This window comes from Pseudophryne corroboree, chromosome 9 (genome assembly GCF_028390025.1).
Source record: "Pseudophryne corroboree isolate aPseCor3 chromosome 9, aPseCor3.hap2, whole genome shotgun sequence".
NCBI lineage: Eukaryota > Metazoa > Chordata > Amphibia > Anura > Myobatrachidae > Pseudophryne > Pseudophryne corroboree.
The window spans coordinates 282,611,527-282,755,705 of record NC_086452.1 but is presented as its reverse complement, the minus strand read 5'-3'; the positions used below and the strand labels follow the sequence as shown (position 1 = coordinate 282,755,705).

The window sequence follows — 144,179 nt, the reverse complement described above, 5'->3', positions numbered from 1 at the left end:
TCTGCTGGGTCTGCCATGATGCCCACAGCACCTGCCCTGTTCGCACCCACTAGTTACGCCACTGGTGGGTGGCCTTAATATTTACTGCTGGGGCCCCCCATAAAATTGTTACCCTGGGGCCCCCACAAGCCTTAATCCATACCTGCCCTTCATTATGTGTCTCTTATACCACTTTAAGATAAGACCTAATAAAGCGGGTCGCAGTCGGGAGCCTGACACGGGTGCTACCAGGCTGCGACCCGCATCAGCCCCCTTTTACACCTATGTCAGCATCCCCACATATTGCCGGGTTGGTGACGTTGCCGGTGAAGCGACAGGGGCGGTGCTTGGAGATCACATGATCTCCAAGTTCCGCCCGCACATATTGTGTAAATGGGAAGCCGGGTCGCATCGACCCGGCTACCGTTTACACTGCTCAGTTTGCCGGGTTGAACCTGCAAGTCCAGAGCAGGGGTGGCAAAGCAGCAGGGAGCTCAGGATGCATGACGCTGGTGCTGCAGTCACGCTCCCTCCCAGAAGCAGCTCAATCGCCGCAGAGCACCACGTCCACGGCGGGTGTAGCTCGGCGGTGCAGTGGGGAGGACGGATGGCAGCAGCGCAAGGTAACTAAGGATGGTCAAGCAGGTACGATGCCCTTGCCTGCGGCGCCCCCTTCTGCTGGGCCTGCCACGGTGCCCAGTGCATGTGCCCTGCTCGACCCCCCTTAGTTACGCCTCTGGTAGTGGAACAAAGACAACTTACCTTAAAATACACATAGAAATATAAAATGATTTATCTTGTCACATGCAAGAATAGCAGCAGCCTCTGTACTACTCACAGGAGGACTCTCTGTCTGTGTTATGCAAGTAAACCATTTGGGTCTAGCGATAGAGATCGCTAGAGCCAAATGGTATACTTGCATAACAGTTTACACAGGACTCAGACACCCAGGCAGGGAGGAGGAGAAGCTGGGATCCCTGTGTCTCTCTCCACCCCCCTATCTCTCCTCTGGTCAGAAAGCTCTGTCGGTAGCTCATAAAACATGATATTTCTGTGTCTCTACCTGCACTGCATAGTGCCCTGCTCGCATTCTGGCTGCTGGTTATGCTGCTACTTAAGAGATAAAGCTAGTGTTGTCAGTGTGCTCTTGCCAGGATGGGGGAGGGGGGGGCTGACAAAGGGGGGCCCAGGGTACAGTATGCCCTGCATCCCCCCTTAATCTGGTTATGACTACAGCTGTACATACCAAACCATTCTGGTTCAAGCTCAGATTCATTATGCCAAGTTATTCCGGTCCAGCCCGATACATTGTATCAAGCTATTCATAGTGCCAAGCCATTGAGGTTCAAGCTCAGATCCATTGTAACAAACTATTCCGATCCAGCCCAGATCAATTGCACTAAGCTATCGATTGTGCCAAGCTATTCTGATACAGACCAGATCCATTGTATCAAGCTATTCATATTGCCAAGCCATTGCGGTTCAAGCCCAGATCCATTGTGCCAAGCTATTCTGATCCAGCCCAGATCCATTTTGTCAAGTTATTCCGATCCAGCACAGAACCATTATACCAAGATATTCCAGTCTAAGTCCAGATCTATTGTACCAAGCTATTCCAGTCAAGCCTGGATCCAGTGTACTAAGCAACTCTTGTCCAAGTCCAGATCCATTGTGCCAAGTAACTCTGGTTCAGTTCAGATCTAGCATCTTTTTGTTCCAATTCTGGACTTTACCACTATTGCCTTATACTTCGGATAATCCAGTCTGCCTCAGTCTCATGCATCATGACAATTCCTTAATCTTCTTAAGTAATAGTTTTACCTAGCTGAATCACGTCCAAGTATCTCTTAGCCATCATTCCCGTTTCCAATATTCTATCAGGTGGAATTACCTTTACCTGCCTAGTTTCCTGCATGCAAAGCAGACATCAGAACTAGACTCTAGATCTCTCCAAACAAGTTCCTGAAAACCTGACAGGGATCCCTCCAGTCTATGTTTTTGGCCATATGCTCTTCTCTCTCTACACTTTCTCTTTCTGTGAACTCCTACACTACTTTGACCACTGCTACTATCTCTATGCATATGACACTCAAATCTATCTCTCATCTTATTCATATCTCCCCTCTTCTATCTGCAAAATGCAGCAAGAAGGTTTATCTTTTTCTCCTGCCATTTCTTATCCTCAGTACCTCTCTGTAATATCATCACTAGCTCCTCATTTCCTCCAACATTCACCTTAAGATGCTTGTTCTCACCTACAAAGCCCTCACTAATTCTTATCCATTGCAGATATCTGACATCACTAAATAAGCTTCAGTTTGACCACTCTGCCCCAACTCTGACTTATGCTTATCATACTCTCTCATTACCTCCTCTCATTCACACTTTCAAAACTTTGCCCATGCTGCTCTCCACCTTTGGAACCAATCTACAATCTTGCAAGTACATCCTCAAATCCCACCAGTTCACTGTTATCTATCCTATCCCAAAATTGGTTAAAAAGAACGTTTACTGCGCCTATATTGTGTAAGCAGCTCTATTAATTATAAAAGCAAGAAAAAGATAGAGCGCTGTAGATCACAATGCCTTTCTCAGAAAGGGAGGGTATGAATATAGAAGAAGACAGATAAAGGGCAGCAAAGGACAGGGGAAAAATAAATGAATATAAGCAAAAAGAAATTAGATAAAATTAATCATTAAAAATAAAAATATAAATAAATAAAAATAAAGAATAACTAAAATAAAAATGTATAATGTATACAAGCTCTTCTGTATTTTGTGCAACTTTTCCAGTTATTGTATAAAGGAGTAATCTGGAGTCCGTATAATACCGTTCTCTGCCTTACCGCTAACTGTCCCTGCCAATCTACCTTAGACTTGTAATCGGGACTGGTGTTTCTGGGCACTCCGCTGTAGTTGGGTGATCTGTAGCAGCTTCTTTCCCTTGCGGCTTTGAGCGGCTGGTCTCCTTGTGGCTGGATGGTCTCTTTCTCTGTGTTTGCGTCCTCCGCTTCTTCCAATACGGCTGCTGGAAACCAACGCATTTCAAGCATGCGCTCTTAATCATGGGTGTCTTGCTGTCCTATGAGGTTGTGTTTTTATGCTGCACTGCATAAAAAACTTAAAAAAAAAACCTTTATTTGCCTTTTGGTAAAAACGGAAGTCTCTTCCAGGAAATGGTCATAAAAATGGTGGCAACCTCATGGTTGGATTTGGCTTATTAAAAAACAAGTAAAAAGAAAATTTGAAATAAAAATAAAGAAAAATATAAAAATAAATAAGTCTAAAACAAAACACAAACAAATAACAGTAAATAACTAAACCTATAATAGAATTCCAAGCTAATAAGACCAAGAAAAAGTATAAAATAAAAGACCAAATAACTTGCAATACAGAAGGGTTAATATACCTACTAGAATGCCTGTGCGGCTATCAATATATAGGACAGACTAAAAGAAAGTTCAAGATTAGGTTATCGGAACATCTATGTAACATTAACATTAGTTTACAGACACATAGTGTCTCACAACATTATCTTCGTTACCACAATAAAGACCCATCCTCATTAAAATTCATAGGGATACAAAAAATATCTACTCATTGGAGAGGAGGAGATTTAGTTTCAGATCTATTAAGAAACAAAACTTGCTGGATACACCGTCTGAACACACTACAACCTGAATGGATTAAATGTGGACATTGATCTGAAAACCTTCCTTCTGAATGACTGAACAAAAAATCACTACTCATATACACATACATTGAAATTACATTTAAGAATAAAACTTTCTTCAACTCTTAAGGGGGGTACTCACGGAGCGATATTCTAAGCAATCTGACTAGATTGCTTAGAATATCGGCAGGATCGCTCCGTGTGTAGCCCCCTCGGCGATAGCGATGCGCGGCCCCGCACATCGCTATCGCCGCTGCTAGATTGGCCTGCATGCAGGCCAATCTAGCGGGTCGCTCACTTCACCCGCTGGGTGAAGTGAGCGGCCCCCCCGTCTCCCCCCGCACGCTCAGCACAGATCGCGCTGTGCTGAGCGGCAGGAGAGATGTGTGCTGAGCGGTTCGCTCAGCACGCATCTCTCCTTGATCGGCCCGTGAGTACTGGGCTTTATTCTGTTATCACCTTTCCGTTCACCTTTTTCTTATCTATGCACAGTGGAGATGCTTTGCAAGCCAGCATGCCTGCAGACTGATGAGACCCTCTCCCAGGCAAGATGCAACGAGTTTGCAAACTTCTTTGCAGATAAAATATCCACCATCCGGGCTGGAATCTCCACAGTGCCATCAAAGGAGTGCCAAACTACAAAGCCTGCCAATATAAGCTACCTGCCTTCATGGACCAGCTTTGATCCAGTGGATTTAAAGGACACTGCTGAAATTGCTCGGATTTTGCGTCCCACCACCTGTGATCTGGACCCAGCCTCAACCAAGCTTCTAATAGGTTGTATGGATATAATTGGTCCTGTCTTTACAAAAATTGTTCGATGCTCTTTGCAGACAGGAATTTCAAACATAGGAACATCGAATCATCACCATCGTAAAATCACGAACATCGCAATCATCTCAACGTTTATTTCCCAATGGCTGCTCATCTGAGCAGCCAGCTACACAATAGGGGGGCTGGGGTTTAATTTACGTTTTCCCAGTGGTCACTAATGTCTGCAGCCACTGACATTGAACAGTCACCTCTGTCTTTTGCCATCAGAAGATCATTTAACACACACACCAGGGCTGTTTTAGTGCTATGTGTTCTCCTGAATCCTGATTGAAATGGATCATAAATATCATGGGTTGTCAGGCGGGTTTCCAGTTGATTTGCAACGACTTTCTCAATAACCTTTCCTAGGAAAGGAAGGTTTGATTCTGGTCTGTAGTTGGTCATGCAGTCGGAATCTAAATTAGGTTTTTTAAGAAGCGGTCTAACAATTGCTTCCTTTAGGGGAACCCCAATTAGTGCACCGTGTCCCCTCGCATGGCTCGCCTCGCTTGCCATGCTTCGGGCTCGCTCCGCTACCGTTGCAATCGCCACAGGTTACTATTCCCAATTGTAGTCCATTTAAATCGTAAAGTATGAAAAAGTTCAAAAAATGGAAAAAAAAATTGAAAAATGCATGTCGACCTTTTTCCAAGTCGACCTAGTACATGTTGACCTAATGACCATGTCGCTCTAGTGACCATATCGACCTAATGCATGTTCACCAATAGTGGTCGACCTAATGACTGTCGACCTAAGTGTGGTCGACTTAATGACCGGATCCCACAAGCAGTATACAAAAAGGAGTCAAGGCAGCCCTTACATGTTGAAACTGCATGCCACAGAAGCAGCCACATCAGAGCTTGAAATTACTTTCAAACAGGGGCGGATTGGCCATAGGGCTCACCAGGAAGATTCATGGTAGGCCAACATGTCTGTGGGACCTGTTTTGTGTGTAGGACCACACAACATGTCTGTGGGACCACCCCCCACCCCACCCACATGACAGGCAGCCATCTGCATTCAGTACACTGCAATGTCCCCATTCATTGTTATTCCATCTCTGCAGTACAGCAACCATCCAGTGATGCTGCCATGTCTACACGGTATGTTATACTTCTTGTGCTGCCCATGTCGGGCCACTTCTACAGAATTTTACAGGGCCACTTTTAGTTCCCAATCCATCCCTGGTCTCAGACACAACTGCAGCAAATGACACAAGGAATGTCACAATTGCATACATTCAGACCCTCTGAGGATGGATATTGCCCCCCCCCCTCAGCAGACCCCACCCCCTCATCAGACAGCACCCCCATTAGGGATGCTTCCATAAATTTCCTGAGTTGGTTTTCCATCCCAATTTGCCCCTGCTTTCAGCACATGGGACATGACTTTGCTCTTCATGCAATTAGAACTATATTATTTTATATTCTTGATAAGCATTTCATTTATTTGACCTGATGTTTTCTTATTTGATAGAAAGTAAATGTCCAATATTAATATGCAATAGTTGAAAAGTATGTAATCAGGGGCGTAACTAGAACTTTGTGGGCCCCATAGCAGGTCTCCAGAAAGAGATGCGCAACAATGACAGAGAGACAGAGAGTGGTGGAAGGGATACTGAGAGTGACAGCAGGGACAGAAAGAGAGTGCTGGCAAAGACATGGGGACAGAGAGGCAGCAGGGACTTCGGGACAGAAAGAGGCAGCCGGGGCTAAAAACAGAGCTCTCTCTGTTTTTATGCCCCATGGATGTAAGGACAGAAAGAGGCAGCCGGGACTTAGAGACTGATAAAGAGGCAGCAGGGACATAGGAACAGATAGAGATACATCAGGGGAAAAAAAGAGAAGCAGCAATGACATAGGAACAGATAGAGAAAGCAGGGACGTAGGGACATGTTGGGTAGGAAATGCCAGTGGTCGGGAGGCCGACGGTCAGAAGCCCAACCATGGCCTCTCGATGCTTAGAATCCCAAAATGGGCAAGTCAAGTATAGCTACCTTACCCCAATGGCCCCCTAACCCTATCCCTCCCTTCCTGCAGCCAAAACTTAACCCTCTCCCCGCAGCCTAACACTCCCCGTTGGTGCCTAAACCTATCCCCCCTTCTGCAGCCTAAACCTAACATCTCCCTCACCACAGCCTAACCCTCCCCAAGAGTAAAGGGGGAGGGGCGGCCCCTGTGGCAGTTCTTCGCTGCCTTTGCTGGGGGTGCAGGGGGAGCAACTGCGGGCCCCGGAAGCATCTCTGGCCCCATAGCAGCTGCACCCTCAGTAGTTACACCACTGTATGTCACTATATTTGTGGAGCCAGTGGGTGTCATTCCGAGAACATCGCTCACTGCCATTTTTCGCAGTACAGCGAACAGGTTACTACTGCGCATGCGTATGCACTGCAATGCGCAGGCGCATCGTACGGGTACAAAGCGGATCGTTGCTGGGCGATGGATTTAATGAAGAATCTATTCGCACAGTCGATCGCAAGGAGATTGACAAGAAGAAGGCGTTTGTGGGTGGCAACTGACCGTTTTCAGGGAGTGTTTGGAAAAATGCAGGTGTGTCCAAGCGTTTGCAGGGCGGGTGTCTGAAGTCAAATCTGGGACCAAAAAGACTGAAATGAATGCAAGGGCTGAGTAAGTCCAGAGCTACTCAGAAACTGCAAAAAACTTTTTTGTCCTGCTCGGATGCACACGCGTTCGCACACTTGCCAAGCGAAAATACACTCCTCCGTAGGCGGTGACTATGTGTTTGCACGGCTGCTAAAAGTAGCTAGCGAGCGATCAACTCAGAATGACCCCCAGTGTTAAATAGGCTGATATTGCTCATGTCATTGAATTGAAGAATCTGGAGAATGTTGTATCTGTAGGGTCTTCATATTGTTTCCAGATGACAAGAATATTCCTTTTTTATGTATTAGCTTTATGTAACTACATTGCTTTCATTTATATGGATTCCTGATAATATTTCTTAAAATAACTTATGTTCTATTAATGTACACAACCAGAGACTAAAAATGCCCTGTCATTTTTATAGTATAGCAGACCACAGCATGTCCTCTGTGTTCCCCACACATTGGCTTTATCACCTATCCCCTCCCCCTGCATTTATAAAGAATCCTGTACAAATCAGCAAGCTACATCCTGCTCTGACATTCCTGCCTTGTTTATTTATGCCAGCTGTGGGAAGAAAATATATCAGGTAGTATCCACAAACAAAATAAAAGAAATGTTCGTAATATATTGCAAAGTAACTAGCAATATTCACATCATCTAATTTTTAATTGCAACTCTTTATTACTATTATTCTTCTAAAATATACTTTAACAATTTCTTTTGCTGCCTGCAGTCATCATTCAACATTCCTTTGTTCAGCCCCTCAGGCAATGCAAGATTCTGTACAGATACTTATAACTCTCTTTCCAAGTCTTGAAGTCTGTTTTTCACTAAACTCCTTCCTTTATCTGGAATCATTGATACATTTCTTGTAAATCAAGTATTGTAAATACTGAAGCTATAGGCAGCTCAGTTATCAAAGAAAAAGATAATGGTTTGTTTTTTTTACAGTGATTTGTTGAGGCCTTAATACTTAATGCAGGGTTTGAAGGGTTACAGTCGTTAGGTCAACACAACTTAGGTCGACACTCATTAGGTCAACCACTAAAGGCCGACAAGGCCATTAGGTCGACATGAATTATGTCGACATGGTCGTTAGGTTGGCATGTACTAGGTCGACAGGTCAAAAGGTCGACATGATTTTTTCACATTTTCTTTAAAAAAAAAATATTTTTTCATACTTAACGATCCATGTGAACTAAGATTGTAACGGTAATCATGGTGAGCGAAGCGAGCCATGCGAGGTGACACGGTGCAATCATTTGGGTTCCCCTTCACTTTATGGAGAAAACGACACTAAAAACAGTCAAAAACCTCATGTCGACCTTTTGACATGTCAACCTAGTACATGTTGCACTAATGGCAATGTCGACCTTCAGTGGTCGACCTAATGAGTGTCGACCTAAGTTGGGTCGACTCAATGACCCATACCAGGTCTGAGAGAGCAGTTCATCTCAATAAAGATGACTACACTGGCATGTTAGTAGAGTTTCAGGCATGGGCAAATTGGGATGGAAAATCAGGCCAAGAAATTTATGGAAGCAGCCCTCATGGAGGTGGGGTCTGTCGGGTAGGGCACGATCCCTCCTCATAGGACCAGATTCTAAGTTGGGCACAGTTGCAGCCTTCATTTGCATCTTTTTCTGCAGTTCTATCTGTGACTTTATGATAATGGTACTACAATGCCTCTGCCTGGTGCACATCCGTGAATCCGTGCACTATGGATCTATGCATCTATGCAAAGTCTAAAGGTCCGTACACACTGGTCGATATATCGGCCGTTCTCTTGAACGGCCGATATATCGCGGGACCATCGGCCAGTGTTTACGGCCGATACGTCTGTGAACTCCGTCGTTCACAGACGTATCGCGTCGGCCGCGCAGCACAGCCGACGGCCAATATATCTAACGATATATTGGTGCGTCGCTGTGTGTGTACGGGGCGGTCGTCCCACCGCCCGTACACATGCTGCGGCGGCCGGCGGTGATTGACAGGTGAACTGGGCGGGCGCACGCCCACCCGCCCAGTTCATGATGTCAGTCCCCCGACGGATCGGGCAGTGTGTATGCACAGCACACTGCCCGATCCGTACATAGATATATCTGCAGATCAATTGATCTGCAGATATATCTGCTAGTGTGTACCCACCTTAAGACAGTGGTCGCCAACCCGTCTCTCGCGAGCGATGGGTAGCTCAGCACTGCTTTTTAAGTAGCTTGCAGCGGTGGGTGCATTAATATGGGGCTGGCTGTCAGCCAATCAAAGCCCGTGCGCCGGTTCCTGGTTGGCTGGCGGTCTGCACCATATTTCAAATGACCATGCACTGACTGCGCCTGTTCCTTTGCCTCCACCGTTCCGCCGTTCCGCAGCACTTGCAGCTCCACCAGGTCCAGTGAGAGCAGGCTGAGGCGAAGGCCACTGAACAGGGCGGAGGCGGTGAGCAGCAGCAGCGCCCGCAGCCACACTGGCATCCTCTCCCGCACCTCTAGCGCGAAGTGCCGCCCACCACTGTGCTCCTACTGCTGCCCGTCATAGGTGCAAAGGGAGAAGCGATTCCCCCGCTCCCCCTTCCGCAGCTGCTGGGCAGGAGACGTCAGCTGAATTGTGAATTGTGTATAGTGTGCTGCGCTGTTAAGGTTAAGCAGTTCAAAAAGGGATAAATAGGTTAATTGATAATACTGAGCGCTGATGTGTTTGTGGTGGGTGTGGGATACAAGGAAATAGAGATGCAGGTAGTGAAAGATTAAGAAGAGAGACAAGTTAAACCAAAATAAAATAAAACAAATGAAACAAATTTAAATCAATAAATAAGTAAAATAAGCAGTTACAATGCTCCAAGCTCTTTTGTGCCTTGTTTGGGATGCGGGAACGTTTTGTATTGTGCCACAGCTTTTCAGTAAAATTCAGTCTATGTTAGCCCGTCTGTGCTGAAGTGAATACTCTCCCTACCTTGCCCTTATCATTGGCGCATAGAGGGACCATGGACTACACACAGCTGTAGTGTACATGAAACACATAGAGCCGGCGCTAAGCAATACAGCAGTAGCAGCCAGGACGAAGACACGTCTTTACTTCTCCCCTCCGCAAAACCCTGCAAGCGGCAACGTACGAACCGCCAACTATAAGGGCACGGTAGGGAAAGTATTCACTTCAGCCCAGACGGGCTAACATAGGTGGTCATTCCGAGTTGTTCGCTAGGTAAATTTCTTTGCATCGCAGCGATTTTCCGCTTATTGCGCATGCGCAATGTTCGCACTGCGACTGCACCAAGTAAATTTGCTATGCAGTTAGGAATTTTACTCACGGCATTACAAGGTTTTTTCTTCGTTCTGGTGATCGTAATGTGATTGACAGGAAGTGGGTGTTTCTGGGCGGAAACTGGCCGTTTTATGGGAGTGTGTGAAAAAATGCTACAGTTTCTGGAAAAAACGGAGGAGTGTCTGGGCGAACGCTGGGTGTGTTTGTGACGTCAAACCAGGAACGACAAGCACTGAACTGATCGCACTGGCAGAGTAAGTCTCGAGCTACTCAGAAACTGCACAGAGAAGTCTTTTCGCAATATTGCGAATCTTTCGTTCGCAATTTTGATAAGCTAAGATTCACTCCCAGTAGGAGGCGGCTTAGCGTGTGCAAAGCTGCTAAAAGCAGCTTGCGAGCGAACAACTCGGAATGAGGGCCATAGACTGAATTTTACTGAAAATCTGTGGCACAATACAAAACGTTCCCGCATCCAAAACAAGGCACAAAAGAGCTTGGAACATTGTAACTGCTTATTTTACTTATTTATTGCTTTTAATTTGTTTAATTTTTTTATTTTATTTTGGTTTAACTTGTCTCTCCTCTTAATCTTTATCTACCTACATCTCTATTTCCTTGTATCCCACACCCACCACAAACACATCAGCGCTCAATGGCCCTCATTCCGAGTTGATCGCTCGCTAGCTGTTTTTAGCAGCCGTGCAAACACATAGTCCCCGCCCACGGGAGAGTGTGTTTTTGCTTTGCAAGTGTGCGAACGCCTGTGCAGCCGAGCTCTACAAAAATATTTTGTGCAGTTTCAGAATAGGTCTAGAATTACTCAGCCCTTGTGATCACTTCAGCCTTTTTGGTGCTGGAATTGACGTCACACACCCGTCCTCCAAACGCCCGTACACACCTACGTTTTCACTACCACTCCCAGAATACGGTCAGTTGACACCCATAAACGCCCTCTTTCTGTCAATCTTCTTGCGATCAGCTGTGTGTATGGATTCTTCGTTATATCCATAGCTCATCAACGATCCACATTGTACCCATACGACGCGCGTGCGCATTGTGGTGCATACGCATGCGCAGTAGAGACCTGCTCGCAGCGCAATGAAAATCGGCAGAGTGCGATCAACTCGGAGTGACCCCCAATATTACCAGGAGATGTCAGCGTCGGTACTAGTTCAGATGGAGCAGGAGACTGGGCACGCGCTGTGCTAGTGCTAGGCTCTCCTCTCCTCATCATCTCCCATCAGACACAGCGGCGGTTGCAGATGGCAATATTTATAGTAACATAGTAACATAGTAATTGAGGTTGAATAGAGGCAAAATGCCCATCGTGTTCAACCTGTATTAAGTTGAGTTGATTAACAACTACAAATCATGTTACACCCGGATTAACAACATCAATATTTTAAATGTTATAAACTTGGATATCATTTTCAATCAGAAATGTATCCAATCCTTTTTTAAATGCATTTACAGAGTCCGCTATTACCACCTTCCCTGGCAGTGAATTCCAAATCCTTATTGCCCTAACAGTGAAGAACCCTTTCCTCCGTCACGTTCGGAACTTTCTCTCCTCCAGCCTCAGCGAGTGCCCACGTGTCCTAAACAGAGTTCTTTTAATAAATAATTCCTCTGATAACTCTTTGTAATGCCCCTTTACATATGTGAAGATATTAATAATGTCTCCTCTTAGACGCCTCTTTTCCAGTGTATACATGTTCAACCTAGTAAGCCTTTCCTCGTAATCCAGTCCCTCTAGCCCTTTAATCAATTTAGGGCTCGCCTTTGAACACTTTCGAGTTCACCGATATCTTTTTAATACAGTGGTGCCCAAAACTGAACACAATATTGCAGGTGCGGATGTGCCAATGATTTATACAGCGGCAGGATTAGATCCTCGTCCCTTGTCTCAATTCCCTGTTTTATGCATGCTAGAACCTTACTTGCCTTCTTTACTGCTCTTTGACATTGTATACGGTTATTAAGCCTATTATCAATGAGTACCCCATATCTTTTTCCACTACTGTTACCCCATTTAATATGTAGGATGCAAGTTGGTTTTTAGTCCCGAAATGCATAACCTTGCATTATCTACAGTATATTAAACCTCATTCTCAATTTAGACATCCAGATTTCAAGTGCAGATAAATCATTCTGCAGAGACTCCACATCTATTTTCAAATTAATTACCTTACACAGTTTAGTATCCTCTGCAAAGATTGACACTGTGCTTTCCAGGCCTATTTCTAGGTCATCGATATATATGTGGAAAAGTAGTGGCCCGAGGGGGTAATTCTGAGTTGATCGCAGCAGAAAATTTGTTAGCAATTGGGCAAAACCATGTGCACTGCAGGGGGGCAGATATAACATTTGCAGAGAGAGTTAGATTTGAGTGGGTTATTTTGTTTCTGTGCAAAGTAAATACTGGCTGCTTTATTTTTACACTGCAATTTAGATTTCAGTTTGAATACACCCCACCCAAATCTAACTCTATCTGCACATATTATATCTGCCCCCCCTTCAGTGCACATGGTTTTGCCCAACTGCTAACAAAATTGCTGCTGCGATCAACTCAGAATTAGGCCCCGAGTACGGTGTTTTCCGGTGACTACTGGGGTCCAGCTTGAGATTCTTCCCGTTGACCACTACTTGCTGTACCCTGTTATCCAGCCAGTTACTTATCCATGTGCAAACAGTTTTTCCTAGGCCAAGCTCTTTTAATTTGATGATCAGTCTCCTGTGAGACACTGTATCGAAGGCTTTTGCAAAATCTAAGTAGACCACATCCACTGCTTTTCCATGGTCAAGATTATTGTTCACTTCCTTGTAGAAGCTAATTAAGTTAGTTTGAAATGATCTGTCCCTCACAAACCCATGCTGGTTCTTGCTAATAATCATAGCGGTCTGTAGATACTCCTGTATGCTATCCCTTATTTGTGAGCACTACTGTTATATCTGTCACTAATGGGGGGATTACATGTATATGGCACTGCTGGGGGGCATTATTTGTGTATCTGGCACTGCTGAGGGGCATTACTTGTGTATCTGACACTGTTGGGGGGCATTATTTGTGTATCGGGCACTGCTAGGGGGTATTATTTGTTTATCTGGCACTGTTGGGGGGCATTATTTGTTTATCTGGCACTGCTGGGGGCATTATTTATCTGGCACTGTTGGGGGGCATTATTTGTTTAACTGGCACTGCTGGGGGTATTATTTATCTGGCACTGCTGGGGACATTACTTGTTTATCTGGCACTGTTGGGGGCATTATTTGTGTATTAGGGTATTAATGTTAAGATTAAGGGTGAGGTTTAGGGTATTAGAATTAAGGGTGAAGGATAGGTTATTAGTGTTAGGGTAAAACAATCAGAGGTATAGGAGGCAAGTGTTATTTCCTTGCAGTGTTCAAGCAGGGTGCCCATCAAGCAGTGTCCAGGACATGGTGAAAGCAGGTGTTTGAATTGGAGAGAGGCCAAAGCCCAGTTTCACAGTAGTAGAGATTCAGGTCGAATGTTAAGCTACTGTTTTCCACTTGTTTTACTCATATATGCACACACACATTTTATATATATATATATATATATATATATATATATATATATATATACACTGCTCAAAAAAATAAAGGGAACACTAAAATAACACATCCTAGATCTGAATGAATGAAATATTCTTATTAAATACTTCAAGATGACAAAGGTCCAACACAGGACCGAAACGTCGATGTGAAGTTTTATCTCATGTACTAAATAAAGGATTTGCCTTTTTAAAAAGAAGTCTGGTGAGTGCTCCCCTTCTGTATGGAGTTTTATATATATATATATATATATATATATATATATATACAGTGGTCGGTATACGGTGGTATGGTATACCGCCACTTCTTCCACTGACCCGGAAATGAAAGTGCAGCAGGAGGCGAGGGAAGTGGCCATCCTGCTGCACATGGTGCTTCCGTTCCTGGTCAGCGGCCGGCGGCTGTGTAGAGCACTGTACTAGCTCACAGCCACCCAGCCGTCCACCGCTCACTGCCACCAGCCGCTCACCACCGCCAGCCACCAGCCGCTCACCCGCAACAAATGGCGGTCAGAGGGACCTCACCGCACAAAAGGCCTCCTTATCACCGCCGCTGCCCATGGGTGCCTCCGCCGACCACAGTCAGGTAATGTTCCCCTGCTGTCACCCTCTCTCCCTGTCGTTACTGTCCCTACAGTCAGTCACTCTCTCTCTCCCTGCTGTCACTCTCTCCCTGCTGTCACTGTCGTCACTCTCTCTCTCCCTGCTGTCACTGTCGTCACTCTTGTCACTCTCTCTCTCTCCATGCTGTCACTGTCATCACTCTCGTCACTCTCTCTTTCCCTGTTGTCACTGTCATTACTCTCTCTCCCTGTCCCTGCTGTCACTCTAGCCTGTCCCTGCTGTCACAATTTCAGCTCATTCAGTGTGCTATAATGTGAATTTCGGTTCGTTCAGTGTGCTATAATGTGAATTTCAGCTCATTCAGTGTGCTATAATGTGAATTTCGGCTCGTACCATGTGCTATAATGTGGATTTCGGCTCGTACCGTGTGTTATAATGTGAATTTCGGCTCGTATCGTGTGCTATAAGGTGAAGGGGGCACCAGTACTAGATAGTATAAGGGGTTCTACTACACTGGACATGCCCCCTTTTGGGTGCCCATGCCCCCTTTTCTGGAGCACGCGTGCCTTCGGCGCGCGCATAATTGCGTCCTTGAGTTTTACATACCCCCCACTTCAAAATTTCCACTTCGACCACTGTGTATATATATATATATAGATATAGATATAGATATATATTAGAGATGAGCGGGTTCGGTTCGTCGAGATCCAACCCACCCCCCAAACTTCACGTGGTTTATACGGGTCCGTCATCATCCCGCTGTCGGATTCTCGCGAGATTCGGATTCCATATAAAGAGCCTCTCGTCGGCGCCATTTTCACTCGTGCATTGCCGATTGAGCGGAAAGGACGTGGCTACGTTCTCTGCCTGAAAAGTTCAATATCTGTGCTCAGTGTGCTGCATTGTGGTGACCACCAGTACTATATAGTAGTACAGTACAGTAGGCCATTGCTGTATCTTGCAGCTCCGTGTCAGACTCAGTTCTAGTATCCTGATCAGTGCTCAATATCTGTGCTGCATTGTGGTGACCAGTATATAGTAGTACGGTGCTGAATTGTGGTGACCACCAGTATATAGTAGTACAGTACTGTAGGCCATTGCTGTATCTTGCAGCTCCGTGTCAGTCTCAGTTCTTGTATCCTGATCAGTGCTCAATATCTGTGCTGCATTGTGGTGACCAGTATATAGTAGTACAGTGCTGCATTGTGGTGACCACCAGTATATAGTAGTACAGTACAGTAGGCCATTGCTGTATCTTGCAGCTCCGTGTCAGGCTCAGTTCTAGTATCCTGATCAGTGCTCAATATCTGTGCTGCATTGTGGTGACCAGTATATAGTAGTACAGTGCTGCATTGTGGTGACCAGTATATAGTAGTACAGTGCTGCATTGTGGTGACCGCCAGTACATAGTAGTACAGTGGACTTGTCTCTTCCAAGTGCTGCTTGGACTTCTAAGTGTGAGTTTTAAACAGGAAAAAGGTGAGTTAGAATACAGAAAAAGGTGAGTTTTATAATACACAATCAGGAACACACATTTGCAGTACCATTAAACTTCTGGTGAGGCTGCAAGGGGCTGACCTTGTGAGTGAGTGAGAGGGTCTCTTACTTGGAGTAGCAGAGGGGCTGTGATTGTGCGTGTGTGAGGGTTTTTTTTTTTCTTTTTTCGTTTTTTATTAGCAGGAGCTGGAAGCCGAGTGAAAAGGAGGTGCAGTGAGCTGGAACAACTGCAACTGCTAAGTGGAGTATAGGTGCCGCAGGAGAGAGTACTACGGCTGCATAAAAGTGAAGGACCAAGAACCGCACAAAGATAGATAAGTATAAGCCAGCTTAATTTATTGTATAAGTGAGATTGCTTGTCTTCTACTTTTTATTTTTGCTGCTTTTTCTGTGAGAGTAACAGGGAGTTAGACCTTACAAACAATATGGGAGGGGCTGTGATTGAGGACCTCACTCAGTGCATGTCATGCAAGATGTATGCACACCTGGAGCTACCGGCCCAGTGTGATTACATCTGCACGAGGTGTGTGCGAACTGTTGCCCTGGAAGCCCAGGTAACTGATCTAGAGCAAACCGTTATGCGACTGAGGGAGATTCACAATCTCGAGCGTAGTTTAGACAGAACGGTGGAGGAGTTGCGGGAGGGGTCACTGGTAGAAGAGGATGATGATCAGGTAGCCAGTTGGGTCACAGTTAGAAGGAAGAAAAAGAGGGGGAGGCACGACATCTCCGAACTATCAAACCCGAACAAATTTGCCCGATTGGACGAGGAATCGGAGGATGATAGTGAAGAAATGACGGTGCCGGAGGAGACTGCTCCCTCTAGCATCCAGAGGTGCGGTCCCTCTAGCGTGGTTGGGATAAAAGATAGAGAGGTACCTAGTCAGATGGTGGTGGTAGAGGATTCTATCATCAGGAAGGCAGATAGGGCAATCTGCTACCAGGACCTTGATCGCCGTACAGTCTGTTGTCTCCCGGGTGCTCGGGTACGGCACATCGCGGACCGGGTAGATAGATTGTTGGGAGGGGCTGGCAAAGACCCGGCAGTCTTGGTGCACGTTGGCACCAATGACAAAGTTAGCGGAAGGTGGGATGTCCTTAAGAAAGACTATAGGGACTTAGGAAAGAAACTGAAGGCAAGGACATCTAAGGTAATATTCTCGGAATTATTACCCGTGCCACGCGCTAGTCCAGGGAGGCAGAGGGAGATTAGGGAGGTAAATGTGTGGCTTAGGGATTGGTGCAGGAAAGAGGGGTTTGTGTTCCTGGAACACTGGGCGGACTTCTCAGTCAGGCGCCATCTCTTTTGTCGTGATGGATTGCACCTGACTGAGGAGGGGGCAGCGGTGCTGGGAGGAAGGATGGTTAGAAGGTTGGAGGAGATTTTAAACTAGGAGCCTGGGGGGAGGGTTTAGGTAGAAACTACGGGTCATGCAGTGAGAATAGTGGGGATGGCGGTAGTAAACGAAATGGGGGAGAAGTTGGGGGGAGGGTAAGAGCAGGCGGTAAGGTTACTAACATGGGTACTAAAAAGGATTTTACCAAAGCACTAACCAATGATGATTACAGGTCATCCTTGCTACATAAGGTGAAAGATGTCCCTAACGCAAGGGAAAATACTTATCTTAGTTGTATGTATGTAAACGCCAGAAGCATTACTGGTAAAAAGGGTGAACTAGAAATACTTGCAGCAAGCAAACAGTATGATATTATAGGCATTACTGAAACTTGGTGGGATGAATCTCATGATTGGACAGTCAATCTAGAGGGCTATACACTGTTTAGGAGAGACAGACTAAATAAAAAGGGTGGAGGGGTGTGTCTTTACGTAAAGCCGTTTTTAAAACCTAATATATGGGAAGATATTCAGGAGGGGACTGTAGACACTGTCGAGACATTATGGGTAGAAATTGCATGCGGGGAAAAAGGAATAAAAAAGTTAGTATTGGGTGTATGCTATAGGCCGCCTGGTATCAACGCATCTGATGATGAATTGTTACTAAAGCAAATTGAAAGAGTAGCAGGAGTAGGAGACATAGTAGTGATGGGAGATTTTAACTATCCAGAGATAAACTGGAAAAACGATTCATGTGATACTGCTAGGGGCAATATGTTTTTAAACACACTTAATGATAACTACTTAGTCCAACTAATTGAGGAACCAACTAGGTACAATGCAATCTTAGACCTGGTATTAACAAACAATGGGGATTTGTTATCAGGTATTATAGTAGGGGAACCCATAGGAAACAGCGACCACAATGTGGTCACATTCAATATCAGTTTCTATAAACAGCCCTATACTGGCTCAACTAGGACTTTAAACTTTAGCAAAGCAAATTTTGAAAAGATGAGGGTATTTTTCAGGGATATTGAATGGGAAGGTTTGTTTTTAGGAAAAAATACTACGGAGAAATGGGAGGTACTAAAATTCCTGCTAGCTAAAAATACACTCAAATGTATTCCTATGAGTAGCAAAAAAAGGAATAAAAATCATAAACCGATGTGGCTTAACAAAAAGATTAAGGAACTTATGGGCAAGAAAAGGCGAGCATTTAAAAAATACAAATCTGACGGGGAAGCAGAGTCATTTCAGCACTATAAGGAATGTAACAAAATTTGCAAAAAGGAAATAAGAGCGGCTAAAGTAGAAACTGAAAAACTAGTAGCAAAGGAAAGCAAAGCGAATACCAAAAAATTATTTAAATACATTAATAGCAAGAGATTAAAGAAGGAGAGTATAGGCACTTTAAAAGACAAGTTGGGAGTCTTAAGCAAAAATGATAATGACATAGCGGACACACTAAATGAGTTTTTTTCAACAGTATTCACTCGAGAGGACCCAATTCAGGGACTAACACACAATCTCAATAATGAGAATATCACACTGATAGGTACTTATTTAAGTGAGGAAGTAGTCTGTGACCGATTAAAACATTTAAAGATTAATAAATCACCAGGGCCCGGTGGTATTCATCCAAGGGTTCTAATGGAGCTTCACTCTGAACTGGCAAAACCGCTATCTTTGATCTTTAAGGATTCAGTTATATCAGGTATGGTTCCCAAAGACTGGCGTATAGCGGAAGTAGTGCCTATATTCAAAAAGGGAAGTAAAGCTGAACCAGGTAATTATAGACCAGTTAGTCTTACATCTATAGTGGGGAAAGTATTGGAAGGTATTCTAAGAGATAGTATTCAGAAGTTCCTTGAAACCAATAAGGTCATTAAAAGGAATCAACATGGGTTTATGAAGGACAGATCCTGTCAAACCAACTTACTTGGCTTTTATGAAACAGTAAGCGCAAACCTAGATCAGGGTAAAGACGTGGATGTAATCTTTTTAGACTTTGCCAAAGCGTTCGATACTGTACCACACATGAGACTTATCTACAAGCTACAAGAATCAGGGCTAGGAAGCACAATATGCACTTGGGTCAAAAACTGGTTAGATAATAGGAAGCAGCGCGTTGTGGTTAATGGATCTTTTTCAACTTGGACTGAAGTGCTAAGTGGTGTGCCGCAAGGCTCAGTATTAGGACCGCTATTGTTCAATATTTTCATTAACGACCTAACAGAAGGTCTAGAGAGCATGGTGTCAATTTTTGCAGATGATACCAAATTGTGTAAGGCTATAAATACAGAGGAGGATGCCGAGTCTCTTCAGAACGACTTAGTTAAATTAGAAGCATGGGCAGCCAAATGGAGAATGCGCTTCAACACAGACAAGTGTAAGGTAATGCACTGTGGTAACAAGAACAAAAATTACACCTACCTACTAAATGGGGTAAAATTAGGGGATTCTGTACTGGAAAAGGACTTAGGTGTCCTCATAGATAGCAAGCTAAGCAGTAGTACCCAAAGTAGGACTGCAGCAAAGAAGGCTAATAAGATATTAGCATGCATAAAACGGGGTATTGATGCTAGGGACGAGAGTATTATACTCCCGTTATATAAATCACTAGTGAGGCCACACCTTGAATACTGTGTACAGTTCTGGGCACCGTACTACAAAAAGGATATCTTGGAGCTTGAAAAGGTACAGAGGAGGGCGACCAAACTAATTAAGGGCATGGAGACGATGGAATACAAGGAAAGGCTTGAAAGACTAGGTATGTTTACATTGGAAAAGCGGAGACTAAGAGGGGATATGATCAACATCTACAAATATATAAGGGGACAATACACAGAGCTTGCGTGGGACCTGTTTTTGGTTAGATCAACACAGAGGACTCGTGGACACTCGCTCAGGTTAGAGGAGAGGAGATTCTGCACAATACGGCGTAAAGGCTTTTTCACGGTAAGGACAATACATGTTTGGAATTCCCTGCCCGAGGGAGTTGTAATGGCAGAATCTGTCAACACCTTTAAGAATGGGTTAGATAAATTCCTAATGGATAAGGATATCCAGGGGTATGGTGCATAGTCATGCATAATAGTTACTATAAATAGGGATAAAATGTAACGGCTGACAGCAGCATCAGTCAGAAATTTTAGTCAAATGATCATGCATAGGAGACCACAAATAGGTTGAACTCGATGGACAATTGTCTTTTTTCAACCTCTTATACTATGTTACTATATTACTATGTTACAGTACAGTAGTCCATTGCTGTATCTTGCAGCTCCATGTCAGACTCAGTTCTATTCTCCTGATCAGTGCTCAATATCTGTGCTGCATTGTGGTGACCAGTATATAGTAGTACAGTGCTGCATTGTGACCACCAGTATACAGTAGTACAGTACAGTAGTCCATTGCTGTATCTTGCAGCTCTGTGTAAGACTCAGTTCTAGTATACTGATCAGTGCTCAATATCTGTGCTGCATTGTGGTGACCAGTATATAGTAGTACAGTGCTGAATTGTGGTGACCACCAGTATATAGTAGTACAGTACAGTAGGCCATTGCTGTATCTTGCAGCTCCGTGTCAGGCTCAGTTCTAGTATCCTGATCAGTGCTCAATATCTGTGCTGCATTGTGGTGACCAGTATATAGTAGTACAGTGCTGAATTGTGGTGACCACCAGTATATAGTAGTACAGTACAGTAGTCCATAGCTGTATCTTGCAGCTCCGTGTCACTTCTAGTATCCATATCTGTGCTGCATTGTTGTGACCAGTATATAGTAGTACAGTGCAGCATTTTGGTGACCACCAGTATATAGTAGTACAGTACAGTACTCCATTGCTGTATCTTGCAGCTCCATGTCAGACTCAGTTCTATTCTCCTGATCAGTGCTCAATATCTGTGCTGCATTGTGGTGACCAGTATATAGTAGTACAGTGCTGCATTGTGACCACCAGTATATACTATTACAGCACAGTAGTCCATTGCTGTATCTTGTAGCTCTGTGTCAGACTCAGTTCTAGTATCCGGATCAGTGCTCAATATCTTTGCCACATTGTGGTGACCACCAGTATATAGTAGTACAGTACAGTAGTCCATTGCTGTATCTTGCAGCTCCGTGTCACGCACAGTTCTATTCTCCTGATCAGTGCTCAACATCTGTGCTGCATTGTGGTGACCAGTATATAGTAGTACAGTGCTGCATTGTGATGACCACCAGTATATAGTAGTACAGTACAGTAGTTCATTGTTGTATCTTGCAGCTCCACGTCAGACTCAGTTCTAGTATCCTGATCAGTGCTCAATATCTGTGCTGCATTGTGGTGACCAGCATATAGTAGTACAGTGCTGCATTGTGGTGACCACCAGTATATAGTAGTACAGTACAGTACAGTAGTCCATTGCTGTATCTTGCGGCTCTGTGTCAGACTCAGCTCTATTCTCGTGATCAGTGCTCAATATCTATGCTGCATTGTGGTGACCAGTATATAGTAGTACAGTGCTGCATTGTGGTGACCACCAGTATATAGTTGTACAGTACAGTAGTCCATTGCTGTATCTTGCAGCTCCATGTCAGACTCAGTTCTATTCTCCTGATCAGTGCTCAATATCTGTGCTGCATTGTGGTGACCAATATATAGTAGTACAGTGCTGCATTGTGGTGACCACCAATATATAGTAGTACAGTACAGTAGTCCATTGTTGTATCTTGCAGCTCCGTGTCAGACTCAGTTCTAGTATCCTGATCAGTGCTCAATATCTGTGCTGCATTGTGGTGACCAGTATGTAGTAGTACAGTGCTGCATTGTGGTGACCACCAGTATATAGTAGTACAGTACAGTAGTCCATTGTTGTATCTTGCAGCTCCGTTTCAGACTCAGTTGTAGTATCTTGATCAGTGCTCAATATCTGTGCTGAATTGTGGTGACCAGTATATAGTAGTACAGTGCTGCATTGTGGTGACCACCAGTATATAGTAGTACAGTACAGTAGTCCATTGTTGTATCTTGCAGCTCCGTGTCAGACTCAGTTGTAGTATCCTGATCAGTGCTCAATATCTGTGCTGAATTGTGGTGACCAGTATATAGTAGTACAGTGCTGCATTGTGGTGACCACCAGTATATAGTAGTACAGTACAGTAGTCTATTGCTGTATCTTGCAGCTCCGTGTCAGACTCAGTTCTATTCTCCTGATCAGTGCTCAATATCTGTGCTGCATTGTGGTGACCAGTATATAGTAGTACAGTGCTGCATTGTGGTGACCACCAGTATATAGTAGTACAGTACAGTAGTCCATGGCTGTATCTTGCAGCTCCGTGTCACTTCTAGTATCCTGAACAGTGCTTAATATCTGTGCTCAGTGTCAGTGCTGCATTGTGGTGACTAAAAGTCCAGTGTCTTGTACTGCATCTTGCTGCTGTATGGTGCTGTGGTAGTGTCCTGTCACTGTGCATAGGTAATCAACATTCCAGTGACAGTGGTATCTGTATCTATCTAGTGGTATCTAATTCCAGACATTACTGCCTTCTAATTCCAGATATATTACTGGCATATAATTCCACAAATTAAAAAATGGAGAACAAAAATGTGGAGGGTAAAATAGGGAAAGATCAAGATCCACTTCCACCTAGTACTGAAGCTGCTGCCACTAGTCATGGCAGAGATGATGAAATGCCATCAAAGTCATCTGCAAAGGCCGATGCCCAATGTCATAGTAGAGAGCATGTTAAATCCAAAAAACAAAGGTTCATTTAAATGCCCCAAAAATCTAAATTAAAAGCGTCTGAGGAGAAGCGTAAACTTGCCAATATGCCATTTACGACATGGAGTGGCAAGGAACGGCTAAGGCCCTCTCCTATTTTCCTCATGACTAGTGGGTCAGCTTCACATGAGGATGGAAGCACTCATCCTTCTGCTAGAAAAATGAAAAGCGTTAAGCTGGCAAAAGCACAGCAAAAAACTGTGCGTTCTTCTAAATCACAAATCCCCAAGGAGAGTCCAATTGTGTCAGTTGCGATGCCTGACCTTCCCAACACTGGACGGGAAGACGTGGCTCCTTCCACCATTTGCACGCCCCCTGCAAGAGCTGGAAGGAGCACCCACAGTACAGTTCCTGATATTCAAATTGAAGATGTCACTGTTGAAGTACACCAGGATGAGGATATGGGCGTTGCTGGCACTGGGGGGGAAATTGACCAGGAGGATTCTGATGGAGAGGTGGTTTGTTTAAGTCAGGCACCCGGGGAGACACTTGTTGTCTGTGGGATGAATATGGTCATAGACATGCCTGGTCAAAATACCCCAAAAATCACCTCTTCGTGTGGAATTATTTCAACAGAAATGCAGACAACTGGTGTTAAGCCATGTGTTGCCTTTGTCAAGCTGTAATAAGTAGGGGTAAGGACATTAACCACCTAGGAAAATCCTCCCGTATACGTCACCTGGAGCGCATTCATCAGAAGTCATTGACAAGTTCAAAAACTTTGGGTGACAGCGGAAGCAGTCCACTGACAACTAAATCCCTTCTTCCTCTTGTACCCAAGCTCCTGCAAACCACCCCACCAACTCCCTCAATGTCAATTTCCTCCTTAGACAGGAACGCCAATAGTCCTGCAGGCCATGTCACTGGCAAGTCTGATGAGTCCTCTCCTGACTGGGATTCCTCCGATGGATCCTTGAGTGTAACGCCTACTGCTGCTGGCGCTGCTGTTGTTGCTGCTGGGAGTCGATCATCATCCCAGAGGGGAAGTCGGAAGACCACTTGTACTACTTCCAGTAAGCAATTGACTGTCCAACAGTCCTTTTTGCGAGGAAGATGAAATATCACAGCAGTCATTCTGTTGAAAAGCGGATAACTCAGGCCTTGACAGCTGTGTTGGTGTTAGACGTGCGTCCGGTATCCGCCGTTAGTTCACAGGGACTTAGAGAATTTCTTGAGGTAGTGTGTTCCCAGTACCAAATGCCATCTAGGTTCCACTTCTCTAGGCAGGCGAAACCAAGAATGTACACAGACGTCAGAAAAAGAGTCACCAGGGTCCTAAAAATTGCAGTTGTACCCAATGTCCACTTAACCACGGACATGTGGACAAGTGGAGCAGGGCAGACTAAGGACTATATGACTGTGACAGCCCACTGGGTAGATGTATTGCCTCCCGCAGCAACAACAGCAGCGGCGGCACCAGTAGCAGCATCTCGCAAACGCCAACTCATTCCTAGGCAGGCTACGCCTTGTATCACCGCTTTCCATAAGAGGCACACAGCTGACAACCTCTTACGGAAACTGAGGAACATCATTGCAGATTGGCTTACCCCAATTTGACTCTCCTGGGGATTTGTGACATCGGACAACGCCACCAATATTGTGCGTGCATTACATCTGGGCAAATTCCAGCACGTCCCATGTTTTGCACATACAATAAATTTGGTGGTGCAGAATTTTTAAAAAAACGTCAGGGGCATGCAAGAAATGCTGTCGGTGGCCCGAAGAATTGCGGGCCACTTTCGGCATTCAGCCGCCGCGTGCTGAAGACTGGAACACCAGCAAACACTCCTGAACATTCCCCGCCATCAGCTTAAGCAAGAGGTGGTAACGAGGTGGAATTCAACCCTCTATATGCTTCAGAGGATGGAGGAGCAGCAAAAGGCCATTCAAGCCAATACATCTGCCTACGATATAGGCAAAGGAGGGAGAACGCACCTGACTCAAGTGCAGTGGAGAATGATTTCAACGTTGTGCAAGGTTCTGCAACCCTTTGAACCTGCCACACGTGAAGTCATTTCAGACACTGCCAGCCAGGTCATTCCCCTCATCAGGCTTTTGCAGAAGCAGCTGGAGGGATTGAAGGAGGAGCTAAAATGGAGCGATTCCGCTAGGCATGTGGGACTTGTGGATGGAGCCCTTCATTCGCTTAACCAGGATTCACGGGTGGTCTATCTGTTGAAATCAGAGCACTACATTTTGGCCACCGTGCTCGATCCTAGGTTTAAAGCCTACTTTGTATCTCTCTTTCCGGCAGACACAAGTCTGCAGATGTTCAAAGACCTGCTGGTGAGACACTTGTCAAGTAAAGCAGAACGTGTCCCGCCAACAGCTCCTCCTTCATTTTCTACCGCCACTGGAGCTACCAGGAAAAGGATCAAATTTCCAAAACCACCCGCTGGCGGTGATGCAGGGCAGTCTGGAGCGAAAACTGACATCTGGTCCGGACTGAAGGACCTGCCAACGATTACTGACATGTCGTCTACTGTCACTGCATATGATTCTGTCACCATTGAAAGAATGGGGGAGGATTATATGAGTGACAGCATCACTGTAGGCATGTCAGACAGTCCGTACGTATACTGGCAGAAAAAAGAGGCAATTTGGAGGCCCTTGCACAAACTGGCTTTATTTTACCTAAGTTGCCCCCCCTCCAGTGCGTACTCCGAAAGAGTGTTTAGTGCAGCCAGTAACCTTGTCAGCGATCGGCGTACGAGGTTACTTCCACAAAATTGGAGAAGATGATGTTCATCAAAATGAATTATAATCAATTCCTCCGTGGAGACACATAACACCAATTGCCTCCAGAAAGTACACAGGGACCTGTGGTGGTGGATTCCAGTGGGAACGAATTAATACTCTGTGAGGAGGGGGATGTACACAGTGAAAGGGGTGAGGAATCGGACGATGAGGAGATGGACATCTTGCCTCTGTAGAGCCAGTTTGTGCAAGGAGAGATTGATTGCTTCTTTTTTGGTGGGGGCCCAAACCAACCAGTCATTTCGGCCACAGTCGTGTGGCAGACCTTGTCGCTGAAATGATGGGTTTGTTAACGTGTGCTAGTCCTGTTTATACAACATAAGGGTGGGTGGGAGGGCCGAAGGACAATTCCATCTTGCACCTCTTTTTATGTATTATTTATCTTTGCATCATGTGATGTTTGGGGCCAATTTTTTTAAGTGCCATCCTGTCTGACACTGCAGTGCCACTTCTAGATGGGCCAGGTGTTTGTGCCGGCCACTTGGGTCGCTTAGCTTAGTCATCCAGCGACCTTGGTGCAAATTTTAGGACTAAAAATAATATTGTGAGGTGTGAGGTGTTCAGAATAGACTGGAAATGAGTGGAAATTATGGTTATTGAGGTTAATAATACTATGGGGTCAAAATTACCCACAAATTCTATGATTTAAGCTGTTTTTGAGGGGTTTTTGGAAAAAAAAACCCACCCGAATCCGACAAAAATTTTCAAGGGAGGTTTTGCCAAAACGCGTCCGAATTCAAAACACGGCCATGGAACCGATTCCAAAACCAAAACACAAAACCCAAAAAATGTCCGGTGCTCATCACTAAATGTCGAGCACAATGTCACTGTGAACTATTGAGGTGTACACTATATTATCACTGCACTAGTGGCACACACACTATTTATGGTTCATTTATCACACTTCAGTAAGGATGACTCAAATACCAATTTAGTTTCACATATTTAATTGATTAATTAATTGATTGATTAACTGGCATTCAGAGGAGATTAACACAGGTCTTATGCCCATTAGTCTAATTAGGGAAATTATGTCATAAGACTTCCCCCTATAAAAGTTTGAATTTATCTCCCATGGTTCATTGCAAGGTTACTGGAGTACCACTGGCTGTCTCTTTGGAAAGTAATGATTTTCTCCATACCTTTTAGAAGAGGGCTTCATTTAATTTATGATATGTACATTTTCTTGGTTAGATTGATTGGCACTTAATTCTCTAATGTTTCAACCTCTTATTCTTTAATTTAGACTTACATAGTGCTAAGTGTTATGCAGTGACGTGCGGTGAGGTTAATGCCTGGGGAGGCACTGGCTAGCATCAGAGCCAGATTTACACACAAAAAAAAATTGGTATGCATACCAAACGACTGGCACGCCAGTTCCAAATGGTTACTTTGCCTGGTGCACTCTCAACCATATCCTACACCTGATGACAATATTTACTCATGGAAACGTTGTGTGATACACTGCTGTGTCCAACGCTGCAAGGAAGAGTGTGTGTGTGTATATATATATATATATATATATATATATATGTATATTTGTGCGTTGATATCGGGATCCTGGCGGTCGGGATGCAAAATACCAACAACGTCATCCTAATGTTTAAAATACTGACACTGGCTAAATTTAAAAGTGACCCCAAAAACCCCTAACCCACCTTTCCCGCAGCCTAAACCCAAACCCTCCCCGGTGGTGCCTAATCCTAACCCTCTTTGCAGCCTAAATCTAACCCTCCTGTGTAGCCTAACCTTAATCCTCCCTCCCCACAGCCTAACCATAACCATCCCCCAGAAGGGTTACCTAACCCTCCCACCCCCACCCCCCCACCCCAGCATACCTTTATATAAATAGATATATAAATAAAGGAGAAAAAAGGCACTGTACTCATTTAAATATAACACACAGAATGAAGTATGCACATATGCACAGAGCGGTACACACACTCTCATCTATTTAATGAGAGAACTGAGCCCACCCAATGCCTCACATTAACCGGGTACCTGCTGGTCTCCTTTCCTCCCCCCCATCGCTGGCAGTGCTGGTGTCCTCTCCTGTCACTCGTCCGCTGGACTTCTGATGTGGGAAAGGAGAGACTGAGCTCGGCGGCTGGCGGTGGACAGGGGACCCAGGTCTGCGCACTGCTCCCCCGGGATGCGGCCAGGTTTCATTTGCTAGGTGCTCAAATCTCCCTCCGGCATGCGGGGCCCGGCGGCACAGTGGGAAATGGCTTCATCTGCGCGGGGGAAGGTATGCGCTCACATGCCTCCAGTCCAGAGGCTCCAGGTTTTGTCACAGCGGGTACGGGATGCAGAAAATAGGCAGCCTCGGCCATTGTGCTGCTGCTATCCGAGCTCCGGTCACTTCCTGGATGGTCACATGACACATCCAAGGTCTCCAATCATAGCTGGAGCCACTGTGAGGCTTTTTTAAGTGCTGTGATTGGACTCTGTGTAACCCCGTCTCGCTCTACTGTCAGCGCTGAAGCAGTCCCCAACTATGAGACGTGAGGCAAAGCTGTTGCTGCCTCACGTCTAGTTTCTACCTGCAGTTCAAGAGAGATCTGCAAAACTGGACAGTTTTACAGTAACTATACAAATTATTACTTTAGTACAAAGAAGATGTTTCTAAGTTATAAATATCTTCTTTGTATTATTCTAATAATTTTTATAGTTAAAACTCAGGAGTACTGACAGGGAGTATGACAGGTGAGGCGCTGCCTCCCCTGCCTCCCCTGACTGCACGTCCCTGGTGTTATGTACAAAAGGAGTGACATTTAAGGTTGATTTTTGAACATGCATTATGTCTTATTTATGAAGTCTAATCAGTATGAATTGGATTCATTATACGTTTGTTAGCATTTGAGCAATGAATGATGTCTCAATTTTTAAACTCTCACAGAGGACAGGTGATATAGTTTGTAGTTCAGTGCCGTTTCTAGCGGCGGGCGAGCCGTGCAACCGCACGGGGCGCCCGCCGCGGCACTTTGTGACTCCTTATCTCCTCTCCCCGAGCGCTCCTGCTCGGGGGGCGGAGTTTCGCGGAACGACGCGTTTGCGACGTGACGTCACGACGCAAACGCGTCATTCCGCGAAACTTCGCCCCCCAAGCAGGAGCGCTCGGGGAGAGGAAGATAAGGAGATACGCATGGAAGGAGGAGGCGGCCGGCGCGAGGGACGTGAGGCGGCGGGACCGAAGAGCGGGAAGATGTAAGTATCCTCTCTCTCTTTCTCCCTCTTCCTTCCCCCCCACTTGAAACCTGCCTGCCGCACTGTGTAAAATGGGGACACCTGCCTATGGGGATACCTGCCTGCCGCACTGTATAAAATGGGGACACCTGCATATGGGGTTGCCTGCTGCACTGTATAAAATGGGGACACCTGCATATGGGGTTGCCTGCTGCACTGTATAAAATGGGGACACCTGCCTATGGGGTTGCCTGCCGCACTGTATAAAATGGGGACACCTGCATATGGGGTTGCCTGCTGCACTGTATAAAATGGGGACACCTGCCTATGGGGTTGCCTGCCGCACTGTATAAAATGGGGACACCTGCATATGGGGTTGCCTGCTGCACTGTAAAAATGGGGACACCTGCATATGGGGTTGCCTGCCGCACTGTATAAAATGGGGACACCTGCCTATGGGGTTGCCTGCCGCACTGTGTAAAATGGGGACACCTGCCTATGGGGTTGCCTGCCGCACTGTATAAAATGGGGACACCTGCCTATGGGGTTGCCTTCCGCACTGTATAAAATGGGGACACCTGCCTATGGGGTTGCCTGCCGCACTGTATAAAATGGGGACACCAGCCTATGGGGTTGCCTGCCGCACTGTATAAAATGGGGACACCTGCCTATGGGGTTGCCTGCCGCACTTTATAAAATGGGGACACCTGCCTATGGGGTTGCCTGCCGCACTGTGTAAAATGGGGACACCTGCCTGCCGCACTGTGTAAAATGGGGACACCTGCCTGCCGCACTGTGTAAAATGGGAACACCTGCCTGCCGCACTGTGTAAAATGGGGACACCTGCCTGCCGGACTGTGTAAAATGGGGACACCTGCCTGCCGCACTGTGTAAAATGGGGATACCTGCCTGCCGCACTGTGTAAAATGGGGGCACCTGCCTGCGTACTGTGTAAAATGGTGATATCTGCCTGCCGCACTGTGTAAAATGGGGATACCTGCCTACCGTACTGTGTAAAATGGGGATACCTGCCTACCATACAGTGTAAAATGGGGATACCTGCCTACCGCACTTTGTAAAATGGGGACACCTGCCTGCCGCGCTGTGTAAAATGGGGACACCTGCCTGTCGCGCTGTGTAATATGGGGACACTTGCCTGCTGTAATGTGTAAAAAGGGGACTTTTTTTATTTTTATTTTTTTCCCCTGTGGTGGGTGTGATGATATCAGACGAGGCTGCGCCCACTTTAATGAGACCACACCCATTTTAATCAGGCCACACACCCTTGTCTGGAGCGCGCGCGCCTTCGGCGCGCGCATGCTTTTTCATTTTGCGGCTATATGGGGGGGGGGGGGCGCATTTTGAAATCTCGCACTGGGAGCCAAATTGTCTAGAAACGGCCCTGTTGTAGTTCAGTACTGTCACCATACTTAAAATCATTGGTTATTATCTAATTAACCCTTAGGTTTTTTTCCTGTGTGAATCTGTACGGACATCTTACCCGTATCTATATTTCACGCTTGTATTTGACCCATGAGGTATGTCATGAAACTTTAAGAATTCTATCTGTAACAACCTTAAAAACATTGAAACATCTATATAATTGTAGAGCTTGATTAATGCAGTTTCCTGCTACCAGTAGGGTTATTTATAGTGTATTTCTGTCAGGAGACTCTGTATACAATAAGTCAGTTTATACTGACTAATTAGACAGTTATATTGTGATCCATGTATCAGACACATATGTGTTTCCCTAATTGAGGACATTAGTGAGGGGGTTGATAACCAAGCCTCCCCTCCCTCCTCTTTCTCTTCTCTCTCTCGGTCTTAATTGGCTCAGATATACAATAATTAAAACTAATTGATTTGTTAGGTCCACTTTTGGCAGGATCTTGCTGTTTTCACCTTCCTTTTGAAAGTTAGAAACATAGGAAGTAGCTGAATTCTGATCAGTTGAATATATGAGGTATGTGAAGCTTCAATCTTATGAACCACACAATAGTTGATAAATCATTCTTTGATAGTACAGGTTGAGTATCCCATATCCAAATATTCCGAAATACAGAATATTCCGAAATACGGACTTTTTTGAGTGAGAGTGAAATAGTGAAACCTTTGTTTTTTGATGGCTCAATGTACACAAACTTTGTTTAAGACACAAAGTTATTAAAAACATTGTATTAAATGACCTTCAGGCTGTGTGTATAAGGTGTATATGAAACATAAATGAATTGTGTGAATCTACACACACTTTGTTTAATGCACAAAGTTATAAAAATATTGGCTAAAATTGCCTTCAGGCTGTATGTATAAGGTGTATATGTAACATAAATGCATTCTGTGCTTAGATTTAGGTCCCATCACCATGATATCTCATTATAGTATGCAATTATTCCAAAATACGCACATCCTATTGTTCATGGGCCCTCATTCCGAGTTGTTCGCTCGGTTAATTTATTTGAATCGCAGCGATTTTCCGCTTATTGCGCATACGCAATGTTCGCACTGCGACTGCGCCAAGTAAATTCGCTATGCAGTTAGGTTTTTTACTCACGGCATTACGAGGTTTTTTCTTCATTCTGGTGATCGTAATGTGATTGACAGGAAGTGGGTGTTTCTGGGCGGAAACTGGCCGTTTTATGGGTGTGTGTGAAAAAACGCTACAGTTTCTGGGGAAAACGCGGGAGTGGCTGGAGAAACGGGGGAGTGCCTGGGCGAACGCTGGGTGTGTTTGTGACGTCAAACCAGGAACGACACTGACTGAACTGATCACAGATGCCGAGTAAGTGTGGAGCTACTCAGAAACTGCTAAGAAGAGTCTATTCGCAATTCTTCTAATCTTTCGTTCGCAATTTTACTATGCTAAGATTCACTCCCAGTAGGCGGCGGCTTAGCGTGTGCAAAGCTGCTAAAAGAAGCTTGCGAGCGAACAACTCGGAATGAGGGCCATGGACTGTTTTTTGTACAATATTATTATTATATTATTTTATTGTATTGTACAATTATTGATTAGTTGTCTTGAAATCTTTAGACATACCGCTGATGAAGTCTAGTCACTAGACGAAACGCGTTGGTTTGTTACATTTGATGTTATCTCTGAATATCATATGAGGAAGAATAAAGATACTGCACTAAGTTGCCGATATTCCTCTACCAACTTCAGTGATGGAGTACTCGAAGATAAATTACATCATGTTGTCTGTGTAACATGATGGACATGCTTCTTTGCTTCTGTACATTTTAATACATTTTTATGAAAGAACAGTTCATGTTTATGTTTTAAAAGTAATGATATTTGTGAAACCCACTGGGGTTAAAATAACCTTTGGGCGCCAATTTCCTTTTTTCTTTTCTCATATATATATATATATATATATATATATATATAGTTCGCAGTAGCGGCATTCAGTGACGACTTTTTCAAGGATTAGCACACCAGCACTCTGGTGTTCATCCTTGAAAAAGTCGTCACTGAGTGCGCTACTGTGAACTATATATTACATATCTCTTTGGGGACTAGATGGCACCGGGATGCAGCTATGGAATTAGCAGAGGAGTGCCAGTCATTTGGACTTTTATATATGTATATATACATACACAGGGCCGTAATTAGGTGTGTGCGAAGAGGACACTGCACATAGCGCTGCAGGGTAGGGGGCGCTGTTGACAGCACTTGTCAATTATCTGTTTTAATTATTTTCACTTGCAGCTTCCCCCCTTTTTTGAATACTAGCATCTCCTTACCACCCCTGTCTCCTATCCTGACCCCTTCTGTCGCTTACACCTACTGTATACAACAGTCATGAACTCAACTTGAGATTTCTTTGTTATTCAGTCACACTGTCCTTTATAACGTTTAAAGATGTTGACATAACCGGGATTCAAACCCATTTCCTGTGGCATTGCAGTCAGACAATCTATTAATTGAGCTACCTGCCCTTGCTAGAGAATTCTAACTATTTGAAGCTTACCTTATATTTTGTGAAAAAATTATCAGCATTGCGGCTGAACAGACCTATGTAGTGTGTGGCTGCAAGAGATTGGATGTGTGGCTACACACAACATAGATCTCCTCAATTGCAGTGCTGATTATTTTTTTACAAAGTACCAGTAGCTTCATATAGGGGGTAATTCCAAGTTGATCGCAGCAGGATTTTTTTTAGCAGTTGGGCAAAACCATGTGCACTGCAGGGGAGGCAGAAATAACATGTGCAGAAAGAGTTAGATTTGGGTGGGTTATTTTGTTTCTGTGCAGGGTAAATACTGGCTGCTTTATTTTTACACTGCAAATTAGATTGCAGATTGAACACACCCCACCCAAATCTAACTCTCTCTGCACATGTTAAATCTGCCTCCCCTGCAGTGCACATGGTTTTGCCCAACTGCTAACAAAAATCCTGCTGCGATCAACTTGGAATTACAGGTTGAGTATCCCATATCCAAATATTCCGAAATACGGACTTTTTTGAGTGAGAGTGAAATAGTGAAACCTTTGTTTTTTGATGGCTCAATGTACACAAACTTTGTTTAATACACGAAGTTATTAAAAATATTTTATTAAATGACCTTCAGGCTGTGTATATAAGGTGTATATCAAACATAACTGAATTGTGTGAATGTACACACACTTTGTTTAATGCACAAAGTTATAAAAAATATTGGCTAAAATTGCCTTCAGGCTGTGTGTATAAGGTGTATATAAAACATAAATACATTCTGTGCTTAGATTTAGGTCCCATCATTATGATATCTCATTATGGTATGCAATTATTCCAAAATACGGAAAAATCTGATATCCAAAATACCTCTGGTCCCAAGCATTTTGGATAAGGGATACTCAACCTGTACCCCTATAGTTCTCATAGTTTTTATGCAGGATCAAATAGCTCAATGAGTAGGGTGTTTGATTAGCCTTCATCAGGCTATAGGTTTGAATCCTGGGTATGGCAGTATATTAAAATGTGTTAATAGATAAATAATTAAGAGTTCACAGTCACAATGAGTGGGTACAGTTCAGTTTGCCACTAGTTAGCAGTATATGATTGTTGCAGTTCCGTGATACAATGTAATTGCAGTAATGGAAATAAGCTGAGTGCGCATAGTACCAGGGTAACCTTATTTATATGTCATTAATTTAGAGGCGTTGTTAAAGCAGTTATCTGTTTTTCTTTGGTTTGTGCGCAGACATGCACTGTCAAGTGTGGGACCTTATATAGACAGGCGTGTGCCTTTCCAAATCATGGGGGTAATTCAGAGTTTATCGCAGCAGCAAATTTGTTAGCAGTTGGGCAAAACCATGCGCAGTGCAGGGGGGGTAGGGGCAGATATAACATGTGCAAAGAGAGTTAGATTTGGGTGGGGTGTGTTCAAACTGAAATCTAAATTGCAGTGTAAAAATAAAGCAGCCAGTATTTACTCTGCACAGAAACAATATGACCTACTCAAATCTAACTCTCTCCACATGTTATATCTGCACCCCTCCTGCAGTGCACATGGTTTTGTTTATCTGCTAACAAAGTTGCTGCTACGATCAGGTCTGAATTAGGCCCATGTCCACTCAACTGAATTTACCACAGGTGGACTCCAATTAAGCTGTTTGAACATGTCAAGGATGATCAATGAAAACAGGAGGCACCTGAGCTCATGGCATTTTGAGCTTCATGGCAAAGGCTGTGAATACTTATGCACATGTGATTTCTTAGTTTTTTATTTTTAATTAATTAGCAAAAATCTTAAAAACACATTTTTTTCACGTTGACATTATGGGTATTGTGTGCAGAATTTTGAGGGGAAAAATGAATTTATTCCAGTTTGGAATAAGGCTGTAACATAACAAAATGTGGAAAAAGTGAAGTGTTGTGAATACTTTCTGGATGCTATATATATATATATATATATATATATATATATATAGTATACCTCACAGGATTGGATCTCTAAAATGGAAAAGCAGTGTGACCAATATAGACAAGAGTTATTAAAATTTAAATGTAATAAGAAATCAGTGGTGGACCAAGATTACGATGAGAACAGAGTATACAGATAGCTGATGGGGGCGGAACTCGCTATGAAACCAAGATCCGCAATGAGGAGGAGGACGTGGCAAAACCCCAAACACAAGGGTGTAAAGAGTGGAGTATCAAGTAGTGACAGCAGGACAGAGTAGTGAAAGAGGACAATTGCAACCTAACTGGGTTCCCTTTAGGCCAAAGGTGCCAAGATGGAGCCAGGGGCACAGAAAGCCTGCCACCCGCAAGGGTGGCCAGAACAAAAGGCGTGAGAAGTGTCACAATCAAGAAGAACACCTGATATTTAAACTATCTAAAAGGCCCTTGTCTGCCCTTAAAATACAAGTGCTCAGCAAGGGTCTCAGTTTTGTCCCCACAAATAATCATGACCCATTTAACTGGTCACGAGACCTGCATAATTTTTCACGTAACTTAGTCTGAAGGAATATTTACAGAATTCCCCGTTGGAGAATAGTAAGACAGTCTTTGATCCATTTTCGAGTAGTGCCTCCAGATCTCGTTTTGATCCCATTTCACATAATGCCTCAATAACAACTTTTAGTAATTTGATGGATGACTCTGTTAGTAGATTTTTGTCATCCCCTGCTAAAATCAAGTTCAATCTAACGAAGGCAGAGCGAGAAGCATTAGAACAACTTTATGCATATCAGGAAATTGTGATCAGACCTGCTGATAAAGGCGGGGCTATCATCATTCTTGATTTGGAATACTACAGGAATGAGATTAAGACACAATTAGCAGATGTGGGGGTCTATCAGAAACTGAGGACGAACCCGTTCCTTGATTACCAAAAAGAGTTGTTTGATATTTTGAGAAAAACGACTGATAAACATCTGCTTCCAGATAAGGTATTCAAGGCATTATGTGTGGTCCATCCCAAAAATCCGGTGTTGTATACACTGCCAAAGCTTCACAGCATGATACCCTCCTGCCTGGGAGAGCTATTATCTCCGCAAGGGATTCTCTTTACCAACCACTGGCACGGCTGTTGGACAGTATACTTCAGCCATTATTGATTACCCAGAGGACTTTTCTTAAAGACACTAACTCCTTTTTGATTAAATTACAGGAACTCCGGGACATTCCATCCAATACTCTACTGTGCTGTTTGGACGTATGCAGTTTGTATACGTCGATCCCGCACAGTGAGGGGATGCGAACTGTGAAAGCATTTTTAGAGATGAATTTACTTCCGAGTTCATTTGATCACGAGTTGTTTTTGATGCTCTTGGAGCTCACACTGTATCGGAGTTACTTTCTCTTTGATGGGGAATTCTTCCTGCAGCTTCGAGGGTGCACGATGGGATCATCGGTCACACCCTCGTATGCTAATATATATATGTTTGATCAAGAACATAAGATGTTCTTTAGCAATCCAGAGGTGGCAGATAAGATTTTAATGTATACAAGATATATCGACGATGTGTTCCTGCTGTGGTGTGGAGGTCAGGATGAGTTTGAATCTCTCATGTTGGAGATCAACAATCTAGCTTCCCCCATAAAATGTACTCACTAGTGCAGTGGTAGTGAAGCCAACTTTTTGGATGTTAAAGTTATGTTAAAAGATGGAGAATTGCATTCAGAGATCTACTCCAAGCCCACAGATAGGAACACATTGTTGATGGCCTCTAGCCATCACCCGGACCCCCCAAGAAGGATTACCAGCATCACAGATGATGCGAGTGGCCCGGATCACTAGTGACCATGCTAAAGTACCAGCTCTACTGGATATTATGATCACTAAATTTGAATGCCGGGGGTACGATAGACAACTATTAGAGGTACAGACACAACAGGTACTACAGATGCCTAGAGCAGAGTTGTTAAAATCAGTGAACAGGCAGGATAAGGAAACTCTCCCATGGACTAGTGATTACACGGTAGCCAGTACCATTATCCATAAGGCTTCCAAGGCCCTTTGGTCTATAGTAGCATCTGACCCTGAACTACCAGGGCTTAAAAACATTAGACCCCTAGCTGCCTTTAGGAGGGAGAGCAACTTGAGGGACTGCCCAGTGAAAACTGATATAACTGAGATGGGTACCGTAGCAAGGCCGAATGTGTATTATAAAACACCGGGATGTTATAGATGTCCGAAATGCACCACATGTAAACACATGGTGGCCTGTAAGGATTTTAAACATCCTCACACTGAAAAAAGGTATACCATTAGATATGTAATTACATGCAGCACGGCCTTTGTGGTATGTGTGATAGTTTGTCTGTGTAGTTTTTATCACATCAGTAAAACTACACGCAAATTTAGTGAAAGGATGGTGGCCCATAGATCGGCTATCAAATTGTCCCTCGAAGGTAAAGTGATTGATCAGCCGGTGGCACGCCACTTTAAGACTGCACACCATACGCTGGGTGATCTTAAATATTTCGGTATAGATCATGTACCTCTCACTTTGAGAGGGGGTGACAGGGCTAAGGTTCTGTTGGAGATGGAGTCCAGATGGATTAGGAGATTGAATACGTTTGCCCCACATGGATTGAATGACAAGCTTAACTGGAATGCCCTATAGTAGCTTTGGGCATTTCTAGCCTGTCAGTATATATATTTTTTAGGGACCGTTTTACCCCTTAAGTGAAGTTCTTTCCCTATCATTGGATGTCCTATTAGTATAGGTAGTAGATCATAAGATTAGAGGCATCCTTAATTAGATAAATGATATATGGCAATATATCCTTGGTATGGTACTGAGTTCAGCGTATATTGTATTTAGGCTAGTTGAGACACTGCTGCATTGATTCATGGTACCTCTGTAGCTTAGCATTGCCCATGTAGGTATTATATGTCTTTGTTTTGTCATATGTATTATATTGTTGTGTGTTATATTTGTGTGTATAATATTGTGTTATGTATTGTTCTTTGTTATTTCAGGCCTGACCGGGGTCGATCTGTAGGCACTGCAGTAATCCACGTCCAGAGCTGAAGCGCACGGCGCTTCCTTCTCCATGGACAGTGTAGCCGGTGAAACGCATGCAGTGTGTTGCCATGGCAACATGACGTCAGGAGCGGAAGGAGGCGTGACGGCCAGGAACGGGATACAGGTGTGCGACGGTGATGATCGCGGGAACCTGCACAGGTATTTAAAGGTTATTATATGTTTGTTTGTTGATCTTGTATGGTACTCAGGACGGGGCGTAAGCTCCAAAATGTTTTCTTTTAAATACAAGTGATTTCAGCCTCATTCCAGCTGTTGGGATCCTGGCGTCATAGACAACGTTGCTGCCATGCAGGCCATAGTTGAGATGGATGCCAGCTTAACTGTGGCCCAGTTACAGAAGAAGATAGGAATCTGCTCTGGATCCATCCACTTGATACTTCATAAAAAGCTTGGCCTGAGCAAGGTTTCTGCATGCTGGTTGCCCCATCAACTCACTTGAGAGGAGTAGAGGACTGAGGTGACTTGGTGCCACAACATGCTGGCCAGGTTTGATGGCAGTCGCTCAAACTCTGTCATCAGTGGTGATGAATCCTGGATCTACAGTTTCAACCCCAAGACCAAACAAAAGTTGGCCAAGTGGACCCAAAGTTCCGATGTGAGTGCATGGCCAAGCAGATGGTGGCTGTTTTTGTAACCATGTAGCTACCATACCACTTGTGCATAAACATACTGTCACTGGGGACTGGTAAGCCAACCAGTGCTTACTGCAAGTGCCTGAAGCCATCTCCAAGTGCCGTCCAAGAACTCACGCTTGTGGTGCCCTTCTCGGTTACAATAATGTAACTGCCCACAAGGCCACTAAAGTGGTGGATTTCTGGCCCAAGAACGCATCCAGTAGCTTGGTTTTCCACCATACTATCCAGACCTGGACCCCTGTGACTTCTTCGTGTTTCCACAAATCAAGCACTATATGCATCAGATTTGTCTTGAGTCACCGAAAGCTTCAGTAGAAATCTTTATCCAGCATGTAGTAGACATACCTACTTTGTTCTAATCAATGGTATTATTGGTCCAAATTACTGGGAGAAAATGACAAAATCACTGGAATTAAATGGCAGTAATGTCGGGAATTATATCAAATGGCAGTACCACTGGACATATACAGAAGTGTCAGACAGGATGGCACTTTAAAAAAAATAGTCCCCAAACAGCACATGACGCAAATAAAATAGAAAAAGAGGTGCACTGTGGTCGCTGGATGGCTAAGCTAAGTGACACAAACACCTCAATACCACAGGAATTATTTGTTCTAATCAATGGTATTATTCATTGGTCCAAATCACTGGAAGAAAATGACAAAATAACTAGAATTACAAGCCAGTATCACTGGAATTATATCAAATGGACATATACGGAACTGTCAGACAGGGTGGCACTTTTAAAAAAATAGTCCCCAAACAGCACATCATGCTGTCCCATATGTACCGAGAAGTAAGAGGGCAATGAGGTAGCTCTATGACTAAGCTAAGCGACACAAGTGTGCAGCACAAACACTTGTCCCATCTAGGAGTGGCACTGCAGTGCCTGATAGGATGGCACTTTTAAAAAACTAGGCCCCATATAGCACATGATGCAAATAATAAATAAAAAGAGGTGCAAGAAGGAATTGTCCTTGGGCCCTCCCACCTACCCTTATGTTGTATAAACAGGACATGCACACTTTAACAAACCAATCATTTCAGCAACAGGGTCTGCCACACGATTGTGGCTGAAATGATTGGTTTGTTTGGGCCCCCACAAAAAAAAGAAGAAATTAATAATCCCCCAAAAAAGAAGCAATTCATATCTGGGACTGATTGGAAACAGGCAATCCTGAGTACACGGTACAGACTCCTCTGAGGAAGACACCTCCACAACGTCCAAAACATTTTGTTCTGACATGACACTGACCAGTGATACTGAGCAGTGATGATACTACTGAGCGGTGATAGTGAGAACTGACACTGAGCAGCACAAGACACTGAGCACTGACCAGTGATTCTGAGCACTGATGATACTACTGAGCAGTGATACTGAGAACTGACACTGAGCAGCACAAGACACTGAACACTGACCAGTGATACTGAACACTGATGATACTACTGAGCAGTGATACTGAGCACTGATGATACTACTGAGCAGTGATACTGAGAACTGACACTGAGCAGAACGATGCAGTACAAGACACTGAGCACTGACCAGTGGTACTGAGCACTGATGATACTACTGAACAGTGATACTGAGCACTGATGATACTACTGAGCAGTGATACTGAGCACTGATGATACTACTGAGCAGTGATACTGAGAACTGACACTGAGCAGAACGATGCAGTACAAGACACTGAGCACTGACCAGTGGTACTGAGCACTGATGATACTACTGAGCAGTGATACTGAGCACTGATGATACTACTGAGCAGTGATACTGAGCACTGATACTACTGAGAACTGACACTGAGCAGCGCGATGCAGCACAAGACACTGAGCACTGACCAGTGATACTGAGCACTGATGATACTACTGAGCAGTGATACTGAGCACTGATGATACTACTGAGCAGTGATACTGAGAACTGACACTGAGCAGCACTAGACACTGAGTACTGACCAGTGATACTGAGCACTGATGATTCTACTGAGCAGTGATACTAAGCACTGATGAGGTGATATTACTGAGAACTGACACTGAGCAGCACGATGCAGCACAAAACACTGTACTAGTATTAGTATTAGTGAGCAGCACAAAAGCACTCTGGAATTGTCACCCCCCAGATACTACTGTGACTGGAATGATGATGACCGATGCACAGTTACAGGACACTACTACCACAGCACCCTACAGCAGCAAGATGCAGCACAAGACACTGTACTAGTATTAGTACGGTATTACTGAGCAGCACGAGACAATGAGCAGTGATACTGAGCACTGATGATACTACTGAGAACTGACACTGAGCAGAATGATGCAGCACAAGACACTGTACTAGTATTAGTATTAGTGAGCAGCACAAAAGCACTCTGGAATTGTCACCCCCCAGATACCACTGTGACTGGAATGATGATGACCGATGCACAGTCACAGGACACTACTACCGCAGCACCCTACAGCAGCAAGATGCAGCACAAGACACTGTACTAGTATTACTGAGCAGCACGATGCAGCACAAGACAATGAGCACTGATACTGAGAACTGACACTGAGAGAACGTAGCCACGTCCTCTCTGTACTCTCTACAATGCCTGAGTGAAAATGGCGGCGACACGCGGCTCTTTATATGAATCCGAATCCTGCAAGAATCCAACAGTGGGATGATGACGTTTTGCCTCGTTCGGGTTTTCCGAGTCAGGCGGGAATAACCGAGCCAGGCTCAGAACCATGTTTGACACGTGGAGTTCGGCGAACCGAACCCGCTCATCCAGAAACTTATTGCACACCAAATATATATATATACACAAGACTTCTGGTTTGCAACTCATGAATACTAGCATCATCTGCCTACATGCCCTGACAATTCTAAATATCCAGCTTGTAGTGTAGCCCCCCTCCTCCCCCCACTGTGGAGATATACAGGCACAGTGCTGCAGGAACTGTCCTCAGGAAGAATGTACACACTCCTGTACTCTTTCTGAGGTATTAAATTACTGCAGTGCCACACCTATGTATCTCCACAATGGGGATGAAGGGAATGGGGGATTACACTACAAAGTGTGTGTGTGTGTGTGTGTGTGTGTGTGTGTGTGTGTGTGTGTGTGTGTGTGTGTGTGTGTGTGTGTGTGTGTGTGTGTGTGTGTGTGTGTGTGTGTGTGTGTGTGTGTGTGTAATATGGGAAGTTTAATTAAGGCTTAATCCAGTTCCAACACATGGATTATGCCAATGTCAATGTAAACAGCAATGAGGCAGACTGCACGATAATTCATTGACTGGAACCAGAATGATGACCGGAATGAGACCGGTATGAGAGCTTGATTGGAACCGGGAGGTGACTGGACTGGAACAGGGAGGTTACTGGATTGGACTGGTATTGGAGGCAGACTGGAATCTCCAATGGAATACTTTCTTGGAAAAGAGGATTCTTCATCCAGTTCCATAGACCTGGAGAGTGCATCTGCTTTGCAGTTTTGAGAGCCCGAACGGAAAGTCAAATTGAAATTCAATCTGTAGAATTAGGCCCATCTAGCTTGTCAAGCATTGAAGCAATGAGCAGACTTGAGATGCAGAAGATTTTTGTGATCAGTCAGGATGGTAATTGGATGCTTAGCTCCTTCCAATAGCTGCCTTAATTCTTCCAAAGATAGTTTAATGGTGAGAAGCTCTTGATCTCCAATAGAATAATTTTTCTCTGCAGGTGAGAATTTGTTAGCGTACAATCCACAAGGATGAACATGTCCATCTTCAAATCTTTGAGAAAGAACAGCACCAACCTCTACAGTAGAGGTGTCCACTTCCAGAATGAATGCTTGGTCAGGCTGCTGAAGAACTGGAGCTGAAGTGAACATTTGCATGATTTGCTATAAAGCAGACATACAGTAGCTTCTTTAGACCAATGGGATGGATCTAAGCCCATGCAGGTGAGAACTGTAATGGGGGCCACATGAGTAGAGACATTTGAAAAAAAATTTTTTTATAAAAGTTGGCTAATCCCAGACATCATTGTGCTGCTTTGAGAGAAGTTGGTAGAGGCCATTTTAAATATTATATATATACCTGGAGTTTTTCTGGATCCATTTGTTGTCCCATACTGGAGATAATGGGGGTCATTCTGAGTTTATCGCTTGCTAGCAGTTTTTAGCAGTCGTGCAAACGCTAAGCCACCACCCTCTGGGAGTGTATTTTAGCTTAGCAGAAGTGTGAATGAAAGAATCGCAGAGCGGCTACAAAAACAAATCATGCAGTTTTAGAGTAGCTCAAGACCTACTCATCGCTTGCGATGACTTCAAGTTCAGACCATTCAGTTCCGGATATGACATCACAAACACGCCCTGCATTCGGCCAGCCACGCCTGCATTTTTCCTGGCACGCCTGCGTTTTTTCGAACACTCCCTGAAAACGGTCAGTTGACACCCAGAAACGCCCCTTTCCTGTCAATCACTCTGCGGCTGCCATTGCAACTGAAAAACGTCGCTAGACCTTGTGTAAAAATACATTGCATGTTGTGAAAGTACGTCGCGCATGCGCACTGTGCCACATACGCATGCGCAGAAGTGCTGCATTTTCACTTAATCGCTGCGATGCAAACATTTTTCACTAGCGATCAACTCGGAATGACCCCCATTATACCCTAAGAAGGGAATAGAAGAAACTTAAAAGTTACACTTCTCTAATTTACAATAAACTGATTAGTTCATTGGGGGTCATTCCGAATTGATCACTCGCTAGCTAGTTTTAGCAGCCGTGCAAACGCTATGCTGCCGCCCACTGGGGAGTGTATTTCAGCTTAGCAGAAGTGCGAAAGCATGTGCAGCCGAGCTCTGCAAAAAAAGTTTGTGCAGTTTCAGAGTAGCTCTGAACCTGCTCAGCACTTGCGATCACTTTAGCCTATTCGGGTCCAGATTTGACATCATACACCTGCCCAGCGAACGCCCAGCCTCGCCTGCGTCTTTTCAGACACACCTGCATTTTTGCAAACACTCCCTGAAAACGGTCAGTTGACACCCAGAAACGCCCCCTCCCTGTCAATCTTCTTGCGGCCATCAGTGCGACTGAAAATTTCTCTAGAACCTGTGCACAACCCCAACAGGCTTTGTACCCATATGGCGCACGTGCGCATTGCGGTTCATACGCATGGTTTCAGAGTGAGAGACAGAGGGTAGGTACTGTACTTCACCTTGGAGGAATTTTCCCAGGAATGAAATCTATGGAACAGTCCCATTCACAGTGCGGTGGCAGAGAAGCAACTCCTGCTTTGCTGAACACATTGGTGAAATGTTAATAGGGAGGAGATGGCAGATTGTAGTGGAGGAAGGTGGAGGAAGAATAAGCAGGAAAAACTTGTTGGATGCAAGACTTCTTACAAGATGAACCACAGGATGTGTGAAGTCTTCAAATCAATCTGGGGATTGGGAAGATGGAGCCAGGGTAGTCCCAAGACTTTGGAATGAGATGCTTTAGGAATAAATAAAAGTCTCAAAAATTTTGAGTGCAGAGCACTAACTCCACTCTGTATGGGCAGTGTCTGTTACACAATGATGCTATCAGAAATATGGCTTCCATCCACAGATGCGAGAGATACAGAATTAGATAATAATTAAGTAGGCAGAGAAAGAAAGAACCAGAGTATTGGCTATATATTTCCCGGCAGCAGCGGAACCAAGAAGAGTGGCAACACTCATGCTGCTTTGGGCAAACTTCAGAGTGACCGGTAAAGTTCAATCAGACTTTTGGGGAGTAGAATTAACTGTTCCTAATCTTGCTATTTCTTCACTGACTAGGAGTTGGTGTTCCTCAGAAGCTTGGGGCAAGAGTCGAGTTGATGTCTGGGAGTAACACAATAAAGACAGAGCTTATCCAACCAGCATCTTTGGCACTCCTCAATGGGAGAGACAGAAGTGATTTACCTGCATAGGTTCTCAATCAGGAGGATAATATGGTCGGGGGTGTTCCCTTTCTCAGTTGTATGCTCATGGATATGTAAATCCACTTTATTGCACAAGGAAACTAAATCATCCAATTTAACAAAGTAACATAGTAATATAGTTAATGAGGTTAAAAAAAGACAAATTGTGCAAAAAGTTCAACCTGCATTATAATTCTTACACTATTCTGTATGTAACTATAGTTTAACTATACCCTATTACTACCTTCTCTGGTAGAGAATTCCAAATCCTTACTGCCTTTACTGTGAAAGACCCTTTCCTTCATTGGTATGACATTTTCTCTCCTCTAACTGCAGAGGATGCCCACGTGTCCTGTGTAGAGATTTTTCTATAAACAAGTCATCTGATAGCTCCATGTATGTCCCTTTATATATTTGTAAATATTAATAATGTCTCCTTGTAACTGGATGGTCCCGTATGAAACTCTCGCCGCCCTCGCGTCCCATCCCCAGTCAAAGAATGGAGATTTAGGTCACACAGGACCTGGCCACATAGGGGATTCCTACTTACCGTCAGTAACCGCCTGTTACTGACACCACCCACTGCACAGTGGGTGGGTCCTACGTAGCCACCACCATATTCATATACGCTGTGACGTCTGGAACCACGGTTCTGTTCTGTATGCATTGACACACTGTCTTACCACCCCTGTGTGGTGTTGACAAATCCCCAAATTGTCGCTTGCCTAAGCACAGCACGGTAGCAAGTGGAAGGCGGAGCTTGGAGATGCTGGGTGTACCCTGGACAACCGGAAAATGGAGCAAGGTTTCACCTAGCCCTGCAGGTCACAAGATGAAGCGGTCTTCTCGAGGTAAATTATGTTTATTTGCAAAAGTTCTAAAGAGAACTCCTCTCTATTGCTAGGGGAAACAGCATACAGCAAGTTGTTCACAGCAGAATGAGAATGGTATAATACACTTTTCATGGGGCAGCTTCCCTCCTTTTATCCTACTCCAATACACAATACCACAGGTGATAAGTCCGCCCTGTGGATTACAACCAATCACTGTTTACCAATGTGCTGTGCATGCCTTGGTCACATGCACAGCTACCATTGTCCTGTATGGACAGTGGGGAGTGGTCAGTCTCCTTTTAATGTCCCATCCTGGAGGATCGGGATCCGCCCCGGAGATGTTCAGTCTAGGCTGAGGGAAGTTTTCCTGCCTAAACTTACTTCCAGGAATCTGCCCGGACCTAGTTCACCATCTGCAGCCTGAATTTGGGCTCCAGAGCTGGGCAGCCAAGATCCCCGGTCAGGGTTTCCTGCTCACCGAGGGTGATCTCTATGGAGCCCCAGAAAACCACTCAGTTTGTTAGAAAGCTGAGCTTCTCCTATCTCTCCCCATGCTATTTTTATGTGGAATGCTAGAGGAGAAGGCATTTCGTTTTGGGGGGAAAAGAACTGGGGGAATTCAACAGCCTGCACAGCCATGGATTCCCCCCGTCCTGAGACACACAACCAAGTAAGTGCATTTTTCTTTAAAATACACTGTATATGTCTCTTTAAATATACACTGAGACTGTGCCCTGCACAAGCTCCACATACCCTGGCACTGCAGTTCCTCATCATACAATATATATATTTACATTAAAAGACATTGTGGCTTCACTTTACTATGCCTAGCACTCAGTGCTGGGCTCCCTAAACCCTGCACCAAGGGAGACTGTTGAGCTCTCCCCAGGGGCAACAGGGCACACAGGGGGGGGGGGGGGGCTAGCAGCACTACCGAGGGCTGGGGGAGCTGGCTGCAGCAGAGGCTAACCTTTACATTCCCCACTGCTGCCCTCTATTCCCCAGTGTGGCAGAAATCTGTTGCCTCACCTCGGCCTCTGGATCTGAGGCTGTGGTGCACCCCCCTTCTGAAAAACCACGCAAATTGGGTGGCTCAACCTGGCCTCCATGGCTCTGTACCTCAGGAGCGCTGAGGTGCCGGGAGCGTAGATCCCTGTCCCCAGTGTCCAGTTACCTACACACACCTCCACCCCTAGGGAATCAAACCGGGGACTCTCAGTGGGGGAGGAGGGAGCCTTCATCACTAGCCCACAATGCTTCATGGAAGTTTCACAAGTTCATGTGTAAAAGTACTGCAAAGAGCGATTCCTTCCCATTGGTGTTGGTTTATGCATTAGGGGACTCGGACACTCATACTGTATTTCAAAAGAACAGTATTTTCCCCACCTAGCAGTGATCCCTTCTCATTGTCACAACTGAGGGTTCAGGCTGACAGGAGGAAGCCTCAGTTGTAGGGGCTGGGATAAAGTTAAACCTGGGAGGTTTAATCAGACCCCTGGACATGTAAGTGTTATGTGGAATAATTACCCGAAGGTGTGACCATGACAACCAGGATGTTAAAAGTCAATAAAAGTTTTATTCACAGACTCCGTTATTTGCACAGCAGTAAATGGAAGATAAACATGAGCATAGATAGATGGTACAGTTCCTGGATCACTTGGCCGTAACCACAGAGCACTGGTAGAATGAAGACAGATGTTAAAGTCCCAATACTGGATTGTCCTTACCAGGACTGTCTGTAGTAGTGAAGGTAGCCGAGGAACACGTCAGCTGATGTAGTTCTTGGAGCTGGAACACTGTAGCTTTAAGGACTGCTGTGTAGGCTGAATGGAACCAGCCAGATGGTGGAGAGACGGAGTAGATACTGGATGATGCTAGGGAGCGTGGATATAGGAAAGGTGAAAAGTGGATACCGGTGGTTAGTGGATACTGCTGGGAAGTAGGGATCCGCTGGAACAACACCGGCACTTTAAGGAACTGGATACTGCTGGAAGCTGATCGCTGGAAGCAGATGGGTTAATGGCTGGAAGCTGGAATAGCCACGGAGGACTGCAAAGTCAGGCTGCATCGCAGGATGGAAAGCAGGTGCGGATCTCTTAGTGAAGGCTGGAGACAGGAGCTGGAAACCTGGAGAAGCATCCACAGGGGAGAGAGACTGGAACTAGGTTTGACAACCAAAGCACTGACGATTTCCTGGTTCAGGCCCAGGATACTTATACCTGCAGCCAGGCAGGGATTGGCTAAACAATTATGCAGATTCATCAGCACAGTGGATTTGTGGAGACCGAGGCATGTGACTGAAACCAACATGGCTGCGCCCATGTTAGCACTTGGAGGGAAAGTTAGTTTGGAAACCATGTGGAGATAATGTAATGGCGGCGCAGGCCGCGGAGGGCAGGAGACGCCACACTGGTAAATCTGTAATCTGGAAACACAGGAGCGGCGGCCGCGGAGGGCTGGAGACGCCACTAACATGACGCCGCTGTGACAGCATCTGCAGAGTGTGGACATCAGTAACACAGATGAGATCCGGCCCTGGAACGCTGAGCCAGCCTCAGGAGACATCTAAAAGGCAAGTAATGGCGTCCAGATACCCGGATCGTGACACTCATTAAGTACAACACAGATTCTCACAACACAGATTCTCTAATGCAGATGATCTACAGTACTGTGTTGCTTGAACAGTTAGTTGTGTCAGAATACACTAATTTACATTTACTGGTACTGTATGTCTACGGGTGCTCATTACCGCTGTTTATTGAATATAGCGGAATGAGTCACTCCTGCAGATTTACTCTGATTTTGTGAATCCTTTGTGCACCCTTCCATTGAATGTATTACACAGAAAAAAATAATAATAAAGTGAATGTCACGGGAACACAAAAAAATTGTCACTTTGGGAATCGAACCTGGGACTCTAAGCAGGGGATACGAGAGCCTTCATCGCTATCCCATGACGCTGCATGGAAGATTCACAAGTTCATGTGTAAAAGTACTGCAAAGAGCGATTCCTTCCCATTGGTGTTGGATTATGCCTTAGGGTACTTGGACCCTCATACTGTATTTCAAAAGCTCTGTATTTTCCACCGCCTCCTCCTACCCCCATTGCCCTTCCCCCCTGGGAGCTTGCACACTTCATGCAGTAGACAGGAAGGGAGTTCAGGTCAGGTTACAAGACATGTGCAACAGTATAATGTGTATGAAAATCACAGAGAACTGCAGTCGCATTGATACTGTAGATGTGTAAATGGTACAGTAGCAGTGATACCTTCTCATTAAGTACAACACAAATTTTCACAACAGATTCTCTAAAGCCGATGAACTACAGTACTGTGTTGCTCGAACAGTTAGTTGTGTCAGAATACGCTTATTTATATTTACTGGTACTGTATGTCTACGGGTGCTCATTACCGCTGTTTATTGTATATAGCAGAATGAGTCACTCCTGCAGATTTACTCTGATTTATGTGAAACCTGTGTGCACCCTTCCATTGAATGTATTACAAAATAAAAAAAAATTATAAAGTGAATGTCACGGGAACACAAAAAAAAAAAGATTGGCACCCTGGAAATTGAACCCGGGACTCTCAGCATGGGAGACAGGGGCCTTCATTGCTAGCCCATGATGCTACATGGAAGAACCACAAGTTCATGTGTAAAAGTACTGCAAAGTGCAATTCCTTCCCATTGGTGTTGGTTTATGCCTTAGGGGACTTGGACGCTCATACTGAATTTCAAAAGCAGTGTTTTTCACCACCTTTCCCCTACCTCCATCGCCCTTCCCCCCTGGGAGCCTGCACAGTTCATGCAGTAGACAGGAAGGGAGTTCAGGTCAGGTTACAAGACATGTGCAACAGTAAACTGTATGAAAATCACATAGAGGACTGCAGTTGTGTTGATACTGTAGATGTGTAAATGGTACAGTAGCAGTGATCCCTTCTCATTAAGTACAACACAGATTCTCAAAACACAGATTCTCTAATGCCAACGATCTACAGTACTGTGTTGCTCGAGCAGTTAGTTGCGTCAGAATACACTAATTTACATTTACTGGTACTGTATGTCTATGGCTGCTCATTACCGCAGTGTATTGTATATAGCGGAATGAGTCACTCCTGCAGATTTTCTCTGATTTATGTGAAACTTGTGTGCACCCTTCCATTGAATGTATTACAAAGAAAAAATAATAATAATAAAGTGAATGTCACGGGAACACAAAAAAAAATGGCACTTTTTGAATCAAACACAGGACTCTGAGCAGGGGAGGTGGGAGCCTACATTGCTAGCTCATGATGCTGCATGGCAGATTCACACGTTCATGTGTAAAAGTACTGCAAAGAGCAATTCCTTCCCATTGGTGTTGGTTTATGCTGTAGGGGACTCAGGCACTCATACTGTATTTCAAAAGCACGATATTTTCCACCACCTCCCCCTTACCCCCATCGCTTTTCCCCCCTGGGAGCCTGCACAGTTCAAGCAGTAGACAGGGAGGGAGTTCAGGTCAGGTTACAAGACATGTGCAACAGTATACTATGTATGAAAATCACATAGAGAACTGCAGTTGTGTTGATACTGTAGATGTGTAAATGGCACAGTAGCAGTGATCCCTTCTCATTAAGTTCAACACAGATTCTCACAACACAGATTCTCTAACGCCAATGATCTACAGTACTGTGTTGCTCAAACAGTTGCATCAGAATACACTAATTTATATTTACTGGTACTGTTTGTCTACGGGTGCTCATTACCGCTGTGTATTGTATATAGCGGAATGAGTCACTCCTGCAGATTTACTCTTATTTATATGAAATCTGTGTGCACCCTTCCACTGAATGTATTACAAAGAAAAAAAAAAATAATAATAATAATAATAATAATAAAGTGAATGTCATGCGAACACGGAAAAAAAAAGATTGGCACTTTGGGAGTCGAACCTGGGACTCTCAGCATGGGAGGCAGGAGTCTTCATCACTATCCCATGATGCTGCATGTAAGATGCACAAGTTCATGTGTAAAAGTACTACAAACAGAGATTCCTTTCCATTGGTGTTGGTTTATGCCTTAGGGGACTCGGACGCTCATACAGTATTTCAAAAGCACGGTATTTAGTGCACTGTACATACTTTAAAGTCAATGAGCTACATTATTCCTTTCACACATCAGTTGCATCTGCATACACAATCTTTAGTTGCGTCTGCATACACAAGTTTTTTAACATGTTAGTTTTTGTCTGTAAAAAACTATTTTTTTTAACTCTCTCCGTCTGACCATTGGTCACCATCTGTGTGTACAGTATGCAGTACAGGACTGTATAGTAACATTACAGTCATTACTGACCATTTGCCAGAGCTTGTAGATCAATCCGCCATTATTCGATCTAAAGTACTGGATTAGTGGAGCATTAGCCACCCAGTGGTGGAGATGTATACAGTGGGGATCGAAAGTTTGGGCACCCCAGGCAAAAATGCATTTTAATGTGCAAAAAGAAGACAAGGAAAGATGGAAAAATCTCCAAAAGGCATCAAATTACAGATTAGACATTCTTATAACATGTCAAAAAAAGTTTGATTTTATTTCCATCATTTACACTATCAAATGAACAGAAAACAAAAAAATGGCATCTGCAAAAGTTTGGGCACCCTGCAGAGTTAATACCTTGTACTGCCCCCTTTGGACAGCTGAGACCTGGCAGTGTCATGGATTGTTCTCAATCATCGTCTGGAAAGACCAGGTGATGTCAATCTCAAAGGTTTTAAAAGCCCAGACTCATCTGACCTTGCTCCAACAATCAGCACCATGGGTTCTTCTAAGCAGTTGTGTAGAACACTGAAAACTGAGAATAGTTGACGCTCACAAAGCAGGAGAAGGCTATAAGAAGATAGCAAAGCGTTATCAGATGCCCATTTCCTCTGTTCGGAATGTAATTAAGAAATGGCAGTCATCAGGAACAGTGGAAGTTAAAGCAAGATCTGGAAGACCAAGAAAAATATCAGACAGAACAGCTCGCAGGATTGTGAGAAAAGCAAGTCAAAAACCAAGTTTGACTGCACGATCCCTCCAGGAAGATCTGGCAGACACTGAGGTTGTGGTACCCTATTCCACTATAAAGAGATACTTGTACAAATATGGTCTTCATGGAAGAGTCATCAGAAGAAAACCTCTTCTACGTCCTCACCACAAAATTCAGCGTTTGAAGTTTGCAAATGAACATATAGACAAGCCTGATGCATTTTGGAATAAAGTTCTGTGGACCGATGAGGTTAAAATAGAACTTTTGGGCCGGAATGAGCAAAGGTACATTTGGAGAAGGAAGGGCACAGAATTTAATGAAAAGAACCTCTGTCCAACTGTTAAGCATGGGGGTGGATCAATCATGCTTTGAGGTTGTATTGCAGCTAGTGGCACAGGGAACATTTCACGAGTAGAAAGAAAAATGGATTCAATAAGATTCCAGCAAATTTTGGACGCTAACTTGATGCCATCTGTGAAAAAGCTGAAGTTAAAGAGAGGCTGGATTCTACAAATGGTTAATGATCTAAACACACCTCAAAATCCACGGTGGATTACATCAAGAGGCGTAAATTGAAGGTTTTGCCATGGCCTTCACAATCTCCTGACCTCAACATAATTGAAAATCTATGGATAGACCTTAAAAGAGCAGTGCGTCACAGACAGCCCAGGAATCTTAAAGAACTGGAAGACTTTTGTAAGGAAGAATGGGCGAAGATACCTCAAACAAGAATTGAAAGACTCTTGGCTGGCTACAAAAAGCGTTTACAAGCTGTGATACTTGCCAAAGTGGGCAGTACAAGGTATTAACTCTGCAGGGTGCCCAAACTTTTGCAGACACCATTTTTTGTTTTCTGTTCTTTTGAAAGTGTAAATGATGGAAATAAAATCAAACTTTTTTTGACATGTCATAAGAATGTTTAATCTGTAATTTGATGCCTTTGGAGATTTTTCCATCTTTCCTTGGCTTCTTTTTGCACATTAAAATACATTTTTGCCTGGGGTGCCCAAACTTTCGATCCCCACTGTATTGCATGCTGACTATCTAGTCGCGCCTCAATGCGCATGTCCGTGATTAAACTCAGCAACCGAAGCTATCGCCTAGGCGTGACTAAACCTTCGTCTAGGCGCAGAAAGAGCCAAGATAACGGAGGACCCATCTGTGTTTGGGAGCAAACTTCATGGTGGGCACCTTAAGCCTAAGGTTGCGGGTGGAAAGCCATACTCTGTCACCAACCTTTAATTGAGGAACTGCTCTGTATTTCCTGTCTGCAAAGAGTTTGTACTTGAAAGAAATTTTCTTTAGATTTGCATGTACCCTGTTCCAGATGTGACTGAAGTGTTGGATAGTGGAAGACACGGCAGGAACATCCAATGAAAGAGAAGACAGCATTTCAGGAACACGCAGATGAAAACCATAGTAGATAAGGAATGGAGTCTCATCAGTGGAAGTATTGTACTGATAATTGTGAGCGAATTCTGACCATGGCAATAACTCTACCCAGTTGTCCTGTGAGGGAGAGAGGTAAATCTGTAGAAAGGTCTCGTGATCTTGGTTTACTCTTTCATCTGCCCATTTGTTTGTGGGTGGTAAGCGGAAGAAAACTTGAGGCTGATTTGTAAAGCAGCGCAAAGAGAATTCCAGAATCTTGCGAAGAACTGAACTCCACAATAAGCAATCACTTCCTGATGTAGACCATGTAGCCGGAAATGTTCTCGAATGAACAACTGAGCTAACTTGGGAGTGGTGGGAAGTCCCATCAAAGGAGTAAAATGTGCTATCTTAGAAAAACGGTCAACAATCACACAGATTGTATTACTTCCCTTGGAAAGAGGTAAATCTGTGATGAAGTCCATAGAGTTATGAGTCCAAGGTAGTCTGGGAACGGACAGAGGATGCAGTAACCCAGCTGGAGGGAGATGAGTAATCTTATGTTGAGTGCACTGTGAGCACGCACTTACATAGTCTTGTACATCCTTCCTCATGGAGGGCCACCAGTAAGCCCTACGTAAGAATTCAAACATTTTGTTAGCGCCAGGGTGACTGGCGAACTTGGTGACATGAGCCCATTGTAGTAACTTCGGATGGAGCTCAACTGGAACGGATGAGCTGCCTGGAGGAGGGTTGAAGGAGGTTGGAGCCACAGTAATGGAAACAGGCTTTATAATCAGACTTCTTTCAGCAGAACTCTCCTCATCAGAGGCGGAAACGGAGCCAGACAAAGCGTCAGCCTTTGCATTAAGGACTCCAGCCCAATACTTGATGATAAAGGAGAAATGCGTGAAGAACATTGCACATCTAGCTTGTCGTGGATTGAGACATTGGCAGACTTGATGTATAATAGATTCTTATGGTCCATGTAAATAGTAATGGGATGCTTTGACACTTCCAGTAAGTATCTCCATTCTTCCAAGGTTGATTTGATTGCCAAGAGCTCCTGATCTCCTATGGAGTAATTTTGTTCCACCTGGTGTAAACTTCCGGGAATAAAACCCACATGGATGCAATTTCCAATCTAAGGAGTACTGCAACAGAACAGCTCCCACTCCAACTGAAGACGCGTCCACGTCCAAGACAAAGGACTTCTCGAAATCAGGCTGTCGTAGCACTGGTGCTGATTCAATGCTGTTTTCAAGAGATTAAATGCCTCAAGGGCTTCTGGAGACCATAGACTCGGGTTTGCACCCTTTCTGGTAAGGGCAGTAATGGGCACTACTAAGGTGGAATAACCCTTTATGAACTTCCTATAGTAATTAGCAAAGCCCAATAGCCTTTGCACAGCTTTTAAGGATAGTGGTTGATTCCAATTCTCGGATGGCCTTGACCTTCTCCGCATCCATACGGAGCTCCATGCCCGAAATTATATATCCGAGGAATGGAATTATCGGCACTTCCAAAGTGCACTTGGAAATCTTGCCATACAAGTGCTTCTTGCGAAGACAACGTAGCACCTCTTTGACCTGAATCCTGTGTTTGGAAATGTTGCGGGAAAAAATAAGTATGTCGTCCAGGTACACCACAACATATTGATATAGCATATCCTGAAAGATCTCATTGACGAACCCCTGGAAGACGGCCCGAGCATTACTGAGACCAAACGGCATTACCAGATACTCATAATGCCCGTCTCTGATGTTAAAAGCAGTCTTCCATTCATCCCCCTGTTTTATACGTATGAGATTATAGGCTCCCCTCAAGTCGAGTTTCATGAAGACCTTGAAACCACGAATTTTATCAAACAGCTCTGTAATCAGGGGTAATGGGTATCCATTCTTGACAGTAATATCATTCAACCCCCGGTAGTCTATGCATGGTCTTTATCTGACGTATTTTTTTTTCACTAAAAATAATCCAGGCCCCGCCGGAGAAGTAGAGGGCCGATTGAATCCCTTTTGAAGGTTCTCCTTGATATAATCCAACATTGCTTGCATTTTGGGCAAAGACAGAGGGTATGTACGACCTTGTGGTGGCATTTTCCCAGGAATCAGGTCAATTGGGCACTCCCAGGGTCTATGGGGTGGCAACCGGTCAGCTGCTTGCTCGAAGAATACAGCTGCATATTCCTGATAGGGCTCTGGAAGGAATTATTTGATAGGCTTGGTCGAAGCGCGCAAAGGACAGACCAACGTGAGACAACTTGTCTGACAATAGGAACCCCAGGACAAAACTTGTGAAGTCTCCCAAAAAATATGAGGATTATGAATCTTGAGCAAGGGTAAGATGAGAACTAATTCATGATTCTCCAGAATCACCAAGAACTCCAGATATTTGCAATGTAATGGTCCAACCTGCAAGTTGAGTGGCTCCATGCAGTAGGAAACAACTCCATTGGATATCTGGGTGCCATTAATAGCAGTTAATTTATTGGATCGGTCGATGGACCTCAATATCAGGTGAAATTCTTGGACACAATTGTGTCACAACTGAGGGCCTGAGCTGACGGGAGGCAGCCTCAGTTGTAGGGGACCACCGTTTAACATAGGCTTCGGAAATAAAGTTCCCAGCTGCTCCGGAATCAAGGAGGGCAATGACGTTCCGATAACGTTGAGCAACTTGAAGCGAGACTGGGAGATTACAATCATGAGGAGATGGAGAGAGATCATTACTCCTAGCCGGCCCTCTCCTTGGCGAGCTAGGATTTGGAGTTTCCCGGACGTTTGGGACAGGCATTAATGGTGTGAGACGGAGCTGCACAATAAAGACAAAGAGACTCAAAGAGACGTCTTCGGCGCTCAGCAGGAGTTAAACGGGAACGGCCAATTTGCATGGGCTCGTCTTTAGATGGTGACAGCTGGCGAGGAGGAGGAGCAGAAGATTTTGGAGCAGATGATCTTCCACGCTCAGTTGCTCTCTCTCTGAAACGTAAATCAACTTTCGTGCAGAGTGAGATTAGCTCATCTAACTTGGAAGGTAAGTCTCTGGTAGCTAACTCATCTTTAATACGCTCAGATAAGCCATGCCAAAATGCAGCATACAGGGCCTCGTCGTTCCATGCCAGTTCGGATGCCAGGATCTGGAACTGTATAAGATATTGTCCTACAGTACGTGATCCCTGGCGTAAACGGAGAATCTCAGATGAAGCTGAAGTTACCCGGCCTGGCTCGTCGAAGATACGCCTGAATGTTGACACGAATGCAGTGTAGGAGGATAGCAGGGTGTCGGACCTCTCCCATAACGGTGATGCCCAATCAAGGGCTGAGCCACTGAGAAGAGAGATAATGTAGGCAATTTTAGTACGGTCACTGGGAAAATTGCCAGGTTGTAGCACAAAATGAATTTCACACTGGTTGAGAAATCCCCTGCAGAATCTTGGAGATCCGTCAAATTTTGCTGGCGTTGGAAGATGAAGACGGGGAGCAGAAATGGGTAAGGTGGGTGGGGTTATAACTGGAGTCACTGTGGTTGACGCACTGGACGCGCCTGATCCACGGAGGGTTGTCTGAATCCCATCCAGCCGAGTAGAAAGATCCTGGAGACAGCGGACGATGTGGCCCTGTGCAGCCTCCTGATGTTCAAGTCGGGCTGCCAGTTCTTGCATCGGCCTGGCCGCTTGATCCTGGTCTCCGGCTGGATTCATATGGTCAGTGCTTACTGTCACAACTGAGGGCCTGAGCTGACGGGAGGCAGCCTCAGTTGTAGGGGCTGAGATGTAACAGAACCTGGGAGGTTGTATCAGACCCCTAGACATGTAAGTAACATGTAGAATAACTGCCCGAAGGCGTGACCACGACAACCAGGATAAAAGTCAATGATGTTTATTATGACATACTCCGTAACACAGCAGCAAATAAGAAAACATAAAACTCAGCAGGGAAATAATACAGTTCCTGTGTACTATAGGGTGGCAAGGACCACAGGGCTCTGGTAGTATGAGATAGTTCTTAATAATCTTCTAGGTGGAAAGTCCTTACCAGGCCCGACTGTAGCAATGGAAATAGCCCAGGATCGTACCAGCTGGTGTTCCAGGAAAAGCTGGGCTGCTGTGGGTAAAACGGCTGCTGTGGATACTGGCTGAAACCAGACTGATGTTGACACGGAGTGAATACTGGCTGGAACCAGTTAAATAATAGAATGTAGCTTGAGAGCGATGAAATATGGAATGATGTGTGGAGCTTGAGAGCGGTGAAATAATAATACCAAAGGTGAATGGTAATCTGCAGAAAAGGGTACCGGCACTTTAAGAAGAGCTGACCTCTGCTGGAAGCTGGATGCTGTAAGCAGGTGAATCTGTGGCTGGAAGCAGATGAGTCCAAATGGATAGGAGAGTCAGGCTACACCGCAGGTGGAAATGCTGGTGCGGGTCTCTTTAGTGGAAGTGTGAAGATAGGAGCTGGAACCTGGAAAACAACCACAGGAGAGAGACAAACTGGAACTAGGTTTGACAACCAAAGCACTGACGCCTTCCTTGCTCAGGCACAGATTATTTATACCTGCAGCAAGGAAGGGATTGGCTAGGCAATTATGCAGATTAACATTGTAAACAACAGATTGGTGGAAATGAACAGATGACAGAATCCAAGATGGCTGCGCCCATGCAGACACTTGGAGGGAAGTTTGGTTTGTAATCCATGTGGGAATTAAAACAGTAATGGCGGCGCCGGCCACAGGAGACAGGAGACGCCAGACTGATAAGTGCACATTTAACCACGCGGGCACAGCGGAGGCCGCGGCTGACGTAATCACCACTGACATTCTGCATGTAGAAACTCAGGAACAGCGGCGGAGGCCGCGGGAGACGCCATTCCGGATGTAACAGGTGTTGAGGTGACCGCGTCTCAGAGTGACAGGAGAGGAGGCAGGAATGTGGACATCAGTACAACAGATGGGATCCGGTCCTGGAACGCTGAGCAAGCCTTAGGAGGCATCTGAAGGGTAAGTAATGGCGTCCAGATACCCGGATCGTGACAGCACCCCCCCCCCCCCCTTTAGGAGTGGCCCCAGGACACTTCTTTGGCTTTTGAGGTAACTTGGAATGGAATCTCCAGACCAAGGCAGGAGCATGGACATCAGAAGCATTGGTCCATGAGCGTTCCTCAGGGCCGTAACCCTTCCAGTCAATAAGATACTGTAGTTGACCGTAACGGTGACGTGAGTCCAGGATCTTGGCTACTTCATATTCAACGCCTCATTGAGTTTGGACTTTCGAAGTGGGAGGAAGTGAGGAATGAAACCGATTCAGGATCAGCGGTTTCAACAGGGAAACATGGAATGTCCTGGGTATTTTTAAGAAGGGAGGTAACTGGAGTCTGTAAGCAACAGGATTGATGACTTGCTCAATTTTGAAAGGACCAATGTAGCGAGGTGCAAACTTCATACTGGGAACTCTTAACCTCAAATTCTTCGTGGATAACCATACCCGATCACCCACCTTGAGAGCAGGAACCGCTCTACGCTTCTTGTCCGCAAACTTCTTATACCTGAGCGATGCCTTGAGCAGAGCTGCTCGTACACTCTTCCAGTTGTTTGCAAACTGATGCAAGGTGATATCCACTGCTGGAACAGAAGTTGCTGGGAGCGGTTGGAATTGAGGGACTTTAGGGTGGAATCCAAAGTTGGTGAAGAATGGTGTTGAAGAAGATGAGGAATGATACTGATTGTTATGACAGAACTCGGCCCAGGGAAGTAATTGAACCCAGTCATCTTGAGAGGAAGACACATAGATGCGGAGGAAGGCCTCCAAGTCCTGATTCACCCTCTCAGTTTGACCATTGGTCTGAGGATGGTAAGCCGTGGAAAACTTTAGTTTGACTTGGAGGACTTGACATAAACTTCGCCAGAATTTGGCTGTGAATTGAACTCCTCGATCTGAGATAATTTCTTCAGGCAGACCATGGAGTCGGAAGATCTCTTGTATGAACACTTGAGCCAACTTGGAAGCTGACGGAAGACCGGTGAGAGGAATGAAGTGTGCCATCTTGGTGAACCGGTCAACTACCACCCAGATGGTATTGAACTTGTTGTACATGGGTAAGTCTGAAATGAAATCCATCGACAGATGGGTCCATGGTCGACGGGGAACGGATAGTGGAACCAGTTGCCCCGCAGGCGACTGGCGGGATACTTTATGTTGGGCACACTTTGGGCAAGATGCAATAAACTCAGAGACGTCCTTTTTCAGAGTTGGCCACCAATAGGACCTAGAGATAAACTCCAGGGTTTTTTGGATACCTGTATGTCCGGCAAAACGGGAAGCATGGGCCCAATGCATGAGCTTCTTCCTTAGCACCGGCTTCACAAAACTTTTCCCTAGTGGGGGCGTAGAGTCCATCCCTATCATGGAGAATGCCAACGGATTAATAATAGGATGCTTGTCTGAAGACTCCGACTCATTTTCTTGCTCCCATGAGCGGGAAAGGGCATCGGCCTTACGATTCTGAGAGCCCGGACAGAACTGGAGTTTAAAGTCGAACCTGGAAAAGAAAAGTGCCCATCTGGCCTGACGAGGATTGAGACATTGTGCGCCTTTCAGATATAAAAGATTCTTGTGGTCCGTAAGTATGGTGATTGAATGAGAAGCTCCCTCCAACAGATACCTCCACTCCTCTAGAGCGAGCTTGATGGCTAGCAACTCCTGGTCGCCAATGGCATAGTTGCGCTCAGCTGGGGAGAACTTCCGGGAGAAATAACTGCAAGGGTGTAAATGACCGTCTTTAGCCCTCTGAGACAACACCGCTCCCACTCCAACGGAGGAGGCATCCACCTCTAAGATGAAAGGAGAGTCGACGTCGGGCTGCCTCAGAACTGGTGCAGAGATGAACCGTTGTTTTAAAAGATGAAAAGCTTGCGTAGCTTCTTCAGACCACTTGGACGGGTTAGCACCCTTCTGAGTTAAAGCAGTAATAGGCGCCACAATGGTGGAAAAGTCTCGTATAAACTTTCTGTAATAATTGGCGAACCCATTAGAACCTCTGGACCCCTTTGAGGGTTAAGGGTATCGGCCAATTCTGGATTGCTTGTAGTTTCTCAGGATCCATCTCTAGTCCGGAACCGGACACAATGTAACCCAGAAACGGAATGGACTTGACTTCAAAGACGCATTTCTCTAATTTGCAATAGAGATGATTGACACGGAGACGGGACAGAACCTCTTTTACCCAAAAACGATGTTCCTCTAAATTGTTGGCAAAAATGAGGATATCATCTAAATAGACCACGACATGACGGTATAAAATGTCTCTGAAGATCTCATTGACAAAATGCTGGAAGACAGCTGGAGCATTGCTCAATCCGAAGGGCATGACGAGGTACTCATAATGTCCGTCACGGGTGTTAAAGGCGGTCTTCCACTCGTCACCCTCACGGATCCGGATGAGATTGTATGCACCTCTCAAGTCCAGCTTTGTGAAGATGGTAGCTCCGCTAACTCTATCAAAGAGCTCAGTAATCAGGGGTAGTGGATAGCGGTTCTTGATGGTAATGTCGTTCAGACCTCTGTAGTCGATGCACGGCCGCAGACCACCATCTTTTTTCTTTACGAAAAAGAAGCCTGCGCCGGCTGGAAAAGAGGAAGGTCGAATGAACCCCTTTGCTAGGTTCTCTTTAATGTATTCCTGCATAGAATGCTTCTCAGGCAGAGAAAACGGGTAAGTTCGGCCTCGAGGTGGAACCTTCCCTGGAACGAGATCAATCGGGCAGTCCCATTCTCTATGAGGAGGAAGGATATCAGCAGAAGCTTTACTGAACACATCCGTGAAATCTTGATATGGAGGAGGTGGAACATCAGACGACCTGGGGGAGGAAGAACAGACAGGCAATACTTTAAACAAACATGTCTCAGCACAGGAGGAACCCCATGCCAGAATCTGCGTAGTCGTCCAATCAATAGATGGATTGTGAAGACGGAGCCATGGAAGGCCCAGGACCACAGGATGTGTGGCTCTTGGAATCACTAAAAAAGAAATAAATTCGGAATGAAGAACTCCCACTCTCAGACGAACTGGTAGAGTCCTTAGGGAAATAACTGCATCAAAAATCTTGCTGCCATCCACGGCAGTTAAGGAGATGGACAAAGGAAGTCTCTCGGTGGGTAGGGACCACCGTTTAACATAGGCTTCGGAAATAAAGTTCCCAGCTGCTCCGGAATCAAGGAGGGCAATGACGTTCCGATAACGTTGAGCAACTTGAAGCGAGACTGGGAGATTACAATCATGAGGAGATGGAGAGGAGATCATTACTCCTAGCCGGCCCTCTCCTTGGTGAGCTAGGATTTGGAGTTTCCCGGACGTTTGGGACAGGCATTAATGGTGTGAGACGGAGCTGCACAATAAAGACAAAGAGACTCAAAGAGACGTCTTCGGCGCTCAGCAGGAGTTAAACGGGAACGGCCAATTTGCATGGGCTCATCTTTAGATGGTGACAGTTGGCGAGGAGGAGGAGCAGAAGATTTTGGAGCAGATGATCTTCCACGCTCAGTTGCTCTCTCTCTGAAACGTAAATCAACTTTCGTGCAGAGTGAGATTAGCTCATCTAACTTGGAAGGTAAGTCTCTGGTAGCTAACTCATCTTTAATACGCTCAGATAAGCCATGCCAAAATGCAGCATACAGGGCCTCGTCGTTCCATGCCAGTTCGGATGCCAGGATCTGGAACTGTATAAGATATTGTCCTACAGTACGTGATCCCTGGCGTAAACGGAGAATCTCAGATGAAGCTGAAGTTACCCGGCCTGGCTCGTCGAAGATACGCCTGAATGTTGACACGAATGCAGTGTAGGAGGATAGCAGGGTGTCGGACCTCTCCCATAACGGTGATGCCCAATCAAGGGCTGAGCCACTGAGAAGAGAGATAATGTAGGCAATTTTAGTACGGTCACTGGGAAAATTGCCAGGTTGTAGCTCAAAATGAATTTCACACTGGTTGAGAAATCCCCTGCAGAATCTTGGAGATCCGTCAAATTTTGCTGGCGTTGGAAGATGAAGACGGGGAGCAGAAATGGGTAAGGTGGGTGGGGTTATAACTGGAGTCACTGTGGTTGACTTACTGGACGCGCCTGATCCACGGAGGGTTGTCTGAATCCCATCCAGCCGAGTAGAAAGATCCTGGAGACAGCGGACGATGTGGCCCTGTGCAGCCTCCTGATGTTCAAGTCGGGCTGCCAGTTCTTGCATCGGCCTGGCCGCTTGATCCTGGTCTCCGGCTGGATTCATATGGTCAGTGCTTACTGTCACAACTGAGGGCCTGAGCTGACGGGAGGCAGCCTCAGTTGTAGGGGCTGAGATGTAACGGAACCTGGGAGGTTGTATCAGACCCCTAGACATGTAAGTAACATGTAGAATAACTGCCCGAAGGCGTGACCACGACAACCAGGATAAAAGTCAATGATGTTTATTATGACATACTCCGTAACACAGCAGCAAATAAGAAAACATAAAACTCAGCAGGGAAATAATACAGTTCCTGGGTACTACAGGGTGGCAAGGACCACAGGGCTCTGGTAGTATGAGATAGTTCTTAATAATCTTCTAGGTGGAAAGTCCTTACCAGGCCCGACTGTAGCAATGGAAATAGCCCAGGATCGTACCAGCTGGTGTTCCAGGAAAAGCTGGGCTGCTGTGGGTAAAACGGCTGCTGTGGATACTGGCTGAAACCAGACTGATGTTGACACGGAGTGAATACTGGCTGGAACCAGTTAAATAATAGAATGTAGCTTGAGAGCGATGAAATATGGAATGATGTGTGGAGCTTGAAAGCGGTGAAATAATAATACCAAAGGTGAATGGTAATCTGCAGAAAAGGGTACCGGCACTTTAAGAAGAGCTGACCTCTGCTGGAAGCTGGATGCTGTAAGCAGGTGAATCTGTGGCTGGAAGCAGATGAGTCCAAATGGATAGGAGAGTCAGGCTACACCGCAGGTGGAAATGCTGGTGCGGGTCTCTTTAGTGGAAGTGTGAAGATAGGAGCTGGAACCTGGAAAACAACCACAGGAGAGAGACAAACTGGAACTAGGTTTGACAACCAAAGCACTGACGCCTTCCTTGCTCAGGCACAGATTATTTATACCTGCAGCAAGGAAGGGATTGGCTAGGCAATTATGCAGATTAACATTGTAAACAACAGATTGGTGGAAATGAACAGATGACAGAATCCAAGATGGCTGCGCCCATGCAGACACTTGGAGGGAAGTTTGGTTTGTAATCCATGTGGGAATTAAAACAGTAATGGCGGCGCCGGCCACAGGAGACAGGAGACGCCAGACTGATAAGTGCACATTTAACCACGCGGGCACAGCGGAGGCCGCGGCTGACGTAATCACCACTGACATTCTGCATGTAGAAACTCAGGAACAGCGGCGGAGGCCGCGGGAGACGCCATTCCGGATGTAACAGGTGTTGAGGTGACCGCGTCTCAGAGTGACAGGAGAGGAGGCAGGAATGTGGACATCAGTATAACAGATGGGATCCGGTCCTGGAACGCTGAGCCAGCCTTAGGAGGCATCTGAAGGGTAAGTAATGGCGTCCAGATACCCGGATCGTGACAGCACCCCCCCCTTTAGGAGTGGCCCCAGGACACTTCTTTGGCTTTTGAGGAAACTTGGAATGGTATCTCCAGACCAAGGCAGGAGCATGGACATCAGAAGCATTGGTCCATGAGCGTTCCTCAGGGCCGTAACCCTTCCAGTCAATAAGATACTGTAGTTGACCGTAACGGTGACGTGAGTCCAGGATCTTGGCTACTTCATATTCAACGCCTCGTTGAGTTTGGACTTTCGGAGTTGGAGGAAGTGAGGAATGAAACCGATTCAGGATCAGCGGTTTCAACAGGGAAACATGGAATGTCCTGGGTATTTTTAAGAAGGGAGGTAACTGGTGTCTGTAAGCAACAGGATTGATGACTTGCTCAATTTTGAAAGGACCAATGTAGCGAGGTGCAAACTTCATACTGGGAACTCTTAACCTCAAATTCTTCGTGGATAACCATACCCGATCACCCACCTTGAGAGCAGGAACCGCTCTACGCTTCTTGTCCGCAAACTTCTTATACCTGACCGATGCCTTGAGCAGAGCTGCTCGTAAACTCTTCCAGTTGTTTGCAAACTGATGCAAGGTGATATCCACTGCTGGAACAGAAGTTGCTGGGAGCGGTTGGAATTCAGGGACTTTAGGGTGGAATCCAAAGTTGGTGAAGAATGGTGTTGAAGAAGATGAGGAATGATACTGATTGTTATGACAGAACTCGGCCCAGGGAAGTAATTGAACCCAGTCATCTTGAGAGGAAGACACATAGATGCGGAGGAAGGCCTCCAAGTCCTGATTCACCCTCTCAGTTTGACCATTGGTCTGAGGATGGTAAGCCGTGGAAAACTTTAGTTTGACTTGGAGGACTTGACATAAACTTCGCCAGAATTTGGCTGTGAATTGAACTCCTCGATCTGAGATAATTTCTTCAGGCAGACCGTGGAGTCGGAAGATCTCTTGTATGAACACTTGAGCCAACTTGGAAGCTGACGGAAGACCGGTGAGAGGAATGAAGTGTGCCATCTTGGTGAACCGGTCAACTACCACCCAGATGGTATTGAACTTGTTGTACATGGGTAAGTCTGAAATGAAATCCATCGACAGATGGGTCCATGGTCGACGGGGAACGGATAGTGGAACCAGTTGCCCCGCAGGCGACTGGCGGGATACTTTATGTTGGGCACACTTTGGGCAAGATGCAATAAACTCAGTGACGTCCTTTTTCAGAGTTGGCCACCAATAGGACCTAGAGATAAACTCCAGGGTTTTTTGGATACCTGTATGTCCGGCAAAACGGGAAGCATGGGCCCAATGCATGAGCTTCTTCCTTAGCACCGGCTTCACAAAACTTTTCCCTAGTGGGGGCGTAGAGTCCATCCCTACCGTGGAGAATGCCAACGGATTAATAATAGGATGCTTGTCTGAAGACTCCGACTCATTTTCTTGCTCCCATGAGCGGGAAAGGGCATCGGCCTTACGATTCTGAGAGCCCGGACAGAACTGGAGTTTAAAGTCGAACCTGGAAAAGAAAAGTGCCCATCTGGCCTGACGAGGATTGAGACATTGTGCGCCTTTCAGATATAAAAGATTCTTGTGGTCCGTAAGTATGGTGATTGAATGAGAAGCTCCCTCCAACAGATACCTCCACTCCTCTAGAGCGAGCTTGATGGCTAGCAACTCCTGGTCGCCAATGGCATAGTTGCGCTCAGCTGGGGAGAACTTCCGGGAGAAATAACTGCAAGGGTGTAAATGACCGTCTTTAGCCCTCTGAGACAACACCGCTCCCACTCCAACGGAGGAGGCATCCACCTCTAAGATGAAAGGAGAGTCGACGTCGGGCTGCCTCAGAACTGGTGCAGAGATGAACCGTTGTTTTAAAAGATGAAAAGCTTGCGTAGCTTCTTCAGACAACTTGGACGGGTTAGCACCCTTCTGAGTTAAAGCAGTAATAGGCGCCACAATGGTGGAAAAGTCTCGTATAAACTTTCTGTAATAATTGGCGAACCCATTAGAACCTCTGGACCCCTTTGAGGGTTAAGGGTATCGGCCAATTCTGGATTGCTTGTAGTTTCTCAGGATCCATCTCTAGTCCGGAACCGGACACAATGTAACCCAGAAACGGAATGGACTTGACTTCAAAGACGCATTTCTCTAATTTGCAATAGAGATGATTGACACGGAGACGGGACAGAACCTCTTTTACCCAAAAACGATGTTCCTCTAAATTGTTGGCAAAAATGAGGATATCATCTAAATAGACCACGACATGACGGTATAAAATGTCTCTGAAGATCTCATTGACAAAATGCTGGAAGACAGCTGGAGCATTGCTCAATCCGAAGGGCATGACGAGGTACTCATAATGTCCGTCACGGGTGTTAAAGGCGGTCTTCCACTCGTCACCCTCACGGATCCGGATGAGATTGTATGCACCTCTCAAGTCCAGCTTTGTGAAGATGGTAGCTCCGCTAACTCTATCAAAGAGCTCAGTAATCAGGGGTAGTGGATAGCGGTTCTTGATGGTAATGTCGTTCAGACCTCTGTAGTCGATGCACGGCCGCAGACCACCATCTTTTTTCTTTACGAAAAAGAAGCCTGCGCCGGCTGGAAAAGAGGAAGGTCGAATGAACCCCTTTGCTAGGTTCTCTTTAATGTATTCCTCCATAGAATGCGTCTCAGGCAGAGAAAACGGGTAAGTTCGGCCTCGAGGTGGAACCTTCCCTGGAACGAGATCAATCGGGCAGTCCCATTCTCTATGAGGAGGAAGGATATCAGCAGAAGCTTTACTGAACACATCCGTGAAATCTTGATATGGAGGAGGTGGAACATCAGACGACCTGGGGGAGGAAGAACAGACAGGCAATACTTTAAACAAACATGTCTCAGCACAGGAGGAACCCCATACCAGAATCTGCGTAGTCGTCCAATCAATAGATGGATTGTGAAGACGGAGCCATGGAAGGCCCAGGACCACAGGATGTGTGGCTCTTGGAATCACTAAAAAAGAAATAAATTCGGAATGAAGAACTCCCACTCTCAGACGAACTGGTAGAGTCCTTAGGGAAATAACTGCATCAAAAATCTTGCTGCCATCCACGGCAGTTAAGGAGATGGACAAAGGAAGTCTCTCGGTGGGTAGGGACCACCGTTTAACATAGGCTTCGGAAATAAAGTTCCCAGCTGCTCCGGAATCAAGGAGGGCAATGACGTTCCGATAACGTTGAGCAACTTGAAGCGAGACTGGGAGATTACAATCATGAGGAGATGGAGAGGAGATCATTACTCCTAGCCGGCCCTCTCCTTGGCGAGCTAGGATTTGGAGTTTCCCGGACGTTTGGGACAGGCATTAATGGTGTGAGACGGAGCTGCACAATAAAGACAAAGAGACTCAAAGAGACGTCTTCGGCGCTCAGCAGGAGTTAAACGGGAACGGCCAATTTGCATGGGCTCGTCTTTAGATGGTGACAGTTGGCGAGGAGGAGGAGCAGAAGATTTTGGAGCAGATGATCTTCCACGCTCAGTTGCTCTCTCTCTGAAACGTAAATCAACTTTCGTGCAGAGTGAGATTAGCTCATCTAACTTGGAAGGTAAGTCTCTGGTAGCTAACTCATCTTTAATACGCTCAGATAAGCCATGCCAAAATGCAGCATACAGGGCCTCGTCGTTCCATGCCAGTTCGGATGCCAGGATCTGGAACTGTATAAGATATTGTCCTACAGTACGTGATCCCTGGCGTAAACGGAGAATCTCAGATGAAGCTGAAGTTACCCGGCCTGGCTCGTCGAAGATACGCCTGAATGTTGACACGAATGCAGTGTAGGAGGATAGCAGGGTGTCGGACCTCTCCCATAACGGTGATGCCCAATCAAGGGCTGAGCCACTGAGAAGAGAGATAATGTAGGCAATTTTAGTACGGTCACTGGGAAAATTGCCAGGTTGTAGCTCAAAATGAATTTCACACTGGTTGAGAAATCCCCTGCAGAATCTTGGAGATCCGTCAAATTTTGCTGGCGTTGGAAGATGAAGACGGGGAGCAGAAATGGGTAAGGTGGGTGGGGTTATAACTGGAGTCACTGTGGTTGACGCACTGGACGCGCCTGATCCACGGAGGGTTGTCTGAATCCCATCCAGCCGAGTAGAAAGATCCTGGAGACAGCGGACGATGTGGCCCTGTGCAGCCTCCTGATGTTCAAGTCGGGCTGCCAGTTCTTGCATCGGCCTGGCCGCTTGATCCTGGTCTCCGGCTGGATTCATATGGTCAGTGCTTACTGTCACAACTGAGGGCCTGAGCTGACGGGAGGCAGCCTCAGTTGTAGGGGCTGAGATGTAACGGAACCTGGGAGGTGGTATCAGACCCCTAGACATGTAAGTAACATGTAGAATAACTGCCCGAAGGCGTGACCACGACAACCAGGATAAAAGTCAATGATGTTTATTATGACATACTCCGTAACACAGCAGCAAATAAGAAAACTTAAAACTCAGCAGGGAAATAATACAGTTCCTGGGTACTACAGGGTGGCAAGGACCACAGGGCTCTGGTAGTATGAGATAGTTCTTAATAATCTTCTAGGTGGAAAGTCCTTACCAGGCCCGACTGTAGCAATGGAAATAGCCCAGGATCGTACCAGCTGGTGTTCCAGGAAAAGCTGGGCTGCTGTGGGTAAAACGGCTGCTGTGGATACTGGCTGAAACCAGACTGATGTTGACACGGAGTGAATACTGGCTGGAACCAGTTAAATAATAGAATGTAGCTTGAGAGCGATGAAATATGGAATGATGTGTGGAGCTTGAGAGCGGTGAAATAATAATACCAAAGGTGAATGGTAATCTGCAGAAAAGGGTACCGGCACTTTAAGAAGAGCTGACCTCTGCTGGAAGCTGGATGCTGTAAGCAGGTGAATCTGTGGCTGGAAGCAGATGAGTCCAAATGGATAGGAGAGTCAGGCTACACCGCAGGTGGAAATGCTGGTGCGGGTCTCTTTAGTGGAAGTGTGAAGATAGGAGCTGGAACCTGGAAAACAACCACAGGAGAGAGACAAACTGGAACTAGGTTTGACAACCAAAGCACTGACGCCTTCCTTGCTCAGGCACAGATTATTTATACCTGCAGCAAGGAAGGGATTGGCTAGGCAATTATGCAGATTAACATTGTAAACAACAGATTGGTGGAAATGAACAGATGACAGAATCCAAGATGGCTGCGCCCATGCAGACACTTGGAGGGAAGTTTGGTTTGTAATCCATGTGGGAATTAAAACAGTAATGGCGGCGCCGGCCACAGGAGACAGGAGACGCCAGATTGATAAGTGCACATTGAACCACACGGGCACAGCGGAGGCCGCGGCTGACGTAATCACCACTGACATTCTGCATGTAGAAACTCAGGAACAGCGGCGGAGGCCGCGGGAGACGCCATTCCGGATGTAACAGGTGTTGAGGTGACCGCGTCTCAGAGTGACAGGAGAGGAGGCAGGAATGTGGACATCAGTATAACAGATGGGATCCGGTCCTGGAACGCTGAGCCAGCCTTAGGAGGCATCTGAAGGGTAAGTAATGGCGTCCAGATACCCGGATCGTGACAGCACCCCCCCCTTTAGGAGTGGCCCCAGGACACTTCTTTGGCTTTTGAGGAAACTTGGAATGGAATCTCCAGACCAAGGCAGGAGCATGGACATCAGAAGCATTGGTCCATGAGCGTTCCTCAGGGCCGTAACCCTTCCAGTCAATAAGATACTGTAGTTGACCGTAACGGTGACGTGAGTCCAGGATCTTGGCTACTTCATATTCAACGCCTCGTTGAGTTTGGACTTTCGGAGTTGGAGGAAGTGAGGAATGAAACCGATTCAGGATCAGCGGTTTCAACAGGGAAACATGGAATGTCCTGGGTATTTTTAAGAAGGGAGGTAACTGGAGTCTGTAAGCAACAGGATTGATGACTTGCTCAATTTTAAAAGGACCAATGTAGCGAGGTGCAAACTTCATACTGGGAACTCTTAACCTCAAATTCTTCGTGGATAACCATACCCGATCTCCCACCTTGAGAGCAGGAACCGCTCTACGCTTCTTGTCCGCAAACTTCTTATACCTGAGCGATGCCTTGAGCAGAGCTGCTCGTACACTCTTCCAGTTGTTTGCAAACTGATGCAAGGTGATATCCACTGCTGGAACAGAAGTTGCTGGGAGCGGTTGGAATTCAGGGACTTTAGGGTGGAATCCAAAGTTGGTGAAGAATGGTGTTGAAGAAGATGAGGAATGATACTGATTGTTATGACAGAACTCGGCCCAGGGAAGTAATTGAACCCAGTCATCTTGAGAGGAAGACACATAGATGCGGAGGAAGGCCTCCAAGTCCTGATTCACCCTCTCAGTTTGACCATTGGTCTGAGGATGGTAAGCCGTGGAAAACTTTAGTTTGACTTGGAGGACTTGACATAAACTTCGCCAGAATTTGGCTGTGAATTGAACTCCTCGATCTGAGATAATTTCTTCAGGCAGACCGTGGAGTCGGAAGATCTCTTGTATGAACACTTGAGCCAACTTGGAAGCTGACGGAAGACCGGTGAGAGGAATGAAGTGTGCCATCTTGGTGAACCGGTCAACTACCACCCAGATGGTATTGAACTTGTTGTACATGGTTAAGTCTGAAATGAAATCCATCGACAGATGGGTCCATGGTTGACGGGGAACGGATAGTGGAACCAGTTGCCCCGCAGGCGACTGGCGGGATACTTTATGTTGGGCACACTTTGGGCAAGATGCAATAAACTCAGTGACGTCCTTTTTCAGAGTTGGCCACCAATAGGACCTAGAGATAAACTCCAGGGTTTTTTGGATACCTGTATGTCCGGCAAAACGGGAAGCATGGGCCCAATGCATGAGCTTCTTCCTTAGCACCGGCTTCACAAAACTTTTCCCTAGTGGGGGCGTAGAGTCCATCCCTACCGTGGAGAATGCCAACGGATTAATAATAGGATGCTTGTCTGAAGACTCCGACTCATTTTCTTGCTCCCATGAGCGGGAAAGGGCATCGGCCTTACGATTCTGAGAGCCCGGACAGAACTGGAGTTTAAAGTCGAACCTGGAAAAGAAAAGTGCCCATCTGGCCTGACGAGGATTGAGACATTGTGCGCCTTTCAGATATAAAAGATTCTTGTGGTCCGTAAGTATGGTGATTGAATGAGAAGCTCCCTCCAACAGATACCTCCACTCCTCTAGAGCGAGCTTGATGGCTAGCAACTCCTGGTCGCCAATGGCATAGTTGCGCTCAGCTGGGGAGAACTTCCGGGAGAAATAACTGCAAGGGTGTAAATGACCGTCTTTAGCCCTCTGAGACAACACTGCTCCCACTCCAACGGAGGAGGCATCCACCTCTAAGATGAAAGGAGAGTCGACGTCGGGCTGCCTCAGAACTGGTGCAGAGATGAACCGTTGTTTTAAAAGATGAAAAGCTTGCGTAGCTTCTTCAGACCACTTGGACGGGTTAGCACCCTTCTGAGTTAAAGCAGTAATAAGCGCCACAATGGTGGAAAAGTCTCGTATAAACTTTCTGTAATAATTGGCGAACCCATTAGAACCTCTGGACCCCTTTGAGGGTTAAGCGTATCGGCCAATTCTGGATTGCTTGTAGTTTCTCAGGATCCATCTCTAGTCCGGAACCGGACACAATGTAACCCAGAAACGGAATGGACTTGACTTCAAAGACGCATTTCTCTAATTTGCAATAGAGATGATTGACACGGAGACGGGACAGAACCTCTTTTACCCAAAAACGATGTTCCTCTAAATTGTTGGCAAAAATGAGGATATCATCTAAATAGACCACGACATGACGGTATAAAATGTCTCTGAAGATCTCATTGACAAAATGCTGGAAGACAGCTGGAGCATTGCTCAATCCGAAGGGCATGACGAGGTACTCATAATGTCCGTCACGGGTGTTAAAGGCGGTCTTCCACTCGTCACCCTCACGGATCCGGATGAGATTGTATGCAACTCTCAATTGTATGCAAGTCCAGCTTTGTGAAGATGGTAGCTCCGCTAACTCTATCAAAGAGCTCAGTAATCAGGGGTAGTGGATAGCGGTTCTTGATGGTAATGTCGTTCAGACCTCTGTAGTCGATGCACGGCCGCAGACCACCATCTTTTTTCTTTACGAAAAAGAAGCCTGCGCCGGCTGGAAAAGAGGAAGGTCGAATGAACCCCTTTGCTAGGTTCTCTTTAATGTATTCCTCCATAGAATGCGTCTCAGGCAGAGAAAACGGGTAAGTTCGGCCTCGAGGTGGAACCTTCCCTGGAACGAGATCAATCGGGCAGTCCCATTCTCTATGAGGAGGAAGGATATCAGCAGAAGCTTTACTGAACACATCCGTGAAATCTTGATATGGAGGAGGTGGAACATCAGACGACCTGGGGGAGGAAGAACAGACAGGCAATACTTTAAACAAACATGTCTCAGCACAGGAGGAACCCCATGCCAGAATCTGCGTAGTCGTCCAATCAATAGATGGATTGTGAAGACTGAGCCATGGAAGGCCCAGGACCACAGGATGTGTGGCTCTTGGAATCACTAAAAAAGAAATAAATTCGGAATGAAGAACTCCCACTCTCAGACGAACTGGTAGAGTCCTTAGGGAAATAACTGCATCAAAAATCTTGCTGCCATCCACGGCAGTTAAGGAGATGGACAAAGGAAGTCTCTCGGTGGGTAGGGACCACCGTTTAACATAGGCTTCGGAAATAAAGTTCCCAGCTGCTCCGGAATCAAGGAGGGCAATGACGTTCCGATAACGTTGAGCAACTTGAAGCGAGACTGGGAGATTACAATCATGAGGAGATGGAGAGGAGATCATTACTCCTAGCCGGCCCTCTCCTTGGCGAGCTAGGATTTGGAGTTTCCCGGACGTTTGGGACAGGCATTAATGGTGTGAGATGGAGCTGCACAATAAAGACAAAGAGACTCAAAGAGACGTCTTCGGCGCTCAGCAGGAGTTAAACGGGAACGGCCAATTTGCATGGGCTCGTCTTTAGATGGTGACAGTTGGCGAGGAGGAGGAGCAGAAGATTTTGGAGCAGATGATCTTCCACGCTCAGTTGCTCTCTCTCTGAAACGTAAATCAACTTTCGTGCAGAGTGAGATTAGCTCATCTAACTTGGAAGGTAAGTCTCTGGTAGCTAACTCATCTTTAATACGCTCAGATAAGCCATGCCAAAATGCAGCATACAGGGCCTCGTCGTTCCATGCCAGTTTGGATGCCAGGATCTGGAACTGTATAAGATATTGTCCTACAGTACGTGATCCCTGGCGTAAACGGAGAATCTCAGATGAAGCTGAAGTTACCCGGCCTGGCTCGTCGAAGATACGCCTGAATGTTGACACGAATGCAGTGTAGGAGGATAGCAGGGTGTCGGACCTCTCCCATAACGGTGATGCCCAATCAAGGGCTGAGCCACTGAGAAGAGAGATAATGTAGGCAATTTTAGTACGGTCACTGGGAAAATTGCCAGGTTGTAGCTCAAAATGAATTTCACACTGGTTGAGAAATCCCCTGCAGAATCTTGGAGATCCGTCAAATTTTGCTGGCGTTGGAAGATGAAGACGGGGAGCAGAAATGGGTAAGGTGGGTGGGGTTATAACTGGAGTCACTGTGGTTGACGCACTGGACGCGCCTGATCCACGGAGGGTTGTCTGAATTCCATCCAGCCGAGTAGAAAGATCCTGGAGACAGCGGACAATGTGGCCCTGTGCAGCCTCCTGATGTTCAAGTCGGGCTGCCAGTTCTTGCATCGGCCTGGCCGCTTGATCCTGGTCTCCGGCTGGATTCATATGGTCAGTGCTTACTGTCACAACTGAGGGCCTGAGCTGACGGGAGGCAGCCTCAGTTGTAGGGGCTGAGATGTAACGGAACCTGGGAGGTTGTATCAGACCCCTAGACATGTAAGTAACATGTAGAATAACTGCCCGAAGGCGTGACCACGACAACCAGGATAAAAGTCAATGATGTTTATTATGACATACTCCGTAACACAGCAGCAAATAAGAAAACATAAAACTCAGCAGGGAAATAATACAGTTCCTGGGTACTACAGGGTGGCAAGGACCACAGGGCTCTGGTAGTATGAGATAGTTCTTAATAATCTTCTAGGTGGAAAGTCCTTACCAGGCCCGACTGTAGCAATGGAAATAGCCCAGGATCGTACCAGCTGGTGTTCCAGGAAAAGCTGGGCTGCTGTGGGTAAAACGGCTGCTGTGGATACTGGCTGAAACCAGACTGATGTTGACACGGAGTGAATACTGGCTGGAACCAGTTAAATAATAGAATGTAGCTTGAGAGCGATGAAATATGGAATGATGTGTGGAGCTTGAGAGCGGTGAAATAATAATACCAAAGGTGAATGGTAATCTGCAGAAAAGGGTACCGGCACTTTAAGAAGAGCTGACCTCTGCTGGAAGCTGGATGCTGTAAGCAGGTGAATCTGTGGCTGGAAGCAGATGAGTCCAAATGGATAGGAGAGTCAGGCTACACCGCAGGTGGAAATGCTGGTGCGGGTCTCTTTAGTGGAAGTGTGAAGATAGGAGCTGGAACCTGGAAAACAACCACAGGAGAGAGACAAACTGGAACTAGGTTTGACAACCAAAGCACTGACGCCTTCCTTGCTCAGGCACAGATTATTTATACCTGCAGCAAGGAAGGGATTGGCTAGGCAATTATGCAGATTAACATTGTAAACAACAGATTGGTGGAAATGAACAGATGACAGAATCCAAGATGGCTGCGCCCATGCAGACACTTGGAGGGAAGTTTGGTTTGTAATCCATGTGGGAATTAAAACAGTAATGGCGGCGCCGGCCACAGGAGACAGGAGATGCCAGACTGATAAGTGCACATTTAACCACGCGGGCACAGCGGAGGCCGCAGCTGACGTAATCACCACTCTGACATTCTGCATGTAGAAACTCAGGAACAGCGGCGGAGGCCGCGGGAGACGCCATTCCGGATGTAACAGGTGTTGCAGTGACCGCGTCTCAGAGTGACAGGAGAGGAGGCAGGAATGTGGACATCAGTATAACAGATGGGATCCGGTCCTGGAACGCTGAGCCAGCCTTAGGAGGCATCTGAAGGGTAAGTAATGGCGTCCAGATACCCGGATCGTGACAAATTGGCAGCAATAAACTTCCTAGCAGCTCCGGAATCCAATAGTGCAAATAGAGTTTTAGTAGAAGACCCAGCGGACAGATGTCCCAAAAGTAAACAGTCCTTTACTAGAGAATATTTGGCCGTAGTAACTAACTTGACTCCTTCGGAACAAGCTAGGATTGTCCATTTCCCAGACGGGACTTGCAGGATTTAATTAAATGATCAGCGGCTACGCAATAAAGGCACAGTCTTCCCCCTCGGCGATGCTGACATTCTTCGGGAGACAAATGTGAGCGGTTGATCTGCATTGGCTCATTGAATCACGTATTACCCCACGGAACGGAAACCCTCCTGAACACGGAGTAAATCTGTAGAAGCCACTGAGGACCTGCCAGGCTCATCGAAAATACTTTGAAAGGATGCAATAAAGTAAACATAGTTGGAGACTAGTGGATCAGAGCGTTCCCATAACGGAGACACCCAGTCCAATGCTGAACCTTCAAGTAGAGAAATGATATATGCCACTTTGGATCTGTCCATGGAAAAATTATGGGAGAGCAGTTCAAAATTTAGCTTGCACTGGTTTAGGAACCCGCGGCAATGTTTGGGATCTCCATTATAATGGGATGGAGTGGGAAGCTGTAAACGAGACCTGACTGCCGCCTGTGGCTGGATAGTACTAGAAACTGCTACCGGAGCTGAAGCTGTAGTTGGAGCGGGAGGAACCGCTGAAGAAAGTGTCGCTTGAATTTCATCAAGGCGACCCGATAACTCTCGGAGATACTGCATCATCTGCCCATGGGCCGCCTCCTGACTCTGTACATGAGAAGCCAAATTCTGAATGGCACTCGCCTCCACGTTCTGATCCTCCGAGTCCATCTGGCCTGAGTATACTGTCACTGAACTGGCTATACTGTTACTGAACTGGCGCTAGATGCTTGTGTACTTGGGGATTCGTCCAATGTCCGGGACAGGGAACTGAGGCTGGTTCGGAACAAAGAGGGTCAGATATAAGTCCTCCTCATGCAGCTACTCTGATGTAGGAGGGGTGGTGTTCACTGTGGTGATTGCGGTCTTGGTAAAAGTCTGGTGGTGCGTGACCACATCGGGTACTGTTGTATAACTGGAAGAGTGACATTGATCTGGGCTTGTATGTATGTCAGGCTTGCAGCAGTGATCCGGGCTGATACCAGATGTAACGGATTTGCGGCAACGATCTGGGCTGGTACCGGATATAACTGGTTCGCAGCAATGATCCGGGCTGGTTCCGGATATAACGGGTTTGCAGCAATGATCCGGGCTGGTACCGGATATAACGGGTTTGCAGCAATGATCCGGGCTGGTACCGGATATAACAGGTTTGCAGCAACGATCTGGGCTGGTACCGGATATATCAGGTTTGCAGCAATGATCCGGGCTGGTACCGGATATAGGTTTGCAGCAACGATCCAGGCTGGCACCGGATATAACGGGTTTGCAGCAATGATCCGGGCTGGTACCGGATATAATGAGTTTGCAGACTGGTGTTGGTAAAACAGAAACTGGAAATAGAGAACAGAACAGATTCTTGTCTCGGTTCACACTGCAGGAATCTGGAAAGTATCTAAAGGAAAAGGACTCCAGGAATCACAGCAGGAGCCTGTGGTGAAGCTGTGGTAGCATCAATACTCAGGCACTGGGTCTCTGGCCAGCGCTTCCGTTTGTATCTCCCGCTTTGCTCCTATTGGTCGCTGGGGTAATGTGATGGACGGGGACCACCCTTGGCCATTCCCTGCATGTGACCTCCGGGAACAATGTCGGCGCCCATGGACCGAGGACAGCAGGGACTCCGTTCCCTGCACTCTGCATGCAGCGACACCCGGCGCTACCAGGAAGCAGCCAAGGGAGAGCGGCGTGTGCCAGCTGCACAAAGAAGGAGCCAGCGCAGCGGTAAACGTGGAAGCCGCCACTCCCGGACACCTTTGAGCTTTGTCCTCTGTATTGTGGCCTTGGCTAGAGCTATTAGAGCGAACAGGCAAATCCTTAGTTTAACAGTGGGTGATGCGGAATACAAATTATATATGTTTGCTGATGATTTTCTAGCTATAATTTCTAAGCCCACTTCCTCCCTTCCCCATTTAAAGCATGAACTGGGTGTCTTTGGTCGCCTCTCCAATTTCAAAGTAAATATGTACAAATCATGAGCCTTGAATATTTCAGCCTCTCCCACCATGGTGGCCACTTTGATAAGTTCCTTCCCCTTTACGTGGAAGACCTCATATATAACTTACCTGGGGGTTCAAATGCCACGTGACTTATTCCAACTGTTTTCTCTGAACTTTCAACCTCTTTTCAAGGCCCTGAGGCTTGACCTCAGTAGTTGGCATCTGAAATGACTTTCCTGGTTTGAGAGGGTGAGCGTCATTAAAATGAATACTTTACCTAAACTTCTGTATACTCTCAAGACGCTGCCTATCCTTGTTCCGGACTCCTGATTCCGGTCCATACAACTCCTGACTCAGCAATTTGTATGGTGGCGCAAGAGGCGATGACTTAAACGATCTATACTGACGAGGCGGATACGTTGTGGAGGTCTTCAACTTCCTGACATAAAACTTTATTATCATGCAATATTGCTGAATAGGGTCTTGGACTGGATCAGATGTCGGGAGACAAACAGTGGGTGGTCTTGGAGGGTGTATGCATGCAGCAATATCCCAAAATATTCCCCTGGCTCCCTGCTTTGCCTAAGCCTCCCCCCTCACCCGACCATTTCTCCCACTCTTTCCATTTGGAAGGTTTTATGTCACCAGCCTCATATCTCCTCTGATTTTGGTCCCCTAACTTCCTTCTTGGAAATGTAGAATTCCTACCAGGTCTCATATTATTACAATTTTCCGGGTGGGTAACGGAGGGCCTCTTTAGGGTTGGACAATTGACGACATCCTCTGGTATGAAACTTTTTACTGAAATTCAGGCAAAATGGGGTATACTTCAGAAGGACTTTTGGAAATATTTACAAATCAGACATTACTTGACTTCAAGTAGCAGACTCCCCCACGTGTCCTGAGAACTGTCAGCATTTGAGGGATTGTGTGTTGGCTCTTGTGACCCCAGACATACTGTGTCTACCCTATATAAACTTTTACAGAACACTGATTCCTATCTCTCCCTTCCTCAACCTCTGCCTGGGAGACGGACCTGGGGATATCGCAATCCAACAAAGAGTGGGAGTTTATTTTCCATAAAGCTTACAGGAGTTCTGTATGTGTCCAAGTGAGAGAGACCCAATATAAAGTCTTATTGCGATGGTATAGACACCCCTCTCTCCTGCATGTATGTATCCTTCAGTGTCCGCCAACTGCTGGAGGTCTCGGAATGCGACGGGGACCTTATTATATATATGGTGGGACTGCCCGCTCATTCGCAATTTTTGGGAGGATGTTATAGTGACCTCTTCTGTGATACTCAATATGGCTATTCCTACTACTCCTGCTTTCTGGCTATTAAACCATTCTTCTACTACCTTGTCTAATTACAAACATTCACTTCTCACCACCTCGGCAAAGCTGCCCCCACATCCATACCTATTTTATGGAAATCTTCCCTCCCACCTACCTACAACACCTGGTTTGTTTGGTTGGACTACTTCCAGACCATGGAGGAAATTCTCCTGACCTCTGTAGATAAATTGCCTGAGTTCATGTCAGTCTGGTTTCCCTGGATAGACTATAAAGCTTCGAGAGCCTATAAATACTCTATTGCTAAATCTAACGGTTGAGATAAGCCTCCACTTCCTAGAAGGTTTATGGGGTTTACCATGAGTGTAGCTCCCTAAGTACTTTACTGTACCATCCTTTCTCTTTTCTTCTTCTTACTCTTCTTTTTTGCTCTTCTTCTCTACTCTTGCTAACCTACACCACTCCCCCCCGCCCCTCCACTCCCTTGTTCTTAATATTCATCTTGTTTTGAATATTTTGTTTATTGCGACACTGTGACTTTATGCGATATTTCGTACTTTAGCCTGGCCATTCTGTTTACTACTTAACTTATTTATTGTCTGATGGCTATAATGTCTCTCGCTGCATCGAGTGTCTGTATTTTTGTGCTAGTATACTTTTATTCCATATTGCTCAGTGTATGCAAATATATCAATAAAAACTGATCAATAAAATCACATGTAACACAATTTTGTAATATATTTTTTGTTTCACAAAGTCATATTAGTTTAGTAAGATTCAATTGAGTAGATACTTATAGTCGTCTAGAAACTAATTTGTTTGTAGATTTTCTGTAAACACGGGGGTGGTGTGAACCAATGTTGTGTTCTACTTTGGTTCATAAGGTGCCCAGAATATATAATTATATTCAGAATTAACTTGAATCATAAATATATGTATATGTGGATTGAGGTTATCTGTCAGTGTGTGGGGAGGGGGGGGGGGGGGGGGGGTAATAATAAGAAAAGATGAAAAATGATATGGGTAGGTCCGAGCTAATTTTTATATGTATAATATGTACAAAGAATCTGTGATATATGAACATATAAATGTTTTTTATAATGTTGATATTTTGTAAATAGATAATTGTATAAGTAACAATGTTAGTTGTGTCAAAGTCAGAAAAGTATCACGCTACACATTGCCATATTTGCACCTCATGCGTGTCCCCGCTGCGCGTGCATGAGCTCTCCCGTGCGTGCGCATACTCGCTGTTGCGTGCACCCGCGGGCGCACGGTATGCGCATTTACGGTAGAGTTTGTATACGTCTAGCGTGCGACTCAATCGTAACATATTTTAACCATATAATGTATTTTGTAGATTATGGTCCCTTTGATAGAATCTGAAAGTTTAGTTAATGAAGCATGTTCATAGACAAAGAGATCCCTCTTTGTTTGATACGAAGGGTCAGACAGGGGTTATACAGTGGTGTTTAGTATCCATCGGAAGAGTATTTAATTAGCAATTAGCAATTAGCAATATTCCGGTGTTGGTTTGAAGCGGATTAATCGCTCGTGCGAATAGTTATGGACATAAGAAGTTTATGAACATTTACTGTATTTGCACTTTATTACCCATGCGGCGGGAAACCCAGTTTCCCACCCACCTGAGCAGTTAGGAATAGTCACAGCCCACCTGTATGAATCAACCTATGACCTTTTGTTATAATGCGAAGACGAATTCCTGTGTCCAATGAACAATAAGAATATAGGGACCATTGTACTGTATTGTGTGTAGTGTATAAAAGGACAAGCCGATCTGGGCCAGCTCTCTATTCTCTTCAACGGTTCTCATCACTGATAATCGGGAGCTGGATATCCAGAAGGCGCATGCGATTGTTTCCCTTTGTGCGTAAGTTTCTCTGCAACCATATCGTCTTTTATTTAATGTTATGAGCCACTCTCTCTCTCTCTCCTTCCCCCCTTAAATGTGATTGTATCTTTATTGTATTTTATGTGTAGTTATTTGGTTAGATATTCTATGTTATTTTGGTAGTGTATAACTTGTACTGTATTATTCTTTTGCGATTGAACGTTCATTCATTTCCTTAAAAGGCGTTAGACCCTTAGACCGGTATTTGAGTGTTTATTATATTGCAGAGGGTAATAGGAGCGTCTCTATCGCTCAAACAGCTTTAGTGTAAACAAGGTTAAGCAGCGTTATATAGCATTCAAGGTCTACTGATTGTTATCTTGTTAGCGTCTGCGCCGCTCGTGATCTCCTCGTGGTCTCGAGCGTCCGCTACGCTGATAGCGTAGCATTACGGTAGTCGCTCACCTATAGTGTGCCCGATACCAACAGCGTATTCTCGCGAGCGTTTGTGTCGCTCGAGCGGCTCGCTCCCGATACAGCGTCCGCTACGCTAAGAGCGTACCGTTACGGTACCTCGTGCGCCAATTGCGTACTGTGTTCTTTAACCTTTTAGAGTGTTTAAAATAAGATAAATATTAGGCTTTATCAATTGGCGGCTCGTCCGTCCTTCACATATCTGCACTAGGTAATTTCAGCAGACATTATCGGTCAGCAAAGGGCGGGAGGTAATATTCCTCGTAGTGCTGACCAGATAAGCGTCTGCTTCGCTTAGTAAAGGGTGCTGAAGGAATCCGGAACCGGAGGTAAGAACAATACGCTAGTGTCTTTTAAAACTGTTTTTTTTTTCTGTTCTGTCTTGCGTACACACGCACGCATACATCTGCATTTCTTTTCATTCGTGTATTTGTCCATATCTCATTCTCCTGGTTGCCATTTCATAATTGATAACATGCTGAGAAAGATTTGTTGCTATTGGTAGTTAAAGAGTAAAAATAATACATTAAGGGGTAATTTGTAAAGCACGCACACAGCTTTGCCTAAAATACAAGAAGAGACCTGTGTGGTGCTCGGTAGATGATTACTGTTAAAGATCATCTACATTGATAAACGTGCTAATTGTATTTCTGTGGACATATCTGGCCAGCGCACACGTGTCTCTAACAAAAGGGTGAGACTAGCGTGCGCGACGCAAGGGTCAACGCACGGAGCTTATATTACGCAACGGAGCGTCTGGGTATGCCCACCGAAACTCAAATCGCACAATAGCATTGTTTTAGTGGGGGCGGTATAGTATAGCCACGCGATAATAGCACAAATTGATTTCAGTTTCCAAAACTTAGTTTAAATACCTTACTTTACTGTAATGCCTCTGGGGAGAGCTATCAGATTACGGGAAATGATTTTTCTGATCAGAAAACTATAGAATGATAGTGGGTTGAAAACGGTATGAGTGTATTGAACTCCTCTTGGTGAAGTCTTGGTGAAGTCTTGGTGAAATCTTGGTGAAGTAAATCTTGGTGAAGTAAGTCTTGGTGAATCACGGTCAAGGTGAATACGTGATGAGCACGGTCAAAGTGAAAACGTGCGACGGAGTGTGATAAAGTTTTCGTTGTATTACGCTCTGGCTGTTTTGGAGCACAGTAGGGAGACTCCAATGATCCTACAATTTATAGGCAACAAGTGTCTATAAGTGGTACGATTGGACCGCACGGTTGTATGTGTGACCAATAACGCAACATGATATGAGGTCATATATTAAATTGCCCCCATGCGTGTTGTAGGGAGCACATGCAAGTGTGATTTGTGTAGAAATAAGGAATTTTCGCTGGTAGGGCCTGCAACGATTACGTGTGTCTGCTAAAAGGGGCGGATCCGTTGTACTCGGAGCAGAAGAAGCTGGTGGTAGAGCTTGGAGAACTTCCACCGTAGACTTCTGTGTTTGGTGCATTTTAGGAAGTTTTTTCTGTGTTAAAAAGGTCCACAATGGCAGCCAAGTGCACAACACAGGGACGTTTAGCAGTCAGGGTTTAGACTGAAGAGGCTCGCAGACCCCGAGGGTCTGCTCGGTTAGTAATGTGGGGGAGGTATGGTCCCCACACTGAGACCTTTTGTGACGAATGGATACGAATGACTGTGGGGGATCAAGCACCATTTCCCGGGATAGGTAGTTTTGACTCAGAGGTATTGCATAATTTAAGGCGAAGGATCTGTCTCATAAAATCCTGGAAACAACGAATTAGACATTATGATTGTTTACAGTTGTGGCAACAGGAAAGTGAAATGCAAAGAAATTTAACTTACATATCTGACTCTCATCTTTAGAAGAGAGACATGGCAATGGAGAGGATTATGGTTGCAGAGAATGGCGCAATGGTGTACGATAAAAATGCACTTAGCAACTGTATTATAGATGATAAGACTAATTGTAATAAACGTAACGATGATAATTGTAATACTGTTAAATGTACAACTATTAACGCATGCAAGTTGCACCCCATGTTAAACTTCCCTCAGGATTACAAACAAGAAAGTGAGCCCAGCATGATGTCGGTACCTCTTCCAGAAGCCATCCTACAAGACATCCAGGTGGACGCGACCAAATCGTTAAAAGCAGTAATCAAACCCCCTAACGGAGGGTCAGGTGAGGTCGTGTCCACAGGTACGTATGGTGTTATACATCACGCACAAACAAATGTACCTCATATTGCAGAACCAACTCAGAATGACGTTATTGGACTTAATCCTGTCAGGGTAATTGCAGTACCAAATGGGAAAACTGACACTTCAGGAGTCACTCCTGTCAGGAACATCGCCATGCACTGCCCCTTTTCCCGAACAGAATTAAGAACAATTTTGTCTGAATTTCCTGACCCTAGGAAAGACTTAGTTGCATGTCAAAAGTATATTAGAGAGCTAGGAAATTCTGCAGAGCCAAATAACAAAGATTGGAGGACAGTTTTGAGGGCATGTTTACCCCCCGATGTCGACTCAGTGAAATTTATCGCTGACTGTAAACTAGATGAAGAAATACCACTTACAGACGAGTATAATCAGGATAATGTAAAGAGAATCAACTTACAGTTAGGAGTATATTTCCCTACAGTGGTAAAGTGGAATAAAATTTTTACAATAAGACAAAAAGAAGGTGAATCCACACCAGAGTATTTTCACCGGGCTCTGGAGGATATGGCTAGGTACACTGGTATAGATGACATTAAAACTAATGTACACCACAGAAAAGTAGCTGTGTCCGTATTAATGGACGGCTTAAAAGACACACTAAGAATCAGGGTACAAACCTCTCTACCTCACTGGAGAGGTATCTCGGTGGCTGCATTAAGAGAGTCCGCTATCGAGCATGACCATAATATCCAAAGAACCAGGGAAGCACAGGGAGAGTGGTTGATGGTAATGAGCATCCAAGCACTAGAGGAGGCATCAAGTCGACCGAAACCCCAGGCCACTAGCACATGGAGGAAGCCAAGGATTTGTTATCTTTGTAAAAGAGAAGGGCATTATGCCAGCAATTGTAATAGCCCACATAAAGTCAGACCCCCTAGACAAAGAAATGAGCAAAGTTATGACACATCAAATTATAATCAGGGATCATATAGGAAGAATTTTGGGCCACACCCATGATATGTAGTCTGGAAAGGTGATCATTAGGACTGATGGTAAGCCTGAGGTTATTGTTAACAAATTGGGAGGTCATTCCTTGAGGACACAGGAATGACCGGGTAAAATTTGTAATGTATCTGTGAAATGTTTTCTTTTTCCCCCATCTCTGACGGTCATCGGCAGGACTCAAACATTGCATAGCTACTTGGTCTTTGCAGAAGTCTACCAAACCCCAGCATGACCTACCCGCATCAATGTATCCTGGCCAGATACAAAGGGTGGAGTATGGAGGTGCTGGTGGGAGGGACTGAGCAAGGATACCATTGGACATGTAGATATGACAGCCTGATGATGAACGGCAGATCTGAAAATGTTTGAAAAATGTTTTTTTTCCCCTGTTGTTGTTTATTGTTGGTTTATGTAATATGGATATATATGAATTGCTCTCTCTCTCTCTTTTGTTTTTTTTTTTTGTTTTCTCTCTTCTCACTCATGTTTTCATGTTTTAAAGATGGTATGTCACACATCAGTTAGACAAATGGTGATGCAAGATTTTTGCTCCTTACAGATCCCTGTGGAGAGATCGCTGATTTGGAAGGAATATTGCATCACCGGAGTGATCGGTTGGAAGACTGAGAGACAGCACCTTTGAGATGACAGCAGAACAAGAAGAACAACAAGACTAGAGAACTAATTATCGTAACAAGTTTCTCTCCCCCTCAAACTGTTTTTCTGTACCCCCATTACAAATTTCTCCTTTCTCCTCCTGTAAGATGGACTCGCCTCAAGAGACTGTGATACGTGTTTTCCTGTTGACCATGATGTTGACCAGAGCAGTCTGTTTCGGTGAGAGTACCAGTGAGGTCGAGAAAGGATCCAGAAGGGTTTCTGATGACTAAGACGGAGGTGTAAATTTCCAATAGCAACACAATCACCGAGCAAAGGCGAGTACCAGAAACGATCCAGCAGCCATGTTATTTATAGACATTGTGAAGGATTGTTAGCTAAAGAGAAATGTATCTGTAGACTCTGTGATAACTTAGTTGAGGATGGGTGTATCAAGAAAAGCCAATCCAGTTTTAATATCCACATGGACCGGCATCCATTGAGTGACTATCACTCCTTAGTGGGTAAAGTGTTAAATCAGACAGATTGTTGGGTATGCTCTCAAGTACCTCAAGGCCATAGCAAATCAGGATTAGTGCCCTTCCCTTTAACTATAGGGGAGGTACTTGAGCTAAGTGGTGGGAGGCCGGTGGACAGGAGGTTTAATATCTCCAGTCCTCCTAGTTTGAAGCTCCACCAATATCATGTGGATAGATCCCTAGTATGTTTTAACATTTCCAATCCCCGAAAGCCGGGAAATTGGGAAGTGTCATGGAATAACCAAACCATGACCTTTTCATACAGAGCCGATAGAATGCCTACAGATACAGAACTTATACGCCACATAGCCGGCAGTGGAAAATATTTCCGATATAGGTATACCCTAGGAAGTAGGACCATGAGAGTTGGAGAGGTATCACTAGGATACTGGGCACATATCGTACAAACTGATACGTGTACTAAACAGATGGGAAAATTAGGGTTAGGAGATTTCATATGGAAAATGTGTAATATGGTAATGTCCTACTCAGTCCCATATGTTCTCCCCGATGATGCATATTTCATATGCGGGAGGAAGGCGTATAAGTGGCTTGCCCCAAACTCAGAAGGGTTATGTTACATTGGAAAAGTACTGCCTGAGGTAATGACTGTATCTTACACTAAAATGAAGGATATTCACCGCAGTGCCCAAGCTCCTTATACTCACACTCATTACGAGCACATCGTTAAACGGCACCTAATAGAAAGAACAGAGCATCCGGCCTCTGACCTGATCAATGAATCCACCGGGATTCAATTCCTAATCGCGTTAGATATCACTCGTACCGCCAGAGGAGTGATAAATTATAAATACATATCTGCGCTTGCAAATTTATTAGACAATATCACTGAAATGTATGATGACACATTCAGGTATACCGGAAGGGAGCTCCAAGCTTATAAAACAGAACTGGTTCAGCATAGGATGATTCTCAATTATCTCACAGCTGTGACAGGCGGGTATTGTGTTACCCTAGCGACTCAGTATGGAATAAAGTGCTGCACATATATTACAAACAGCACCGAGGACCCGGTCGAGGTCATAGACCAAATGATGGACGACATTCTCCAATTAAAGTGGGAATTCCGCAGGAGACAAAATCTCACCCTTGCCGCTGTGGGTAATGAGCTGATCAGTTGGGTGTCATGGTTGAACCCACGAAATTGGTTTTCTGGTTTAGGAGAATGGGCTCAAGGAATTATAATGGATGTAGGGAAATTTCTTCTGTGTATCTTGGGTGTTGTCATATCGATTGGTTTGATATTTAGATGCGTTCAGGCTTTAACGAAGTGTAAACGAAGTACTAAGGTGATGAGTTTAAGGAGTGAGGACATTATAATTCCAATGGATTTGATTTATGACCCAATGATAGAGACAATGTTGTGATGAAAATGTGATTCCACGGTCCGTTTCTTTCACCCGTTTCTCCTTTGTTTCTCTCCAAGGTAAAAAGACATCCGCTTGGAAGAAGAATTTGACAACCTTTTACACAGACAACTGATGGACTATGCCATAGACCCCCCATATCCCTAGTACCTTTAATTTTACGCTAGCCCAACACTTTTTGTAAGTCTATGGACATTGATAAAGCTTTGCTTGCGTTTATTGGCAAAAGCACAAAGAGACTACAGTCAACATGTACATCAAGACAAGACTTCAGACAAGACTTCAATCAACAAATGCATATTAACCTCACATAGAATATCACTGCATTTACCATAATTGTTTCTTATCTTCATCTCTACAACCTTCAGGTAATGACACACATAGTCGATAGGGAATACAGGCACAGATATCAGCACTCACATATCCCCCCATTCATGTAACATCAACTAAAATGTGCTCCCCCATTTTGTTGCAACCAAAAGCCGAAAAGAGCTCGGTAAAGTTTGACAGCCCATCCACAGACCCTTAATACGGGGTAAGAAGGAATTCAAATGTATACTTCGCAATACCACGAAGCTTGATTTAAAACACGTACGGCACGATGATACATGACCCCCCAAACATGGATTCATACACACATGCTTCTGCTATCTCACTAGGTCATACCCTTTTCCTACCTTCTCCTCTCCTCCCTACCCAATCATAGAAATGTATTATACATGACATATATTTTTCTCTTTTTGAAATGTTTTAGAAAGTGGCAGTTATTGGTGACTGCCAAAGGGTGGACTGTCAAAGTCAGAAAAATATCACGCTACACATTGCCATATTTGCACCTCATGCGTGTCCCCGCTGCGCGTGCATGAGCTCTCCCATGCGTGTGCATACTCGCTGTTGCGTGCACCCGCGGGCGCACGGTATGCGCATTTACGGTAGAGTTTGTATACGTCTAGCGTGCGACTCAATCGTAACATATTTTAACCATATAATGTATTTTGTAGATTATGGTCCCTTTGATAGAATCTGAAAGTTTAGTTAATGAAGCATGTTCATAGACAAAGAGATCCCTCTTTGTTTGATACGAAGGGTCAGACAGGGGTTATACAGTGGTGTTTAGTATCCATCGGAAGAGTATTTAATTAGCAATATTCCGGTGTTGGTTTGAAGCGGATTAATCGCTCGTGCGAATAGTTATGGACATAAGAAGTTTATGAACATTTACTGTATTTGCACTTTATTACCCATGCGGCGGGAAACCCAGTTTCCCACCCACCTGAACAGTTAGGAATAGTCACAGCCCACCTGTATGAATCAACCTATGACCTTTTGTTATAATGCGAAGACGAATTCCTGTGTCCAATGAACAATAAGAATATAGGGACCATTGTACTGTATTGTGTGTAGTGTATAAAAGGACAAGCCGATCTGGGCCAGCTCTCTATTCTCTTCAACGGTTCTCATCACTGATAATCGGGAGCTGGATATCCAGAAGGCGCATGCGATTGTTTCCCTTTGTGCGTAAGTTTCTCTGCAACCATATCGTCTTTTATTTAATGTTATGAGCCACTCTCTCTCCTTCCCCCCTTAAATGTGATTGTATCTTTATTGTATTTTATGTGTAGTTACTTGGTTAGATATTCTATGTTATTTTGGTAGTGTATAACTTGTACTGTATTATTCTTTTGCGATTGAACGTTCATTCATTTCCTTAAAAGGCGTTAGACCCTTAGACCGGTATTTGAGTGTTTATTATATTGCAGAGGGTAATAGGAGCGTCTCTATCGCTCAAACAGCTTTAGTGTAAACAAGGTTAAGCAGCGTTATATAGCTACAGTGTTTCAGTACAAGGTCTACAGTGTAAGAATATCCTTTCTGTGTGTTACATTCAAGGTCTACTGATTGTTATCTTGTGAGCGTCTGCGCCGCTCGTGATCTCCTCGTGGTCTCGAGCGTCCGCTACGCTGATAGCGTAGCATTACGGTAGTCGCTCACCTATAGTGTGCCCGATACCAACAGCGTATTCTCGCGAGCGTTTGTGTCGCTCGAGCGGCTCGCTCCCGATACAGCGTCCGCTACGCTAAGAGCGTACCCTTACGGCACCTCGTGCGCCAATTGCGTACTGTGTTCTTTAACCTTTTAGAGTGTTTTAAATAAGATAAATATTAGGCTTTATCAGTTGTTTGTTTATATTGTACAAAATTGTTTGTCAAGTGTCCTAACGTGAAAACAAATAAAATATATTGAATTTAAAAAAAATACATACTGGTAATATTAGATTACGCTACCAGATATCCCACAGCAATACCTCTAAGAAACATTAAATCCAGTACTACTACTCCGCACAACTTGAATAAAAGGATAAATACATTTCTTAAATTCTCCGGACATAAGATGAAATCAGTGTGGTGGGTCAATCTCTCTTAGTCCCCTATGTTCTGTCTCTTGTGATGGTGAATGGTCTTTCCAATGTCCAACATCCCTCAGAAATAAAAAAAATGGTCCACCAATCGTTGGATCTCTCTTAATTCCAAATCCTTCGTTAGAGTAGGGTATTTATATGGGAAGTAAGTATTATCATACCATACTGATATGTCTTCCTGAGTAGGACATATGAAATCCAATGGCAATAAGTGGAGAACTTGAAAGATACCTCTATGGACACATCGGTGCACAACAGATTGTGAGTGGGGTAAGCCCATTTTTTCGACATTTCCAGTGTGTATATGTGAATGATCTGAATTAACACCATATATGAAAGATTCCTTTATATGCTTTATCCCATACTTATGGATGTGAGTATGGTACGCAGACTTATGCTTACAAGGCAGAGGTGGAAGTAAAGGAAAGACATCACCTATTACACTCACTACATGAGTGCTTGTCTCCCCATCTTTTCTCCCTTTATGAGATCCTGGGGACATTGATCACTCTGAGTGGACATCTACTCTGGAGATACGACTTCTGGAACAAAGATGGCTTTATATGAGGGTTATCACACATTTATACGTGAGTATGGTATGATTATACTAACTTCCCATATAAATACCCTACTCTAACAAAGGGATTGGAATTAAGAGAGATCCAACGATTGGTGGACCATTTTTTTATTTTTGATGGACGTTGGACATTGGTAAGACCATTCACCATCACAAGAGACAGAAAATAGGAGACTAAGGGGGTGATTCCGAGTTGTTCGCTCGCAAGCTGCTTTTAGCAGCATTGCACACGCTAAGCCGCGGCCTACTGGGAGTGAATCTTAGCTTCTCAAAATTGCGAACGAAAGATTCACAATATTGCGAAAAGACTTCTCTGTGCAGTTTCTGAGTAGCTCGAGACTTACTCTGCCAGTGCGATCAGTTCAGTGCTTGTCGTTCCTGGTTTGATGTCACAAACACACCCAGCGTTCGCCCAGACACTCCTTCTTTTCTCCAGCCACTCCCGCGTTTTTCCCAGAAACGGTAGCGTTTTTTAAAACACTCCCGTAAAACGTCCAGTTTCCGCCCAGAAACACCCACTTCCTGTCAATCACATTACGAACACCAAAACGAAGAAAAAACCTTGTAATGCCGTGAGTAAAATACCAAACTTCATAGCAAATTTACTTGGCGCAGTCGCAGTGCGAACATTGCGAATGCGCAATAAGCGGAAAGTCGCTGCGATGCGAAGAAAATTACCGAGCGAACAACTCGGAATGACCACCTAAGAGAGATTGACCCACCACACTGATTTCATCTTATCCTTTAAGAAATTGACTTATCCTTTTAATACACCACCTTTTGTTTTATTTCGGTATTGTCTGGGCTTAAGAGTGACACCCATGTGTATTGTCACTGCAGCCTCCTAGGGCACAGCAGTTCATTTAACCTTTTCCATTTATTAAATCCAGTACCATTGCTCAAGATTTGGTAATGCTTTATACCCATGTGGGCATACCTAAGGAGGTTCCAACTGACCAAGGAACCCTGTTTTATGTCCAGATTAATGAAAGACCTGTGTCAGTTGTTGGTGGTGGAGAGAATAACAACTTGAGTCTATCGCCCCCAAACCAATGGACTAGTAGAGAGGTTCAACCAGACTCTCAAACGAATGATTAGATGGGCCGTCAATCAAGACCGTCAAGATTGGGATTTACTGTTGCCCTATTTGATGCTCCCAATAGGGGACTTGCCACAGGCTTCTACAGGCTTTAGCCCATTTGAACTCCTGTATGGGAGACAACCCCGGGGAGTGCTAGAACTTTTAAATAAGGATAGGCACAACAACCCATTCAAGAACCTAACATGGTACAGTTTGTGTAACAACTGTACAGCCGGTTAAGAAAGTTAAGTCCCTTAGTTAAACAGCATATGGACCAATCCCAACAGCAACAAAAAAGCAACTGTGACGTAATTGCCATAGTTCAGTCTATCAACCCTGGAGACAAGGTGTTTTTACTAGTTCCCATTGCTGAGAGCAAGCTGTATGCTCTTTGGTAGAGACCATATGAGGTTATCAAAAAGGAGGGCAGGTTAATTATAATGTCAAACAGGAAGAGAGGCAAAAGAATGTATTAACCTGTTGAAACCGTGGTGAGATAGTGTTACACAACCCCTCAGCTGTTGCTATTAAAACTAAGGAATGTATCTTACCTATTGAAGAAAGACTAAATGCTGACCAAAAATATCTAAATGGTAAGATGAAATCAGGATTTTTTCCCCATTCCGGCAGAATCCAAATCATAAAACATGAAATTGTCACATTTTCACGGGTTATTGTAAATCAAATAACTTATCACATCCCAGTTGGGAGTAATAGAAGAGTCCAATAGTGAGTGGAACAAACCTATTGTATTAGTGTCTAAACCCTCAGGCGCTTTGAGGTTCTGCAATGATTTAAGAGGGTTGAATAAGGTTTCTAAATTTGACTTATCCCATGCTGCGAGTCGACAAACTAGTTGAGAATTTAGCAAAAAGCCCATTCCTGACTATGTTTGACCTAACTATGGAATATTGGCAAATTCCCTTAACAGAGGACCTCATTCAACTTGGATTGCTAATGCAAAATGTATATAATAAAAAAATTGGCAATAATTGCTAAATTGCATACAGCCAATAGCAAACACCCAAAAGAAGCAAACGCAATAGCCACAGAAACTTCAAAATAAAGGAGGTGTCTATGGGTACCCAACTGTAGCAGTTTTGTATTGCTCTGAATAGAGATCACAAATGCGTATGCAATAGCAAATGCAATATACAGAGCATCTGTACTATCTATGTGTATTTCTCCTATTTACAAACCAACTGACTATCTACTTAACTCACTCTAACTACTTAATTAGGTGTAACCAAACAACTAAGCTATCAAACACAACACATTAGTTTCTTTGATGACTTCATTGTTTAATACACATAAATGTGTTACTAGATAGATAGACAGATAGATAGATAGATAGATAGATAGATAGATAGATAGATAGATAGATAGATAGATAAGGGGTTGGAGGGGGCTGGAAGGGGTGAGGAATTGGAAGATGGTAGAGTGTGAAAGGGGATGGGGGGTTGGAGTCTGGAGGTGGTTGTGGGCACCTTCCTCCTTGCATCTCTGTTGTCTTCTTGTATTGCTAAAAAATACAAGATAATATATTTATTAATTTTCATTGATAAGTCAAGTTTAAAAATTCAAGCTTTTAAAAAAAATGCATATTGTCTAACTCTAAGCTGACTACAGCACTACCTTAATTTAATTACTAGTACTACATTTGCCTACATATCACACACAAAAAGGCAACTGAACATCCAAGCCTATAACAACACACAAGCAACCCAGAAACCAACAACCAAAACGGCAGCTCTAATTCACTCCCAATAGCAAACATACATATAACATAATTTGAGAAAGTATGCTGAAAAGTATCATAGTAACATAGTTTCTGAGGTTGAAAAAATACAATTTGTCCATTGAGTTCAGCCTGCTAGTGGTCTCCTACACTGAACTAATTTTAAAACTAATTTTAACTGTGGTGAGTGTTTAGCCGTAAATTAAATACTCTGTTTTTGTATTACTATAGTACATGATTTAACCACCATAACCCAGTATATTCTTATCCATTGGGAATTTATCAAGCCCATTTTTAAAAGTAGTGACCGAGTTCGCCATTACTACTCTCTCAGGCAGGGAATTCCATATACGTATTTTCCTTACTATGAAGAAACCTTTCCGTCTCTTTGTGCAAAATCTTCTCTCCTCCAACCTAAGTGGGTGTCCACGTGTCCTTTTTGATGGTCTTACAAAAAAACAAATCCCTGCTAGCTCTGTGTATTGACCTCTTATATATTTGTAAATGTTAATCATGTCCCCTCTTAATCTCCTTTTTTCCAATGTAAACATGCCTAGCCTAGAAAGCCTTTCCTCATATTCTAGAGTCTCCATCCCCTTTATCAATTTGGTCGTTCATCTCTGAACCTTTTCTAAGTACTTATGTTCGTGAATAGAAGCCCTCAAACATGCCAAAATATCTGACTGCCTCCTCCTCAAATCAAACCAGCGGTGCTCCAATTGCACTATACTTCGCCGGCTAAATCTGGGGTGTTTCAACAGAGGAAGGGGCCCATGTGCACCTCTGTGTAGGCCCCCTCCTCTGTAGACTCCGGCATTGTGCCACAGACTGGCGTGCATGTGCAGGACTCCGGAAATATGGCGCCCACCATGATCCGGAAACCAATTTGGCTACTTTGAAAGCACGGCAGCCATTTTGATGGCAATTTTTACCATGACCACATCATTCGACGCTGGACTCCAGAAAGGTAAGTATTGAAATGGGTGTAGTGTGTGCAGTGTGGGCCCCCCTGGACCCAGGGACCCGTGTGCACTGCACACATTGCACACATTATAGAAATGCCAATGACCCAACACAACACTTGCAAGTATGATAAAGGGATGGGAATGCCTCTTAGTGGCCTGTAAATAGTGTGTGGCCACCAGAGCATTGTGTGTATGTAAGCACATGGCATATAAATGAATACACACCATGCATATAAAGGCACTCTGGGGCAGCATATACACAGTCAAAATGGCAGAATGTACAGAATCAGAAGACTTTCTGGATAAGTATTTGGCTGAATCATTGGATTGACATTGGAAATCTAGAGGACATGGAGGATATAGTTGCAGCTGCTTTCACTTTGGTGTTGGAGTGTCACCAGTGTCTTTTTAAAGAGGCTGGGGAGTCAAGTGGCCTCCAAAAGCCTGCTGCTGATAAAGCATCTCAAGTACACACTCCCAATGATAATCAACAGTCAGAAGACACATCTGATTCAACAGAATATGACCCTACTGTTAGATGACTGCCACACATCACAAAGGAAAATGCAATCCTGATATGGGAGGCAATGGCAAGATTTTACGGTGATTCACAGGTCAGGAGTAAAAAGAAGAGGGTCAAGATCTGGCAATAGATTACCCCAAAATTCAACAAAGTAGCATCCATGCCAACAAAATATTTCCAAAAAAGGTATTTTTTGGTCAAGCAAATGCACCTTATTAACCAACATGCCAATGTTGATTTGCAATGTAGTTTTTTTTTTACATTTAAAACAAACAAACAATTAATCGGATTATGAATTCTTGTAAATTTAGATGGACTGACCTTCGCTGCAGGCTGAGGGCAAAAGTAAGAAGGTGGGCAGAACTTGCAATGGCCAATGGTGGTGGAGGGTTTATCCCTCAGTCTTTGTCATTGACCCCAGAATACAAACTTTCAATTGGGTCACTAAGTGGGGAACCAGTGAGAATGCAAAATCCCCCACTGGATTTTGCTGCACCTACCATGGAAGCCCTGTATCTTGAATCAGGTAATCAGAATAAAAATACAACATAAGTATCAAAGGGCCTTTATATTCTGAATAAATACAGAAGACATAAAAATGTTATCACAAATAATACATTTATTGCCCCCCTTTTCACTGCTACATGGTTTGATTAATTAACAAAGGCATGTACTGTATTTTTCTTTATTGCTTCTACATCTGATTCAGGTCCAAATACCAAAAATGTTTACATTTACAAATGTATATGTGAATTTGGTGATATGTGTATTCCCATATATGTTGTCTACAAATACATTTAGCTATATATTGATAAATAAATGTTTTTGATTTTGATAATATGTAATATTAATTTATTTTCATTTTCTCCATTTAAACAATCAGCTGACCTCTCCAGGGACTCAACAGGAGGGCCAGAGGGATGAATGCCAACCAGTCTCTCAGGACCCCTCCACTGCCACCCTGGAAGAAAAAAATTGTCAGTGGAAGGCATTAACAGACACCTAGAACACCTAACAGAATTCCTGGAGCGGTAACTGAAGCCAAGATGAGGGAGACCTCTATCTCAAACCAAAGACTGGGGGTGCTTATTGAGACGCTAGCAAAAAGACCCTCCACAATTAACCAACCATCTGCATGCCCTGGCCCACCTGATCCCACCTCTGACAAGGGCAGGTGAGGGTGGGCCAGCAAGCCTGCCTGCCCCTTCTACATCCTCAGCCTGCTGTGAAGCATGTTTTCCACTATGAACTTTTGCCAGATCTTGACCTTCTTCTCTTTAGTATTGACCTTGAATCCATGGATCTTGCCATTGCCTCATTATTCTGGATGGCATACTTTCTCTTTGTGATGTGTGGCACTGGCACTTGTCTATCAGCAATGCCATTTTCTGTTGAATCATGAAAGTTGTTTTCTGACTGTTGTCATATTGGAATGTGTGCTTCAGATTGTTTTCCCTGCACCAGAAGCAGCTGCAACTAAAACCTTTATTTTCTTTAGATTTTTAAGCCCTCTGCTTTACCCCTGCTTTACCAACAACTCATGCAGAAACTGTAAGAGCCTAATTCAGACCAGATCGTAGCAGCAAATTTGTTAGCAGATGGGCAAAACCATGTGCACTGCAGGGGGGGGGGGGGGGGGGCAGATATAACATGTGCAGAGAGAGTTAAATTTGGGTGGGTTATATTGTTTCTGTGCAGGGTAAATACTGGCTGCTTTATTTTTACACTACAATGTAGATTTCAGTTTGAATACACCCCACCCAAATCTAACTCTCTCTGCACATATTATATACAACCCCCCTGCAGTGCACATGGCTTTGCCCATCTGCTAACAAATTTGCTGCTATGGGGCCTAATTCAGACCTGAGCGCTAGGGTGCGTTTTTGCATCCCTGCGATCAGGTATTGCCACCTACAGGGGGAGGGGTTAGTCGCTGTGCAGGGAAGCGATCACTTGTGCAGAGAGCTGCACAAACAAAAGTCTGCGTAGTCTCTGCACAGCTCAGGACTTACTCAGTCGCTGCGATGATCCTGGCCGGAGCTGACATCAGGAACCCTCCCTTCAAATGCCTGGACACGTCTGCATTTTCACGGACACTCCCTGGAAACGGTCAATTGACTCCCACAAACGGCCTCCTCCTGTCAATCTTATTGCGATCGCCGGTGAGATCGCTTTCATCGTCCATCCCATCGCAGTCCAGCGCTCCCCGTCGCTGGCAGGGCCTCGCAACTGCGCATTGCGGTGCCAGCGTATGTGCAGGGCAGACCAGATCGCTGCTGAGCTAAAACGCACAGCAGCAATCGGGTCTGAATGACCCCCATGATCAGGTCTGAATTAGGCCCTAAGTCTTGTGCAAATTAACAATATTTTTTTAAGCCATTTAATACCAAGTAATGTGTTGATGTTTGACATTGGTATAAGTTATGAGACATGTATATGTTAACAAACAGAATATAGTATTGTTATCCATCAGTTACATTTGCAAGGTTAACATTATTTACAATGTACAAAATACGAATTAGGCACACATGGTACACTGTCATAGAAAAACACAAGGTAATGTACAAGAACAAGGTAACTGTGGGTTCAGTTTCTTTATATCACTAAATTAAATGTTACAAAATAATGGGTTAAAAATAAAGACTTAAAAAAAAAACATAAAGCAAATTGATTACCAATATGTACAAATATGTTTGGTTTTAAGATGTATGAAATGAAAGAACTTGCACAAAAGTATTCTTAAACAATTTATTGTTTAGATATGGTTACAAAATTCACATCTGAAATTACTGGCTAAGGGGGGTAATTCCAAGTTGATTGCAGCAGGAAATTTTTTAGCAGTTGGGCAAAACCATCTGCACGGCAGGGGGGGCAGATATAACATTTGCAGAGAGAGTTAGATTTGGGTGGGTTATTTTGTTTCTGTGCAGGGTAAATACTGGCTGCTTTATTTTTACACTGCAATTTAGATTGCAGATTGAACTCACCACACCCAAATCTCTCTCTCTCTGCACATGTTATATCTGCCTCCCCTGCAGTGCACATGGTTTTGCCCAACTGCTAAAAAATTTCCTGCTGCGATCAACTTGGAATTACCCCCTTTGTTAGCAGTTGGGCAAAACCATGTGCACTGTAGGGGAGGCAGATATTACATGTGCAGAGAGAGTTAGATTTGGGTGGGTTATTTTGTTTCTGTGCAGGGTAAATACTGGCTGCTCTATTTTTACACTGCAAATTAGATTGCAGATTGAACACACCACACCCAAATCTAACTCTCTCTGCACATGTTAAATCTGCCTCCCCTGCAGTGCACATGGGGGGTAATTCCAAGTTGATCGCAGCAGGAATTTTGTTAGCAGTTGGGCAAAACCATGTGCACTGCAGGGGAGGCAGATTTAACATGTGCAGAGAGAGTTAGATTTGGGTGGGTTGTGTTCAATCTGCAATCTAATTTGCAGTGTAAAAATAAAGCAGCCAGTATTTACCCTGCACAGAAACAAAATAACCCACCCAAATCTAACTCTCTCTGCAAATGTTATATCTGCCCCCCTGCTGTGCACATGGTTTTGCCCAACTGCTAAAAAATTTCCTGCTGCGATCAACTTGGAATTACCCCCATGGTTTTGACCAACTGCTAACAAAATTCCTGCTGCGATCAAGTTGGAATTACCCCCCAAGGATAGCTAATTAAGCAGATAGGTGTTTGAAATGTTTGTAGTTTTCACTTTACAATTGTTGCAACAATAAATGGTATTTTTTTTTTAAAAACAAAAAACTTTTTAACAATGAGAACCTTTAACCCAGTGATTTTCAACCTTTTTTTACTCGCGGCACACCGAACAATATTTTTAAATTGCCAAGGCACACCATAAGTTCCCCACAGAAAAAAAAAAAAACACACACACACATTGGCCCTCACAGTAAAAAAAAAATCCACACATACATTGGCCTACACAGAAAAACAATCGCATTGCTCCCCACATAAATCCTATTGCTCCCCACATAAATCATGTTGCTCAATAAATAAATCCTATAGCTTTCCACATAAATCAATTGCATTGCTCCCCACATAAATCATGTTGCTCACACTTAAATCAACCACATTTCTCCCGACATAAATCCTATTGCTCCCCACATGAATTATTCCCATTGTTCCCCCCATAAATCCTTATTTTCCCCACATAAATCCTATTGTTCCCCACAGGAGAAATAAAATAACAAATATTAGCTTCTACTGGTCAGCTGTCCTCCTTCCTGTCCCTCAGTGGCAGGGGTTGTTCATAGCGGATTGCTGCGAATACTGAGCAGTGGGCAGTTGGGCAGGTGTGGATGTGGGTGGGCAAGGAAAGCTGTGTATGCAGGCAGGACCTGGAAGATGTGTATGCAGGCGGGTGGGCTGGCTGGGTGATGAGACGTGGCGGCCGTGACCTATGATATCAGCACGACTAATCCTCTAAGAAGAGCCCGGGCCAACAGTTCACTTTGAAGGTGCAGGAAGCTGCTCTGGCTCCGCGGCACACCTTGCAACTGCTCGCGGCAGACTAGTGTGCTCACGGCACACTGGTTGAAAAAGCCTGCTTTAACCAGTATCCCATCAGGGATCACAATCCTGGCATGCCAACACTTTGGACCCCGACGGAGACACTGCCGGGCTGCCGGAGAGGTAAGCAGCGGGGCAGGGGAGCTTAGGTTTTGGCTGTGGTGGGAGAGTTAGGGTTAGGCTGCGGGAAAGGGGGGTTAAGTTTAGGCTGCAGGTAAGGAGGGTTAGGTATTGGCACCCCCGGGGAGGGTTAGGCAGCTGGGAGGAGTGTTAGGTATAGGCTACAAGAAGGGAGGGTTAGTGTTAGGGGGACATTGGGGCAAGGTTATACTTATCTTCTCCATGTCAGGATTCTCACAAACGGGATGCCGCAGTTGGTATTCTGACCGCCAGCATCCTGACCGCAGTGATTCTAAACCCAACCCATTTAAATTATTCTGAACCCAACCCATTTAAATTAATTGGAAAGACTTATTTACCTGTATTATTCACCTGTATTAAGTGGTGTGCTGTCTTTCTCAAACATCGATGACTGCAGTGAAAGTAGGCATTGTGGAACCACACAGAACTGCCTGCACAGCCCAAAAGCTACTCAGACAATGGATTGCAATTGTTTGCTCTCCTCGTGGATATCTGCACCTGAAATAGCCGTTGCTAATACATTCACACCTACATTAGAGCCACGTACGCCCACATGAAGGCATATTTTTGCAATGATAATTCACCCAGTCCTTGGTCACTCCCCGTTACTCCTCTTTTTTGCTAGTTTTCTTTTCGTTGGATTTTGTTATATCCTGGTAAGATGCAATCGCATAAGAATCGCAATTCGCGGGTTGTGCAATGCATTTGCAGCGCATGTGCAATTGTCCGCTAATCACCTGATTTGCGATTTAGTAAAATTGCAACTGAAGCTCAATAAGACCAGAGTCAACTAAGGCTAAAACAGCATATTCAACTCCAGAAGGATTATTCCAATATCGAGTGCTACCTTTTGGCTTACATGGGGCCCATGCGAACTTCCAAAGGGCAATAAATAAGTTGTTAAGACCATGTCAAAAGTATGCAGCTGCATACTTAGATGACATCATGATCTTTGGTCCAGACTGGGAGTCACAACTCTCAAAAGTATAAGCTGTGTTGTGACTTCCGCTTCCGGGTGCATGCAGGGAGAAGCTTGATACTGTAACTCTGCTCTGACACCCGCTCACTAAAGCTTTGAAAGGCTCTTCCCGGCCTCCAGACCCCAGCTATTGACACTCACCTGCTTCAATGCTTGCCCCGGCAACCTCCGCTAAGCCGCAGGCACCAGACGCAAACTCAACGCCCAGAATGCCTGCATCAAAAAAGGCAGCAGCCACACAGGAGGAATCAGATCTACCTCAGCTATGCTGTTCCCATGACTCTCCGGTTACATACGGTGACGTTGTAGAAGATATTAAATCTATTGTGGTGCCGTTACTGTCTAAGGCTGTCACAGATATATCACAGCATCTGCAGCATCTCATAGTGAGGGTATCTGACGCTGAATCCAGGATACGTCACATATGTAATGATATGTCTCATGCACAATACGATATTAAACAACTCCAGAAGGACAACTACCAACTACCTGTACTCTATTTCTGTTATTTATTTACTGTAATGCTAAGTTTTGTCTCCCTGTACTGTCCTTTGTACGGCGCTGCAAAACACTTGTGACGCCTTATAAATAAAATGTAATAATAATAATAATAATAATAACTCTGGAACAAAATAAACAATATAGAGAACTGATACCGCAGAAACAATGTGAGAGTAGTGGTTTTGCCGGAGGCTGTCAAGGGCTCAGCCCTTGTCTCTTTTCTTACTATCACACTGCTCAAACTGCTAGACATTGAGGAGGAATGTTAGGATCTAATTGTGAAAATAGTACACAGAGTGGGCCCCCCGCCCAAAGCACATGGTACTCGCCCCAGAGTCACTATTTTCAAGTGCCTGACTCACCTCCACAAAGTGGCTTTCTGGAAAGCTTTGCACAAACTCCAAAACATAGTGTGGTAAGGAAAGAGAATTTGTTTATTTCTCTAACGTCCTAGAGGATGCTGGGGACTCCGCAAGGACCATGGGGGAATAGACGGGCTCCGCAGGAGATAGGGCACTTTAAGAAAGCTTTGGATTCTGGGTGTGCACTGGCTCCTCCCTCTATGCCCCTCCTCCAGACCTCAGTTTTACACTGTGCGCAGGGGGAAATGGGTGCACTGCAGGGAGCTCTCCTGAGTTCCTTGCCTAAAAAGCATTTTTGTTTGGATTTTTTCTCTGTTTTTTACAGGGAGAACTGCTAGCAACAGGCTCCCTGCATCGAGGGACTGAGGAGAGAGGGGCAGACCTACTTAAATGATAGGCTCTGCTTCCTCGGCTACTGGACACCATTAGCTCCAGAGGGGGTGAACACAGGTTCGTCCTGGGCGTTCACTCCCAGAGCCGCGCCGCCGTTCTCCTCACAGAGCCAGAAGAAACAAAGTCAGAAGACGTCTCAGGCGGCAGAAGCCTTCAGAGCTTCACTGAGGTAACGCACAGCACTGCAGCTGTACGTCATTGCTCCACACACCTCACACACTCCGGTCACTGTACGGGTGCAGGGCACAGGGGGGACGCCCTGGGCAGCAATATAAACACCTCTCTTATGGCAAAAGACTATATACATGTACAGGTCGCCATTTTTTTATATCTTTGAGCGGGACAGAAGCCCGCCGCCGAGGGGGCGGGGCTTCTCCCTCAGCACTCACCAGCGCCATTTTCTCTCCACAGCACCGCTGAGAGGAAGCTCCCCGGACTCTCCCCTGCTTTACACACGGTGAAAGGTGGTTTTGAAGGAGAGGGGGAGGGCACTTATTTGGCGTTTAATTACTACACAGCGCTACTGGGGAAAAGCATTCTGTGTTTCTTTACAGGAGTACAGCGCTAGGGTGTGTGCTGGCATACTCTCTCTCTGTCTCTCCAAAGGGCCTTAAAGGGGATACTGTCTTCAGAAAAGAGTTTCCCTGTGTGGGTGAAGGGTGTCGGTACGCGTGTGTCGACATGTTTGACGAGGAAGGCTCGCTTAATGTGGAGGGGGAGTGCTTGAATGTCAGGTCGCCGTCGGCAACGCCGACACCGGACTGGGTGGATATGCTGAATGTCTTAAATGCGAGTGTAAATCTACTGCATAAAAGGTTAGACAAGGCTGAAGCTAGGGATCAGTCAGGTAGCCAGACCATGCCTGTCCCTGTGGCGCCAGGACCTTCAGGGGCTCAGAAGCGCACCATATCCCAGATCGATAACACAGATACCAACATAGATACTGACTCTAGTGTCGACTATGAAGATGAAAAATTACAGCCGAAGGTGGCAAAAGGTATTCGGTACATGATTATTGCCATTAAGGAGGTTTTGCATATCACTGAGGAACCCCCTGTACTTGACACGAGGGTACACATGTATAAAGGGAAAAAGCCTGAGGTCACTTTTCCGTCCTCTTTTGAGCTAAGCGAATTGTGCGAAAAGGCTTGGGAATCTCCAGGTAGGAGACTACAAGTTCCCAAAAGGATTCTTATGGCGTATCCCTTTCCACAAAAGGATAGGATACGTTGGGAATCTTCGCCTAAAGTAGACAAGGCGCTGACACGCTTATCCAAGAAGGTGGCACTGCCTTCTCAGGATACAGCTTCCCTCAAGGATCCTGCTGATAGCAAGCAGGAAATTACCATGAAGCACATTTACACACATTCAGGTACTATTGTCAGACCGGCTATGGCATCGGCCTGGGTTTGTAGTGCTGTCGTGGCATGGGCAGATTCCTTATCTACGGAGATTGACACCTTAGATAGGGATGCCATGTTAATGTCCATAGAGCATATCAGAGATGCTGCCTTGTATATGAGGGATGCTCAAAGAGACATTTGTTTATTAAGCTCCAGAATAAATGCTATGTCTGTTTCTGCTAGGCGACTCTTATGGACCCGACGGTGGACGGGATATGCCGATTCAAAGCGGCATATGGAGTCATTGCCTTACAATGGGGAGGAGTTGTTTGGAGACGGCCTCTCAGACCTTGTCTCTACTGCTATGGCCGGTAAATCAAATTTTTTGCCTTATGTTCCCCCGCAGCATGCTAAGAAGGTACACCATTATCAAATGCAGGCCTTTCGTTCCAATAAGAGCAAGAAGGTACGGGGATCGTGCTTTGTTGCCAGAGGTAAAGGCAAGGGAAAAAAGCTGCACACAGCTAGTTCCCAGGAGCAGAAGTCCTCCCCTACATCTGCAAAGTCCACCGCATGACGCTGGGGCTTCCCGGGGGGAGGCAGATCATGTGGGGGCACGGCTTCGATTTTTCAGCCACGTCTGGGTTCACTCGCAAGTGGATCCCTGGGCATTAGAGATTGTTTCTCAGAGATACAGACTGGAATTCGAAGACATGCCTCCTCGCCGGTTTTTCAAATCGGCTCTGCCGGCTTCCCCGTCGGAGAGGGAGCTAGTGTTAGCTGCAATCCAAAAATTGTATATTCAACAGGTGATAGTCAAAGTTCCTCATCTCCAACAAGGAGAGGAATATTACTCCACCCTGTTTGTGGTCCCGAAATCGGACGGTTCAGTCAGACCCATTTTAAATCTAAAATCCCTGAACCTGTACTTGAAGAGATTCAAGTTCAAAATGGAATCACTCAGGGCGGTCATTGCCAGCCTGGAGGGGGGGGGATTGAATGGTGTCCCTGGACATAAAGGATGCATACCTTTATGTTCCAATTTTCCCCCCTCACCAGGCGTTCCTGAGATTTGCAGTACAGGACTGTCACTACCAATTTCAGACGTTGCCGTTTGGGCTTTCCACAGCCCCGAGAATTTTCACCAAGGTAATGGCGGAAATGATGGTGCTCCTGCGCAAGCAGGGTGTCACAATTATCCCATACTTGGACGATCTCCTCATAAAGGCGAGATCTCGGGAGAAGTTGCTGGACAGCGTGGCTCTGTCCATGAAGACGTTGCAGATGCACGGCTGGATTCTCAATATACCGAAGACCCAGCTAGTCCCTGCAACGCGTCTGACCTTTTTGGGCCTGATTCTAGACACAGACCAGAAAAGGGCTTTTCTTCAGATGGAAAAGGTTCAGGAGCTCATAGCCCTGGTCAGGAACCTATTAAAGCCAAAAAAAGGTTTCAGTGCATCATTGCACACGGGTTCAGGGGAAGATGGTGGTTTCATACGAGGCCATCCCCTTCGGCAGGTTACATGCGAGGACTTTTCAATGGGACCTCTTGGACAAATGGTCCGGGTCCATTTACAAATGCATCAAAGGATCACCCTGTCTCCCAGGACCAGGGTATCTCTCCTGTGGTGGCTGCACAGTGCTCACCTACTAGAGGGTCGCAGGTTCGGCATTCAGGACTGGGTCCTAGTAACCACGGACGCAAGCCTCTGAGGCTGGGGAGCAGTCATGCTGGGAAGAAATTTCCAAGGTCTCTGGTCAAATCTAGAGACTTGTCTCCACATCAATGTCCTGGAGTTGAGGGCCATATACAACGCCCTACGTCAGGAGGAGGAATTGCTTCGGGACAAACTGGTTCTGATTCAGTCAGACAATGTCATGGCAGTGGCTCATGTAAACCGCCAAGGCGGAACAAGGAGTAGAGTGGCCATGGCAGAAGCAACCAGGATTCTACGCTGGGCATGTAAGCACGCTATCAGCAGTGTTCATCCCGGGGCTGGACTTCCTCAGCAGGCACGACCTGCAACCAGGAGAGTGGGGACTTCATCAAGAAGTCTTCGCACAGATCACGGGTCGGTGGGGTCTGCCTCAGATAGACATGATGGCATCCCGTCTCAACAAAAAGCTAAAGCGTTATTGCGCCAGATCAAGAGACCCTCAGGCGGTAGCAGTAGATGCCCTGGTGACACCTTGGGTGTTCAGATCGGTCTATGTGTTTCCTCCTCTACATCTCATACCCAAGGTGTTGAGAATAATAAGACTAAGCAGGGTCAGAACAATCCTCATTGTTCCAGATTGGCCACGGAGGACTTGGTATCCGGAGCTGCAAGAGTTACTCACAGAAGATCCGTGGCCTCTTCCTCTAAGGCAGGACCTGCTGCAGCAGGGGCCCTGTCTGTTCCAAGACTTACCGCGGCTGCGTTTGACGGCATGGCGGTTGAACGCTGGATCCTAGTGGAAAAAGGGATTCCGGAGGAGGTCATTCCTACCCTGATCAAGGCTAGGAAGGACGTGACATCAAAACATTATCACCGTATATGGCGAAAATATGTTTCTTGGTGTGAGGCCAGAGCTGCTCCTACGGAGGAGTTCCATTTGGGCTGTCTACTTCCTTCAAACAGGAGTGAATTTGGGCCTAAAATTAGGGTCCATAAAGGTCCAAATTTCGGACTTATCCATTTTCATTCAAAGAGAATTGGCCTCTCTTCCTGAAGTACAGACTTTTGGAAAGGGGGTGCTGCATATTCAGCCCTCTTTGTACCTCCGGTGGCGCTTTGGGATCTTAACGTGGTATTACATTTCCTCAAGTCACCTTGGTTTGAACCACTCAAAACAGTGGAGTTGAAATACCTCACGTGGAAAGTGGTCATGTTGTTGGCATTAGCTTCGGCAAGGCGTGTTTCAGAATTGGCGGCTTTATCACATAAAAGCTCATACCTGGTTTTTCACGTGGATAGGGCAGAGTTGAGGACTCGTCCTCAATTTCTGCCAAAAGTGGTCTCATCTTTTCATATGAACCAACCTATTGTCGTGCCTGTGGCTACACGGGACTTGGGGGATTCCGAGTCCCTGGATGTGGTATGGGCTTTGAAGATTTATGTGACCAGAACAGCTAGGATCAGGAAGAATGAAGCTCTGTTTGTTCTGTATGCGGCCAACAAGGTTGGCGCTCCGGCTTCAAAGCAGACTATTGCTCGCTGGATCTGTAACACGATTCAGCAGGCGCATTTTACGGCAGGATTGCCATTGCCTTCCATTCCACTAGGAAGGTGGGCTCTACTTGGGCGGCTGCCCGAGGGGTCTCGGCATTACAGTTGTGCCGAGCAGCTACTTGGTCAGGGTCAAACACCTTTGCAAAGTTCTATAAGTTTGATACCCTGGCTGAGGAGGACCTCCTGTTTGCTCAATCGGTGCTGCAGAGTCATCTGCACTCTCCCGCCCATTTAGGAGCTTTGGTATAATCCCCATGGTCCTTACGGAGTCCCCAGCATCCTCTAGGATGTTAGAGAAAATAAGATTTTACTTACCGGTAAATCTATTTCTCGTATTCCGTAGAGGATGCTGGGCGACCATCCCAAGTGCGGACTTCTTCTGCAAGATTTGTATATAGTTATTGCTTACATAAGGGTTATGTTATAGTTTCATCGGTTTGAACCGAGACTATGTTGTAGTTCATGCTGTTAACTGGGTAGTTTATCACAGGTTATACGGTATGATTGGTGTGGCTGGTATGAATCTCGCCCTTAGATTTACAAAAATCCTTCCTCGTACTCTCCTCTGGGCACAGTTTCCCTAACTGAGGTCTGGAGGAGGGGCATAGAGGGAGGAGCCAGTGCACACCCAGAATCTAAAGCTTTCTTAAAGTGCCCTATATCCTGCGGAGCCCGTCTATTCCCCCATGGTCCTTACGGAGTCCCCAGCATCCTCTTCGGACTACGAGAAATAGATTTACCGGTAAGTAAAATCTTATTTTCAAGACTTTCCTGTGGCTTTAACAAGAGCTTCCAAAGCTTTCTCACCTATATGCTCTCACCTCGTATCTGAAAAGTGAAAGTTTGCACTTATTTAACCTGATCACTTTTACATATTCACTGAGGATGGACATTATGATTTCATCAATCCAGAATATGCCCAGGCTTATTTTAGAGAGGAAGTTCCAGCTGACCATAATGACATCTCTGACCTGCATTTTAATACTCCTTGAATATGTTTTTGCCCGTTTGGGTTATATTATATTATGCCTCACCTATTTCCCCCACATGACTTGTTACTAATTAAGAATCAAATCCCCATAGAGAGGGGAAAGGAAGGAGAAACCAGGTACAATTTAAGGTGCACTCAACCCAACTTAACAAATTTCAATGTATTTATTCTCAAAGATGTATATCCACACTGTAGTATCAAGTAAAGGCTCAAATGCCCATTACCTAAATTAGTACTGAAGATTATTGTTATTCATGGGACTAAGAAATGTCCTTTATTAATAATAGAGCGAAATATTAAAATCCAAAAAAAGGGGGGGAGAAAAATTAGATGTGACAGAAATACAACAAATGTGAATAAAGATTTAAAAACAATGCTAATGTATCGTGTCCTTTATATATTCCCTTGGGAATTGTTCTAAATGTACATGAACGTATGTATATTTATAATACACTGTAACAGTGCTAGATTTAATCGAGATCTGTATTATCCGTATTATTGGAGCTTGTATCATATGCCACAGAGGGAGATATGTTATCTTGCTTTTTAAATCACAAGCTACTGCAATGAGTGGCAGCAAATATAGCGAGATGATACTTAGTGTTATATATTTTAGAATAAATGAAACACTGTTTCTAAATATATGACTCATGCATTGAGTCCAGAGCACAGTATGACAGAGAGAGCTAGTAAGAGATGTGTCTGATTAAGACAGAATTTGTTAAATCATGTGCAAGTACGTGAATAAATATCCTGTATGTAACATACATAACATAACATATTTCAATTTCCTCCTTAGACAGGAAAGCCAATAGTCCTGCAGGCCATGTCATTGTCAAGTCTGACGAGTCCTCTCCTGCCTGGGATTCCTCCGATGCATCCTTGAGCGTAACGCCTACTGCTGCTTGCGCTGCTGTTGTTGCTGCTGGGAGTCGATCGTCATCCCAGAGGGGAAGTCGGAAGACCACTTGTACTACTTTCAGTAAGCAATTGACTGTCCAACAGTCCTTTGCGAGGAAGATGAAATATCACAGCAGTCATCCTGCTGCAAAGCAGATAACTCAGGCCTGGGCGGTTAGAAACGTGGTTCCGGTATCCATCGTTAATTCAGAGGCAACTATAGACTTGATTGAGGTACTGTGTCCCCGGTACCAAATACCATCTAGGCAGGCGATACCGAGAATGTACGCAGACCTCAGAAAAAGAGTCACTAGTGTCCTAAAAAATGCAGTTGTACCCAATGTCCACTTAACCACGGACATGTGGACAAATGGAGCAGGGCAGACTCAGGACTATATGACTGTGACAGCCCACTGGGTAGATGTATTGCCTCCCACAGCAAAAACAGCAGCGGCGGCACCAGTAGCAGCATCTCGCAAACGCCAACTCGTTCCTAGGCAGGCTACGCTTTGTATCACCACTTTCCATAAGAGGCACACAGCTGACAACCTCTTACGGGAACTGAGGAAGATCATCGCAGAATGGCTTACCCCAATTGGACTCTCCTGGGGATTTGTGACATCGGACAACGCCAGCAATATTGTGCATGCATTACATCTGGGCAAATTCCAGCACGTCCCATGTTTTGCACATACCTTGAATTTGGTGGTGCAGAATTATTTAAAAAACAACAGGGGTGTGCAAGAGATGCTGTCGGTGGCCCGAAGAATTGCGTGCCACTTTCGGCATTCAGGCACCGCGTACAGAAGACTGGAGCACCACCAAACATTCCTGAACCTGCCCTGCCATCATCTGAAGCAAGAGGTGGTAACGAGGTGGAATTCAACCCTCTATATGCTTCAGAGGATGGAGGAGCAGCAAAAGGCCATTCAAGCCTATACATCTGCCCACGATATAGGCAAAGGAGGGGGAATGCACCTGACTCAAGCGCAGTGGAGAATGATTTCAATGTTGTGCAAGGTTCTGCAACCCTTTGAACTTGCCACACGTGAAGTCAGCTCAGACACTGCCAGCCTGAGTCAGGTCATTCCCCTCATCAGGCTTTTGCAGAAGAAGCTGGAGACATTGAAGGAGGAGCTAAAACAGAACGATTCCGCTAGGCATGTGGGACTTGTGGATGGAGCCCTTAATTCGCTTAACCAGGATTCACGGGTGGTCATTCTGTTGAAATCAGAGCACTACATTTTGGCCACCGTGCTCGATCCTAGATTTAAAACCTACGTTGTATCTCTCTTTCCGGCAGACACAAGTCTGCAGAGGTTCAAAGACCTGCTGGTGAGAAAATTGTCAAGTCAAGCGGAACGTGAACCGCCAACATCTCCTCCTTCACATTCTCCCGCAACTGGGGGTGCGAGGAAAAGGCTAAGAATTCCGAGCCCACCCGCTGGCGGTGTGACAGGGCAGTCTGGAGCGAGTGCTGACATCTTGTCCGGACTGAAGGACCTGCCAACGATTACTGACATGTCGTCTACTGTCACTGCATATGATTCTGTCACCATTGAAAGAATGGTGGAGGATTATATGAGTGACCGCATCCAAGTAGGCACGTCAGACAGTCCGTACGTATACTGGCAGGAAAAAGAGGCAATTTGGAGGCCCTTCCACAAACTGGCTTTATTCTACCTAAGTTGCCCTCCCTCCAGTGTGTACTCCAAAAGAGTGTTTAGTGCAGCCGCTCACCTTGTCAGCAATCGGCGTACGAGGTTACTTCCAGAAAATGTGGAGAAGATGATGTTCATCAAAATGAATTATAATCAATTCCTCCGTGGAGACATTCACCAGCAGCAATTGCCTCCAGAAAGTACACGGGGACCTGAGATGGTGGATTCCAGTGGGGACGAATTAATAATCTGTGAGGAGGGGGATGTACACAGTGAAAGGGGTGAGGAATCGGAGGAGGATGATGAGGTGGACATCTTGCCTCTGTAGAGCCAGTTTGTGCAAGGAGAGATTGATTGCTTCTTTTTTGGTGGGGGCCCAAACCAACCAGTCATTTCAGTCACAGTCATGTGGCAGACCCTGTCACTGAAATGATGGGTTCGTTAAAGTGTGCATGTCCTGTTTATACAACATAAGGGTTGGTGGGAGGGCCCAAGGACAATTCCATCTTGCACCTCTTTTTTCTTTCATTTTTCTTTGCATCATGTGCTGTTTGGGGACAATTTTTTTGAAGTGCCATCCTGCCTGACACTGCAGTGCCACTCCTAGATGGGCCAGGTGTTTGTGTCGGCCACTTGTGTCGCTTAGCTTAGTCACACAGCGACCTTGGTGCGCCTCTTTTTTTCTTTGCATCATGTGCTGTATGGGGACTATTTTTTTGAAGTGCCATCCTATCTAACACTGCAGTGCCACTCCTAGATGGGCCAGGTGTTTGTGTCAGCCACTTGGGTCGCTTAGCTTAGTCACACAGCTACCTCATTGCGCCTCTATTTTTCTTTGCATCATGTGCTGTTTGGGGACAATTCTTTTAATCTGCCATCCTGTCTGACACTGCAGTGCCACTCCTAGATGGGCCAGGTGTTTGTGTCGGCCACTTGTGTCGCTTAACTTAGTCACACAGCGACCTTGGTGCGCCTCTTTTTTTCTTTGCATCATGTGCTGTTTGGGGACAATTTTTTTGAAGTGCCATCCTGCCTGACACTGCAGTGCCACTCCTAGATGGGCCAGGTGTTTGTGTCGGCCACTTGTGTCGCTTAGCTTAGCCATCCAGCGACCTCGGTGTAAATTGTAGGACTAAAAATAATATTGTGAGGTGTGAGGTGTTCATAATAGACTGGAAATGAGTGAAAATTATGGTAATTGAGGTTAATAATACTATGGGATCAAAATGACCCACAAATTCTATGATTTAAGCTGTTTTTTAGGGTTTTTTGAAAAAAACACCTGAATCCGACAAAAAAATTTCGGTGAGGTTTTGCCAAAACGCGTCCGAATCCAAAACACAGCCGCGGAACCGAATCCAAAACCAATACACAAAACCCGAAAAATAGCCGGTGCACATCACTATATATATATATATATACTGGTGGTCAGCAAAATTCTGCACTGTCCTCCTACTATATACTGTGCACAACTACAATGCAGCACAGGTATGGATTGTATACTTGATGACACAGAGGTAGAGCAATGGACTACTGTACTGTACTGCTATATATATATACTGGTGGTCAGCAAAATTCTGCACTGTCCTCCTACTATATACTGTGCACAACTACAATGCAGCACAGGTATGGATTGTATACTTGACGACACAGAGGTAGAGCAATGGACTACTGTACCGTACTGCTATATATATACTGGTGGTCAGCAAAATTCTGCACTGTCCTCCTACTATATACTGCGCACAACTACAATGCAGCACAGGTATGGATTGTATACTTGACGACACAGAGGTAGAGCAATGGACTACTGTACCGTACTGCTATATATATACTGGTGGTCAGCAAAATTCTGCACTGTCCTCCTACTATATACTGCACACAACTACAATGCAGCACAGGTATGGATTGTATACTTGATGACACAGAGGTAGAGCAATGGACTACTGTACCGTACTGCTATATATAAACTGATGGTCAGCAAAATTCTGCACTGTCCTCCTACTATATACTGCGCACAACTACAATCCAGCACAGATATGGAGCGTTTTCAGGCAGAGAACGTAGATAATTGCAGCACACTGAGCACAGATAATTGCAACACAATGAGCACAGATATTTGCAGCACACTGAACGCAGAAACTGAGAGAACGCAGCCACGTCCTCTCGCTATCATCTCCAATGCACGAGTGAAAATGGCGGCGATGCGCGGCTCTCGTGAGAATACGACAGCGGGATGATGACGTTCGGGCGCGTTCGTGTTAACAGAGCAAGGCGGGAGGATCCGAGGCTGCCTCGGAACCGTGTAAAATGGGTAAAGTTCTTGGGGGTTCGGATCCCGAGGAACCGAACCCGCTCATCTCTAATATAGTAGATTTCTAATTGGGAACAGTCTATCCTTTCAGCATGGTCCTTTATAAACCTCCATATGTATGTATATGTAGATGCAATATGGATATGGTTTGATTTAAATTGTAATAATTCACCACATAAGACTTTTTGTAATGGAGACACACCTCAGCAATAGTGGGAGAATCTATTGAAAATTGACTAGTGGTTTATTTAATGACGTTTTAAGATTATGAACATCGCAATACTAGTCTACTTATTGGGGCCACCACTATATCTGTTAAGAATCATCTCTAATAGAACGATGTTCCATATTTAAGACATTTTTTCATTCTAATGGGAGTATAATTCTAATTTGTAGGAATACACTCTCAGCGAGTTCATGCTCTGTTTGTTTTTCTTTTGGTGAAGCCATTCTTTGGTATGTACAATTCATTCAACCAACTAAATACTATTTGAATCAGATGCTATTCTTACAGTCATTGTGCGAATTGTTTATTAATCTATGTCTACTGAACTGTTTAGTTATATGATATAAAATACAAGTAAATATTAGCACATTGGATCCTAATTTGGCACTTGAAGTTGACATGCTCAGTAGGGTTCCGACCATTACTTTCACCTCCTTGTGTTCTCTCCTCTTCTGATGTTCTCCTCGTTTTTTTTTTTTTTACCCCATCTTTTGTATATTTCATATGATGTATCTGTTTTTATTTTAATATCAAATAATGAAGTGGTTTCATGAACGTGAAATATATGGAAAAATAAATGTATGTGTTTGATGTTATTGTAAGGGATGACATTTGTTATATATATTTTTGTGAACCACCCAGATGTGCACCCCTGATGAAGTCCTAACGGACGAAACGCTTTGGGTTTCAACGATTGTGCGTTTCCATGAATTGGTGAATAGATCATACATGCTTATTCATGTCGAGGAATAAGTACTTCACCGAATGATTGAAAACATCTTGCAATAGATTATTACAAATGAATGTATTACTCAAGTGACATGTGTGATCCTGTTATTCATGTTATGGAAGTTTATATATAACATGTTGTTTTAATAAATGATTTTATAATATAAGATATCTGTGGTGGTCAAGCTCCCAAGAGAACCCTTTTCTTTGCCTATTCTATGTGTAGTACTCCTTCTGACAGGGGGTATTTCTCAGTGGTTTGAGCTATCAGCTTATAGCGCAATTAAGAGGTCTTAATTCTTTTTTTTCTATTAATATTAATTAATTTTTATAGGGAATTATCCATCATTATCAGCGGCACTATTGGAGCTATCCAAAGTTGTAATGTCAGCGGAATATATTAGAGGTATAGATACATGCGCATTATGGCATTAGCATCCGTGGAACACATGAATGACGCCCATGGAATGCACAGAAAACACTGATCTATCGGAACACAGCATTAGACACCATGGAACGCATCACCGGCGTCCGTGGAACGCATGACGCATTTTCGCCGGAACCGGAAGTTACGGCTGTGGAACGCATACCGCTCAACAGGAGTGGAACGCGATAATGCGCTCCTTAACCTGTCTAGAGTGGTTTACACACTAGATGCAATGTATAACGCATCATTAGTGACCTTTCTAAATTATACACATTTTCAATTAAATGTTTTATAGCTATTAAGTCTGTTAAAGTCTCTTTAGGCAATATCAATTAATCTAATTGAGGGACTTAATTATTTTGACAGGAAATTATGTCAATCACACAGGGGGTATATATAGGAGTAAAGAGTTCACTCTTACTTATAGCTGTGAGGTGGACCTTGAGACAACACGCCAGGTAAATGCCCTATTCCATCTAGTCTCTAATTGTATTAGACATGTCCTATTTCCAACTAAGATATCCCATTTTTATAGGGTTTGATCGGATAGTACTTTTTGATTCCAACAGAATTGCCCTTTTTTATTTGTGAAGTCCAAACAGGAGTTTTTGGAAGGTGAGCCTGACTCTTAAATTATCAACAATGTTTTTATGACCTTTTTTTTTGGCCCAAATAATCCGGTTGCCACATTCCCTAGTTTAAATTGTTGTTATACTGGAGGTGGCCTATTGTTAGTATCCCTTTCTAATTAAGCATTCCATAATCCTATAGGAAACACACGGATGTACTACTGATTTACTTCGGCCAACATCTATAATTTGATGGACTATTAGTATCTACAGGTGAGCTTATGCTGTCTAAATTATTAACTCTGGGTAGATCAATATCCTCATAAATGAGAGCACATACCCTAAAATGAAGGTCTTCTATATATGTAGTAAAGGAGCCTGGTGTTTGGCCACATATGAACCGCCACAGTAGATTTATAATTGGGAACAGTCTATCCTTTCAGCATGGTCCTTTATAAACCTCCATATGTATGTATATGTAGATGCAATATGGATATGGTTTGATTTAAATTGTAATAATTCACCACATAAGGCTTTTTGCAATGGAGACACACCTCAGCAATAGTGGGAGAATCTATTGAAAATTGACTAGTGGTTTATTTAATGACTTTTTAAGATTATGAACATCGCAATACTAGTCTACTTATTGGGGCCACCACTATATCTGTTAAGAATCATCACTAATAGAACGATGTTCCATATTTAAGACATTTTTTCATTCTAATGGGAGTATAATTCTAATTAGTAGGAATACACTCTCAGTGAGTTCATGCTCTGTTTGTTTTTCTTTTGGTGAAGCCATTCTTTGGTATGTACAATTCATTCAACCAACTAAATACTACTTGAATCAGATGCTATTCTTACAGTCATTGCGCAAATTTTTTATTAATCTATGTCTGTTATGAGCCACGGCTGTGGCTCATTCCTGTTTTGCATTTTGGTTATGTATTTTATGTTATACTTCTATTTATGTTCCCCGTGGGTGTCATGGGGTGTTCGGAGCTCACCCTTAAGGAGAGGGTACTGTTATGAACCACAGGTAGTGGTTCATTCCTATTTTATGTTTATAGTTGTCTTGCAGGCCAGGATTTCCCGTTGCTCTGGTTTAAGAATACTCTTGTTTGCTGCCGGTGGTGAGTCTGTGTAATTGCAGCTTGTCCCCATGTGTTCAGCCTCACCTGTCTGTTGATTGCACCTCTCAGTTGTGCAGCAGGGCAGCTGCACGACATAATTAATTAAGACTCTCTGTTATATTCTGGCTCAGTGCAATTCACAGATGCTGGTGATATTTCCTGAGTTCCAGAGTTCTTGAGTTCTGAGCTAGTCTCTGCCTGTTCCTGAGCTCCTGTCTAGCAGTATCTGTCTAGCTGCTTCCAGTGTCGGTTCCTGAGTGTCGGTTCCTGACTGTCGGATCCTGTGTCGATTCCAGTTTCTGATCCTGTGTCCTGCCGTGAAGCGTTCCTGTCCAGGAGTCCTGTGGCTTTGTCTGTGCCTGGGCGAGTGTCTGGCTTCTTGGTGTCCACCGGTCTGTCGTTTGGGATTCTGCCTGTCCTCCGGTTCTGAGAGTCTGTGTCGGCTGCATTGGGGGTTCCTGTCCGTTTGCCAGTATTCGTACCGGTTCCGTGAGTAGCGGCTTCGCCGCGTCCGTCAGCCTAGGCCGCAGTATTCTTTGGTTATATTTGGTTACTGGTGTTTTGCAGAGGGTTCTGCTTATGCTGTCACCGCCGGTACACAACAGTATTGTGTCGGCAAGTGGACAGCATTTCCTTGGTGGTTCTTTTCCTTTGGCGGCGTGCCGCACATATATTTAGTTTTAGGGTTGTTAGTAGCCCCTAGCCTTCTGTTTGTTTTAGTTAGAGGTCCCCTTGTTATTATCCTGTCTCGGTTCACGCTTTGTCTCACTTTAAGACCTGGGGGCATCGGAGTTGGGCAGACCTAATCCGCCCTTCAAACGCGGCTGCCGTGGGCCCAAGAAACCATAGTCACTCAGGCGTGAATTGACCACACGGGTAAGACAACGGAGGTAGGGTGCTAGGGGCTATTTCCACACCGCACCTTATTTCAGCCTCACGTTCTGGTGCTCAGGACTCACTACGCAACATCTCCCTTGTTCTGAACACCAGGAACCTAACATGTCTACTGAACTGTTTAGTTATATGATATAAAATACAAGTAAATATTAGCACATTGGTCTCTAATTTGGCACTTGAAGTTGACCTGCTCAGTAGTGTTCCAACCCTTACTTTCACCTCCTTATGTTCTCTCCTCTTCTGATGTTCTCCTTGTTTTTTTCCTTTTTACCCCATCTTTTGTATATTTCATATGATGTATCTGTTTTTATTTTAATATCAAATAATGAAGTGGTTTCATGAACGTGAAATATATGGAAAAATAAATGTATGTGTTTGTTATTGTAAGGGATGACATTTGATATATATTTTTTGTGAACCACCCAGATGTGCACCCCTGATGAAGTCCTAACGGATGAAACGCGTTGGGTTTCAACGATTGTGCGTTTCCATGAATTGGTGAATAGATCATACATGCTTATTCGTGTTGAGGAATAAGTACTTCACCGAATGATTGAAAACATCTTGCAATAGATTATTACAAATGAATGTATTACTCAAGTGACATGTGTGATCCTGTTATTCATGTTATGGAAGTATATATATAACATGTTTTAATAAATGATTTTATAATATAAGATATCTGTGGTGGTCAAGCTCCCAAGAGAACCCTTTTCTTTGCATATATATATATATATATATATATATATGCAAATCATACAAAATCATACAAATTCAGCACTCACCTTATAACACTGCAGACCCTACACTGGCTTTCAAAATATGAGCATTGCTCTCAGGTAGCTTTTGGATTTTAAATACACAGTATGCTTCTATCATGGGTTTAGGTCCTGTCTTAAGGCCCATACACACTGGGCGATTTTGAGCTGAAAGCAGCTCACTTTTGGTGTGTTGAGATGCTTTCAGCTCAAAGCCGCCCAGTGTGTATGCCCCGGCGATGAGCGATGAGCCCAGTGTGAATGCACCTTAACTCTTTGGCTGCTTACACACTATGCAATATCGCATAGTATCTGCCTGATATCGTCCAGTTTCTAACGATATTGTATAGTGTGTGTACACACTAGATACAGTGTACGATGCATACTCTCCGGATCGTATGCTGCAACGGTCCGCCAAATGCAGCATGGCACCACTCCTCCCCCCGCCGCCGCTCATTGCAGTGGACATCAGCAAGTGTGCCAATGTCGGAGTGCCATCGTGGCCGATGTCGCATCGTGCGGACATCACACTGATGTGTACATAGCCTTTTAAAGAGACAGATCCACACCCAAGCATATCTGCTAATGAACACCGGGGGAATTTCAAAACATTTAACTTACATATGTAAAATAGGGGTGCAAGAAAAAGCAGTCTTGGGTGTGGTTCTGTCTCTTAAAAAGAGACACCACAAACATTTGAAGCATCCTTTTTTTACTTAAAAAATGTAGTGGTTTCTTATTACCTATGCCAGTTATGTCTAATTTAACCAATTGGCACTTAAGATTTTTACCCCTCGCATAACTTGGTAAAAATCTAGAGTTAAACAATTCTGGTAGGTCCTTATCACTATTTACGTGTGGTCTTCAGTTTGCCGGCTGTTGGGATCCTGGCGCACAGTATACCGGCGCCGGAATCCTGACAACCGGCATACCGACACCTTATCTCCCTCTTGTGGGTCCATGACCCCCCTGGAGAGAAAATAGATACCATGGCACGCATAGTGCGCTACCATGCGCACAGCGTGGTGAGCGCAGAGAGCCCACAAGGGGCTCATTTGCCCGCACCCAGCTATTGGTATGCCGGCGGTCAGGATTCCGGCACCGCTATGCTGGCTACACCCCTATTTACAGTGGGCCACAATTGCTTTACTTTTTTTAGTAATTGTGCCACTTTTTGAGATATATTGACCATGGAATAAATACTGCATCAGTAGACTTTTTAGTACTGTTAAGAGGAGAATGTTTGTGGGGTAAAGAGCTATTGGATGATGTACCGGTAATAAATTTGTATTATTGATGATGATATTTGTAACGTCGGCACTGACAATTGGGCTTTGTCCATGAAATGTAAGAATAAAGGACATGTTTCAACTGCAACATGAATATAAGTCTGTGGCGTGCCGCCTATTATCCTGCTGCCTATTGGGCCACTGCTGACCTTAGGAGAGCACCCCAGCAAGTAACCACTAGCCACCACTAAGTGCAGGCAAACATTGTATTATATGTATATATTAGAGATGAGCGGGTTCGGTTCGCCGAGAACCGAACCCAACCGCACTCCACGTGTCAAACACGGTTCTGAGCCCGGCTCGGTTATTCCCGCCTGACTCAGAAAGCCTGATAAAGGGAATGACCTGACTCAGGCTGGCAGTGTCTGAACTGACTTCACGTGTGGCAAGTTCAAAGGGTTGCAGAACCTTGCACAACGTTGAAATCATTCTCCACTGCACTTGAGTCAGGTGCATTCCCCCCTCCATTGCCTATATTGTAGGCAGATGTATAGGCTTGAATGGCCTTTTGCTGCTCCTCCATCCTCTGAAGCATATAGAGGGTTGAATTCCACCTCGTTACCACCTCTTGCTTCACCTGATGGCGGGGCAGGTTCAGGAGTGTTTGCTGGTGCTCCAGTCTTCGGCACGAGGTGGCTGAATGCCACAAGTGGCCCGCAATTCTTCAGGCCACCGACAGCATCTCCTGCATGCCCTGACGTTTTTTAAAAAATTCTGCACCACCAAATTAATTGTATGTGCAAAACATGGGACATGCTGGAATTTGCCCACATGTAATGCACGCACAATATTGGTGGCGTTGTCCGATGTCACAAATCCCCAGGAGAGTCTAATTGGGGTAAGCCAATCTGCGATGATGTTCCTCAGTTTCCGTAAGAGGTTGTCAGCTGTGTGCCTCTTATGGAAAGCGGTGATACAAAGCATAGCCTGCCTAGGAATGAGTTGGCATTTGCGAGATGCTGCTACTGGTGACGCTGCTGCTGTTGTTGCTGCGGGAGGCAATACATCTACCCAGTGGGCTGTCACAGTCATATAGTCCTTAGTCTGCCCTGCTCCACTTGTCCACATGTCCGTGGTTAGGTGAACATTGGGTACAACTGCATTTTTTAGGACACTGGTGACTCTTTTTCTGACGTCTGTGTACATTCTCGATATCGCCTGCCTAGAGAAGTGGAACCTAGATGGCATTTGGTACCGGGGACACACTACCTCAAGAAATTCTCTAAGTCCCTGTGAACTAACGTCGGATACTGGAAGCACGTCTAACACCAACACAGCTGCCAAGGCCTGAGTTATCCGCTTTGCAACAGGATGACTGCTGTGACATTTCATCTTCCTCGCAAAGGACCGTTGGACAGTCAATTGCTTACTGGAAGTAGTACAAGTAGTCTCCGACTTCCCCTCTGGGATGATGATTGACTCCCAGCAGCAACAACAGCAGAGCCAGGAGCAGTAGGCGTTCCACTCAAGGATCCATCGGAGGAATCCCAGTTAGGAAAGGACAGTGACATGGCCTGCAGGACTATTGCCTTCCTGTCTGACATTGAGGGAGTTGGTGGGGTGGTTTGCAGGAGCTTGGGTACAAGAGGAAGAAGGGATTTAGTTGTCAGGGGACTGCTTCCGCTGTCACCCAAAGTGTTTGAACTTGTCAATGACTTCTGATGAATGCGCTCCAGGTGACATATAAGGGTGGATGTTCCTAGGTAGTTAACATCCTTAACCCTACTTATTACAGCTTGACAAAGGCAACACACGGCTTGAAACCAGTTGTCCGCATTTCTGTTGAAATAATTCCACACCGAAGAGGTGATTTTTTTGGGTATTTTGACCAGGCATGTCAATGGCCTTATTCATCCCACGGACAACAGGTGTCTCCCCGGGTGCCTGACTTAAACAAACCACCTCTCCATCAGATTCCTCCTGGTCAATTTCCTAGTCAGCTCCAGCAACACCCATATCCTCAACCTGGTGTACTTCAACAGTGACATCTTCAATTTGAATATCAGGAACTGGACTGTGGGTGCTCCTTCCAGCACTTGCAGGGAATGTGCAAATGGTGGAAGGCGCCACCTCTTCCCGTCCAGTGTTGCCACAATTGGACTCTCCTTGGGGATTTGTGATTTAGAAGAACGCACAGTTCTTTGCTGTGCTTTTGCCAGCTTAAGTCTTTTCAGTTTTCTAGCAGGAGGATGAGTGCTTCCATCCTCATGTGAAGCTGAACCACTAGCCATGAACATAGGCCAGGGCCTCAGCCGTTCCTTGCCAAATCCATGTTGTAAATGGCATATTGGCAAGTTTACGCTTCTCACCAGATGCTTTTAAGTTACATTTTTGGGTCTTTTTACTGAACTTTTGTTTTTTGGATTTTACATGCTGTCTACTATGACATTGGGCATCGGCCTTGGCAGACGACGTTGATGGCATTTCATAGTCTCTGCCATGACTAGTGGCAGCAGCTTCAGCAATAGGTGGAAGTGGATCTTGATCTTTCCCTATTTTAACCTCCACATTTTTGTTCTCCATTTTTTAATTTGTGGAATCTTATGCCAGTAATATTATTATATCAATAGCAATGGCCTACTGTACTGTACTACTATACACTGGTGGTCACCACAATTCTGTACTGTACTACTATATACTGGTCACAACAATGCAGCACTGATATGGATACTAGAAGTGACACAGAGCTGCAAGATACAGCAATGGCCTGCTGTACTGTACTACTATATACTGGTGGTCACCACAATGCTGCACTGTACTACTATATACTGGTCACAACAATGCAGCAGAGATATGGATACTAGAAGTGACACAGAGCTGCAAGATACAGCAATGGCCTACTGTGCTGTACTACTGTATACTGGTGTTCATCACAATGCTGCACTGTACTACTATATACTGGTCACAACAATGCAGCACAGATATGGATACTAGAAGTGACACAGAGCTGCAAGATACAGCAATGGCCTACTGTACTGTACTACTATATACTGTTGGTCACCACAATGCTGCACTGTACTACTATATACTGGTCACAACTCACAACAATGCAGCACAGATATGGATACTAGAAGTGACACAGAGCAGCAAGAAACAGCAATGGCCTACTGTACTGCACTACTATATACTGGTGGTCACCACAATGATGCACTGTACTACTATATACTGGTCACAATAATGCACCACAGTTATTGTTACTAGAAGTGACACAGAGCAGCAAGATACAGCAATGGCCTACTGTACTGTACTGTACTACTATACACTGGTGGTCACCACAATGCTGCACTGTACTACTATATACTGGTCACAAGTATGCAGCATATATATGGATATTAGAAGTGACACAGAGCTGCAAGACACAGCAATGGCCTACTGTACTATACTACTATATACTGGTGGTCACCACAATGCTGCACTGTACTACTATATACTGGTCACAACTCACAACAATGCAGCACAGATATGGATACTAGAAGTGACACAGAGCTGCAAGATACAGCAATGGCCTACTGTACTGTACTATTATATACTGGTGGTCACCACAATGCTGCACTGTACTACTATATACTGGTCACAATAATGCAACACAGATATGGATACTAGAAGTGACACAGAGCAGCAAGAAACAGCAATGGCCTACTGTAATGTACTACTATATACTGGTGGTCACCACAATGCTGCACTGTACTACTATATACTGGTCACAATAATGCAGCACAGATATGATTACTAGAAGTGACACAGAGCAGCAAGATACAGCAATGGCCTACTGTACTGTACTACTATATACTGCTGGTCATCACAATGCTGCACTGTACTACTATATACTGGTCACAAGAATACAGCAGATATATGGATATTAGAAGTCACACAGAGCTGCAAGATACGGCAATGGCCTACTGTACTATACTACTAAATATTGGTGGTCACCACAATGCTGTACTGTACTACTATATACTGGTCACAACTCACAACAATGCAGCACAGATATGGATACTAGAAGTGACACAGAGCTGCAAGATACAGCAATGGCCTACTGTACTGTACTACTATATACTGGTGGTCACCACAATCATGCACTGTACTACTATATACTGGTCACAACAATGCAGCAGAGATATGGATACTGGAAGTGACACAGAGCTGCAAGATACAGCAATGGCCTACTGTGCTGTACTACTATATACTGGTGTTCATCACAATGCTGCACTGTACTACTATATACTGGTCACAACAATGCAGCACAGATATGGATACTAGAAGTGACACAGAGCTGCAAGATACAGCAATGGCCTACTGTACTGTACTACTATATACTGTTGGTCACCACAATGCTGCACTGTACTACTATATACTGGTCACAACTCACAACAATGCAGCACAGATATGGATACTAGAAGTGACACAGAGCAGCAAGAAACAGCAATGGCCTACTGTACTGCACTACTATATACTGGTGGTCACCACAATGATGCACTGTACTACTATATACTGGTCACAATAATGCACCACAGTTATTGTTACTAGAAGTGACACAGAGCAGCAAGATACAGCAATGGCCTGCTGTACTGTACTGTACTACTATACACTGGTGGTCACCACAATGCTGCACTGTACTACTATATACTGGTCACAAGTATGCAGCATATATATGGATATTAGAAGTGACACAGAGCTGCAAGACACAGCAATGGCCTACTGTACTATACTACTATATACTGGTGGTCACCACAATGCTGCACTGTACTACTATATACTGGTCACAACTCACAACAATGCAGCACAGATATGGATACTAGAAGTGACACAGAGCTGCAAGATACAGCAATGGCCTACTGTACTGTACTATTATATACTGGTGGTCACCACAATGCTGCACTGTACTACTATATACTGGTCACAATAATGCAACACAGATATGGATACTAGAAGTGACACAGAGCAGCAAGAAACAGCAATGGCCTACTGTAATGTACTACTATATACTGCTGGTCATCACAATGCTGCACTGTACTACTATATACTGGTCACAACAATGCAGCACAGATATGGATACTAGAAGTGACACAGAGCTGCAAGATACAGCAATGGCCTACTGTACTGTACTACTATATACTGTTGGTCACCACAATGCTGCACTGTACTACTATATACTGGTCACAACTCACAACAATGCAGCACAGATATGGATACTAGAAGTGACACAGAGCAGCAAGAAACAGCAATGGCCTACTGTACTGCACTACTATATACTGGTGGTCACCACAATGATGCACTGTACTACTATATACTGGTCACAATAATGCACCACAGTTATTGTTACTAGAAGTGACACAGAGCAGCAAGATACAGCAATGGCCTACTGTACTGTACTGTACTACTATACACTGGTGGTCACCACAATGCTGCACTGTACTACTATATACTGGTCACAAGTATGCAGCATATATATGGATATTAGAAGTGACACAGAGCTGCAAGACACAGCAATGGCCTACTGTACTATACTACTATATACTGGTGGTCACCACAATGCTGCACTGTACTACTATATACTGGTCACAACTCACAACAATGCAGCACAGATATGGATACTAGAAGTGACACAGAGCTGCAAGATACAGCAATGGCCTACTGTACTGTACTATTATATACTGGTGGTCACCACAATGCTGCACTGTACTACTATATACTGGTCACAATAATGCAACACAGATATGGATACTAGAAGTGACACAGAGCAGCAAGAAACAGCAATGGCCTACTGTAATGTACTACTATATACTGGTGGTCACCACAATGCTGCACTGTACTACTATATACTGGTCACAATAATGCAGCACAGATATGATTACTAGAAGTGACACAGAGCAGCAAGATACAGCAATGGCCTACTGTACTGTACTACTATATACTGCTGGTCATCACAATGCTGCACTGTACTACTATATACTGGTCACAAGAATACAGCAGATATATGGATATTAGAAGTCACACAGAGCTGCAAGATACGGCAATGGCCTACTGTACTATACTACTAAATATTGGTGGTCACCACAATGCTGTACTGTACTACTATATACTGGTCACAACTCACAACAATGCAGCACAGATATGGATACTAGAAGTGACACAGAGCTGCAAGATACAGCAATGGCCTACTGTACTGTACTACTATATACTGGTGGTCACCACAATCATGCACTGTACTACTATATACTGGTCACAACAATGCAGCAGAGATATGGATACTGGAAGTGACACAGAGCTGTAAGATACAGCAATGGCATACTGTACTGTACTACTATATACTGGTGGTCATCAAAATGCTGCACTGTACTACTATATACTGGTCACAACAATTCAGCACAGATATGAATACTAGAAGTGACACAGTGCTATAAGATACAGCAATGACCTACTGTACTGTACTACTATATACTTGTGGTCACCACAATGCTGCACTGTACTACTATATACTGGTCACAACTCACAACAATGCAGCACAGATATTGATACTAGAAGTGACACAGAGCTGCAAGATACAGCAATGGCCTACTGTACTGCACTACTATATACTGGTGGTCACCACAATGCTGCACTGTACTACTATATACTGATCACAACTCACAACAATGCAGCACAGATATGGATACTAGAAGTGACACAGAGCTGCAAGATACAGCAATGGCCTACTGTACTGTACTACTATATACTGGTGGTCACCACAATCATGCACTGTACTACTATATACTGGTCACAACAATTCAGCACAGATATGAATACTAGAAGTGACACAGTGCTATAAGATACAGCAATGACCTACTGTACTGTACTACTATATACTTGTGGTCACCACAATGCTGCACTGTACTACTATATACTGGTCACAACTCACAACAATGCAGCACAGATATTGATACTAGAAGTGACACAGAGCTGCAAGAAACAGCAATGGCCTACTGTACTGCACTACTATATACTGGTGGTCACCACAATGCTGCACTGTACTACTATATACTGATCACAACTCACAACAATGCAGCACAGATATGGATACTAGAAGTGACACAGAGCTGCAAGATACAGCAATGGCCTACTGTACTGTACTACTATATACTGGTGGTCACCACAATCATGCACTGTACTACTATATACTGGTCACAACAATGCAGCAGAGATATGGATACTGGAAGTGACACAGAGCTGTAAGATACAGCAATGGCATACTGTACTGTACTACTATATACTGCTGGTCATCACAATGCTGCACTGTACTACTATATACTGGTCACAACAATGCAGCACAGATATGGATACTAGAAGTGACACAGTGCTATAAGATACAGCAATGGCCTACTGTACTGTACTACTATATACTTGTGGTCACCACAATGCTGCACTGTACTACTATATACTGGTCACAACTCACAACAATGCAGCACAGATATTGATACTAGAAGTGACACAGAGCTGCAAGATACAGCAATGGCCTACTGTACTGCACTACTATATACTGGTGGTCACCACAATGCTGCACTGTACTACTATATACTGGTCACAACAATGCAGCACAGATATGGATACTAGAAGTGACACAGAGCTGCAAGATACAGCAATGGCCTACTGTACTATACTACTATATACTGGTGGTCACCACAATGCTGCACTGTACTACTATATACTGGTCACAACAATGCAGCACAGATATGGATACTAGAAGTGACACAGAGCTGCATGATTCCGCAATGGCCTGCTGTACTGTACTGTACTACTATATACTGGTGGTCACCACAATGCAGCACTGTACTACTATATACTGGTCACACAACAATGCAGCAGATATTGAGAACTGATCAGGATACTAGAACTGATTCTGACACGGAGCTGCAAGATACAGCAATGGCCTACTGTACTGTACTACTATAATATACTGGTGGTCACCACAATACAGCACACTGAGCACAGATATTGAGCTTTTCATGCAGAGAATGTAGCCACGTCCTTTCCACTCAATCTACATGGCACGAGTAAAAATGGTGGCGATGTGCGGTTGTTTATATGGAATACGAATCTCACGAGAATCCCACAGTGGGATGATGATGTTTAGCGTCGTTTGGGTTAACCGAGCAAGGCGGGAAGATCTGAGGCTGCCTCAGACCCGTGTAAAACACGAGACGTTCATGGGGTTCGGATCTTGACGAACGGAACCCACTCATTACTAGTTATAATTAATAATTCCAGTGATATTGCCTTATAATTCACATGATACTGGAGTCTAATTCTAGATGGGCCAGGTGTTTGTGTCGTTTAGCTTAGCCATCCAGCGACCGCCATCCAGCAACTTTGGTGCAACTCTTTTTTTCTTTGTGTCATGTGCTGTTTGGGGACTATTTTTTTAAGAGCCATCCTGTCTGACACTGCACTGCCACTCCTAGATGGGCCAGGTGTTTGTGCCGGCCACTTGGGTCGCTTAGCTTAGTCATCCAGCGACCTCTGTGCAAATTTTAGGACTAAAAATAATATTGTGAGGTGTGAGGTGTTCAGAATAGTCAGGAAATGAGTGGAAATTATGGTTATTGAGGTTAATAATACTATAGGATCAAAATTACCGCCAAATTCTATGATTTTAGCTGTTTTGTGTTTTTTTTCCAAAAATCACCCGAATCCAAAACACATCCAAATCCAAAACCCGAAAGGGTGGTTTTGTCAAATCGCGTCCGAAGCCAAAATACAACCGCGGACTCGAATTCAAAACCAAAACACAAAACACGAAAAATGCTCGCTGCACATCTCTAGTATATATATATATATATATATATACGTACGTACGTACATAGCCGGGAGAGCCGGGTCCGGGGTCCGGCCAGCGGGCATTGTGACATCTGTACGTGGGTGTCGCTTCCGGTGACGTCAGCCCGCTGGCGTCGGCTGCACCATTGAAACACATCCAACGTTGCCTGGTAACCTGACGCTGGGTGCTGCATTGTCTCTCCGGCTCCCCCCACTGGCCAGAGGGCTGCACTGTACATAAAACAATACAACACATAAGGTTTATATTGATGCATGTAGTTAAATGGACTGTGCACAAAGATTTCTAACAATAATAGACATTAAGAGTATCTAATTTAACAGATGTCAAATGAAACATTATCAAGCGAACGCATCATTGTCTCATATGATATGGGCACAGCTAATTGGGTCTCTATGGGGTGCATAATGTGTCATCTAAGTGACAGCAGGGCACGACTAAATCGCATAAATGGAAAAAACCCAACAGGCTGTGACCACACCAAATAAAGGATGTGACATACCTGCTGTAGTAATAAATACTGAATTATTCCAAATATATTCAATACAACAAGCTTCATATTTTATCGCTCAGATCAATGCGTTATTTGGTACACACTGATGTATAAAATACATAGTTACAGGAAGGCATTCCAGTTGTGACATTCATTCAAGCCGGCTGGGTGCACCGTGTTTGAATAATAAATCCATTTGGTTTTGCATCGTAAGAGTTTGCCATTACGGTCAATGTGATCTATTAGCATGTGTTTCAGTGTAGATAATGGATGACCTTGCTTTTGAAAATGGCAAGTTACTGGTAGATCTGAATTGCCGCTAGCAATGGCTTTACTAATGGAGGACCGATGTAGCGCCATCCGTTCACGTGCTGTTCGGATCATCTTACTTACATAGTACAAATTGCACGGATAGATAATAATGTATATAACATGGGTGGATAGGCACAAGAGGGTGTGTTTAATGAAAAATATTTTGTATGTATGTGGATGTTTAAACAATGTTCCCGTGATCATGTGAGAACAGGTTGTGCAGCATGGACATTTATAGCAGCCAGGGGGTTTGGTTAAAAAATGCGGAGGAGCCGTGGGCTTGTCAAATCCAGTGATATCCATTTGTACAAGCATGCCTTTGACACTTCGACCTCTAGTTTAACACGCCATGGGTCTTTTGTTCCTAAAGCATTTTAAATTCTTGTCAGAAGTGACAATGGGCCATAACGCTCGACTTGCCTGTTGGACCACTTGGCTTGATGAGGAGTATTCCATCTTCCACGGTATCACGGAATCCTTATCTTTGGTTCTCGGTGTAAATAGTTGATTCCTATCCATTGTCAGTACCTCAATTTTTTGTTGTCTAAGATCTGTTAAGTTATAACCCCTAGCAACTAATTTATCAATAATGGTATCGATGCTAGTTGCTACTATGTCCCAATGGCTTTCAATTCTGGCTACCCGCATCATTTCAGATTTAGGTAGTCCTCGCTTTAACGGTTTTGGGTGGTGACTTGATGATAACAGTAGTGTGTTCCGATCCGTAGGCTTCGAAAATACTTCAGATCTTAGTTTATGGTCTTCTATGGAGACCATAACATCCAAGTAGTGTATAGATACCTTGCTGTAATGAGACGTGATTTTAATAGTTGATGGTCATAAATTGATATCCTCAATCATCTGTAGCAAAGTATTTTTTTTACCTGTCCACAGTAGGAAGAGGTCGTCTATGAAGCGCATGTATACTTTAATATAACTTACATTCTCTGGGGATGCATTGAACATTTCCTCTTCTTCAAAGAACATAAAAATGTTTGCATAACTTGGCGTGACATTACTGCCCATTGTGCATCCTGACAGTTGTTTATAGAATTCGCGATTGTAGATGAAATAATTGCACGTTAATGTGAGTTCGAGCAATTTCATGAACAACTCAGTGTTCAAATCAGTGATACCTTCCTGAGTGTAGAATCTTCTTACTGCAGCCAGACCTTGTTGATGTGGTATCGACATATATAGACAATTGATATCAAAGGTGCACAAGATAGTGTCTGTTGGAATTTCCTCGATGGTGGCGAGGCGTGTCAAGAAGCTTGTAGTATCTTTGATAAATCTTTGATGTTGAGTCACATATGGTTGCAGAATACAGTCGAGATACATGGCAATAAGCTGGTATAGCGAATCTCTTGCTGAAATAATGGGACGTCCTGAGGGGTGAACCAGGTCCTTGTGAATCGTGGGGACCATATATAGAATCGGGCTCACCGGATGTGGTTGATGTAATGACAGCAGTAATTTGTCATCCAGATGTCCATCGATTCTAGCTTGTTGCAAAATTTGTGACAATTCCGTTTGATATTGAAGGGTGGGGTCAGCACCCAACCTTTGGTATACATCTGTGTCTGCCAGTTGTCAGTCGATTTCAACCATATAGTCCCCAAGATACCGGACCACAATAGCACCCCTCTTATCCGCTGGATAACAATATCTCTGTAAACCGTGAGGTTTTTCAATGCTATATATTCTTGTTTTCTCAAATTGTGGTGTTGTATTGGTTGTGCTTTGAAAAATTTCTGTACCGAGTCATTAATCATTCTTGTAAAGGTTTTGATGAAAGTATTTTGTGACACAGGATCAAAGGTGGAATGACTTCTTTTCATTATAAACTGCTGTGTCGGGGAAATGGCAGGTTCTGTGCTGGAATGTTTTAAATGTTCCTGTAAACGGAGCTTCCGAGAGAAATGGTGAAGTTCTAAATTCCATTTTAAATCATTATGTTTGTTGGTCGGAATGAACGAGAGACCCTTATTTAAAAACTTCTCCTCCACCTCTGTAAGGGTGCGTGAAGAGAGATTATAGATCAATTTTACTTTTGGGAGGTCACTCCTCTTTTTCCGCGTGTTTTTACCCGCGCGACGGGTAGCTTTGTCTTTACAGCAAGGTCCTTTGCTGCCTTGTTGTAGCCCCCTAAAGGGGTAGATGTCCCCTCCAAAGGGTCATCTGAATCTCTGATAGCACAATCGTTGTCACTGTTGGAAGTTTGGGAGTCTCTTCCTCTATTTTCTCGTCATTGACACCATCCCTGTCAGGATCCTCCCTTTCGGTATTTCATTGTACTTCGGTCTCCTCCCATCAACCAATGGTATACCTGATTAGATTCATATTCTTGAATAACAGTTTCATATTTCCTTAACTTCAATTCAGTTAGGTCCTTTTAGTATGCCTCCATCGTAGATTTGATTTTAGAATACCAGTCTGTACCAACATCTTCAGTCAGAATGGTGGTGTTCACCATTTTGAATTTAGAGATTTTAACTCTTGATGACATCAATTCTTTTTCAGACTCTTTGATTACTAAGAGCATTAGATCAAATCCACATTTATTTACAATTCCGATCCATTATTTGCAAAACTCTGGGTTATATCGACCTATTGTTGGTGCATTACGACAGCGAAAATCTCGTGGGATAATTTTTTCTTTAAAGTATTTAGTGAGAGATATTCCATACATCAAATAATTAATTTCACGCTTCTTCAACTTAATCAATTGTTGGTAAATTTCCTCAGCTGTAAGATCCAACTCAGTGGCAGGGCATGGTTCCTTGAATAGTATACTTTCTGCCTCATCATCCGTGAAGCTGTGTAATAAACCTTTTGTCAGAGGCATGCCTTTGCATCCCAAGGTTTGACTATTGATTGCACCATGTTGAGACTCCATGCTGTGAAGTGCAGTCCTCCTTGTAGGCTCCTTTTAAAGGGAGTCGGCACAAGACCATCCTCCAGCGGTGCGTCACTCCCACCACTTGTGAACACAATGAAACGCGTAGTTTTTTTCAGGTTGTCAGCTGTGTGCCTCTTATGGAAAGCGGTGATACAAAGCATAGCCTGCCTAGGAATGAGTTGGCATTTGCGAGATGCTGCTACTGGTGTCGCTGCTGCTGTTGTTGCTGCGGGAGTCAATACATCTACCCAGTGGGCTGTCACAGTCATATAGTCCTGAGTCTGCCCTGCTCCACTTGTCCACATGTCCGTGGTTAAGTGGACATTGGGTAAAACTGCATTTTTTAGGACACTGGTGACTCTTTTTCTGACGTCTGTGTACATTCTCGGTATCGCCTGCCTAGAGAAGTGGAACCTAGATGGCATTTGGTACCGGGGACACACTACCTCAAGAAATTCTCTAAGTCCCTGTGAACTAACGACGGATACCGGACGCACGTCTAACACCAACATAGTTGTCAAGGCCTGAGTTATCCGCTTTGCAACAGGATGACTGCTGTGATATTTCATTTTGCTCACAAAGGACTGTTGGACAGTCAATTGCTTACTGGAAGTAGTACAAGTGGTCTTCCGTCTTCCCCTCAGGGATGACGATCGACTCCCAGCAGCAAAAACAGCAGCGCCAGCAGCAACAGTAGCAGTAGGCGTTCCACTCAAGGATCCATCGAAGGAATCCCAGTTAGGAGAAGACTCATAAGACTTGCCAGTGACATGGCCTGCAGGACTATTGGCGTTCCTGTCTAAGGAGGAAATTGAAATTGAGGGAGTTGGTGGGGTACTTTGCAGGAGCTTGGGTACAAGAGGGAGAAGGAATTTAGTTGTCAGTGGACTGCTTCCGCTGTCACCCAAAGTTGTTGAACTTGTCAATGACTTCTTATGAATGCGCTCCAGGTGACGTATAAGGGAGGATGTTCCTAGATGGTTAACATCCTTAACCCTACTTATTACAGCTTGACAAAGGCAACACACGGCTTGACACCTGATGTCCGCATTTCTGTTGCAATAATTCAACACCGAAGAGGTGATTTTTTATTGTATTTTGACCAGGCATGTCAATGGCCTTATTCATCCCACGGACAACAGGTGTCTCCCCGGGTGCCTGACTTAAATAAACCTCCTCACCATCAGAATCCTCCTGGTCAATTTCCTCCTCAGCGCCAGCAACACCCATATCCTCATCCTGGTGTACTTCAACAGTGACATCTTCAATTTGAATATCAGGAACTGGACTGTGGGTGCTCCTTCCAGCACTTGCAGGGGGCGTGTAAATGGTGGAAGGAGCCACCTCTTCCCATCCAGTGTTGGAAAGGTGAGGCATCACAACCGACACAATTGGACTCTCCTTGGGGATTTGTGATTTAGAAGAACGCACAGTTCTTTACTGTGCTTTTGCCAGCTTAACTCTTTTCATTTTTCTAGCGGGAGGATGAGTGCTTCCATCCTCATGTGAAGCTGAACCACTAGCCATGAACATAGGCCAGGGCCTCAGCCGTTCCTTGCGACTCCGTGTCGTAAATGGCATATTAACAACTTTATGCTTCTCCTCAGATGATTTTAATTTGATTGTTGGGTCATTTTAATGAACTTTTGTTTTTTGGATTTTACATGCATTGAATCGTTTCTGACATGACTAGTAGCAGCAGCTTCAGCACTAGGTGGAAATGGATCTTGATCTTTCCCTATTTTACCCTTCAAATTTTTGTTCTCAATTTTTTAATGTGTGGAATTATATGCCAGTAATATATCTGGAATTAGACAGCAGTAATGTCTGGAATTAGATACCACTAGATAGATACCAGATACCACTGTGACTGGAATGATGATGACCTATGCACAGTGACAGGACACTACCACAGCACCCTACAGCGGCAAGAAGCAGCACAAGACACTGGACTTTTAGTAATGTACTGTAGTATACTGGTCACCACAATGCAGCACAAGACAAAGAGCAGTGATACTGAGCACTGATGAGGATACTAGAACTGACACTGGGCAGTGAGAACAGCACTGGACTATTGTACTGTAGTATACTGGTCACCACAATGCAGCACCAGACAATGAGTAGTGATACTGAGCACTGATGAGGATACTAGAACTGACATTGGGCAGCGAGAACAGCACTGGACTATTGTACTGTAGTATACTGGTCACCACAATGCAGCACAAGACAATGAGTAGTGATACTGAGCACTGATGAGGATACTAGAACTGACACTGGGCAGCGAGAACAGCACTGGACTATTGTACTGTAGTATACTGGTCACCACAATGCAGCAGCAAGACAATGAGTAGTGATACTGAGCACTGACGAGGATACTAGAACTGACATTGGGCAGCGAGAACAGCACTGGACTATTGTACTGTAGTATACTTGTCACCACAATGCAGCACAAGACAATGAGTAGTGATACTGAGCACTGATGTGGATACTAGACCTGACACTGGGCAGCGAGAACAGCACTGGACTATTGTAATGTAGTATACTTGTCACCACAATGCAGCACAAGACAATGAGTAGTGATACTGAGCAGTGATGACGATACTAGAACTGACACTGGGCAGCAAGAACAGCACTGGACTATTGTACTGTAGTATACTGGTCACCACAATGCAGCACAAGACAATGAGTAGTGATACTGAGCACTGATGAGGATACTAGACCTGACACTGGGCAGCGAGAACAGCACTGGACTATTGTAATGTAGTATACTTGTCACCACTGGCTTGTTTACGCAAAGCTTTGCAATCCTATGAAGAAGGCAAATACCTTTGGTTACCCCCATTGTTCTAGAGTTGTCCAGTATCTGTCAAAGACAGCAGATACTGGACTGTTATTGTTTTACTAGAAGCCAGGACAAACAAGAAGACAATAAGATATACAAAACACAAGCCTTGCTTGTACAAATCACTAACAGCTGACAAACTACATACCAGACATTTAGATATCTGAAGTATAACATTTATAGTCTAAACTCTTGGAAATAAATATATATATATATATATATATATTTATTTCCTAACAAATTGTAATAGCAGGAATGTATGTGTGTGTATGTATATATGTATATGTATATGTGTGTGTGTGTATATATATATATATATATATGAATATCTTGAGGGTGGAAATGGATAATCATAACATGAGTGGGATCATATTGTTCAGGGTCACATAAGCAGTAATCCAGTGGGTATGAGAATATTGTCACATATTGCAACAATAAGTTATCAGTAATACCAGATTTATGTATGATTAATGTGGTGGGTTTAACTGGTCATGGGGCGGGAACTCAGATGCAAACAACAGAAATCACATCTCAAGACTTAGCCATCGCCCACCGCTTGAGCTGACCAATGACCCCAATGCACAGGATATGTCCCACCCCCGAACCAATGGAAGAAGAGCATACAGTGTCTATTGTATCATGAACTGGACAAATGTATAAAAAGCCAAGCTGCCTGGCCAGTCACACATTCTCTGAAAGTCATCTATCTTGATTGACCGAGGACCGGGACCAGGTGGCGCTGGCAAAACAAACGTATGTATCATTGATTGTAGACTCTTTCTCTTATTGTATTTGTATTATTTTTGTAACCCTTTTTAGTAAATAACTGTTGGTGGGTCAGATCCCAATATTATTAAATACAATTGGTATCGTGTTCCTTTCCTGCTAGGGGTTATAAAGTGTATTCCACCTCACGTGTAGCTACTCTGTGCTTACAGCGTGATGGCGTGCTTACGCAACATGTACGCATCTGTTAGGGGTTACACAAACACGCTTAACGGTCGCAGTGGCCTGCACAAATATAAGTTAAAGGTATTGCTTTTTCTGTCCTGTAAGTTAATCAGCTTTATCAATTGGGGGCTCAGTCCAGTTTTTCACACACTCATAGACTTGCAGACCATAGCAGACTTTGATCTATGAGCAAAGGGTGGAGACGCATCTTTAAGGAAAACCTTTTCCTGGTTGCTTGAGTGTTTTAAAACCCTCTTTTGTGCTGTTAGATCACGTCTGCTCTGTCTAGTCTACAGAGGTGCCGATGGAACCCTGAGGAAAAAGGAAAAAAGCTATTTAAAATCTGTGTGTAAAATTTTTTGATGCAAAAGTGTACACAAAGCGTACCGATACTTTGCATACTCTCTCACATACTGCTGCCATAGGTTCATAGGTTATTACAGTCATTATAGATCTGTGTGAAATCAGATACATTTGTTTGCTATATAGATATTTGAAATAGTGTGTTAAGGGTGTAATTGTAAAACACAAAACACAGTTCTGGCATGGTCGCTTAGTTTTATACAGAAAAATTGTGTGTTGTGTTTGTGAGCGATAGTAGTTTTTAATTGCTTACATTTATAGAGATTGTGTGGTTTATTGAGTTGCGGACGCACGTTTGTACACGTGGTACGGACAAAGTAAAGGAGCGCGCATGTAGCGTAAAGGCACGCACGGTCGCGTGGTTTTGCAAGGTTGCGTAGGATTGCTGGTGCAAGGTATAAATCACACGATAGTTGTTCAATTAAAGGAGGAATAGTATACATTTAATACAATAGCACATAACTATCCGATTTTAAAAGCAGATTACCATGATATTTTGTTTAAACTGTATTACCTCTGGGGTAAAGTAGCCAGTCACAGGGAGTGATATTTTCTGTACAGAAAAGAAAAACACATTGTATTTGAGTGAGTGAAAGTAGGAGTGGATGTATTGAACCCTGAGGAGAATTCAGGATCCCGTAGAGAACATTGGGTTAGTAGAGGCCCAGTGGCTTAAGGTTCGCTACCTTACATGAACATAAAGAGAGAAATACGCAAGTCATGAGGAGACTTGCACAGGAGCGTGATAGGGAATTGTGAATTGTGAATATAGAATTGTGAATTGAAGTAAAAAGGTTTAAAAGGATTTTTGTTACGCTCCGGCTGAGGAGCGCAGCTTGTGAATTCGACTCCCACGATTATAGGGCATATAGATAACTAGTATCTATAGGCTGTGCGATTGAACCGCACGTCCGTGTGTTCTACACAGCACAAGATGATATTATTGTGTCATATGCGCTGTGGGGAGCATATGCAGACGTGATTGTGTAACAGGAAAGAGAAAGGGGTTTTTGCTGATTACGTCAGGAAATCTCCCTGGTGGAAAACCACTGGAAAGGGTGAGCAATAGTTATTGAAGTTTTCTGTTTTTCACCCTACAAAAATTCCAGTGGAATGATACCGAAAAGGAATTTTTCACTGCCTCTCTCAGGAAAATATTCCAACAGAGCCTCCACCGAAAAGAAATTGCGGTGCTGTAAGGTCTTATAGGAGCACTAGGTTGGGAACATTGCAATCCACTATCGACAGTGTATTGTTGTACTGGCCAACGTGGGCGAGAGCGGGTGAAGAGCGCTAGGAGGACTTTCACCGTCTGCTTGCATTGTGTATTTTGGTGGTGTTTGTGGGAAAGGACCCACAATGGGAGCCAGTTGCTCAAGTGAGAGACGTTCAGTAGCCAGGGTTCAGGCTGGAGAGCCACGGCCCAGGGGGTCAGCGAGGTTTATTATGTGTGGGAAAAATGGTCCACACGCAGTGGCTTATTGCAATGAATGGGTACGTATGACTGCTAAATATAGGTCATCATTCCCTAGGGTGGGTAGCTTTGAACCAGAGGTACTGCAGAATGTAGGTATTAGAATATGTCTGATCAAATCTAGAAAACAAAGGGTCAGACATAACGACTGTTTAAATCTGTGGCTGCAAGAGGGGGAGGTGCAAAGGGAACTGGCTTGCACAGCAGATTCCAAACCTAGCGGGAAAACGATTGCAAACACACCATTACCGACACATGTCGAAGGGGAGAAATTGGTTACAACCAATGTTATATCTGTAAATTATAGTAAAATGCAAAATGAATGCGTTAACCCTAACCCTTGCAAGTTATATCCTGTTTTGAACTCTCTCCAAGGTTATAGTTCACAGGAAGATGAAGGATCCAGCCTAATCTAAGCTCTCATTCAGGTAGTCACCTTACAGGAAACTCAGGTGGGCCCGGCCCAACCAATAAGAGCAGTAACAGTGTCTCCCACTGAAAGGACTGGTGAGATCACAGCTACCGGTAAGTGTGAGACTGTTCATTACACAGAGACATTAACACCTCACAGTGAGAAAATTAGGAATGGAATGGTTGGGTTACATCCTGTCTTGGAAATAGTAACTCCCAATAGGAGGACTGATAGTCAGGGAGTAACCCTCACCAGGAATAATGCAATGTATTGCCCATGGACCAGATCAGAGCTGCGGTCAATCATTTCAGAATTCCCCGATCCCCGGAAGCATTTAGCCAGATGCCAGAAGTATATCAAGGATCTGGGTAATGCCCATGAACCTGCAAACAAATATTGGCGGATACTTTTGAAAGCGTGCCTATCCCCTAATATTGACACCCACAAATTTATCACAGAGTGTAAAATAGAGTCAGATGATTTTCTGACTGACAAATCCAATCAGGAGAACGTGGAACGAATTAACATACAACTAGGATTGTATTTCCCCACTGCTAAGTGGAGCAAAATTTTCTCCATAAAACAGAGAGAAAATGAAATTACATCTGAATATTTCCATACGGCCTTACAAATAATGGCTAGATACACTGGGGTATCGGATATAGGGAACAATGCGAATTACAGTGAGGTGGCTGTCTCTGTGCTAATGGATGGGCTCAATAAGGCATTGAGGGTCAGGGTGCAAACAGCTTTGCCTAATTGGAGAGGGGTCACACATCTAAGAGAGTGCATTATTGAACATCACAAGAATATCGCTATACTCAGAGAACAACAGGAGGAGGTAAGTATACAGGCTCTTACAGGTAAGTCCCATCAGCCTAAACCACAGACCTCTGATGGTAAGAAACGGTCAATAACATGTTTCTATTGTAGGAAGGAAGGGCATTTTGCCAGAGATTGTAGGAGTAGTAGGACACATAGTCAATATAGACCCCCTAGACAGAAAACACAAGCCATATAGAAAACACAAATTCAGCTAATGGGAAGAACGAAATAAATGCAACGTTACCCTTTGACAATACTTGCTGATGTTAAGATGGGGCCTCTATGATTCTAAAATTTTCAATATCAGAAATGGCCCCTGATTAACGTAACAGAAACTTTGTTAAATATGAAATACATATATTGGCCCTCATTCCGAGTTGTTTGCTCGCAAGCTGCTTTTAGCAGCTTTACACACGCTAAGTCGCCGCCTACTGGGAGTGAATCTTAGCTTCTTAAAATTGCAAACGAAAGATTCTCAAAATTGCGATTACACACCTCTTAGCAGTTTCTGAGTAGCTTCAAACTTACTCGGCATCTGCGATCAGTTCAGTGCTTGTCGTTCCTGGTTTGACGTCACAAACACACCCAGCGTTCGCCCAGACACTCCTCCGTTTCTCCAGCCACTCCTGCGTTTTTCCCAGAAACGGTAGCGTTTTTTCACACACTCCCATAAAACGGCTAGTTTCCGCCCAGAAACACCCACTTCCTGTCAATCACATTACGATCACCAGAACGAAGAAAAAACCGTGAGTAAAATTCCTAACTGCATAGCAAATTTACTTGGCGCAGTCGCACTGCGGACATTGCGCATGCGCATTCGCGACTAATCGCTCCGTTGCAAAAAAAGAAAAACAACGAGCGAACAACTCGGAATGACCCCCTTTGTGCTCCCGCTCAGGAAGTACAATGTATGTTAGACACCCACGAAGACTAATATTGCATTTCCCTGTTCTAGATTCATGTCCATCACAGGTAGAGGAAATTATCTCACAGATACCGGATTCCTTATGAATTTAGGATGGACAGGACACTGGATTGATGGCTGGGATAGTCCCAGTAGAACTACAACACTCACAGAATTTTTTTTAAGGGGAGTAGACCAAGTAGAGAATCACTTCCCCGTAGAGCACAATCCAGTTGTCAAATTTTATAAAATCTTCTTTACTTCTACAAACTTATCTGTTACCAACGTCTATGTGATTTTTCTTCACAGTCCCCTCCCCATCTTCTACGTTCACCTACAGGAGGGTGCAATACATGGACCCGATTACAGTTCAAACACCACATGCCTAATTGGTCCTTCAGAGTTCTGCCCAAACCCAGTATATCTCACCAGCACAATGACACCAGTATTACTGCAGTGTGCCTGGTCATGCACAAAGGGTGGAGAATAAGAATACTGGTAAAGGGAAACTGTGTGCAGACACTGATATGCATGATGGTGTGACAGCCTGATGGTGAACGCAAACCTGACACAAACCTGACATTTTCTTTTTTATTCCCCTCTTTTCTCTTTTTTACAGATGGTTTTACTCCACACAACAAATACACACCATTCAAAATATTCAAAATTTGTGTTCCCTACAGGAAAAGGCTGTCTGGAAGGCGAAGGGATATGGTCAGGAGTACTCAGGACTTTGGACAGATAGACACGGTAAGCCAGTGGCCCCCAGAGCATATCTCCCAAGCCTAGCTTAGGCGGCACACAGTCTGACTCATCTAGGTAAAGAAGGTATGTGCAAGCTGGTAAGAGCCTACTGGAGTGCACCAGGGTATTCTTCTCATGCAGGTAGGAAAGCAATGACATGTCTTACTTGCATGAGGAAGAATATTGGTAAGACAATACCTACAGAGCGATCCCATATCCCTCCTTCAGACGGACCTTTTCAGGTAATACAAATCGACTTCATACAGCTACCACCCTGTAGGAATTTAAAATATGTATTAGTATGATGTGTTTTCAAACTGGGTAGAAGCATTCCCCGCTGCCACAAATACTGCTGTGTTAACTGCAAAGAAAATTGTGCAGGAATTTGTGTGCAGGTATGGTATCCCTAGAATGATTGAAAGTGAAAGGGGTACCCATTTTACAGGTGAAGTCTTTCAGGTCATGTGCAAACTGATAAGTATTAATAGTAAGCTACATACTCCCTACCAGCCACAGGCGAGTGCGAAGGTGGAGAGAATGAACAGAACTACTAAGAATAAGCTGAGCAAAGTGATGGCTGAGACTGGATTGTTATAGCCAGAAGCTTTGCCACTAGTGTTGTACAGCATCAGAACCACTACCAGGTCACCGCTTAACTTAGCACCCTTTGAAGCTCTTTTTGGTTGACAACCCCTTGTAATGATAGACCCCCCAGGATGATTTGAAGTGCAATAACGAAATAATTGTGCAATACTTGGTTAGGATGAGCCAGCAGCTGAGAAATCAACAAAGAAATATAAAGCTGGTGATTCCTGACCTACCGAACAGTAATTGTCATGACATTGAGCTTGAAGATTATGTGATGATTCACATTTTTTTAAGCTCAGGTTGCCTCATAGACAGGTGGGAAGGACCGTATCAAGTATTGTTGACCAGCACGACAGCACTAAAAGTTGCAGAGAGAGAGACTTGGGTCCACTCGTCCCACTGCAAGAAGGTCGCTGACCCAGAGAAAACTCGTGACAAAGATAAAGGTGAAGAGAACCTCGAATCACTAGAGAGTCTATTCTGGGAAAGCTGAGAGGCAGGACTGTTGAAAGACACCTGAGCGCGGAGAACAACAAGATCAAGGACGGTTGTCGTACCATTTTCTTTTTTCACCCCCCACTGCATTTTTCTTTTTTATTTCACCTTATTTCTTTCTTTTTGCTCCTTAACAAAATGGATGTACCTCAAGAGACTGTGTTTCGGGTTTTTCTGGTAAATCTGTTTTTGATCAGGACAATATGTTTTTGTGAGGGGCCCAAAGATGTCGAGCAAGGATCTGGAATGGGTTCTGATTGTGAGTACGGATTTGTAGGATCTCAGGAGCAGCACATCACTCTAGTAAAGGCTGGTATCAGTAAGCGATCTGGTAGTCACGGGGCTCGGAGGCAATGTGAAGGGTTATTGTCTGATGAATATTGTATATGTTAGCATTGCGAGAACATAGTCGAAGATGGGTGCATCCAGAGGTGTAAGGCAAACAGTAATATCGACATTGACCGACATCCGTTGAGTGATTACCACTCATTAGTGGGTAAGGTCTTAAAGCAAACAGAATGTTGGGTGTGCTCACAGGTCATCAAGGACAGAGTAAGTCGGGATTAGTGCCATACCCTTTAACAATAGATGAGGTACTCGAATTACGGGGTGGGAGCCCGGTGGACAAGAAATTCAATATATATAGGCCCCCTAGCTTGAAGCTCCACCAGTACCACGTAAATAGATCACTATTATGTTTTAATGTTTCCAATTTCCGAAAACCAGGAAATTGGGAAGTGACTTGGAATAACCAGACAATTACCTTTTCACACAGTGCTGATAGGATACCTATTGACTCTGAACTTGTACGCAAGATAGCCACTAGTGGGAAGTATTTTTGGTATAGGTATACACGTGGGATCAAAACCATGTGGGTTGGAAAGGTGTCGCAGGGGTATTGTGCCCACATCATCCAGCCCGATACTTGTACTGAACAAATGAGAGAACTAGGGATTGGTTTCTTTATCAGGAAGATTTGTGATATGGTGTTGTTACATTTTGTCCCTTATGTTCTCCCAGATGATGCCTATTTCATATGTGGGAGGAAAGCGTACAAGTGGCTTACTCCAAGCTCTGAAGAGTTGTGTTATATTGGGAGAGTACTACCAGAGGTCATGACCATAGCACACGACAAAATGAAAGACATTCACAGCAACGCTCAGACTCCTTATACTCATACCCATTATGAACACATCATCAAGAGACACCTCATAGATAGGGCAGAGCACGCAGCCTCTGATTTGATCCACGAATCTACTGGGATTCAGTTCCTTCTCGCATTAGCTATCACCCATACTGCCAGAGGAACTATAAATTATAGGTACATCCATGCGCTGGCGAACTTGATAGGTAATATCAACGAGATGTATGATGACACCTTCAGGTATACGGGAAGGGAGTTACAAGCCTACAAGAAGGAGCTGATCCAGCACAGGATGGTCCTTAATTACGTTACGGCTGTGACAGATGGGTACTGTGTTACTCTGGCAACTCAATATGGTGTGAAGTGCTGTACGTATATTATGAATAGCACTGACGACCCCACGGAGATCATCGATCAAAAGATGGACGAGATCTTGCAGTTGAAGTGGGAGTTCAGGATGAAACACAACCTTACCTTGACGGCTGTGGGTAATGAACTGACTGGCTGGGTCTCATGGTTGAACCCACGCAAATGGCTCTCAGGGTTAGGAGAGTGGGCACAGAATGTTATTGTGAATGTGGGAAAGTTTCTCCTTTGTATCCCTGGTGTCATCATAATTATTGGTCTGATATTCAGTTGTGTTCAAATTTTGACGCGGCGCAAGCACAGCACAAATTTGATGAGTCTAAGGAGCGAGGGCATTGTTACAGCAGCAGACTTGATTTATGACCCATCTGTTGAAACAGTGTTATGATAAGGATTGCAAGTGAATTTCATGGCCTGTTTCTTTCACCATTTCTCTCTGTTTACCCCTCTACCCAGAAACATCCAACCAAAAAAAAAGTCAACCATACACAAATTTTATATGAATGTATTTTTTTTTTATATGTGTTTTACCCTCATCTCTGCAACCCTCAGTTAATGGCACACATAGTCAACAGGTGTTATCCACATATAGTAGCACTCACATATGTTCCCCCTCCATGTATCATCAGATAAATATGCTCCCCATTTGTTGGAAATAAGAAGCCGAAAAGGGTGAGGGTTAAAAGCCCTTGCCCGAAAAGAACTCGGTAGTGTTTGTTTGCCCATGTACAGACCCTTAATATGGGATAAGAAGGTTTTAATGTATACTTCCCAATACCTCGAAGCTTACTTAGAACATATACGGCACGATGATACATGCCACTCAGACATTGATTAATACATACATGCTTTTTCCTATCCCACTAGGCTACATGTTTCCTACGTACAACTCTCTTTCAGTCATCCAAACTTTGTATATAATGTATAGATAATATTTTCAGTTTATTAGTTATGTGTGGCATTATTGACTACCAAAGGGTGGACTGTCAAAGTCGAAAATATAGGCACACTCATCACGTACAAACACCACACAGATGGCCTCCGTGCGCGTGCCTGTTCTGCCGTGCGTACACATACTCGCAAGCTACGTATAATCGCTCATGCGGTCTTGCATGTTAGCATGTGGTATGAGTAAATACGGTAACATACGCATTTGCACAGAAAAAGCCACAAAAGCCATATTCAATATTTTACCCATATAGTGCATAAATCACACACTGGGGTAAATTTACTAAGATGGGAGTTCTATTGAAGATGGGATGTTGCCCATAGCAACCAATCAGATTCTACTTCTCATTTGTCTAGCACCTTCTAGAAGATAATACCTGGAATCTGATTGGTTGCTATGGGTAACATCCCATCTTAAATAGAACTCCCATCTTAGTAAATTTACCCCACTGTCTGTACATCCTTCAAATAGCAAGTTACTGTTCACACATAAATTAATCAAACCTCTCATACGCAAAGAAAGGCGATTCTCCCAGAAACTCAAGCACAAACAATGCCTTGAATGTACCAGACTAGCTTGTTTACGCAAAGCTTTGTAATCCTATGAAGAAGGCAAATACCTTTGGTTACCCCCATTGTTCTAGAGTTGTCCAGTATCTGTCGAAGACAGCAGATACTGGACTGTCATTGTTTTACTAGAAGCCAGGACAAACAAGAAGACAATAAGATATACAAAACACAAGCCTTGCTTGTACAAATCACTAACAGCTGACAAACTACATACCAGACATTTAGATATCTGAGGTATAACATTTATAGTCTAAACTCTTGGACATATATATATATATATATATATATATTTATTTCCTAACAAATTGTAATAGCAGGAATGTATGTGTGTGTATGTATATATGTATGTGTGTGTGTGTGTGTGTGTGTGTGTGTGTGTGTGTGTGTGTGTGTGTGTGTGTGTGTATATATATGTATCTTGAGGATGGAGATGAATAATCATAACATGAGTGGGATCATATTGTTCGGGGTCACATAAGCAGTAATCCAGTGGGTATGAGAATATTGTCACATATTGCAACAATAAGTTATTAGTAATACCAGATTTATGTATGGTTAATGTGGTGGGTTTAACTGGTCATGGGACGGGAACTCAGATGCAAACAACAGAAATCACATCTCAAGACTTAGCCATTGCTCACCGCTTGAGCTGACCAATGATCCCCAGTGCACAGGATATGTCCCACCCCCGAACCAATGGAAGAAGAGCATACAGTGTCTATTGTATCATGAACTGGACAAATGTATCAAAAGCCAAGCTGCCTGGCCGGTCACACATTCTCTGAAAGTCATCTATCTTGATTGTTTGAGGACCGGGACCGGGTGGCGCTGACGAAACAAACGTATGTATCATTGATTGTAGCCTCTTTCTCTTATTGTATTTGTATTATTGTTGTAACCCCCTTTTAGTAAATAACTGTTGGTGGGTCAGATCCCAATATTATTAAATACAATTGGTATCATGTTCCTTTCCTGCTAGGGGTTATAAAGTGTATTCCGCCTCACGTGTAGCTACTCCATGCTTACAGCGTGACGGCGTGCTTACGCAACGTGTACGCATCTGTTAGGGGGTACACACACATGCTTAGCGGTCACAGTAGGCTGCACAAAATAAGTTAAAGTTATTGCTTTTTCTGTCCTGAAAGCTTTATCAATACTGAGCACTGATATTGAGCTGATATTGAGCTTTCCACTCAGAGAACGTAGCCACGTCCTCTCGCTCTCTCGACAATGCACGAGTTAAAATGGCGGTGACGCATGGCTCTTAATATGGAATCCGAATCTCGCGAGAATCCGTCAGCGGGATGATGACGTTTTGCCTCGTTCAGGTTTTCCGAGTCAGGCAAGAAGAACCGAGGCTGCCTCGGACCCTTGTAAACCACGTGGAGTTCATGGGGTATCGGTTCTCAGAGAACAGAACCCGCTCATCTCTAATATAAACCTCATGTGTTGTATTGTTTTGTGTATAGTGCAGCCCTCTGGCCAGCGGGGGAGCCGGAGAGACAATGCAGCACCCAGCGTCAGGTTACCAGGCAACGTTGAATGCGTTTCCATGGTACAGCCGGTGCCAGCGGGCTGACAGCACCGGAAGCGACACCCGAATACGGAAGTCGCGATGGACGCTGGCCGTCCCTGGCTCTCTTTGGTTGCGTGGGTCAGAACATATTTAGGTAAGAATGTTTTCTCTTAATTTTTTTGTTACATTCACATGGAGCTTTGAGAACGTTTCAGCTTTTACGCAGTACGTTCCAGCTTTTAAATATATATATATATATATATATATGTAACGAGATAACAATGGCGGCACTCTGGAGACTCATTTAAAGAGGTGAACAAATCAGTGCTATTTAATCAACGTTTCGGGGGTGCTAGCCCCCATCTTCAGGATACACTAACAAGTGACAAGGTGCATAAAATAAACTTTAAATAACTTACCCAGCTCGCGTCCAGCCGCCCACTCCACGCCACTGCCCGGCTTCCGGACTCAGTGCTTTCTGTCCAAGGACCCGGTCACATGACCCGACGCGAGCTCCCAGAGCCGTCATGCAGGGGACGGGGGATGCGTTGCTATGGTGAGCGCTGTCTACAAAACAGACAGTGCATAGTAAAACGCGTGCAGTACATTATTTGATACAATGGATAAATCCACTAGAGCTATGGTGTTTGCTGATTCTATTAGGAAACATTGGCCCATTGTGAGTTGGGATAAGAGTTTGGAGGGGTTAAGTAAACGCCCATTGGTAGCCTTTAAGAGGGGGCCAAATTTGAAAGAGCATTTAATGTGCCCACAAAAAACTTTGATAAACAGGCGACTAAATCATGGTTAAGGAAGAGAAATGTAGGGTACTTCCGTTGTACAGGATGCACCACCTGTAGTGGCATGATGGCAGGTAAATCATTCATACACCCACACACGGGGGTCAAGATTCCGATTAAACACTGGCTTTCATGTACTTCCAGT

General features: G+C 44.4%; 1 long non-coding RNA gene across 1 annotated transcript; it reads left to right on the top strand.

Annotated features, from left to right (window-relative positions):
• The first annotated feature begins 26,914 nt into the window (after positions 1 to 26,914).
• On the top strand, positions 26,915 to 94,798 carry LOC134956961 (uncharacterized). The gene is made up of 3 exons (XR_010186338.1): positions 26,915 to 26,948; positions 37,928 to 38,132; positions 94,092 to 94,798. It is a non-coding gene; the product is annotated as an uncharacterized LOC134956961 (long non-coding RNA).
• The last annotated feature ends 49,381 nt before the right edge of the window (positions 94,799 to 144,179 follow it).